This window comes from Lolium rigidum, chromosome 6 (genome assembly GCF_022539505.1).
Source record: "Lolium rigidum isolate FL_2022 chromosome 6, APGP_CSIRO_Lrig_0.1, whole genome shotgun sequence".
NCBI lineage: Eukaryota > Viridiplantae > Streptophyta > Magnoliopsida > Poales > Poaceae > Lolium > Lolium rigidum.
In genome coordinates, this window is record NC_061513.1 from 91,018,293 (window position 1) to 91,149,898 (window position 131,606).

At 44.3% G+C, this 131,606-nt stretch overlaps 6 protein-coding genes and 1 long non-coding RNA gene across 9 annotated transcripts; 1 reads left to right on the top strand and 6 right to left on the bottom strand.

Annotated features, from left to right (window-relative positions):
* Positions 1-74,682: 74,682 nt before the first annotated feature.
* On the bottom strand, positions 74,683-75,390 carry LOC124660410. Its single transcript, XR_006989874.1, has 2 exons — positions 75,345-75,390; positions 74,683-74,856 (listed from the first exon to the last, which is right to left on the bottom strand). It is a non-coding gene; the product is annotated as an uncharacterized LOC124660410 (long non-coding RNA).
* LOC124662949 lies at positions 75,391-77,567 on the bottom strand. The gene is made up of 4 exons (XM_047200724.1): positions 77,066-77,567; positions 76,681-77,001; positions 76,249-76,584; positions 75,391-75,422 (listed from the first exon to the last, which is right to left on the bottom strand). The coding sequence occupies exons 1-4, from the start codon at positions 77,565-77,567 to the stop codon at positions 75,391-75,393; spliced, it is 1,191 nt and encodes a 396-aa protein (XP_047056680.1).
* A 6,774-nt stretch (positions 77,568-84,341) lies between these two features.
* LOC124660409 lies at positions 84,342-91,410 on the bottom strand. Of its 2 annotated transcripts, none has more exons than XM_047198219.1 (3): positions 90,042-91,410; positions 89,163-89,254; positions 84,342-84,828 (listed from the first exon to the last, which is right to left on the bottom strand). In XM_047198219.1, exons 1-2 carry the CDS (start codon positions 91,309-91,311, stop codon positions 89,211-89,213), a joined length of 1,314 nt encoding a protein of 437 aa, XP_047054175.1. In that variant the 5' UTR covers positions 91,312-91,410; the 3' UTR covers positions 84,342-84,828; positions 89,163-89,210. The 2 variants fall into 2 exon arrangements, with proteins under 2 accessions (XP_047054175.1, XP_047054174.1); XM_047198218.1 differs by having other exon boundaries at positions 84,342-84,833.
* Positions 91,411-92,254: 844 nt separating this feature from the next.
* Positions 92,255-95,711, bottom strand: LOC124660943 (ras-related protein RABG3a-like). Its single transcript, XM_047198793.1, has 7 exons — positions 95,575-95,711; positions 95,380-95,406; positions 94,822-94,921; positions 94,584-94,730; positions 93,456-93,536; positions 93,242-93,387; positions 92,255-92,716 (listed from the first exon to the last, which is right to left on the bottom strand). Exons 1-7 carry the CDS (start codon positions 95,628-95,630, stop codon positions 92,647-92,649), a joined length of 627 nt encoding a protein of 208 aa, XP_047054749.1. The 5' UTR covers positions 95,631-95,711; the 3' UTR covers positions 92,255-92,646.
* Positions 95,712-98,141: 2,430 nt separating this feature from the next.
* On the bottom strand, positions 98,142-101,685 carry LOC124662951 (zinc finger CCHC domain-containing protein 9-like). Its single transcript, XM_047200725.1, has 8 exons — positions 101,533-101,685; positions 101,381-101,439; positions 100,800-100,968; positions 100,620-100,708; positions 100,094-100,226; positions 99,767-99,859; positions 99,559-99,661; positions 98,142-99,262 (listed from the first exon to the last, which is right to left on the bottom strand). Exons 1-8 carry the CDS (start codon positions 101,683-101,685, stop codon positions 98,886-98,888), a joined length of 1,176 nt encoding a protein of 391 aa, XP_047056681.1. The 3' UTR covers positions 98,142-98,885.
* A 3,223-nt stretch (positions 101,686-104,908) lies between these two features.
* Positions 104,909-114,671, top strand: LOC124668580 (alpha-amylase 3, chloroplastic-like). Of its 2 annotated transcripts, none has more exons than XM_047205689.1 (13): positions 104,909-105,202; positions 105,309-105,442; positions 106,142-106,196; positions 106,371-106,490; positions 106,894-106,993; positions 107,957-108,279; positions 109,247-109,878; positions 110,756-110,945; positions 111,605-111,711; positions 112,558-112,807; positions 113,261-113,383; positions 113,840-114,007; positions 114,128-114,671. In XM_047205689.1, exons 1-13 carry the CDS (start codon positions 104,945-104,947, stop codon positions 114,284-114,286), a joined length of 2,619 nt encoding a protein of 872 aa, XP_047061645.1. In that variant the 5' UTR covers positions 104,909-104,944; the 3' UTR covers positions 114,287-114,671. The 2 variants fall into 2 exon arrangements, with proteins under 2 accessions (XP_047061645.1, XP_047061646.1); XM_047205690.1 differs by having other exon boundaries at positions 107,960-108,279.
* Positions 114,672-114,829: 158 nt separating this feature from the next.
* LOC124666541 (mitochondrial outer membrane protein porin 4-like) lies at positions 114,830-118,490 on the bottom strand. The gene is made up of 5 exons (XM_047203884.1): positions 118,428-118,490; positions 116,142-116,252; positions 115,917-116,006; positions 115,627-115,835; positions 114,830-115,515 (listed from the first exon to the last, which is right to left on the bottom strand). Exons 1-5 carry the CDS (start codon positions 118,470-118,472, stop codon positions 115,215-115,217), a joined length of 756 nt encoding a protein of 251 aa, XP_047059840.1. The 5' UTR covers positions 118,473-118,490; the 3' UTR covers positions 114,830-115,214.
* Between the last annotated feature and the right edge of the window lie 13,116 nt (positions 118,491-131,606).

Here is a 131,606-nt window from a genome sequence, read left to right on the forward strand (position 1 = left end):
ATGTTTTCCATATATAGTCATACGTGCTCGCAATGAGAAACTTGTACAACATCTTTTGTCCTACCAGCCGGTGGCGGCCGGGCCTCAAGGGAATCTACGGCTATTAAGGTACTCCTTTTAATAGAGCACCGGAGCAAAGCATTAACACTTGGTGAAAACATGTGATCCTCATACCTACGCCTTCCCCTCCGAGTTATCCCGATTCTTTGTCACTACGGGGCCTTTGGTTCCGGACATAGACATGTGCATACAACTTGTAGATACAATCTAAGCAATACATATAGAGCTTAAATCTAAGATCATGCCACTCGGGCCCTAGTGACAAGCATTAAGCATAACAAGATTGCGAGTAACAATAACTTCACAAACTTTATAGATAGACTAATCATAATGTATCATCCATCGGATCCCAACAAACACAACACCGATTACATCAGATGAATCTCAATCATGTAAGGCAGCTCATGAGATCATTGTATTGAAGTACATGGGATAGAGAGTACCAACTAGCTATCGCTAGAACCCGTAGTCCATGGGGGAACTACTCACGGAGCATGATGGAGGCGGTGGCGTCGATGGAGATGGCTTCGGGGGCACTTCCCCGTCCGGCGAGGTGCCGGAATAGAGACTTCTGTCCCCCAAATTGGAGTTTCGCGATGGCGGCGGCGCCCCTGGAGTATTTCTGGAGTTTCGTCAATTCGTATCGCGTTTTTAGGTCGAAAGGGCTTATATAGGCGAAGTGGCGGCGCAGGAGGGGCACCAGGGCGCCCTCCCCATAGGCCGGCGCGGCCAGGGGCCTGCCCGCGCGGCCCTAAGGTGTGGGGGCCCCAGGCCTCCCCTCTGACTCCCCTTCGGTGTCCTGGTCCGTCTCGGTGAATTATGATGTTTGGTCTTCGTTTCGTCGAATTTCGAGAATATTGCCCGAACAACCTTTCTGGAACAAAAAACAGCAGAAAACAGAAACTGGCACTTCGGCATCTTGTTAATAGGTTAGTTCCGGAAAACACATAAAAACATTATAAAGTGTGAGCAAAACATGTAGGTAATATCATAAAACAAGCATGGAACATCAGAAATTATAGATACGTTGGAGACGTATCAGGTAGCACATGAAAATTTACTTGGAATGGTTTGAAATGCTATGCATAGGTATTTATAATGGACACTTTGGAACAACTTGGTTTATAGGGATTTGGATGCACGAGTAGCATTTCCGCTCAGTACAAGTGAAGGCTAGCAATAGACTGGGAAGGGGCAATCAAGAAAGCAATAACCGTCATAATCATGCTTGCGATAGAATAAAATTAACGGAGGCATAAAAGTGATACAAGAACTCTGAAGCAAAGTAAATCATCGAGGCTTAATTGACTTTTGTCTTTCAGTCATATGCATGCGTGAGCATGTGCCAAGTCAATTTCAAATGAATCATTCAAAGGAGGACACCGCAATACCATACCATCTTATGAACATGACAATGCATGTTAACATCAAAATATCATAATATACACTATTAGCTAGTTGAGAATATCCATAAGAAAACATAACCACTAAACAATATCATTCACACATCTTTTTTAAGTTTCATCAAATATACATTAACCAAGTAAACGTTGAAAACAGAAGATAAGTAATATATGTGACGATCCACTTATTAATGTAACCGGTGTTTGATGCTAAGATAAATAGATAATAAAATACAGCCGCTTCAAGTTTAGTCAAATTCATATATTGCTCAAAAAACAAAGTTTGAAGGTTTGCAAACCGAGGGGTTATTGATGAAGAGGGATGCGGGGACATCCCCAAGCTTATGACTTTGGCCATTCTTCAATATTTCAGAGTTTGGTGTTCCTTCATTCTCTGTGAAAAACTTCAACACAAAAACTTTCCCATTCTTTTCTGCGGTTAGACATTAGTGCAATAGATAATATTACCAAAGTGCTGCTATTAAACCAAATCAAATTTTATTTTTCAGTTACAGAAAGGTTGCTTAAATGGCCAAGTTATAAATGAAAGGTAAGAACCAATAAAAATCAAATGAAAACGAAAAGAGGCCACTCTTGCAACAAAAGTCAGAATCTGTCCAGAAAAACAGGAGCTACAAAACGTAATTATTAGGTGCACTTAAAATGTCCGAAATTTTAGCCAATTTTTGTGCATGCATATAATTAGGTGATACATAATCAGTAAATTTTTCGTGATTTTTAGAACTACCAGTAAAACATGAAAAATCACGCAATGAGCAGTAGATTTTGAAAACGGAAAATCACTTTTTACAAATGTATCAACTAAGCTAAATAGATAAAATTTGATATTTTATTTTTAATAAACTAATAGACCAGAGGCTAAACATGACCTAAACATGCTAGCTACAGCAAGGAAAACTCTAAAAGAAAACCAAAAGTAACAACCAAATAAAGAACCCAACAAAGAAGCAAAATAAAAGAGAATATTTTTGTTGTTTTAAAATTATAAGTGAAAGCAAATAAGCAATAAATACCAAATAAGAAGCCTAAGAAAACTAAAGAAGGTAAAACCAAGATATATAAAAGCAATTATAATACACGTTAAGATGATTCATATCATGTGGACGGGTAATATAGAGTATGAACGAGATAACCTCATGTTTGTTGATGAATAGGGGATGACTCGGGCATCCCCAAGCTTAGTTGATTGTATGTTCTTGAATATGTTCTTGGGATGCACCTACACATCCCCAAGCTTGAGCTCTTGCTTCTTCTTGTTCATCTCATATCGCCATATCGATTGGATTTTATAAGCTACATCCACATAAAACTTCACAAAACTCATTAGTAGGGTTAGTACTCATTAAATAAAATCCACACATGTTCAAGCTTTGACAAGTTTAATTGAAGATTACCTACTGTATACTAACCAATTTATAAAATTTAGTGATCAAATAAAGATTATAAACATTGAGTATAAGTACAAAACTAAATAAGCATGACAATCGGCTAAAACTGAACAGTCTGTAAAGATGACACTTAACGAGATATCTACGTAGCTCAAATGAAGAAACTCAAAACTAATGAAAGACAGGTAATAATATCAGGTTTATGCAAAAAAAAATTCAGGTCAAAATAATAATCTGAGATTTATCACGATTTTATTTACAGAGAAGCACAAAATCTGTATAAACAGAACAGTCAGTAAAGATCGAATTTTTAGACCTATCTACGTACCTCAAATCAGAAAAGTCAAAATTAATGAAAGTTGTGTACACATCTGAGGATCACGCTTGAATTTTTTCAGAATGTTTCAATTTTTCTGGAATCTATACAGCTCAAAACGGTGGACAGCAAAAATCTTTCTATGTGCAGAAATCTAAATCTAGCATCAACTTTCTACTAGAGATTGTTATAACCAATTTTATTTCTATGTACAGAGGCATATACACAATATTTACATGTTTTTGGATGAGAAGCTTCCATGGAAAGATTTGCTTTGATTTCATAGGCATGAACACAAGTGTTCATGGTCGACCCCCACTTAATCATTGCTCATCTTTCCAATCACTCTCTTTTTGAAAATGTTTAGATAACAATTACAACTAATTTTTTTTGTAATTCGCATTCCCTATCCATACTAAGATAGAGAACAACTTAAAACTGAAAATAAAAACTACTTAGAGATAAAGCAAACAAGTGCACACAAGAACATTAATCTACGTTATGGCTCCCCGGCAACTGCGCCAGAAAAGATCTTGATGTCCCACAAGTATAGGGGATTGTGTGTAGCCTTTTCGATAAGTAAGAGTGTCGAAACCAACGAGGAGCTAAAGGTAGGATAAGTATTCTCTCAAGTTCTATCAACCACTGATACAACTCTACGCGCACTAAACGTTTGCATTATCTAGGAAATAAAACTACGGCAGCAATACGGGTATGAGAGATAGCTTTGCAAGATAATAAATACATGAAAGTAAATGTTAGTGCTGCAGCAATAAAGTACACTAAGTAACTATATACTAACAGTACCGTGAGTGTGGAAAAGTGGTGGTAATTGTGGTGGCTTTGTTCAAGATTAATTAGTGAAGACATTTAGTTCATTGTCTTTGATGTAGTTTTCAATGTGGGAGAGGCTAAATATATAAGCGTTCCACTACATGGGATTACAAGTACTATATGATTGGATTGTCAGCAAACATCCGTAAATATATACCCTATATAAAAGTTAGTCAATTTACTGGTCTCTTAGCGACGCTACTACTGTAGATAGGCTATTTATCCTTTCACTAATTCAGTCACAGTACGACGCGTGGATCTTCTTTTTATTACCTCTTCGACTCACTTGATCGGTTCCTTCAGCTTTTTCAAATTTTTTAGATGCAGTGTTACCGGTTACCGGCTCCAAGCCTTTTCTTTGGATCGTTTCCGGTCATTGCGTTGCTGCATTTACAGCGGTGGGTTCAGTTTAATTCGGTGACACGTCTTCCACTCCTTCCATACGTATCCTTTGTCAGGGCTTTTCTGGAAGACTCTCTCCTAATTCCTAATCCCCTCTCACCAAGGGACTGCAGCGGACGAGCACGGCCGACGCTCCTCTTTCTCCGGCCGACTGGCTCCATCCTAGCCCTACCCCCGAACTCCAGCCCTACCCCACCCTAACACATCACGCCGTTCTTTCCTCCAGATGCGGCTGGCTGGGCGGAGGACCTGAGTCCTCCTCCCTCTCATCTCGAGGTGATACGATAATGGGAGAAGCCGACCCGGTCAGTTCTCCCAAAGATGCATCTACCCCTTGATGCACCGTCTTCATGGTCAGCTCTCTGTCGACGCGGCGACGAACAAGACGACAGTTAGTTGGGCCGGTGGATGAGCTCCATGGGACGCCGCAGCGCGGCGCTGCTCTAGATTCGTCCCCATTCCTAGGCCAGTGCTCCGGCAGCCGCACGGCGCCGCTCCAGATTTCTACCCAGTTCCAGGCCGGCGGTTGTTCGACGACAGGTGGGCGGTGCCTCCTCGGTGTGGATTTGTCGTTGTAAAGGTCCGTCCACCGTGACCTGCAAACCATGCCGCCAACACGAGGCGCCGGAGTCGCGCAGACGTGTACAACTTCCCGTTAAGGTCGTCGAGCAACCTGGGCACGTCACATCTCCTTCCTCTCGATCATCGACGCCATGTTCACTGATCGAGTTGCTGTGTTGTGGATCAGGTTCATGAAGAACAGCCTACCGGCCACTTCATCTCCAGTTTGAATCAATCATTGAGGTATCATACATTGTACCCTTTACTGATACTTTCTTCTAAATTGGTGAATGTTGGCTGAAGTTTTTCCACTTCCAGTATATATTTGTTGTACTCATCAACATCACAAAAAGTCCAAACAACTACTAAAATTATTGACAAGGAAAAGTAGTAGATGATCCAATCTGAGGGTTAAATATTCCAGTAGAATCTAGGAGGCTTTACAAATTTATACAACAGAGATGTACAGCAAGGCTCCACAATAAATCACCTGGTAGTGCCAATCAGTCAAAAGTTTTTATCTACAAATTAGGAGGGGTTAATAAGGATGATATTTTCAGTTCTCTTATATTTTGTGTCTGCGCTCGAGAAAAAAAATCCATAGAAGGACGAATGATATGATTTTGCTGTTTCGAGTTGGTAATTATGAAATTAGTGGTTACTTAATTAGGAAACTGGCTCATGCTTGCAATGTTCAGATAAATCACCATTCATAATGCCGCATACCTACCTCAAATGTGCAATCTTCTGGAGCAAGTTCAGCGTGCTGGATGGTTCACCTTTGTCTGGATAGAAATACCCAAAGAATTGGTTTTACTTTTCTGAACTGCAAGTAGATGATAGTAGTACGTATTATTGTGTATTTTTTTTTTGGATAATGTCTTCTCAATTTATACCTATTTAATGTTGAACAAGGGCTAGTTCTTGCCGGTAGATTAGATTAGCTGTGCTTCGAGCAGAAGCCATGTCAGGATACGATCTAAATATTATTTCTAGGGATGGATGCCGGTAATTATTATTTAAACTAATCCTTTTCCTATTAAGCAGTCAAAATTTTCTCTCTTTATTTTGTCAAAGCAAGCTAGATAGGAAGCTACATCCATTATTTACCGTATGACGATTTGTTTTATGTATAATTTAAGCTTATTACATGGTGGGCAGATATTGACTACCCCATTGTTTATTACCATTCATGGTCAGGCTTGATTGATACTATGCATCATCTACCTGTTTCAGGCTATAGGAAACAGATGTTCACTCTTTTGAAAAGGCAGTGATACTATTTGAGAAGTGTTGTTGAATATTCATGTAGGAAAATTCTATTTGTCCTGAAACAGTTTGTGTGAATCTATGGTGGACTAAAGATGATTCGTTCTAAAAGGAAAACAAAACTCAGAGAATCTATTTCTGCTAAACCATAGACAATCTTTTTGTTCAAGACTTCCGTGCGCAGTTATCAGCAGCACACACAACCATGTGCAAGACTTGACTATGTACATGCGGTTGAACCACTCCCCCCAGTTTCACAGGGTACCAACAACCATCCATGTATCTACATAAGAAAACGTTGATCTTTCTTTTCCTCACCATCGAGAGGCATTGCAGGTGGAGAATCTTGGAGTAACAAATGTTTGTATCATGGGGTGTCCCTATGGGGTTTTTTCAGCTGGCGTACCAGTTCATCCAAGGACCGTCGCTATCGACCAACCAACAGGTGATCATTACCCTGAAGAACTTACCTCTACATATGTGAACAGCTACTGTCACTGAGCAAGTGCTATCACCTTACTGTGCATTAGAATATGTTGATCAAGAGACAAGGTTTATGGATGATCCATCTGGATACACATGCATTGCTTATTCTCGGAAACTAATAGAATACTAGATGCTATTGCAATTAAGGATCCTGATACAAAGTGGATGGGGCTTCTGGTTTGTCTGCAGCAACACCATCTCTTTTTGAATTAAATATACTGTCATCATAGAGAATTCACATTATCTTCATGGAATAAGAAAGAGGTATAGGTATGCCAGTGCACCTACCGTGTCGGTATGCCAGTGCATCTACCGTGTCTTCGGCAAGTGTTGTTCACCCAGCTAAGTGCACCAATATTGCTCGACAACGATGATATTCAAAAATATTCCTCGGCAGTAATTCTACATCCTGATCCAGAATCATACATTGCTCAAATGTGCATGTCCGGGTTCGAATTAAACTGCTAAATGACATAGCATTCTTGCTCTATATTGACAAGGACTATCCTTTTATGTCATTGTATAAGATGTTGTCTATTTCAACGGAAGATTGGATCAGTAGGGGGCAGCTGGAGCTTATTCGGACACCTAAATATGGATCAGTGGGGTGTGGGGTTACTCAACTGGTTCTCCTTCAGATAACAGTCTTGCCCTGTAACCTAAGTTCAGTGTCGGTAATTATATGCTTGGTCCTTTTGGATTAGTAGAATCATATGACTCATTGACCAAGGACAGTACAGATGATCACTGCGGATCAATCACTAAATACATTTACACCGTGTGGTGTGCTAACATAGATGTCAGACCAACTACGCTGCAAGTCAAGATGATGTTGTTGTGTCAGACAGATTTGCTGCAAATTTCTTTGGATAACAATTGCAAATGCTGAATCCTTTGTATCAACATGAGCTAATACAGCTCCAGTTGCTGAGCACTTTGTTTAGTTATTGCAAAGTTAGGCTCTAAACAATATGTACCAAGAACCAACTACAAGCTTCCTGATGTATCATGTTTTGTACCTTCCATTCGATGGAACTATGTTTCGTTTCTGTGAGACGTATTATAAATTGCTGGGTATATGTTCAATCAAAATGTGTTGCTTTTTTTTTATTGTTTCTGTACAGTACTGCTCATTCTGATTCCAATCTTACTCTTGAAAAACATTTGTGTGCTCTCTATGTTTTGTTTCTATGCACGCCAAATTTTCTACTCCAGTTGAGCCACTACACAATTTGAAGGGCAACCAGAACTGCATATTTCCCAAAATTACAGCTCTCTAGCTCAGCTATTGGTATCTATACAACGACAAATTATACTGTCGCTATATCAGGTTGGTGCTTCACTTAGAAATTCCTCCATAAATCCATAGTATATACTACTATATGCTTATTTTAGCAGTAAGTCAATAATTGTGCAGAATTAACATAAAAACGACGACCTGAATGTCTACTTGCAAGATACTTTTAGTCTGTTCCAGATCTATGCTATGGCTACGGAGAGCCAGCATTAGAGTTGCCTCACGCTATCAGCATTAGAGTTGTCCTCATGCTATCTTATAAGCCAGTATTCTTACCTTGCATATGTAGGAACGAGTAGCGTTGACCGTGAAGACAACTGCTTCTTCGCAATCAGTGGCAGCTTTCCTTCACTTGCTATGCTGGTCATCAATTTTTCCTCACTGGGTCCGTCCACCGCCACTCCATCTTCCGCATCAGCACTGCTGTGTCGGCAGCCAGGGCGACCGCGCCGTCCAGGCATATTCTCCTCACGCACATCGGAGCCTCTCCTGCACGGCGACACCCACTACTCTCCATATTTTGATGCATCGCCGCTCTCCCCGCTGTGGCATTCTACTTAGAAGATGGAGCACCAAAACTCGATTGACAAGAAAGAGAAGGAGAAAACCATCACATATTCCACGTGTAGCCCAGCGCCAGCAGTCATCTTCACCATCTCCAGTAATGTTTACTACTATATCTCTTTCTCTATAAATAGATATTTGACACTACAGTGTCTAGATACATCTAGATTTAGGTAAATCAAGAACATCTATTTATGAAGAAAGGTAGTACTTAAAAAGGCAAATATTTTATTTCTATTAAACAAGTTTTTCCACAAAAGTGTGCACATAACCGTGCGCTTAGCAAATAACCATGCTGAATGCACTCTGGCGGAAGAAAAGTTTAACCCATTAGCACCTCATGATTGTGCAATCATGGCAGGAAAAAAGTAAAGAAAATCCCAAACAATTGCACGGACCCGCCTAGGTTCCTTCGTGTCACCGCAATGTCCTCTTTGAACGATTTTGGTACCTTCCCCTGTTTCTGGGTGATGGCCACGCCCCATGACCAAACACCGAAATACATCAACGATCTCATGACGGAAAAATCAAAGCTTGTGCTCCTACCGCTCGATCGATGGCTGGGTGGCGGCACAATCAAGCGCCAACAATCGGTCGAATCGACGATCTCCCAACCACCGGGATTTGGTCTCTACCTCTCCAGGATCATGTTGACTGGCCCTCTTCTCTACTCCTCAAACATCTCACATTGGAGAGCGATAAACGCACCTACCAGTTTCTTTTTCCAAATGTACAGGCGCGGCGTGCCGCCGCGCCACTGCTTCCTAGTACTAATAATGCATTAAGGTTTCCCCAACCATAGCCTTAAGTTTATGGTCCTCTTACTCCCATACATGCAACTAACCGGTTTGAGCCCTCAGGTTTCTGTCACTCCGGCAGGACTACCCCCTTCCTTTGCACATACTACTAACCCTATGATGTTGATCCATGCGCGCACAAGTATAATGAACACCAAAGGACAGTACCATATCAACATACAACTCTAATGAACCATAGACATTCAACAAAGTAATCAAAAGACAAATATACTACATAAACATGACATAGATCATAGGATAAATATTATAGCATCAAACACCATGTTTACATAGGACAGTACAGAGGTTTATGAGAGGATGAACCACTAAATACAAGGAGGAGATGGTGATGGAGATGGCGGTGAATACGTCGGAGAGGGGCAGCGCGGCGGCGCAGGGCGGCGGCGCGGGGAACTCCTTTCCCTGCCGCCGGCAAGCTTGGGGAGCGCCGCCCCTTAGCCTCCCTCCTTCATGGCTTCTTGGGAGCCCTCCCCCATGGAGATGGGATCCATGGGGGAGGCAAAAACGTTGCTTTGGTGGCTGGAAATTCGTGGGTGGAGGTGTCCTCCACGAGTTAGGTTTCCTCCCTTTATATAGCTTCTCGGATTTCCATCACCCCCTTTAGGGTTCCACCAAAACGGGCCTACAGGCCGCGTCCGAACTCCGATTGGGCCGAATTTTAACTTCAGAACGTTCAGCAGAAAATTATCTACAACTTCCTCTTTAGTCCCAACTCCGTTGGAGGTAGTCTTTGAGGGTAAAACAGACAATCTCCGAAAACAGTTCTGGGACAGATTTCAGCAAAGTTCCAATTCGACTCCAACAAGGTTTTCTCTTGTATTCTTGATAATTCCTACACATCGAAGTGTAAAACAAGAACATTGTGCACTTTTGCAACTATTAATAGGTTAGTCCAAATAAATCATAAACTTAATACAAAAACAAGTGCCAAAGGCATAATATTAACATGAAACAATCGAAAATTATAGATACGTTTTGGACGTATCAACATCCCCAAGCTTAATTCCTGCTCGTCCTCGAGTAGGTAAATGATAACAAAATAATTTTTGATTGTAAATGCTGTGATCAGGTCTTTAACAATTGCATGATGTATGGATAATAAAACTTAGCAATCATGTTACCTAATGAAAAGTATCAACGAATTCATAATATGAAATTTATAAACATCAATGATGTCTACGGGTGCTTCTATTCTTGTAGACAGTGTTGGCCTCCAAGAGCAGAGGTTTGTAGAACAGAAGCAAGTTTTTCTTAAGTGGATCACCCAAGGTTTATCGAACTCAGGGAGGAAGAGGTCAAAGATATCCCTCTCAAGCAACCCTGCAACCACAAAGCAAGAAGTCTCTTGTGTCCCCAACACACCAAATACACTTGTCAGATGTATAGGTGCACTAGTTCGGCGAAGAGATAGTGAGATGCAAGCAATATGGATGAGTATGAGTGGTAATAGCAATCTGAATAAAATATGGCAGCGAGTAAACGTGCAACAAAACAGTAAACAAACGGAGATTCGATGCTTGGAAGCAAGGCCTAGGGATCCTGCTTTCACTAGTGGACACTCTCAACAATGATCACATAATAGGACTACTCTACACCCTCTTATTGGATGATGAACACCACTAATTGTGTAGGATTACACGAACCCTCAATGCCGGAGTTAACAAGCTCCACAATATTCGATATTCATATTTAAATAACCTTAGAGTGCAAGATAGATCTACACAATTACACCGAGAACTAACATAGCATGCACACTGTCACCATCACACTATGAAGGAGGCATAGATCACATCAATACTATCATAGCAATAGTTAACTTCATAATCTACAAGAGATTACAATCATAACCTACGCCAAGTACTACACGATGCACACACTGTCACCATTACACCGTGCGGGAGGAATAGTGTACTTTAATAACATCACTAGAGTAGCACATAGATGATATTCAACTAGATCACATAAAGAGAGAGATGAACCACATAGCTACAGCGGAGCCCTCAGCGCCCGGGGTGAATTACTCCCTCCTCATCATGGAGACAGCGATGGCGGTGAAGATGGCGGTGGAGACGGCGGTGGAGATGACTCCGGGGGAAATTCCCCGTCCCGGCGGCGTGCCGGAACAGACTTCTGTCCCCCGAATTGGAGTTTCGCGATGGCGGCGGCTCTGGATGGTTTTCTCTGGTTTCGTCGAACGGGGTCGAGGATTTAGGTCAGGGACGACTAAATAGGCGAAGAGGCGGAGTCGGAGGGGCCACGGGGGACCCACACACTAGGGGGGCGCGCCCCCCTTGGCCACGCCGCCCTGTGGGGTGGGGCCCCCCTGGCACCCCTCTGGCCCTTCTTCGGTGCTCTGGAAGCTTCCGGGAATTTTAAGATCTTCGGTGTTGATTTCGTCCGATGCCGAGAATATTTCCTTACTAGGATTTCTGAAACCAAAAACAGCAGAAAACATCAACTGGCCCTTCGACATCTCGTCAATAGGTTATTTCCGGAAAACGCATAAATATGACTTAAAGTATGCATAAAACATGTAGGTATCATCAATAAAGTGGCATGGAACATAAGAAATTATCGATACGTTGGAGACGTATCAGCATCCCCAAGCTTAGTTCCTGCTCGTCCCGAGTAGGTAAACGATAACAAAGATAATTTCTGAAGTGACATGCCATCATAATCTTGATCATACTATTGTAAGCACATGTAATGAATGCAGCGATCAAAGCAATGGTAAATGACATGAGTAAACAAATGAATCATATAGCAAAGACTTTTCATGAATAGTACTTTCAAGACAAGCATCAATAAGTCTTGCATAAGAGTTAACTCATAATGCAATAATTCAAAGTAAAGGTATTGAAACAACACAATGGAAGATTAAGTTCCAGCGGTTACTTTCAACTTGTAACATGTATATCTTATGGATAGTTGTTAATGCAAAGTAATATAACAAGTGCAATATGCAAGTATGTAGGAATCAATGCACAGTTCACTCAAGTGTTTGCTTCTTGAGATGGAGAGAAATAGGTGAACTGACTCAACATAAAAGGTAAAAGAAAGGCCCTTCGCAGAGGGAAGCATTGATTTCTATATTTGTGCTAGAGCTTTGGTTTTGAAAACATATAGAGAGCATAAGAGTAAAATTTTGAGAGGTGTTTGTTGTTGTCAACGAATAGTAGCGGGTACTCTAACCCCCTTGCCAGACAAACCTTCAAAGAGCGGCTCCCATTTTATTTTTATTTTTTGGGTGGCACTCCTTCCAACCTTTCTTTCACAAACCATGGCTAACCGAATCCTTCGGGTGCCTGCCAACAATCTCATACCATGAAGGAGTGCCTTTTTATTTTAGTTTTATTATGATGACACTCCTCCCCACCTTTGCTTTCTCAAGCCATGGCTAACCGAATCCTTCGGGTGCCGTCCAACAATCACATACCATGGAGGAGTGTCTATTTAGGTTAATTAATTTTGGGACTGGGAATCCCATTGCCAGCTCTTTTTGCAAAATTATTGGATAAGCGGATGAAGCCACTAGTCCATTGGTGAAAGTTGCCCAACAAGATTGAAAGATAAACACCACATACTTCCTCATGAGCTATAAAACATTGACACAAATCAGAGGTGATAAATTTTGAATTGTTTAAAGGTAGCACTCAAGCAATTTACTTTGGAATGGCGGAGAAATACCATGTAGTAGGTAGGTATGGTGGACACAAGTGGCATAGTTATTGGCTCAAGGATTTGGATGCATGAGAAGTATTCCCTCTCGATACAAGGCTTAGGCTAGCAAGGTTATTTGAAACAATATGAAGCGGTGCAGCAAAACTCACATAAAAGACATATTGTAAACATTATAAGACTCTACACCGTCTTCCTTGTTGTTCAAACTCTTACTAGAAATTATCTAGACCTTAGAGAGACCAATTATGCAAACCAAATTTTAGCAGGCTCTATGTATTTCTTCATTAATAGGTGCAAAGTATATGATGCAAGAGCTTAAACATGAGCACAACAATTGCCAAGTATCAAGTTATTCAAGACATCATACCAATTACTACATGTAGCATTTCCCGTTTCCAACCATATAACAATTTAACGAAGCAGTTTCAACCTTCGCCATGAACATTAGAAGCTAAGAACACATGTGTTCATATGAACCAGCGGAGTGTGTCTCTCTCCCACACAAGCATGAATTTATTCCAACCAAACAAAAATGAAAACAAAAGCACACAGACGCTCCAAGTAAAGTACATAAGATGTGACCGAATAAAAATATAGTTTCAAGAGAAGGAACTCGATAATTTGTCGATGAAGAAGGGGATGCCTTGGGCATCCCCAAGCTTAGATGCTTGAGTCTTCTTGAAATATGCAGGGATGAACCACCGGGGCATCCCCAAGCTTAGAGCTTTCACTCTTCTTGATCATATTGTATCATCCTCCTCTCTTGACCCTTGAAAACTTTCTCCACACCAAACTCAAAACAACTCATTAGAGGGTTAGTGCACAATTAAAATTTACATGTTTAGAGGTGACATAATCATTATTAACACTTCTGAACATTGCCCAAAACTTCTGAAAGTTAATGGAACAAAGAAATCCATCCAACACAGCAAAAGAGGCAATGCGAAATAAAAGGCAGAATCTGTCAAAACAGAACAGTCCGTAAAGACGAATTTTAAAGAGGCACCAGACTTGCTCAAATGAAAATGCTCAAATTGAATAAAAGTTGCGTACATATCTGAGGATCACTCACGTAAATTGGCATAATTTTCTGAGTTACCTACAGAGAATTAGGCCCAGATTTGTGACAGCAAAGAAATCTGTTTCTGCGCAGTAATCCAAATCTAGTATGAACCTTACTATCAATGACTTTACTTGGCACAACAATGCACAAAACTAAGATAAGAAGAGGTTGCTACAGTAGTAACAACTTCCAAGACTCAAATATAAAATAAAAGTGCTGTAGTAAAATAAACACATGGGTTATCTCCCAAGAAGTGCTTTCTTTATAGCCATTAAGATGGGCTCAGCAGTTTCAATGATGCACTCCCAAGAAATAGTAGTTGAAGCAAAAAGAGAGCATCAAGAGGCAAATTCAAAACACATTTAAGTCTAACCCACTTCCTATGCAAAGGAATCTTGTACACAAATGAATTCATGAAGAACAAAGTGACAAGCATAAGAGGATAAAACACGAGTAACTTCAAGATTCTCAACATAAAGAGGGGAAACTTAATATTATTAAGATGCATATAACCATGTTTCCCTCTCTCATAATAACTTTCAGTAGCATCATTGATGAAATCCACAATATACCCATCACTTAAAACATTCTTATCATGGTTCATATGCATAGAAGTATCATTAATTTTGGCATAAGAAGAGTTCTTCTCATTAATAGTAATTGGAGGAAGATTATTATCAAGAATTTGAACATGGTAAACAAGTTGCACATTAAGGGAATTGGTTTTGGTAATCCAATCATGACTATGACAAGTTTCATAAGGATAGTTATAACCTATATCATAGCATTCTTTATAATAATCATCAAAGGTCGGAGGCACAGTGCCATCATAAGAAATAGAATAGTTATCTTTCACAGTTGGTTTATCTGTGACCATACCATCATTGTTGCAAGAAGAAGATGTATAAAACATGTAATGATCAGTAGCAAAAGGATTTTCAAACACCTCATCCCCAAGCTTAGAGCTTTCTATATCATTATGGGAGGAAGCATGGATAGTACTGATACTATGGCAATTTTTATCATCATCATTTTCAGAATTAGTTTCCCAGAGATTTGCAATATCAAAAGTAGTGTGCTCATTCAAATTATGATCACTAATGTATGTAAAGGGCATATGAAGATCATTGTATTCAGATTCATTATCATGATAATTATTAGGAGCAACATACTTACGGTTACCTAGCGTTATCTCATTCACGCGGGGATATGCCGTTACCTCTTTCTCTTTATTCTCCTTCTTCTTCTCCTTCCTCGTTCCCTTCTTCTTCTTCTCTTCCTTCTCCTCGTTCCCTTCTTTAGGAGGAAGAAGCTTGAAGGGTGGCTTGTCCGCATAACCTGATTTACTTTCAAAAACAATAGAAGAAACTTGGGAGGATTCCTCCTTTTCATTAATTAGTTCAAAACACATAGCGGTCCTATCATATTTTGGCAAGGTGTCATCTTCTAAAAATATTTTGTATGTAAGTACTTGTATGGCTATTATCAATGCAATAAGAAAAACACCCATGCAGGACGTCATCAATATCAAGATCACTCATATGTAACAAAGAGATTTTTCTTGAGAGCTCTTCATACCACAAAAATAAAGTAAGTTCATCATGCTGATTAGGAGTAATTTCATCATCACAATGCCAATTTGTAGCACTCATGGGGTTCAAATTATCATTGGAGGAGCATTGAAAATTAAAATGACCCACTCCATGGCAAAGTTCACAAATAAAAGGATAGAGGGCACACACTTTTTTACCAAGATCATCTAGAGCCCTAAACCACTTTCTAGTTTTTTCATTAATATGATGGATACAATATTCATCTTTGATTTGATTAATTCCACAAGGTCTATGCATTCCACAAAAATTAACATGCTTATAGGAAATAGCATTCTTATGAGTTTGAGCATGCTTATTGCAATCATTAACAACAATTTCATTCTTCATGCAAGCCTCTTTAAAAGGTTCATGATACTTCTCAAAATTCTTCTTAGGCAATTCAAAATGAGAAGCAAAGGCTTTATAAAGATTTGCAGCAACTTGAGAGTCAAGACCATAAGTAGCACTCATATCTCAAAATTTATCAGTATCTATAAAAGCTTCAATGCATTCATAATCATAATTTATACCTGACTCTTCACCTTTGTTGTTCTCCCATCCTTCAGCGTTCTCCTCAATCCGATCAAGAAGATCCCACCTAGCTTCAACCTCCTTGCTTGTGAAAGATCCCTCCGAACAGGCATCCAGATAGTCCTTGTGTTGTCCTGAAAGCCTCGCATAAAAATTGTTAACAATAACATTATGGGGGAGCTCATGAATGGGACATTTGAGCATTAGTGATTTCAATCTCCCCCACGCTTGAGAAATACTCTCTCCATCACGAGGATAAAAGTTATAAATATAATTCCTATCAATATGCACTTCATGAGGAGGATAAAATTTAGAATAAAAGAGTGATACAATTTCCTCCCAACCAAGAGAATGACTATTCTTCAACAATTTATACCAATGCGCCGCTTTACCGTACAAATGAAACAGAGAATAGCTTCTTCCTCACTTCATCCATAGAGATACCTGCACACTTGAATAACCCGCATAATTCATGCAAAAACAGTAGAATGATCTCCAGGATGGACAGTTCCATCCCCTTCATAGCGGTTATCCATAACACGTTCAATAATTTTCATGGGTATCTTGAAAGCAGTACTTGCAGTAGGTGGATTTAAAATATCACAAGCATCATTAGAGTTATCGCATATGGGAGATAAAGCATTATCAGAACAAATTTTCTCCCCTAAAGATGGGAAGCTAAAAAGATCATAAAAACTAGCTTCCCCAAGCTTAGACTTCTCCATAGTATTAGTAACAATAGTGTTCAAAGCATTCATATTAATAACATTCCCATTAGCATGCATATAAAGTTCCATGGGTTTTTTAATTCTCTCTTCAAACACATCATGTCCTAATTCAAGATAAAGTTCATAAAGATCTCTCATATTTTTGTTGTTTTCCATTATGCCTAACTAGTGTAAAACAAGAAACAAAAAGATGCAATTGCAAGATCTAAAGGAAATAGCTTCGAGTACTTACAACGGCGCCGGAAAATAGCTTAGTAGCCGAGATCCGGAGTGTGAGTACCTTTTACCTTTCCTCCCCGACAACGGCGCCATAAAAGTGCTTGATGTCTACGGGTGCTTCTATTCTTGTAGACAGTGTTGGGCCTCCAAGAGCAGAGGTTTGTAGAACAGCAGCAAGTTTCCCTTAAGTGGATCACCCAAGGTTTATCGAACTCAGGGAGGAAGAGGTCAAAGATATCCCTCTCAAGCAACCCTGCAACCACAAAGCAAGAAGTCTCTTGTGTCCCCAACACACCAAATACACTTGTCAGATGTATATGTGCACTAGTTCGGCGAAGAGATAGTGAGACGCAAGTAATATGGATGAGTATGAGTGGTAATAGCAATCTGAATAAAATATGGCAGCGAGTAAACATGCAACAAAACAGTAAACAAACGGAGATTCGATGCTTGGAAGCAAGGCCTAGGGATCCTGCTTTCAGTAGTGGACACTCTCAACAAGGATCACATAATAGGACTACTCTACACCCTCTTGTTGGATGATGAACACCACTAATTGTGTAGGATTACACGAACCCTCAATGCCGGAGTTAACAAGCTCCACAATATTCGATATTCATATTTAAATAACCTTAGAGTGCAAGATAGATCAACACAATTACACCGAGAACTAACATAGCATGCACACTCGTCACCATCACACTATGAAGGAGGCATAGATCACATCAATACTATCATAGCAATAGTTAACTTCATAATCTACAAGAGATTACAATCATAACCTACGCCAAGTACTACACGATGCACACACTCGTCACCATTACACCGTGCAGGAGGAATAGAGTACTTTAATAACATCACTAGAGTAGCACATAGATGATATTCAACTAGATCACATAAAGAGAGAGATGAACCACATAGCTACAACGGAGCCCTCAGCCCCGGGGGTGAATTACTCCCTCCTCATCATGGAGACAGCGATGGCGGTGAAGATGGCGGTGGAGACGGCGGTGGAGATGACTCCGGGGGCAATTCCCCATCCCGGCGGCGTGCCGGAACAGAGACTTCTGTCCCCCGAATTGGAGTTTTGCGATGGCGGCGGCTCTGGATGGTTTTCTCTGGTTTCGTCGAACGGGGTCGAGGATTTAGGTCAGGGACGACTAAATAGGCGAAGAGGCGGAATCGGAGGGGCCACGGGGGACCCACACACTAGGGGGGCGCGCCCCCCCTTGGCCGCGCCGCCCTGTGGGGTGGGGCCCCCCTGGCACCCCTCTGGCCCTTCTTCGGTGCTCTGGAAGATTTCGGGAATTTTAAGATCTTCGGTGTTGATTTCGTCCGATTCCGAGAATATTTCCTTACTAGGATTTCTAAAACCAAAAACAGCAGAAAACAGCAACTGGCCCTTCGGCATCTCGTCAATAGGTTAGTTCCGGAAAACGCATAAATATGACTTAAAGTATGCATAAAACATGTAGGTATCATCAATAAAGTGGCATGGAACATAAAAAATTATCGATACGTTGGAGACGTATCAATCAACAAGATTGTAATGATCATAGTAAAGCATGGTAGAGCGGTATCTCGCTTGCCCTTAATTGTGGAGCAAAACATAAATGCCAAGGCACCTCTGAAGTTCAAGTGAAGACTAGAAGTAAGAATATCAAAGATAAAAGCATCAAAGTTATGCCACAGTTAACTGCGTTCTGGGACAAGCATATTACACTAAGAATGACAGTTATGCTCTCAAAAAGGTGCTCAAAGAAAGGATGGTGACTCAACACAAAAGTAAAAGATAGGCCCTTCGCAGAGGGAAGCAGTGATTAACATGTGCTAGAGCTTTTTATTTTTAAAACAGAAGTAAAATTGTTTTGGGAAGTGTTTGTTGTTGTCAATGAATGGTAGTGGGCACTCTAACCCCCTTGTCAACCAGACTTTCAAGAGCGGCTCCCATGAAGGACGTTATCTCTACCAGCAAGGTAGATCATCTCTCGATCTTCTCTTTTGTTCACACATGTACTTTAGTTTTATTTATAGGTGACACTCCTCCCAACCTTCACTTTCACAAGCCATGGCTAACCGAATCCTCGGGTGCCTTCCAACATTCACATACCATGGAGGAATGTCTATTTGCAAATTAAGTTGCTTACTGATAAATCAGGGCAAAACATGTGAAGAGAATTATTAATGAAAGTTGTAATTAATTGGGGCTGGGCACCCCGTTGCCAGCTCTTTTTGCAAAGTTATTGGATAAGCGGATGTATATGCTACTAGTCCATTGGTGAAAGTCTGTCAGAAGTAAATGATAATGTTGAAAGATAAAACACCACATACTTCCTCTTGAGCTATAAAACATTGACACAAATTGAGAAGTACTTTGATGGTTTTAAAGGTAGCACATGAAAATTTACTTGGAATAGTTTGAAATGCTATGCATAGGTATTTATAATGGACACTTTGGAACAACTTGGTTTATAGGGATTTGGATGCACGAGCAGCATTTCCGCTCAGTACAAGTGAAGGCTAGCAATAGACTGGGAAACGACAATCAAGAAAGCAATAACCATCATAATTATGCTTGCGATAGAATAAAATTAACGGAGGCATAAAAGTGATACAAGAACTCTGAAGCAAAGTAAATCATCGAGGCTTAATTGACTTTTGTCTTTCAGTCATATGCATGCGTGAGCATGTGCCAAGTCAATTTCAAATGAATCATTCAAAGGAGGACACCGCAATACCATACCATCTTATGAACAGGACAATGCATGTTAACATCAAAATATCATAATATACACTATTAGCTAGTTGAGACTATCCATAAGAAAACATAAAAACTAAACAATATCATTCACACATCTTTTTTAAGTTTCATCAAATATACATTAACCAAGTAAACGTTGAAAACAGAAGATAAGTAATATATGTGACGATCCACTTATTAATGTAACCGGTGTTTGATGCTAAGATAAATACATAATAAAATACGGCCGCTTCAAGTTTAGTCAAATTCATATGTTGCTCAAAAAACAAAGTTTGAAGGTTTGCAAACCGAGGGGTTATTGATGAAGAGGGATGCGGGGACATCCCCAAGCTTATGACTTTGGCCATTCTTCAATATTTCAGAGTTTGGTGTTCCTTCATTCTCTGTGAAAAACTTCAACACAAAACCATTCCCATTCTTTTCTGCGGTTAGACATTAGTGCAATATATAATATTTCCAAAGTGCTGCTATTAAACCAAATCAAATTTTGTTTTTCAGTTACATAAAGGTTGCTTAAATGGCCAAGTTATAAATGAAAGGTAAGAACCAATAAAAATCAAATGAAAACGAAAAGAGGCCACTCTTGCAACAAAAGTCAGAATCTGTCCAGAAAAACAGCAACTAGAAAACATAATTATTAGGTGCACTTAAACATGTCCGAAATTTTAGCCAATTTTTGTGCGTGCATATAATTAGGTGATACATAATCAGTAATGTTTTCGTGATTTTTAGAACTACCAGTAAAACATGAAAAATCACGCAATGAGCAGTAGATTCTGAAAACAGAAAATCACTTTTTACAAATGTATCAACTAAGCTAAATAGATAAAATTTGGTATTTTATTTGTAATAAACTAATAGAAAAGAGGCTAAACATGACCTAAACATGCTAGCTACAGCAAGGAAAACTCTAAAAGAAAACCAAAAGTAACAACCAAATAAAGAACCCAACAAAGAAGCAAAACAAAAGAAAATATTTTTGTTGTTTTAAAATTATAAGTGAAAGAAAATAAGCAATAAATACCAAATAAGAAGCCTAAAAAAACTAAAGAAGGTAAAACCAAGATATATAAAAGCAATTATAATACACGTTAAGACGATTCATATCATGTGGACGGGTAATATAGAGTATGAACGAGATAACCTCATGTTTGTTGATGAATATGGGATGACTCGGGCATCCCCAAGGTTAGATGATTGTATGTTCTTGAATATTTTCTTGGGATGCACCTACACATCCCCAAGCTTGAGCTCTTGCTTCTTCTTGTTCATCTCATATCGCCATATCGATTGGATTTTATAAGCTACATCCACATAAAACTTCACAAAACTCATTAGTAGGGTTAGTACTCATTAAATAAAATCCACTCATGTTCAAGCTTTGAAAAGTTTAATTGAAGATTACCTACTATATACTAACCAATTTATAAAATTTAGTGATCAAATAAAGATTATAAACATTGAGTTTAAGTACAAAATTAAATAAGCATGACAATCGGCCAAAACTGAACAGTCTGTAAATATGACACCTAACGAGATATCTACGTAGCTCAAATGAAGAAACTCAAAACTAATGAAATACAGGTAATAATATCAGGTTTATGCACAAAAAGTTTCAGGTCAAAATAATAATCTGAGATTTATCACGATTTTATTTACGGAGAAGCACAAAATCTGTCTAAACAGAACAGTCAGTAAAGATCGAATTTTTCGACCTATCTACGTACCTCAAATCAGAAAAGTCAAAATTAATGAAAGTTGCGTACACATCTGAGGATCACACTTGATTTTTTTCAGAATGTTTCAATTTTTCTGGAATCTATACAGCTCAAAACGGTGGACAGCAAAAATCTGTCTATGTGCAGAAATCCAAATCTAGCATCAACTTTCTACTAGAGATTGTTATAACCAATTTTATTTCTATGTACAGAGGCATATACACAATATTTACATGTTTTTGGATGAGAAGCTTCCATGGAAAGATTTGCTTTGATTTCATAGGCATGAACACAGGTGTTCAAGGTCGACCTCCACTTAATCATTGATCATCTTTCCAATCACTCTCTTTTTGAAAACGTTTAGATAACAATTACAACTAATTTTTTTTTGTAATTCGCATTCCCTATCCATATTAACAACTTAAAACTGAAAATAAAAACTACTTAGAGATAAAGCAAACAAGTGCACACAAGAACATTGACCTACGCTATGGCTCCCCGGTAACGGCGCCAGAAAAGGTCTTGATGTCCCACAAGTATAGGGGATTGTGTGTAGCCTTTTCGATAAGTAAGAGTGTCGAACCCAATGAGGAGCTAAAGGTAGGATAAGTATTCTCTCAAGTTCTATCAACCACTGATACAACTCTACACGCACTATACGTTTGCATTATCTAGGAAATAAAACTACGGTAGCAATACGAGTACGAGAGATAGCTTTGCCAGATAATAAATACATGAAAGTAAATGTTAATGCTGCAGCAATAAAGTACACTAAGTAACTATATACTAACAGTATCGTGAGTGTGGAAAAGTGGTGGTAATTGTGGTGGCTTTGTCCAAGATTAATTAGTGAAGACATTTAGTTCATTGTCTTTGATGTAGTTTTCAATGTGGGAGAGGCTAAATATACAAGCGTTCCACTACTTGGGATTACAAGTACTATATGATTGGATTGTTAGCAAACATCCATAAATACTAATAATGCATTAAGGTTTCCCCAACCATAGCCTTAAGTTTATGGTCCTCTTACTCCCATACATGCAACTAACCGGTTTGAGCCCTCAGGTTTCTGTCACTCCGGCAGGACTACCCCCCTTCCTTTGCACATACTACTAACCCTATGATGTTGATCCATGTGCGCACAAGTATAATGGACACCAAAGGACAGTACCATATCAACATACAACTCTAATGAACCATAGACATTCAACAAAGTAATCAAAAGATAAATATACTACATAAACATGAAGGAGTGTCTATTTATTTTAGTTTTATTTAGATGACACTCCTCCCCACCTTTGCTTTCTCAAGCCATGACTAACCGAATCCTCGGGTGCCTTCCAACATTTCACATACCATGGAGGAGTGTCTATTTGTGATTAATTGGGGCTGGGAACCCCGTTGCCAGCTCTTTTTGCAAAATTATTGGATAAGCGGATGAAGCCACTAGTCCATTGGTGAAAGCTGCCCAACAAGATTGAAAGATAAAACACCACATACTTCCTCATGAGCTATAAAACATTGACACAAATAAGAGATGATAAATTTTGAATTGTTTAAAGGTAGCACATGAAGTATTTACTTGGAATGGCAGGAAATACCACATAGTAGGTAGGTATGGTGGACACAAATGGCATAGTTTTTGGCTCAAGGTTTTGGATGCACGAGAAGCATTCCCTCTCAGTACAAGGCTTAGGCTAGCAAGGTTGTTTGAAACAAACACAAGTATGAACCGGTACAGCAAAACTTACATAAGAACATATTGCAAGCATTATAAGACTCTACACTGTCTTCCTTGTTGCTCAAACACTTTTACCAGAAAATATCTAGACCTTAGAGAGACCAATCATGCAAACCAATTTCAATAGGCTCTACGGTAGTTCTCCACTAATAGGTTCAAACTACATGATGCAAGAACTTAATCATGATCTACTTGAGAGCTCAAAACAATTGCCAAGTATCAAATTATTCAAGACAATATGAGGCATTTTTTGTTTCCAACCAAATAACAATAAATGCAATAGCTTCCAACTTTTATCATTGAACATTAAAAGTAAAAAGAAGAACAAGTGTTCATATGAAAAAGCGGAGCATGTCTCTCTCCCACACAAGGATTGCTAGGATCCGATCTTATTCAAACACAAACAAAAATAAAAGCACACAGACGCTCCAAGCAAAGCACATAAGATGTGACCGAATAAAAATATAGTTTCAATAGAAGTTACCTGATAAGTTGTTGATGAAGAAGGGGATGCCTTGGGCATCCCCAAGCTTAGACGCTTGAGTCTTCTTGAAATATGCAGGGATGAACCACGGGGGCATCCCCAAGCTTAGACTTTTCACTCTTCTTGATCATATATCATCCTCCTCTCTTGACCCTTGAAAACTTCCTTCACACCAAACTTCTCATAAACTTCATTAGAGGGGTTAGTACTCAAAAAAAAATTCACTTTAGTCCTATAGTGACACATTGCAAGAACTCAATAAAACATTAGCTATAGCTCTCCACGTCTAGAAAGCCTTGCTTAAAGTCCACAAGAGACAATGCAAAAAACAGAGATAGAATCTACCAAAACAGAACAGCCAGTAAAGATGAATTTTTAAGAGGTACTTCCGTTGCTCAAATCATAAAACTCAAAACTAATGAAAGTTGCGTACATATCTGAGGAACACGCACGTAAATTGGCAGGTTTTTCTAAGTTACCTACAGAGAACCCTGCCCAAATTCGTGACAGATAGAAATCTGTTTCTGCGCAGAAATCCAAATCTAGTATCAACCTTCTATTAGAGACTTTACTTGGAACAACATTGCAATAAAATAAAGATAAGGAGACGTTGCTACAGTAGTAACAACTTCCAAGACACAACAAAACAGTAGCAAAATAAAGACATGGGTTATCTTCCAAGAAGTGCTTTCTTTATAGCCATTAAGATGGGCTCAGCAATTTTAATGATGCACTCGCAAGAAATAAGATTTGAAGCAAAAGAGAGCATCAAAAAGCAAATTCAAAACACATTTAAGTCTAACCCACTTCCTATGCATAGGAATATTGTACACAAATAAATTCATAAAGAACAAAGTGACAAGCATAAGAAGATAAAACAAGAGTAACTTCAAGAGTTTCAGCATATAGAAAGGTGTTTTAGTACCATGCAAATTTCTACAACCATATTTTCCTCTCTCATAATAATTTTCAGTAGCTTCATGAACAAACTCAACAATATAACTATCACATAAAGCATGTTTTTCATGATCCATAAACACATAATTTTTATCAAACTCAAAAATAGTGGGATTAAAACTTTCAAATCCACTTTTATCAATAATATAACAAGATGATTGATCAATCTCAAGAGATATGGGACTCCTACATAAAGTCAAGAACTCTCCAATCCCATTTTCATTAGTAGTAAAATTAATATTATCAAGTAACATAGGACCATCATCTAGAGCTTTATCATAAACATTTGCTACGCAAAATTCTTTAGTACCATGCATTTCGACATCAGGCACAAACAAAGCATTATCATAAGATTTATCAAAATAGCATGGATTATCATAGATAACAGTAGCATAATTATTCTCACAAGTTTTACTCATAGGAAATATTTCAAGAGAATCCATAGGAACATAACATTCAACCTCTTTTGGTAAGCATGGAGGACAATCAAATAGTGTAAGAGATAAAGAGTTACTCTCATTAGAAGGTTGGCATGGGTAGCTAATCCATTATTCCTCCTTTTGTTCATCACTCTCCTCTTCTTTTTCATCCAATGAGCTTTCAGGTTCATCAATTTCCTCCTCTTTTCCATCCAATGAGCTTTCAGGTTCATCAATTTCTTCTTCCACAGGTTCCTGCAAATTGTGAGTGCATTCTTGTGCATTAATGAGTCTCTCTTTATAATCAATAATATAAGGATTATCACTGTAACTTTCTATGCAAAAATTAAGAATAGAAGAGACATAATCTTTAAGATCCTTACAAACAACACAAGTTTCATAATTTTTAACCATGAAGGATTCGATCTCAGAAGCTCCCATAAATATGACAAATTGTTCTACCTCTTCAAACCCAAGATGAATATAGCTATTCCAATTATAGTTCTTAATTAAAGATTTTTCACTAAAGCAACATTGAATTTAAGATGTCTAGTATTCTGTTCAGAGCAACAGTTTATATCATGGCGTTTAAGCAAGATTTTAGCAATTGTATTCAATTTTTCTATCACAGCACTCACGACTTTACCCGTTCTTGATTCTCTATAATTATTATAATATTCTATAAGCTCCAACATGGTTATGCGTTCTTCCATAACAACAGTTTTTAATTTTTCGATTTTTCAATTTTTTATGGATTTTTGGGTATATGAGAAAAATAAAACAAGACAAAAACAAACTAGACAAAAGTAAACTAAGCAGAAATAAACTAAGCACAAATAAACTAGACAAAAGTAAACTAAGCAAAACAAAATAAAATAAAATAAAAACAGAGAGAGAGGTAGAGTGTACTCCCTGTGTGAACTTATGAGTAGAGCTATGCTTCCCTCGAGCAACGGCGCCGTAAAAATAGTCTTGATAACCCACAAGTATAGGGGATCGCAATGAGCTCTTCGAGGGAAGTAAAACCCAAATTTATTGATTCGACACAAGGGGAGGTAAAGAATACTTATAAGCCTTAACAACCGAGTTGTCAATTCAGCTCGCACTCGGAAAAGCACTAGTAACAGGGGTGATGTGAAAGCAGCAGTAATATGAGAGCAATAGTAACAGTAACACAACAGCAGTAGCAATAACATAGAGACGATGGCACCAGAAAATAGTTGATACTACTTCCAATGACATATAGAACGAGTATATGATGATAAGAGATGGACCGGGGTTCCCAGCGATCTACACTAGTGGTAACTCTCCAATAACAAGTGACAAGTGTCGGGTGAACAAATTACAGTTGGGCAATTGATAGGATTGAAAGCATTAAGACAGAACATCAAGATTATTAATCATGTAGGCATGTTTTCCATATATAGTCATACGTGCTCGCAATGAGAAACTTGTACAACATCTTTTGTCCTACCAACCGGTAGGCAGCCGGGCCTCAAGGAAATCTACTGGCTATTAAGGTACTCCTTTTAATAGAGCACCGGAGCAAAGCATTAACACTTGGTGAAAACATGTGATCCTCATACCTACGCCTTCCCCTCCAGTTATCCCAGTTGCTGTCACTCTGGGGCCTTTGGTTCCGGACATAGACATGTGCATACAACTTGTAGATACAATCTAAGCAATACATATAGAGCTTAAATCTAAGATCATGCCACTCGGGCCCTAGTGACAAGCATTAAGCATAACAAGATTGCAAAGCAACAATAACTTCACAAACTTTATAGATAGACTAATCATAATGTATCATCCATCGGATCCCAACAAACACAACACCGATTACATCAGATGAATCTCAATCATGTAAGGCAGCTCATGAGATCATTGTATTGAAGTACATGGGATAGAGAGTACCAACTAGCTATCTGCTAGAACCCGTAGTCCATGGGGGAAATACTCACGGAGCATGATGGAGGCGGTGGCGTCGATGGAGATGGCTTCCGGGGGCACTTCCCCATCCCGGCAGGGTGCCGGAACAGAGACTTCTCTCCCCCGAATTGGAGTTTCGCGATGGCGGCGGCGCCCCTGGAGTCTTTCTGGAGTTTCGTCAATTCGTATCGTGTTTTTAGGTCGAAAGGGCTTATATAGGTGAAGAGGCGGCGCAGGAGGGGCACCAGGGCGCCCTCCCCATAGGCCGGCGCGGCCAGGGGCCTGCCCGCGCGGCCCTATGGTGTGGGGGCCCCAGGCCTCCCCTCTGACTCCCCTTCGGTGTTCTGGTCCGTCTCGGTGAATTATGATGTTTGGTCTTCGTTTCGTCGAATTCCGAGAATATTGCCCGAACAGCCTTTCTGGAACCAAAAACAGCAGAAAACAGAACTGGCACTTCGGCATCTTGTTAATAGGTTAGTTCCGGAAAACGCATAAAAACATTATAAAGTGTGAGCAAAACATGTAGGGAATGTCATAAAACAAGCATGGAACATCAGAAATTATAGATACGTTGGAGACGTATCAGGTAGCACATAAAAATTTACTTGGAATGGTTTGAAATGCTATGCATAGGTATTTATAATGGACACTTTGGAACAACTTGGTTTATAGGGATTTGGATGCACGAGCAGCATTTCCGCTCAGTACAAGTGAAGGCTAGCAATAGACTGGAAAGCGACAATCAAGAAAGCAATAACCGTCATAATCATGCTTGCGATAGAATAAAATTAACGGAGGCATAAAACTGATACAAGAACTCTGAAGCAAAGTAAATCATCGAGGCTTAATTGACTTTTGTCTTTCAGTCATATGCATGCGTGAGCATGTGCCAAGTCAATTTCAAATGAATCATTCAAAGGAGGACACCGCAATACCATACCATCTTATGAACAGGACAATGCATGTTAACATCAAAATATCATAATATACACTATTAGCTAGTTGAGACTATCCATAAGAAAACATAACCACTAAACAATATCATTCACACCTCTTTTTTAAGTTTCATCAAATATACATTAACCAAGTAAACGTTGAAAACAGAAGATAAGTAATATATGTGACGATCCACTTATTAATGTAACCGATGTTTGATGCTAAGATAAATAGATAATAAAATACAGCTGCTTCAAGTTTAGTCAAATTCATATGTTGCTCAAAAAATAAAGTTTGAAGGTTTGCAAACCGAGGGGTTATTGGTGAAGAGGGATGCGGGGACATCCCCAAGCTTATGACTTTGGCCATTCTTCAATATTTCAGAGTTTGGTGTTCCTTCATTCTCTGTGAAAAACTTCAACACAAAAACTTTCCCATTCTTTTCTGCGGTTAGACATTAGTGCAATAGATAATATTTCCAAAGTGCTGCTATTAAACCAAATCAAATTTTGTTTTTCAGTTACAGAAAGGTTGCTTAAATGGCCAAGTTATAAATGAAAGGTAAGAACCAATAAAAATCAAATGAAAACGAAAAGAGGCCACTCTTGCAACAAAAGTCAGAATCTGTCCAGAAAAACAACAGCTACAAAACGTAATTATTAGGTGCACTTAAGCATGTCCGAAATTTTAGCCAATTTTTGTGCATGCATATAATTAGGTGATACATAATCAGTAATTTTTTCGTGATTTTTAGAACTACCAGTAAAACATGAAAAATCACGCAATGAGCAGTAGATTCTGAAAACGGAAAATCACTTTTTACAAATGTATCAACTAAGCTAAATAGATAAAATTTGGTATTTTATTTTTAATAAACTAATAGACCAGAGGCTAAACATGACCTAAACATTAGCTATAGCAAGGAAAACTCTAAAAGAAAACCAAAAGTAACAACCAAATAAAGAACCCAACAAAGAAGCAAAATAAAAGAAAATATTTTTGTTGTTTTAGCAATAAATCCAAATAAGAAGCCTAAGAAAACTAAAGAAGGTAAAGCCAAGATATATAAAAGCAACTATAATACACGTTAAGATGATTCATATCATGTGGATGGGTAATATAGAGTATAAAGGAGATAACCTCATATTTGTTGATGAATAGGGGATGACTTGGGCATCCCCAAGCTTAGATGATTGTATGTTCTTGAATATGTTCTTGGGATGCACCTACACATCCCCAAGCTTGAGGTCTTGCTTCTTCTTGTTCATCTCATATCGCCATATCGATTGGATTTTATAAGCTACATCCACATAAAACTTCACAAAACTCATTAGTAGGGTTAGTACTCATTAAATAAAATCCACTCATGTTCAAGCTTTGACAAGTTTAATTGAAGATTACCTACTGTATACTAACCAATTTATAAAGTTTAGTGATCAAATAAAGATTATAAACATTGAGTATAAGTACAAAACTAAATAAGCATGACAATCGGCTAAAACTGAACAGTCTGTAAAGATGACACTTAACGAGATATCTACGTAGCTCAAATGAAGAAACTCAAAACTAATGAAAGACATGTAATAATATCAGGTTTATGCACAAAAATTTTCAGGTAAAAATAATAATCTGAGATTTATCACGATTTTATTTACAGAGAAGCACAAAATCTGTCTAAACAGAACAGTTAGTAAAGATCGAATTTTTCGACCTATCTACGTACCTCAAATCAGAAAAGTCAAAATTAATGAAAGTTGCGTACACATCTGAGGATCACGCTTGAATTTGTTCAGAATGTTTCAATTTTTATGGAATCTATACAGCTCAAAACGGTGGACAGGAAAAATCTGTCTATGTGCAGAAATCCAAATCTAGCATCAACTTTCTACTAGAGATTGTTATAACCAATTTTATTTCTATCTACATAGGCATATACACAATATTTACATGTTTTTGGATGAGAAGCTTCCATGGAAAGATTTGCTTTGATTTCATAGGCATGAACACAAGTGTTCAAGGTCGATCCCCACTTAATCATTGCTCATCTTTCCAATCACTCTCTTTTTGAAAACGTTTAGATAACAATTACAACTAATTTTTTTTGTAATTCGCATTCCCTATCCATACTAAGATAGAGAACAACTTAAAACTGAAAATAAAAACTACTTAGAGATAAAGCAAACAAGTGCACACAAGAACATTAATCTACGCTATGGCTCCCCGGCAACTGCACCAGAAAAGGTCTTGATGTCCCACAAGTATAGGGGATTGTGTGTAGCCTTTTCGATAAGTAAGAATGTCGAACCCAACGAGGAGCTAAAGGTAGGATAAGTATTCTCTCAAGTTCTATCAACCACTGATACAACTCTACGCGCACTAAACGTTTGCATTATCTAGGAAATAAAACTACGGTAGCAATACGGGTATAAGAGATAGCTTTGCAAGATAATAAATACATGAAAGTAAATGTTAGTGCTGCAGCAATAAAGTACACTATATAACTATATACTAACAGTACCGTGAGTGTGGAAAAGTGGTGGTAATTGTGGTGGTTTTGTTCAAGATTAATTGGTGAAGACATTTAGTTCATTGTCTTTGATGTAGTTTTCAATGTGGGAGAGGCTAAATATACAAGCGTTCCACTACTTGGGATTACAAGTACTATATGATTGGATTGTTAGCAAACATCCGTAAATACTAATAATGCATTAAGGTTTCCCCAACCATAACCTTAAGTTTATGGTCCTCTTACTCCCATACATGCAACTAACCTGTTTGAGCCCTCAAGTTTCTGTCACTCCGGCAGGACTACCCCCTTCCTTTGCACATACTACTAACCCTAAGATGTTGATCCATGCGCGCACAAGTATAATGAACACCAAAGGACAGTACCATATCAACATACAACTCTAATGAATCATAGACATTCAACTAAGTAATGAAAAGACAAATATACTACATAAACATGACATAGATCATAGGATAAATATTATAGCATCAAACACCATATTTACAAAGGACGGTACAGAGGTTTATGAGAGGATGAACCACTAAATACAAGGAGGAGATGGTGATGGAGATGGCGGTGAAGACGTCGGAGAGGGGCAGCGCGGCGGCGCAGGGCGGCGGCGGCGCCAGCGGCGCGGGGAACTCCTTTCCCTGCCGCCGGCAAGCTTGGGGAGCGCCGCCCCTTAGCCTCCCTCCTTCATGGCTTCTTGGGAGCCCTCCCCCATGGAGATGGGATCCATGGGGGAGGCAAAAACGTTGCTTTGGTGGCTGGAAATTCGTGGGTGGAGGTGTCCTCCACGAGTTAGGTTTCCTCCCTTTATATAGCTTCTCGGATTCCCGTCACCCCCTTTAGGGTTCCACCAAAATGGGCCTACAGGCCGCGTCCGAACTCCAATTGGGCCGAATTTTAACTTCAGAACGTTCAGCGGAAAATTATCTACAACTTCCTCTCTAGGCCCAACTCCGTTGGAGGTCGTCTTCGAGGGTAAAACAGACAATCTCCGAAAACAGTTCTGGGACAGATTTCAGCAAAGTTCAAATTCGACTCCAACAAGGTTTCCTCTTGTATTCTTGATATTTCCTACACATCAAAGTGTAAAACAAGAACATTGTGCACTTTTGCAACTATTAATAGGTTAGTCCAAATAAATCATAAACTTAATACAAAAACAAGTGCCAAAGGCATAATATTAACATGAAACAATCGAAAATTATAGATACGTTTTAGACGTATCAACATCCCCAAGCTTAATTCCTGCTCGTCCTCGAGTAGGTAAATGATAACAAAATAATTTTTGATTGTAAATGATGTGATCAGGTCTTTAACAATTTCATGATGTATGGATAATAAAACTTAGCAATCATGTTACCTAATGAAAAGTATCAACCAACTAAGAGTTCATAATATGAAATTTATAAACATCAACAAGATTGTAATGATCATAGTAAAGCATGGTAGAGCGGTATCTCGCTTGCCCTTAATTGTGGAGCAAAACATAAATGCCAAGGCACCTCTGAAGTTCAAGTGAAGACTAGAAGTAAGAATATCAAAGATAAAAGCATCAAAGTTATGCCACAGTTAACCGCGTTCTGGGACACGCATATTACACTAAGAATGACAGTTATGCTCTCAAAAAGGTGCTCAAAGAAAGGATGGTGACTCAACACAAAAGTAAAAGATAGGCCCTTCGCAGAGGGAAGCAGTGATTAACATGTGCTAGAGCTTTTTATTTTTAAAACAGAAGTAAAATTGTTTGGGAAGTGTTTGTTGTTGTCAACGAATGGTAGTGGGCACTCTAACCCCCTTGTCAACCAGACATTCAAGAGCGGCTCCCATGAAGGACTTTATCTCTACCAGCAAGGTAGATCATCCCTCTTCTCTTTTGTTTACACATGTACTTTAGTTTTATTTATAGGTGACACTCCTCCCAACCTTCACTTTCACAAGCCATGGCTAACCGAATCCTCGGGTGCCTTCCAACATTCACATACCATGGAGGAGTGTCTATTTGCAGATTAAGTTGCTTACTGATAAATCAGGGCAAAACATGTGAAGAGAATTATTAATGAAAGTTGTAATTAATTGGGGCTGGGCACCCCGTTGCCAGCTCTTTTTGCAAAATTATTAGATAAGCGGATGTATATGCTACTAGTCCATTGGTGAAAGTCTGTCAGGAGTAAATAACAAGGTTGAAAGATAAAACACCACATACTTCCTCTTGAGCTATAAAACATTGACACAAATTGAGAAGTACTTTGAAGGTTTTAAAGGTAGCACATGAAAATTTACTTGGAATGGTTTGAAATGCTATGCATAGGTATTTATAATGGACACTTTGGAACAACTTGGTTTATAGGGATTTGGATGCACGAGCAGCATTTCCGCTCAGTACAAGTGAAGGCTAGCAATAGACTGGAAAACGACAATCAAGAAAGCAATAACCGTCATAATCATGCTTGCGATAGAAAAAAATTAATGGAGGCATAAAAGTGATACACGAACTCTGAAGCAAAGTAAATCATCGAGGCTTAATTGACTTTTGTCTTTCAGTCATATGCATGCGTGAGCATGTGCCAAGTCAATTTCAAATGAATCATTCAAAGGAGGACACCGCAATACCATACCATCTTATGAACAGGACAATGCATGTTAACATCAAAATATCATAATATACACTATTAGCTAGTTGAGACTATCCATAAGAAAACATAACCACTAAACAATATCATTCACACATCTTTTTTTAAGTTTCATCAAATATACATTAACCAAGTAAATGTTGAAAACAGAAGATAAGTAATATATGTGACGATCCACTTATTAATGTAACCGGTGTTTGATGCTAAGATAAATAGATAATAAAATACAGCCGCTTCAAGTTTAGTCAAAGTCATATGTTGCTCAAAAAACAAAGTTTGAAGGTTTGCAAACCGAGGGGTTATTGATGAAGAGGGATGCGGGGACATCCTCAAGCTTATGACTTTGGCCATTCTTCATTATTTCAGAGTTTGGTGTTCCTTCATTCTCTGTGAAAAACTTTAACACAAAAATTTTCCCATTCTTTTCTGCGGTTAGACATTAGTGCAATAGATAATATTTCCAAAGTGCTGCTATTAAACCAAATCAAATTTTGTTTTTCAGTTACAGAAAGGTTGCTTAAAATGGCCAAGTTATAAATGAAAGGTAAGAACCAATAAAAATCAAATGAAAACGAAAAGAGGCCACTCTTGCAACAAAAGTCAGAATCTGTCCAGAAAAACAGCAGCTAGAAAACGTAATTATTAGGTGCACTTAAACATGTCCGAAATTTTAGCCAATTTTTTTGCATGCATATAATTAGGTGATACATAATCAGTAATTTTTTCGTGATTTTTAGAACTACCAGTAAAACATGAAAAATCACGCAATGAGCAGTAGATTCTGAAAACGGAAAATCACTTTTTACAAATGTATCAACTAAGCTAAATAGATAAAATTTGGTATTTTATTTTTAATAAAATAATAGACCAGAGGCTAAACATGACCTAAAAATGCTAGCTACAGCAAGGAAAACTCTAAAAGAAAACCAAAAGTAACAACCAAATAAAGAACCCAACAAAAAAGCAAAATAAAAGAAAATATTTTTGTTGTTTTAAAATTATAAGTGAAAGCAAATAAGCAATAAATACCAAATAAGAAGCCTAACAAAACTAAAGAAGGTAAAACCAAGATATATAAACGCAATTATAATACACGTTAAGACGATTCATATCATGTGGACGGGTAATATAGAGTATGAACGAGATAACCTCATGTTTGTTGATGAATAGAGAATGACTCGGGCATCCCCAAGGTTAGATGATTGTATGTTCTTGAATATGTTCTTGGGATGCACCTACACATCTCCAAGCTTGAGCTCTTGCTTCTTCTTGTTCATCTCATATCGCCATATCGATTGGATTTTATAAGCTACATCCACATAAAACTTCACAAAACTCATTAGTAGGGTTAGTACTCATTAAATAGAATCCACTCATGTTCAAGCTTTGACAAGTTTAATTGAAGATTACCTACTATATCCTAACAAATTTATAAAATTTATTGATCAAATAAAGATTATAAACATTGAGTATAAGTACAAAACTAAATAAGCATGACAATCGGTCAAAACTGAACAGTCTGTAAAGATGACACTTAACGAGATATCTATGTAGCTCAAATGAATAAACTCAAAACTAATGAAATACAGGTAATAATATCAGGTTTATGCACAAAAATTTTCAGGTCAAAATAATAATCTGAGATTTATCACGATTTTATTTACAGAGAAGCACAAAATCTGTCTAAACAGAACAGTCAGCAAAGATCGAATTTTTCGACCTATCTACGTACCTCAAATCAGAAAAGTCAAAATTAATGAAAGTTGCGTACACATCTGAGGATCACGCTTGAATTTTTTCAGAATGTTTCAATTTTTCTGCAATCTATACAGCTCAAAACGGTGGACAGCAAAAATCTGTCTATGTGCAGAAATCCAAATCTAGCATCAACTTTCTACTAGAGATTGTTATAACCAATTTTATTTCTATGTACAGAGGCATATACACAATATTTACATGTTTTTGGATGAGAAGCTTCCATGGAAAGATTTGCTTTGATTTCATAGGTATGAACACAAGTGTTTAAGGTCGACCCCCACTTAATCATTGCTCATCTTTCCAATCACTCTCTTTTTGAAAACGTTTAGATAACAATTACAACTAATTTTTTTTGTAATTCGCATTCCCTATCCATACTAACAACTTAAAACTGAAAATAAAAACTACTTAGAGATAAAGCAAACAAGTGCACACAAGAACATTAACCTACGCTATGGCTCCCCGTTAACGGCGCCAGAAAAGGTCTTGATGTCCCACAAGTATAGGGGATTGTGTGTAGCCTTTTCGATAAGTAAGAGTGTCGAACCCAATGAGGAGCTAAAGGTAGGATAAGTATTCTCTCAAGTTCTATCAACCACTGATACAACTCTACACGCACTAAATGTTTGCATTATCTAGGAAATAAAACTACGGTAGCAATACGAGTACGAGAGATAGCTTTGCAAGATAATAAATACATGAAAGTAAATGTTAGTGCTGCAGCAATAAAGTACACTAAGTAACTATATACTAACAGTATCGTGAGTGTGGAAAATTGGTGGTAATTGTGGTGGCTTTGTCCAAGATTAATTAGTGAAGACATTTAGTTCATTGTCTTTGATGTAGTTTTCAATGTGGGAGAGGCTAAATATACAAGCGTTCCACTACTTGGGATTACAAGTACTATATGATTGGATTGTTAGCAAACATCCGTAAATACTAATAATGCATTAAGGTTTCCCCAACCATAGCCTTAAGTTTATGGTCCTCTTACTCCCATACATGCAACTAACCGGTTTGAGCCCTCAGGTTTCTGTCACTCCGGCAGGACCACCCCCGTCCTTTGCACATACTACTAACCCTATGATGTTGATCCATGCGCGCACAAGTATAATGGACACCAAAGGACAGTACCATATCAACATACAACTCTAATGAACCATAGATACTCAACAAAGTAATCAAAAGACAAATATACTACATAAACATGACATAGATCATAGGATAAATATTATAGCATCAAACACCATGTTTACATAGGACGGTACAGAGGTTTATGAGAGGATGAACCACTAAATACAAGGAGGAGATGGTGATGGAGATGGCGGTGAAGACGTTGGAAAGGGGCGTCGTGGTGGTGCAGGGCGGCGGCGGCGCCAGCGGCGCGGGGAACTCCTTTCCCCGCCGCCGGCAAGCTTGGGGAGCACCGCCCCTTAGCCTCCCTCCTTCATGGCTTCTTGGGAGCCCTCCCCCATGGAGATGCGATCCATGGGGGAGGCAAAAACGTTGCTTTGGTGGCTGGAAATTCGTGGATGGAGGTGTCCTCCACGGGTTAGGTTTCCTCCCTTTATATAGCTTCTCGGATTTCCGTCACCAAAACGGGTCTACAGGCCGCGTCCGAACTCCGATTGGGCCGAATTTTAACTTCAGAACGTTCAGAAGAAAATTATCTACAACTTCCTCTTTAGGCCCAACTCCGTTGGTGGTCGTCTTCGAGGGTAAAACAGACAATCTCCGAAAACAGTTCTGGGACAGATTTCAGCAAAGTTTCAATTCGACTCCAACAAGGTTTCCTCTTGTATTCTTGATAATTCCTACATATCAAAGTGTAAAACAAGAACATTGTGCACTTTTGAAACTATTAATAGGTTAGTTCAAATAAATCATAAACTTAATACAAAAACAAGTGCCAAAGGCATAATATTAATATGAAACAATCGAAAATTATAGATACGTTTTGGACGTATCATAGTCTTCATTGACGACATACTTATCTATTCCAAGAGCAATGAAAAGCATGAGAAACATCTTCATCTGATATTGGAGAAACTCCGAGAACAACAGCTATATGCCAAGTTTAGTAAATGTGTGTTCTGGCTCAGTGAAGTAGGATTTCTTGGACACGTTATATCCAAGTAAGGAATTGCTATTGATCCATCCAAGGTAGCTACAGTGATAGAATGGGAACCCCCGAAAAATGTTGGAGAAATTCGCAGTTTCTTAGGATTGGCAGGTTACTACAGAAGGTTCATTGAGAATTTATCCAAGATTGCAAAACCAATGACAGAATTACTGAAGAAAGAGAAGAAGTTTGCTTGGATTCAAGCTTGTGAAGCTAGTTTCCAGGAGTTGAAGAAGAGACTAGTGCCTGCACCATTTCTGTGCTTACCTGATCTGGAGAAAAAATTTCAGGTCTACTGTGACGCTTCTCGTCAAGGACTAGGAAGTGTGTTAATGCAGGAAGGCAAGGTAGTAGCCTATGCTTCCAAGCAACTCAAGAAACATGAAACTAATTACCCCACACATGATATTGAATTGGCTTCAGTGGTTCATGCACTGAAAACCCGGAGACACTATTTGATGGGGAAACGATGTGAAATATTCACCGACCACAAGAGTTTGAAGTACATCTTCACCCAGAAGGAATTGAACATGAGACAAAGGAGATGGTTGGAACTTATCAAGGATTACGATATGAGTTTGCAATACCATCCTGGTAAAGCAAATGTAGTGGCTGATGTTTTAAGCTGTAAGGTTTATGTGAATTGCCTATCGACAGAAGAACTACCGGAAGATCCGGGCAAGGGATTGAAGGATCTTAGTTTGGAAGTAGTATGTCGTCGTGGTGAACGAGCAGATGCCATAGGATGGTTTAGATTGGGGCCGAATGGACGCTAGAGGATTCGGGGGAGGGTTTGTGATCAGATGGGATGAACTTCCGGATGGTTTCCTCAAGAACTTGGCCAGGGCCAGAGGTTGAAGAAGAAAGACACAAGGAAGAACTCGCTCTGGATCACTTTCTTCATTGATTCTCACAGGTTACAGGTTTGTGCCTCGTGCCTTGCTACTTCCGTGCGTGCCCGTAAGGAGGGCTGCCCCCTCTCCTTATATAGGGAAAAGGATGGCTTACAGTGCAAGAAATCCTAATGGTATCTTTGACTAGACAAACTACTTTACAAAGCTACTTTACAAAGCTACTTTAATCATAGATGACACCGGGGTCCTCTTTAATCAAGGAGGCTGACGTCCTCCGGCTTCTTTCTCCGTCATCCTCTTCTTTATCGTCAGTCCTTCGTTTAAAGCTACTTTGCTTAGCTCATCTTTGTCTTCTAGCTCTGGAGAGGATCTTTGACCAGTCTTGCCGACATGCTCTTCTTTCCGGTGGCCCGGTACCTTTTCTATCCGGTTCCGGTATACCTCCCCTGAGCATAACGGCTTAGCCCTGCTCAGCCAAACGCCCATCTTATGCTCCGGTATGAACATTTAACCGGTATCCTGATGGCTCAAACCATCCGGTTTGGCATGCCTTTGGCATACCGGGGGTCATCCCCCCAACATTAGTCCCCGAAGCTGGTATAGTCTAGCGGATCCTATCCAACAGACCATGCCAGGTTCTCACGTCTCTGGATACCGGTTTAATCCATCCGGCGTTGGGCTTAGATCCGGCATCTTTGCCCGGATTTTCACTATCTTTCTTTGCAAGTCATTCTCCGGTATCTTATCCTCCGGCATCTTAGCCATTAAACACCTCCTTGGCGAAGTCGAGAATATCTTGGGCCCCACGCCTGACAGGGACATGCGCACTGTGACTGACGCGCCAGTGTCAGGGGTCACTTCCCTTCGGCTTCTGCGCCAGCATTTATGGCGGCACACCGGATCCTCGTGGCCGTTCCAGATCCGTGTGGCCTTCTTGTGGCAAACTGTTTTCCGCACGCGTGTTTGCGCGCCACGTGGTGGCCCGTGGAGCGAACCATCGCGGCCCACGATCTGAACCACCGAGGCCCAGCGGTTTTCTGGCCCACATCACCCTCTTCCTTTATAAAGCGAAACCGCTCCTTCTCCTTCCTCTCCTCGCATTCTCCACTTCTTCGCGCTTAGTGCCTTTGCCCTCTGCGCCTCCGCCTCTCCGTTCGCCGTTCAAGCTCCGCCGCCCGTCGGACTTCCGCTGCCGTTCCGCCGGACGCCGCTGAACTTCACGGCGTGAGGAGCCTCTGCAGCACACCTGTCGCGGTTGCTGCATTAGCGCTTCCTCGAGCTCTTCCTCACCTCGCCGTCGACGGACCTCTTCGCCGGCCGCAGGCTCACCATCTCTCCGGCAAACCCCTTCTTCTGCAACTTCGCCGCCTCAGGTTAGGCCCGACACGCCTCTACCTCTTTTCTTCTTGCTTTCCAGATCTTGGGGCGGTAGAGTATTTATCCCCTCTTTATTTTGCTTTTTCTCTTACTCGTAGATCTTCGCGCGAGGGTCTTTCTGGGGAAAACTGTTTTTTGGTAGATTCCGGCGTCGCCCAGATCCATATGTCTAGCGAAGGGTCTCTCCCCGCCGCCACCTCTAGTAACCAAGGCAGTAGTACTTCCGACGGGCTAACTGAAGATCTCGCCCGGATGGATTTGGCGTCTAGCCAAGATCAAGAGGCCGGCACATCTAGCCGGGCCTCCGGAAAGGATCTTTCCGGTAAGACACGTGGAGCCTGGAGGGGTTCCGACGTGACTCAATATGAGATCGACTGGCTTTACCGGTCCAGGAGAATTCCGGAAGGAGTCATCTGCCGGCTTCCAGGTGACGAGATCGAACCGGTGCTTGAACCCGGTGAGGCCGTTGTTTTCCTTGCTCATTTTGAGCGTGGCTTCGGCCTTCCTGCCTCCGATTTCTTCCGCCAATTCCTTGATTTCTACCGACTCCAACCTCACCACCTTCCCGGCAATGCCGTTTTTTACCTTTCTTGTTTTGTGGCCTTCATGGAGGGCTACATCGGCATCCGTCCCGCTCGCGAGACGTTTGCCCGCTTCTTCTCTCTCCGGATCAATTCGGTCCAGGGCAAGGACATTCCCAAGCCCAAACCCCCGTACAATGCGGGTCTTGTATCATCGGCTCCCGCCAAGGGAGCCCCTTTTTTAAGTTTAACGGCCTCGAGTCTTGCCGGTTGTGGCAGACAACGTTCTTCTACTTGAAGAACAATAGCGCCACCGACCTCATCAACTTGCCGGCATTCAACCCGGCGCCGCCCGCCAAGATCAACTGGAACTACAACCCTGGTACGGATCACACAGAGACGAACCGGGTGGTACGCTTCATGTTGAAGTTGATGAAGAACACCAATATTTGCTCCGATGATATCATCCGCACCTTCATCTGCCGCCGGGTGCTTCCCCTTAAGCAGCGCGCTCACAAGATTAGTGAGATGTATGGCCCCGGTGATCCCACCAAGATCACCGGCCTGCCCTTGAGCAAGGCGGATGTGGTCCTGAAGGCTAACCAAATATGCCAAACGGACATGCCGGATGACTGGGAGTGGGGCCTTTGCCCTCTCAGCTCCAGAAATCCTCCGTCCCAAGAAGTAAGAAATTATGCGGCTCGGGTCGTTTTACCGGTAACTTTCATACTTGCGACTAATTCCCTTTTTTCCTTTGTTTTCAGGCCAGGGACCGCTTCCCCCGGATTGACTTAGATCAACGAGGCCCTTGCCGGAAGAGGCCTTTGGACAAGTACGATCCGGATCCTTTCATTCACTAGCTGGATCTGAGGATGGGCCGGACTCCAGCCTCACGCCTCGGCAAGTCTCCGCCGGAACCAGCTGGTTCGTCTGATGACCTGACCTTGCTTGAGGTAGCTTTTCTGTTTGATCTCTCATATTCTTTTGTTATTGTTGTTCTGTAGACATTCCCTCAGCCAACATCAACCCACAGGTTCATGAGCACGTGGCTCCCCTGCAGGCCGAGGTTGGGGATGAGTTCCTGGACAAACTTATGGCCGAAGGCCAGAAGAATAATGCTCCAGCTGCTGGCGCCGGCCCTAGCCACGCTCCTCCTGCCAAACGCCCTTGGACAGAAATCCTTGGAGGGAAGCAGGTAAGCACGAAGCGCTACAAGCAAAAGCGGATGCCGGTTTCTTCCGGGTAAGTTCTTCATTTCTTTTTTATGTTCTCTCCGTTTTCATCAAGTTCCTTTCTGGTTGCTTTTTTCCAACTCGCTCTTTTTTCTCTCTTTCAGCCCTGCGCTTGAGCTTGGCTCCAAGCCGGAGGGCTCTGCCGGCTCCGCAAGGATCTCAACTCCTCCTCCTCACTCAAGTCCGGCACCATCTGGTGCCGGCAACACCTCTGCCTCCCCTCCGGGAGGCACTACAAGTTCGGGGTGCGCGGCCCCTACACCTCCTGATCACCGCGCGGAGGAGGATTTCACCTCCCCTCCTGAAGCCCAAGACACCGGCGCCAGCAACATCGGCGCCGACGAGACAGATGCCGGGCAGGCGGAACCTCTGGTTCCTCCTTCCCCGAAGAAGAAAAAGAAGAAGCAGCCAAGCTCTTCCCCCACCGCGCCGGATACTTCCGCGCCGGTATCTTCTGCGCCTCAACCGGAAGCTCTTACCCTCGAGCCTACCGGGACCACGCCGACACCGTCGCCAAGCCAAGGACCTTCCGCGGCCAAGCGAATGCCGCCGCCAGAGACCCCCAAGATCACCAAGTTCCTCAAGCCCGGGGCTTCTCGGGGCAAGGCCGTGGAGGGCGACGCCTCAGGCGGCTCGCGGTCTGTGTCGGCCCTGCTGCTGCTGCTGCTGTCCAAGAAAAACCTTCCGGCCTCCTAGGCCGGATCGTTGAGCTGAATCGCACGGGTAAAGACCTGGGGCACCTTCTCCCCTACGCCCAAAAGTGGAATGATGCGGATATCTCTGCATCTACCCACGGCCTGGGGAAAGACCGCCTTCCAGCGCCAGACCCTGCTGGGCCTCGGTCCACTGAAGAACACTTCACGCGGCTTAAACGCGCCGTGAAGGAGTTTGACAGTGCATGGTACGATGCCACCAGCAACGTGGTGGTAAGTTTTGCCAACCCTCTTGTAATTTTTGTTGATGCCGGTTTCTTTTCTTTCCGGATCTTGTCTATCCTCCCAGTCCCCGAGTTTCGTGTTGAGAGCGTAGCTTTTAGCGCGAAACTTTAACTAGAAACGCGCGAAACCGGCATAGCCAGTCCCCGAGTTTCGGGTTAAGACCTTTGTTTCTTTCTTTCTCATAACCATCTTCCTTTGAACAGAGCACCGCGGATGCCCGGAAGCAACTCTTTGAGGAGCTTCTGTGGGAGCATCGGGACCTTGCCGAGGCCCACAGCCACTGCCAAGGTTTGTTTTCTTTCTTTTCCTCCGGCATCTTTTCACCGGAATGTTTTCTTCTTTGATATTTACGCATCTTTTTGTTTAACAACTGTTCCGGAAGCTACCATCGAGGCCCTTAGGGCCCAGGTTGTCAAGCTTCAAGGTACCACCCTTTCTTTTCCAGTTAACCCGTTCTTTTTTCATTTCATCTATTGCCACTTGCTAACACCTTTCTTTCCGGTATTCAGGCGAGAAAGAGCAGCTCATCAAGGAGCACCACGAGGCACTGGATGCCCAGAAGACCGCCTCGAGGGAGCTGAAGGAACAGGCTATGCAAGCCGCGCTCCAGCATGAGCAAGCTCTGAAGGATGCCCGGGTTGCAGCTGAGGCCAGGCTGGCGGAGGTCGTGGAGGACTCCACGAACTCCAACACAGTAATGACGGCAGAGCTGGAGGAGGAAAGGAAGGCGCGGAAGGCAGCGGAGCGCCTCATTGATGTCATGACCACTGATCACAAGGAATATGACCGGTTGGTTATGCAGATTGATGCGCTAGCTTTCCGTAAGTCCCTGCCTTGTCCCTTCTTTCGCTTATAAGCTTTCTCCTTTTGAAGATGTATCCGTGTTCCTTTTTCTTCCGGCATGCTATTTTCCGGTATCTTGTGTTTATGCTTTTCCCTTCCTCCTGTAGAGCATTTCCCGGACTCCCAGGCCCACGCTGTGAAGAAGGTGATGGAGGATCGGGTAGCGCGGCAATTTCCCAACATGGAGGCGCACTGGGACGGGTACGATTATCTGGTCGCCCTCTCCGCGCGAGTCCAACATATGCGCTCCGTCGACTGGCTCCTTGGCGACCTACCGGACGCCGCCATCCAACTCTTCAGGGTGCTGTGGCCTGAAGAGGAGATGCCGGCAAACATCACGCTTACCGCCCACCGGCTCAAGGATGCCGGGCACCGGATTCGCGAGTGGCAATGCTCTGCGGCTCGTGCCGGAGCTGACACGGCGCTGCGCTCCGCATGCTCCTGGTACCCGGATCTGGATCTGGATGCTCTTCAAGGCGTACGCCAAGATGCTCCCACCGACACGGATCCGGTGCTTACCGCGAAGCGGCAGGACCGGGCCTACCGGCTTGCTGAGTATGCCGAGGTCCGCACCTTCATCCCTCCCCCTCCTGGTGTCAAGGACTACCTCAGCGATGAGGAAGAAGAAGAGGGAGATGAAGATGAGGTCGCCGAGGATGTGCCGCTGGAAGCTCCCGAGGCCAGCACTGCTCCCCCTGAAGACACCGAGACCGGTGCTGCTCCACCTGATGCCCCCGTCGCCTGAACAATTTATCTGCTCCTGCTCGCTTTACAACAGAACTTGTTAAATTCAACCCCGGTATGCCGGGGTGTATGATGTAAAACTTTAAGTTCGCTTTTGGTTGCCACACAACATTTTATGCCGGTAAGTTATACCGGTAGTTAATTATCTTGAGTTTGCCTTAGCATATTTGCTTTTAGTTCTGCTTTTATCCTGCACTGCAAAGATTTCCCAATTGTTTCCGCATCCAATTCGATGCATACTTGGTTCTTTTGCCTTGGCTCTGCCTGCCTTCTCTGGGCGTTCTTTGGCGTATGAGCGCAAGGTTCTTTCACCAAACAAGCATTTTCTTGAACTTAGAAATAACTTTGAAATTTTGCAAAAAACCGGTTTAACCTGGGTTAGTCAAATTTTCCGGATTGTTCTTTCCTGCTCTCCCTCTCCGCAGTTCATGTGCTTATCCCCTACCGGTTTATCTTGCTTGCCATGAAGCCGGGTTGCGGACAGCAGCAGAGTCGAAGACTCCGGTAGGATTTAGCACACTACTAAACCGGAAAGAAAAAACGTTCAATAAGCAACCGGTAAACTGAAAAAAATAAACAAGTTACATGCAACCTTATTGGGGTAGTCCCCGAGATTCATTCAAGGTTCCGGCATCTTTTATTCATAGGAATTAAGGTACAAAAAGGAACTTCTTACACCACAACTTCAAGAGTAGAAAGGACGCAACAGAGCTACGTTCCATGGACGCTTGCTCTCCTCTCCGGACTCTGTCCGCCTTTCCTTTTTCCACTCCGTGCATCGATCAAGTAATATGCATCATTGTGAAGCACCTTGCTTACAATGAAGGGACCTTCCCATGGTGGCAAGAGCTTATGCCGGCCTTCAGTGCGCTGCACTAGGCGTAGCACGAGATCTCCTTCCCGGAAAACTCTCGGGTTAACCTTCCGGCTATGATAGCGTCTGAGGTTTTGCTGGTAAATGGCCGTTCTTGCCAAAGCTAGCTCTCTTGCTTCTTCTAGCAAGTCCACATCATTTTCTCTGGCCTCTTTGACCTCTTGCTCAGTATAAAGCTGTACCCTTGGTGAATCATGAATGATGTCAGTTGGTATGACCGCTTCTGCTCCATAAACCATGAAGAATGGAGTGTATCCGGTAGACCGGTTTGGAGTTGTTCTTATACTCCATAGCACTGATGGTATCTCATCAAGCCAACATCCCGGTGATTTTTCCACTGCATCAATGAGTCTAGGTTTGATACCGGAGAGTACCAAAGCATTCATTCTTTCCACTTGGCCGTTGCCTTGTGGGTGTGCCACTGAGCACAAATCTAACCGGATGTTCTTGTCCTCACAAAACCTTTTGAACTCACCTTGAGCAAAGTTGGTTCCATTGTCAGTGATGATGCTGTGCGGGTATCCATACCGCAAAATGACATCTTTTAAGAACTTCACCGCTGTGTGCCCATCACATTTTGCGATAGGTTTCACTTCTAGCCACTTGGTGAATTTATCCACCATAACCAAGATGTGAGTCATGCTGCTTCTTGCAGTTTTGAATGGGCCAACCATATCGAGGCACCAAACGGCGAACGGCCATGTTAATGGTATTGTCTTTAAACCGGACGCTGGGGTATGATTTTGCTTGGCGTACCTCTGGCACCCGTTGCATTTTCTCACTAAATCCTCGCGCGTTTTCCAAGGCAGTGGGCCAATAAAACCCATGCCGGAATACTTTTGCTACCAGCGCCCTTGATGAAGCATGATGGCCACATTCTCCTTGGTGAATCTCCTCAAGCATTTCTTTCCCCTCTTCCGGTTCCACACATTTTTGAAGGACACCGGTAACACTTCTCTTGTACACCTCACCATTGATGAATGTATACGCTTTAGACCTTCTCTGAATTCTCCTTGATTCATTTTCGTCATCCGGCAAGGTGCCGTTGATCAGGAATTCCTTGATAGGTTTAACCCAAGACGGTGTCTCTCGAACCAACAACACCGGTGCATCTATCTCCATGCTATCTACCAGCATCATTTCTTCCGGTATGGGTACAGCAGTCCCCGAGCTTACCGGAGCAGTCCCCGAGCTAGCCGGAGCAGTCCCCGAGTTTGCCGGAGTAGTCCCCGAGTTTCCTTCATCGATATCCATGGGCACTACGTGTGATTCCGGTACAAAAATTGATTCTGATTCCGGGTTTGGTTTAATCGATGGTGCTCTTAAGTGAGCTAAAGCTATTCCGGGAGGAATTTCTTGCCTAGATGAGCCCAGCTTGGACAAAGCATCCGCGGCTTCATTTTCTGCGCGCGGCACATGGTGAAACTCACACCCTTCGAAGAATCCGGCAATCTTTTGCACGTGAAACCGGTACGAGGCCATGTTGGCATCTTTTGCATCCCAATCCCGGAACACTGCTTGTACCACAAGATCTGAATCCCCATAGCAAACGATCCGGTGCGCACCGATTTCTTTTGCGACCTTTAATCCATGGATCAAGGCCTCATACTCAGCGACGTTATTTGATGCCCCGAAATGCACTTGCAAAACATACCGGAGGTGATCTCCTTTTGGCGAGGTAAGCACCACACCAGCACCTAGACCCTCTTTGAGTTTGGATCCATCAAAGTGCATTTTCCAGTATTCTATCCTCTGATCTGGCGGTTTGTATTGCATTTCCGCCCAATCGACGAGGAAGTCAGCCAAAGCCTGTGATTTTATGGCATCTCTTCTTTCATATACCGACACGTATGGTGATATCTGGATTGCCCACTTTGCAATCCTTCCACTAGCGTCCTTGTTGCACATGATATCGGAGATTGGTGCTTCACTCACCACTTTCATGGGGTGCTCCTCAAAGTAATGCTTGAGTTTTGTGGTGGCCATGTACACGCCATAAGTCATTTTCTGGAAGTGAGGGTAATTTTGTTTTGAGAGGGAGAGCACCTCGCTCAGGTAGTATACCGGCCTCTGGACAGTTTTTCCTTCCTCTTCTCTTTCAACCACAACCACTACGCTCACAACCCGGTTTGTTGCCGCTATGTATAATAGCATAGGCTCTCTTTCTAGAGGTGAAGCCAGTATAGGTGCTGTGGCTAGCATTGTTTTTAGCTCTTTAAACGCTGCGTCTGCCTGAGGGGTCCAGACGAACGTGTCAGATTTTTTCATGAGAGCATAGAGTGGCAGAGCTTTTTCTCCCAACTCGCTTATGAACCGGCTTAGCGATGCCAAGCTACCGGTAAATTTTTGCACATCTTTTAGTTCTCGTGGGATAGTCATTCTTTCTATTGCCCGGATTTTTACCGGATTGACTTCTATGCCCCGGCTTGACACCAGGAAACCGAGCAACTTGCCGGCAGGGACACCGAAGGTGCATTTTGCCGGATTAAGTTTCATCCGGAACCGTCTTAGGTTATCGAATGTTTGCCGGATGTCATCGATTAAGGTGTTCTTTACCTTAGTTTTTTATCACAATGTCGTCTACATAGACTTGCACATTCTTTCCGATTTGATCAAACAAGCATTTACGCATACGGCGAGTACGTTGCACCGGCGTTGCGCAAACCAAAGGGCATAGTAACATAGCAATAAGCCCCATGCGGGGTAATGAACGCAGTTTTTATTTGATCTTCCTTTTTCAAGGGAATTTGATGGAAACCGGAATACGCATCCAGGAAGGACAATAACTCACACCCAGCAGTTGAATCAATCACTTGATCGATTCGTGGCAAAGGGAAAGGATCTCTTGGGCAAGCTTTGTTTAGGTTGGTGTAGTCGATGCACATGCGCCATACCTTGGGAGCTTTTGCCTCCAGGTTCTCATCTTTTTTCTTCTCGACCATTACCGGGTTGGCCAGCCACTCTGTGTGCGTGACCTCCACAATGAATCCGGCAACGAGCAGTTTTGTCACCTCCTCTCCTATGATTTTTCTTCTATCTTCAGCGAACCGGCGCAAGGGTTGTCGCACCGGCTTGGCATCCTTCCGGACGTTTAAAGAGTGCTCAGCCAGCTCCCTCGGAACACCTACCAAGTCATCGGTTGACCGGGCAAAGATATTCCGATTCTCACGGAGGAAGCTGACGAGCGCGTTTTCCTATGCTTGATCAAGTCCGGCACCGATGCGAACGGTGCGCTCTGGGTAAGCCGGATCCAGCACAATGTCCTTTGTTTCATTTGTCGGCTTGAATGCCGGTGAGCCCAAGTTTCCACTCATTGCCGCTAAGCTCAACTGTGAGGACTGAGCCAGCGCAACCGCGGTTTGCATTCTTCTTTTTTCCTCCGCGATCACCAGCGATTCCGCTAGGTTCGATCCGGCGAGATGCAGCTTCCAGAGTGAGACCTTATAGTTCCCCACCACAGTTAAGGGTCCACGAGGTGCCGGCATCTTCATTTTGAGGTAAGCTGTATGAGTTGTAGCCATGAAAGCTGCCAATGCTGGTCTTCCCAACAACGCATGGTAAGGACTGTCTAGGTCCACCACCTCAAACTCAACATTTTCAACCCGGCAATTGTCACGTCCTCCAAACGCTACGTCCACCCGAACTTTTCCTACCAGGGCACAGGATAAGCCCGGAACGATCCCGTGGAACGTTGTACGCGTTGGCTGAAGCATGTTTTCTGTTATGCCCAGGCGTATGCATGGTATGCTTGTACATGATGTTTATGCTCGCTACCATTGTCTATCAGCACCTTGCTGAATTTTACTCGAGTTTGCGGCCCTTTCATGATTGGGTCCACAACAAGAGCATATCCACCCGGATTCGGCATGATTTTGGGGTGATCCTTAAATGACCAGGTAATTTCCTGATCTGACCACAGCATGTATTTGGGAACTGCCGGCATCACGGCGTTTACTTCCATGGAGCGACGATGCACACTTTGCCTATCTGTTGGCTCAGTGACAAAGACAACACAGCACAGATGCGGGCCCTCGTAAACATTCCGGCCTAAAGGTGCCGGTGGAGGTGGTTGATCATCGTTTTGCTCCACCCGGTTAACTTGCTGGTATTGTTGCCTATTTGGCTGATGCTGTACCGGTAAAGCATTTGCTCCGGTGAGTGGTGGCGGTGGTGGTAGCTGTTGCTGACGCAGCATGTCCTGCGATGGTGGCAACACTGTTGAGCACCCTTGTGCTTGCGCGTCTTTTACCGCTCCCTTTTGCATCAGGTATTTGGTCCAAGAGCAATCCTTCGTCAGGTGATTTGACGGGTGATCCGGGTTTGGCGTGTGCCACCGGCAAGGTTGATCCATGGCGGCTTCCATGGTGTATTTTACGGGTTCCTGCCAATTCTTTTTCTGGCCCCAGGGTTTCTTTTCGACCCACTGCTTTTTTGGACCCGCCCATGGCTGCGATCCGGTCTTTTGCCTTTGGCTGCTGCCGGCATCATAATTTTCTTGCACAGCAGCGACGTGCTGCGGAGCGTACCTTCGATCCGGGAAATCTTCCCTTCTCTTGTTGTTCCGGTTGTCCCGGTATTGTTCCTGTCGCTGCTCCGGCTCAGCTTGTACTGCCGGTTGCAATGGGTCTCCCAATGCATAGCTATCCGCCACGCGTATCATCTCTGCCAAGGTCGCTGGCATGCTTCTCTGCAGCTTTTGCCACAGCGGTGATCCTCTCCGGCATCCTTGACTGAACCAAGCAATTGCTTGTGCCTCAATCACTCCTTCACACATGTTTCTTGTTGAGTTCCATCGGGTGAGATAATCTCTGTCTGTCTCTCCGGCACGTTGCTGGCATAAAGCGAGCTGTTGGGGCCGGTTCGGCCTCTTGTAAGTGCTACTGAAGTTGTTCACGAAGGCTTCCTCAAAGTCCAGCCATCCATTGATGCTTCCTGCCGGCAAGTTGTTAAGCCAAATCCGTGCAGGGCCTACCAGGTAGGACGGTATGATTCTCACCGCCCAACGCCGGTTTACTCCACCACCAGCTACATAAACAGCTGTGACATACTCCGCCGACCAATCTTCCGGCTTGGTCGTGCCATCATACGTTTTTGTGTCTCGAGGCAGCTGGAAATTGCGTGCACGGTGGCTCCTCTCCCATGATCCGTGGACCAAAACATTTTGGGCCGGGAGGACCCTCAGATTCGATCATTTCGGAAAGATGTACTCTGTCCAGCCTGTGCCTCGCATCCTGGTCTGGCAAACATCTTTCCCCCAAGCGATCTCCCAAGGGGTTCCGGTAGACTCTTGTTCGCTCTACTTCGGAATCTCCCTCTCCGTATCTTTCCGGTTCCGCGGCTCTTGCCTTCCGGTACCTTGGTGGTGGCATCTCCTCATACGCTGCCCTTGCAGCTCGATAATTTTGCCCGGTCTCATGTCTACCAGCATGATTGTTTCCGGCATAGCCTCCTCTGGCGTAGCCTCGACCTGCCCCTTGGCTTTTCCTACCGGCATCGTGTTGCCCGGCTTGTTGTTTTCCGGCAAGAACCGGATCGTACACAGTCATCTGCTGTGCGTTCATCTCTTTTTCTCTTCTCCTGTCCGGATGGGGGGACGATGCCTGCCCATGGGACTTGCTTCCGGCGTTCTTTGTTGAACGCGCGGATTTTGAGGCCGCAGCCTTGTTCAGCTTAGCTAGTTGCTCAGCATTCTGCTGCTCAATAGTTTCTAGCAACTCTCTAACACGCTCTTGTTGTTTTGCCAAAGCATCTCCGGAAAGCGATTCACATAGCTCTACTGCAGCTTTAGCAGCTTTTATAGTTTTATCCGGGCTCATCGTACTTAGGTTTTTCCACGATGCTAACAGATGCAGAGGTACTTTTGCCGGCAAGAACTTCTTTGCGCAAATCTTGATCTAGGTTGCGAGCTTTTAGCCGGTTTTCCGGCATCCTAGCAGCATGCGCGCTAACTAAAGCAAAACCATGGGCAGCGTTATACTCACGTAGGGTTAGGTTCAGCTCGCGCTGCGCCCAGACGATGTCCTTGCCGCTCTCGAGCACCTTCTGGCGCTGCGCCTCCAGTTCCGCCTGAGCCGCTGCCGGGTCGATGTTCTGCGCGATGGGGGTGGCGAGGACGTTCATCGCCGCTTGAAGCGGTGTTTCCGGTGGCGCGGATGATGCTCCCGCTGCGCCTGCGTCTCGCTCCAGCGGTGGCTTGGCCGCACGGGTCGAAACCGCACGACCAGCACCTTCACCCACAGCTTCTTTTCCTGCACCAACCACGCCGGTCATCATTACCTCGACGCTGCCGGCGGCGCGGCCAGCACAGAGCCATCTTGGCGGGTCCGGTGCCACCAGCACCGGCGAGAGGCGCTGGCGCACAGGGACGGTGCCGAAGTAGACGCGGTGGCTGCCAAACTCGATGATGCGGCCGTTCTTGGGGAAGATGCCGGCGTTGGCGAAGCAGCCCGCGTTGTCGTTGATGAAGTCCATGGCGTAGATGCGCTGCACGAGCGCGGACACCGTACGCTCGCCGGCGACCTCGAGGATGCCCGCCTGAATGTGATCTCCTGCAAGCACCACTTCATGCCCCACAGTGGGCGCCAACTGTCGTCGTGGTGAACGAGCAGATGCCATAGGATGGCTTAGATTGGGGCCGAATGGACGCTAGAGGATTCGGGGGAGGGTTTGTGATCAGATGGGATGAACTTCCAGATGGTTTCCTCAAGAACTTGGCCAGGGCCAGAGGTTGAAGAAGAAAGACACAAGGAAGAACTCGCTCTAGATCACTTTCTTCATTGATTCTCACAGGTTACAGGTTTGTGCCTCGTGCCTTGCTACTTCCGTGCGTGCCCGTAAGGAGGGCTGCCCCCTCTCCTTATATAGGGAAGAGGATGGCTTACAGTGCAAGAAATCCTAATGGTATCTTTGACTAGACAAACTACTTTACAAAGCTACTTTACAAATCTACTTTAATCATAGATGACACCAGGGTCCTCTTTAATCAGGGAGGCTGACGTCCTCCGGCTTCTTTCTCCGTCATCCTCTTCTTTATCGTCAGTCCTTCGTTTAAAGCTACTTTGCTTAGCTCATCTTTGTCTTCTAGCTCTGGAGAGGATCTTTGACCAGTCTTGCCGACATGCTCTTCTTTCCGGTGGCCCGGTACCTTTTCTATCCGGTTCCGGTATACCTCCCCTGAGGATACCGGCTTAGCCCTGCTCAGCCAAACGCCCATCTTATGCTCCGGTATGAACATTTAACCGGTATCCTGATGGCTCAAACCATCCGGTTTGGCATGCCTTTGGCATACCGGGGGTCATCCCCCCAACATAGTACCAGAAGGCCTTGTAGCATCGCTGATAGCACAACCTACACTGATGGATAGAATAAAAGAAACCCAGAAGGGAGATGAAGATATAGAGAAGATAAAGGAAAACCTGAAGCAGGAGAAGGCCAAATGTTGAACAAGGTACTGTTTGGTTTGAGAAACGGATATGCGTAGCCAATGACCCTGAACTTAGGAAGCTTATATTCCAGGAAGCTCATGAGACACCCTATTCCATTCACCCGGCAATACCAAGATGTACATGGATTTGAAGGAGAGATTCGGGTGGAACAACATGAAGCGAGAAACGCAGAATATATAGCCAAGTGTGATGTGTGTAGCAGGGTCAAGGTTGTGCACCAGAAACCAGCAGCTTTATTGCAACCGTTGAAGGTTCTAGACTGGAAATGGGATCAAATTGGTATGGATTTTATTACTGGACTACCCCGAACAAAATCAGGATATGATTCGATTTGGGTTATAGTGGATCGTCTGACAAAGGTAGCTCACTTTGTGCCAGTAAATACAACTTATACCAGTGCTAAGTTAGCAGATATCTACATGAAGAGAAATGTATGCCTACACGGTGTTCCTAAGAGTATTGTGTCTGATAGAGGTACCCAATTTACCTCACATTTCTGGATACAACTACATGAGTCCTTAGGAACCAGACTGGAGTTCACTACAACTTTTCACCCTCAAACATATGGTCAGACTGAGAGAGTGAATCAGATCTTAGAGGACATGTTGAGAGCTTGTGTTATAGACTATGGATCGAGTTGGGATGATAGTTTACTCTATGCAGAATTTTCTTACAACAACAGTTATCAAGCTAGCATTGAAATGTCACCATTTGAAGCTATGTATGGGAGAAATTGTACCACACCACTGTTGTGGAGTGGAGTAGGAGAAAGAAGCTTCTTTGGACCTGATATTATCCAAGAAGCTGAAGAAAAGCTAAGACTGATCAAGGATAGATTGAAGATAGCACAGTCTAGACAGAAGAGCTATGCTGATAATAAGTGAAGGGATGTTTCGTATGAAATATGTGATAGATTTTATCTCAGAGTATCACCCCTTCGAGGTGTGAAGAGATTTGGAATCAAGGGAAAGTTAGCCCCTAGATTTATTGTACCATTCAAAGTCTTATCCTGTAAAGGAGAAGTGGCTTATGAGATTGAATGGCCAGAGATTATTTCAGCAGTGCACAATGTGTTCCATGTCAGCCAACTGAAGAAATGTCATCCGGAGATGTCAGAAACCTCGTTGAAGGATACAATACCCCTTGAGGAAGTTCAATTGGAAAGCGACCTGACTTATGAGGAGAAATCAATCAGGATCTTGGAAATAGCTGAAAGAAATACACGTACCAAGACTATAAGTTCTACAAAGTTCACTGGAGTCACCATACCGAGGAAGAAGCAACTTGGGAACGTGAAGAAAATCTTCCGGAAGACCACCCTCACCTATTTGCTAGCCTTTCCGAAGCCCGAGGACGTGCTTGATCTTAAGGGGGTTAGTCTGTAACATCCCAAGTTTTCAAAATTCAAAAACATCATGCATTCATATCATTCATGCATTAAAAGTCAAATAAAATAAACAAGCCTTAATAAGTCAAAACCCTAATTGTATTATGTTGCTATTTATCCTATCAACAAAATTTATTTTATTATTTCCCAATGAGTTTTAAACTTGTCTCTTTTAGTTCTAAAACCCTATTCTGAATTTTTCAAATTTTTAGAAACAAGTTTGAGGTCTTTTGGAGTTGTGAATCAAAAGTAATGAAAAAACAGAAATGGAAAAGAGAAAAGAAAAGAAAAAAAAAACAGGCCGATGAACTGGGCCAGCCCAACTCGGACCAGCCCACCTCGCCAGCATTTCGGCCCGCGCGCCGCATCCCCTCTCTCTCCTCTCTCACCGCCAGGCGGACCCCACCCGTCAGCACCTTCCCTAAACCCCCGCACACTTCCCCGCACGCAGCACCCCACCACGCCACTTCCCCTACTCGCCACGCTCCTCCCTAACGGCCCCCGAGAACTCCCCCTTAAAGCCCGTGCTCCCCTCTTCCATTTTCCCCGCTCGCCTTCTCGAATAGAGCCGCCAGGTTGCCGCTATTGCTCACCGGAGCCCGCCCTAGCGCCACCACCACCAGGCGCCGTCCACGGCCACCCGGGACTGCAGCGCACTGTGCCACCACCACCATCAGCCTTGACTCGTCACGCCGCTACTCGTCATGGTCTCCACCACCTCTAGAACCCGCCGGAACGTCGTCAACCTCGACGTCTGAGCCGCAACCGTCGTCGCCACCATCACCAGCATCCACCCCGGTGAGCTCCTCTCCCTTTTCGCCTTCGCCCGTTGATGCTGTCCAGGACTGGCGCGTGGTTGACGAGGGAGGAAATGGTGTAGCTTTCCTTCGTTCCCCGGAAACGGCGCCAGAAAATAGCTTGATGTCTACGCACGGCTCTTTTCCTGTAGACAGTGTTGGGCCTCCAAGAGCAGAGGTTTGTAGAACAGCAGCAAGTTTTCCCTTAAGTGGATCACCCAAGGTTTATCGAACTCAGGAAGGAAGAGGTCAAAGATATCCCTCTCATGCAACCACTGCAACCACAAAGCAAGAAGTCTCTTGTGTCCCCAACACACCTAATACACTTGTCAGATGTATAGGTGCACTAGTTCGGCGAAGAGATAGTGAAATACAGGTGGTATGAATGAATATGAGCAGTAGTAACGACACCAGAAAATAGCTTGATGCTACAACTGGCGTGTGGTTGATGGTGGTAATATTGCAGGCAGTACAGATGCATGAAAAAAGTAAACAAGCGATGATTGCAGTATTTGGGAACAAGGCCTAGGGATTATACTTTCACTAGTGGACACTCTCAACATTGATCACATAACAGAATGGATAAATGCTATACTCTACACTCTCTTGTTGGATGATGAACACCACTAATTGCGTAGGGCTACAAGAACCCTCAATGTCGGAGTTAACAAGCTCCACAATATTCGATATTCATATTTAAATAACCTTAGAGTGCATGATAGATCAACACAACTATACCAAGTACTAACATAGCATGCACACTGTCACCTTCATACTATGAAAGGAGGAATAGATCACATCAATACCATCATAGTAATAGTTAACTTCATAATTGTTGGGGGGATGACCCCCGGTATGCCAAAGGCATGCCAAACCGGATGGTTTGAGCTATCAAGATACCGGTTTAATATTCTTACCGGAGCACAAAGGTAAGAATTAGGCTAAGTGAAGCTAAGCCGGTATCCCCAAGAGGGGTATACCGGAACCGGATAACGAAGATACCGGAAAGAAGGGCCTGTCGGCAAGACTGGTCAAAGATTCTCTTCAGAGCTAGAAGACAAGGATGAGCTAAGCAAAGTAGCTTTAATCGAAGCCCTGACGCCAAAGAGAGGGGTGACGCTGAAAGAAGCCGGAGGACGTCAGCGTCCCTGATTAAAGAAGACCCCGGCGTCATCCATGATTAAAGTAGCTTTGTAAAGTAGTTTGTCCAGTCAAAGATGCCATTAGGGTTTCTTGCTCTGTAAGCCACCCTCTCCCCTATATAAGGAGAGGGGGCACAACCTCTTACAGGCGCGTGTTGATAGAGGAGGTTAGACGATAGACCTTGTATCCAAGAACCTGTAACCATGTTGAGATCAATGAAGCTAGCGATCTAGAGCAGAGTTCTTCCTCTTGTCTCTCTTCTTGCATACCGGCCTTTGGTTGTGTTCTTGAGGAAAGCATCCGGAAGTTCGTCCCATCTAGTCGCAAACCCTCCCCCGAATCCTCTAGCGCCCATTCGGCCCCAACTTAAGCCATCCCATGGCATCTGCTCGTTCGCCACGACGATAGTTGGCGCCCACCGTGGGGCATGAAGTGGCGCTTGCTGGAGTTCACATTCGGGCGGGCATCCTCGATGTCGCCGGCCAGCGTACGGTCTCCGTGTTGGTGCAGCGCATCTACGCCATGGACTTAATCAACAACAACGCGGGCTGCTTCGCCAACGGTGGCATCTTCCCCAAGAATGGCCGCATCATCGAGTTCGGCAGCCACCGCATCTACTTCGGCACCGTCCCTGTGCGCCAGTGCCTCTCGCCGGTACTGGTGGCGCCGGATCCGCCAAGGTGGCTACATGCAGGCCGCGCTCCTGGCAGCGTGGAGGTCATGATGGCAGGCGCGGTCGACGCCGGCAAAGAAGCTGCGGAAGAAGGCGCTGGGCGTGCGGTTTCGACCCGTGCGGCCAAGCCACCGCTGGAACGAGGCGCAGGCGCTGCGGGAGCATCATCCGCGCCACCGGAAACACCACTCCAAGCGGCGATGAACGTCCTCGCCACCCCCATCGCGCAGAACATCGACCCGGCAGCGGCTCAGGCGGAGCTGGAGGCGCAGCGCCAGAAGATGCTCGAGAGCGGCAAGGACATCGTCAGGGCGCAGCGCGAGCTGAACCTAACCGTACGTGAGTATAACGCTGCCCATGGCTTTGCTTCTGTTAGCGCTCACGCTGCTAGGCTACCGGAAAACCGGCTTAAGGCTCGCAATCTAGATCAGGATCTGCGCAAAGAAATTGCTGCCGGCAAAAGCACATCTGCATCTGTGAGCATTGTAGAGAAACCTAGGTACAGTAGCCTGGATAAAACAATAAAAGCTGCTAAAGCTGTTGTAGCGCTGTGTGACTCGCTTTCCGGGGACGCTCTGGCAAAACAACAAGAGCGTGTCCGGGAACTTCTTGAAACTATCGAGCAGCAAAATGCTGAACAGCTTGATAAGCTGAACAAGGCTGTGGCTTCAAAATCCGCGCGTTCGACAAGGAATGCCGGTAGCAAGTCCCATGGGCAGGCTTCGTCCCCCCATCCGGACAGAAGAAGAGAAAAAGAGGTGAATGCGCAACAGATGACTGTGTATGATCCGGTTCTTGCCGAAAAACAACAAGCCGGGCAATATGATGCTGGCAGAAAAGGCCAAGGGGCAAACAGAGGCTATGCCGGAGAAGGCTATGCCGGAAACAATCATGCCGGTAGACAAGAAACCGGGCAAAATTATCGAGCTGCAAGGGCGGCATATGATGAGGAGGAAATAGATCCCCAAGGTACCGGCAGGCAAGGGCCGCGGTACCGGAGTGTTATGATGAGGCTGATTCCGCAAGACCGGCAGCATACCGGAACCCGTTGGGAGAACGCTTGGGAGAAAGATACCTACCGGAACGGGATGCGAGGCACCGTCTGGATAGAGTCTACTTGTCAGAAATGATCGAGGAAGAAGGTCCCCCGGGCCCAAAGTGTTTTGGTCCAAGGATCATGAAAGAAAAGCCACCAGTTCGCAACTTTATGTTGCCTCGTGACACGAAAACATACGATGGCACCACGAAGCCGGAAGACTGGCTCGCGGACTATGTGACCGCGGTATACGTCGCAGGCGGCGGAGGAACCGTAGCAGGAGGAGGAAACCGGCGATGGGCCGTGAGAATCATACCATCATTTTTGGTTGGACCGGCAAGAATCTGGCTAAACAACTTGCCGGCAGGAAGCATAAATGGCTGGTTGGATTTTGAGGAAGCTTTCGTGAGCAATTTCAGCAGCACCTATCAGAGGCCAAACAGGCCGCAGCAGCTTGCTCTGTGCATACAACGCTAGAACGAAACAGACCGGGATTATCTGGCCCGGTGGAACACTACAAGGAACTCCTGCGAAGGAGTAATCGAGGCGCAAGCCATTGCTTGGTTTAGCAGTGGATGCAGGAGAGGTTCACCGTTGTGGCAAAAGCTGCAGCGGAACATGCCGACAACGTTGGCAGAGATGATACGTGTGGCGGATAGCTATGCGTTGGGAGACCCAACGCAGCCGGCAGTGCAACCTGAGCCGGAACAGCAGCCGCTAAGAACAACACCGGGATAGCCGGAACAACAAAAGAAGGGAAGATTTCCCGGATCGAAGGTACGGTCCGCAGCAAGTTGCTGCAGTGCAAGAAAACTCTGAGGCCAGCGGCAGTCAGAGGCAGAGAACCGGATCGCAGCCATGGGCGGGTCCTAAAAAACAATGGGTAGAAAAGAAGCCTTGGGTTCAGAAAAAGAACTGGCAAGAACCCGCGAAGTACACCATGGAAGCTGCCATGGACCAACCTTGCCGGTGGCACACACCGAATCCGGCACACCCGTCAAACCATCTGACGAAGGATTGTACCTGGACCAAGTACTTGATGCAAAAGGGAACGGTAAAAGATGCACAACCGCCGCAAGACATGCCGCGGCAACAACAGCTACCACCACCACCACCGCTTACCGGGGCAAACGCCTTACCGGTACAGCCAAACCAGCAACAATACCAGCAAGTTAACCAAGTGGGAGAAGGCAATGGCCAACCGCCTCCACCGGCACATTTGGGCCGGAATATCTACAAAGACCCAGATATGTGCTGCGTTGTGTTCGTAACTGAGCCAACCGACAGACAGAGCCTATATCGCCGTTCTATGGAAGTGAACGCGGTGATGCCGGCAGTACCAAAATATATGCTGTGGTCTGATCAAGAGATCTCGTGGTCATTCAAGGATCACCCTAAGATTATGCCTAACCCGGGTGGCTATGCTCTCGTCTTGGACCCAATCATGCAAGGGCCAAATGCTCGAGTCAAATTCAGCAAGGTGCTGATAGACAATGGGAGCAGCATAAACATCATGTACCGGCACACCATGAACATGCTGGGCATAACAGAAAACATGCTTCAGCCAACGCGCACAACGTTCCATGGAATCGTTCCGGGACTGTCCTGCGCACCGGTTGGAAAAGTCCGGGTGGATGTGTCGTTTGGAGGACGTGACAATTGCCGGGTTGAAAACCTTGAGTTTGAGGTGGTGGATTTAGATAGTCCTTACCATGCTTTGCTGGGGAGATCGGCATTGGCTGCTTTTATGGCCTCGACTCACACGACATATCTCAAGATGAAGATGCCGGCACCTCGTGGACCCTTGACTGTGGTAGGAAACTACAAAGTCTCACTGGAAACAGCTTCAGCCGGATCAAACCTGGCAGAATCGCTGGTGATCGCTGAAGAAAAGAGGAGGATGCAAACTGCGGTTGCGCTGGCTCAGTCCTCACAGCTGAGTTTAGCGGCAATGAGTGCAAACCTGGGCACACCGGCATTTAAGCCGACAAAAGAAACAAAGGACATTGTGCTGGATCCGGCTTACCCTGAGCGCACCGTTCGTATCGGTGCCGGCATGAATGAGGCATAGGAAAGCGCGCTCATCAGCTTCCTCCGTGAGAATCGGAATATCTTTGCCTGGTCTACAGATGACTTGGTAGGTGTTCCAAGGGAGCTGGCTGAGCACTCATTAAATATCCGGAAAGATGCAAAGCCGGTAAGGCAGCCGCTGCGCCGGTTTGCTGAAGACAGGAGAAAAATCATTGGAGAAGAAGTGACAAAGTTGCTGGTTGCCGGTTTCATTGTGGAAGTACTGCACACTGAGTGGCTAGCCAATCCGGTGCTGGTCGAGAAGAAAAAAGAAGAGAACATGGAAGCAAAAGCTCCAAAGGTGTGGCGCATGTGCATCGACTACACCAACTTGAACAAAGCTTGCCCGAAGGACCCTTTCCCTTTACCTCGGATCGATCAGGTGATTGATTCCACTGCAGGATGTGAGCTGTTATCTTTCTTGGATGCTTATTCCGGTTTCCACCAAATCCCCTTGAAAAAGGAAGATCAAATAAAAACTGCGTTCATTACCCCGCACGGGGCTTATTGCTATGTCACTATGCCTTTTGGTTTGCGCAACGCTGCTGCAACGTACCAGCGCTGTATGCAAAAATGCTTGTTTGATCAAATCGGAAAAAATGTGCAAGTCTATGTGGACGATGTTGTGGTAAAAACTAAGGTAAAAGAAACCTTAATCGATGACCTCCGGCAAACATTTGATAACTTGAGAAGATTCCGGATGAAGCTCAATCCGGCAAAATGTACCTTCGGTGTCCCTGCCGGCAAGTTGCTTGGCTTTCTCTTATCAAGCCGAGGCATTGAGGTCAATCCGGTAAAAATCCGGGCAATTGAAAGAATGACTATACCGCGCGATCTCAAAGACGTGCAAAAGTTTACCGGAAGCTTGGCATCGCTAAGCCGGTTCATAAGCAGGTTGGGAGAAAAAGCTCTGCCACTCTATGCTCTCATGAAAAAATCTGACACGTTCGTCTGGATCCCTCAGGCAGACGCAGCGTTCAAAGAGCTAAAAACCATGTTGGCTACAACGCCTATACTGGCTTCACCTCTAGAAAGGGAGCCTATGCTATTATACATAGAAGCAACAAACCGGGTTGTGAGTGTTGTAGTTGTGGTTGAAAGAGAAGAGGAAGGAAAAACCGTCCAGAGGCCGGTATACTACCTGAGCGAGGTGCTCTCCCTCTCAAAACAAAACTACCCTCACTTCCAAAAGATGACTTATGGTGTGTACATGGCCGCCACAAAGCTTAAGCATTATTTTGAAGAGCACCCCATGAAAGTGGTGAGCGAGGCACCCATTTCCGATATCATGTGCAACAAGGATGCAAGCGGGAGGATTGCAAAATGGGCAATTCAGATATCACCATACGTACCGGTGTACGAAAGGAGAGATGCCATAAAATCACAAGCTTTGGCTGATTTCCTCGTTGACTGGCCAGATCAGAGAATAGAGTACTGGAAGATGCACTTCGACGGATCCAAACTAAAAGAAGGTCTAGGTGCTGGTGTGGTGCTTACCTCGCCTAAGGGAGATCATCTCCGGTATGTTCTGCAAGTGCATTTCAGGGCATCAAATACGTCGCTGAGTATGAGGCTCTGATCCATGGGCTCAAGGTAGCAAAATAAATCGGTGTGCACCGGATCATTTGCTATGGAGATTCAGATCTTGTCGTGCAACAATGTTCCGGAGATTGGGACGCAAAGGATGCCAACATGGCTCTGTACCGGTTTCACGTGCAAAAGATTGCCGGCTTCTTTGAGGGCTGTGAGTTTCACCATGTACCGCGAGCGGAAAACAAAGCCGCGGATGCTTTGTCCAAACTAGGCTCATCTAGGCAAGAAATTCCTCCCGGGATAGCCTTGGAACACTTAAGAGTACCATCAATCAAACCAAGCCCGGAATCGGAATCAATTTTCGTACCGGAATCGCACATAGTACCCATGGACATCGATGAAGGGAACCCGGGGATTGCTCCGGTAAACTCAGGGACTGCTCCGGCAAGCTCGGGGACTGTTGCAGTTATACCGGAAGAAACAATGCTGGTGGATAACATGGAGATAGATGCACCGGTGTTTCTGGTTCGAGAGACACCGTCGTGGGTTAAACCTATTAAGGAATTCCTGATCAACGGCACCTTGCCGGATGACGAAAATGAATCAAGAAGAATCCAAAGAAGGTCCAAAGCATACACATTCATCAATGGTAGGTGTACAAAAGAAGCGTCACCGGTGTCCTTCAAAGATGTGTGGAGCCGGAAGAAGGAAAAGAAATGCTTGAGGAGATTCACCAAGGAGAATGTGGGCACCACGCTTCATCAAGGGCGCTGGTAGCAAAAGTATTCCGGCATGGCTTCTACTGGCCTACAGCTTTGGAAAACGCTGAGGATTTGGTAAGAAAATGCAATGGGTGCCAGAGGTACGCCAAGCAAAATCATACCCCAGCGTCCGGTTTAAAAACAATACCACTAACATGGCCATTTGCTGTTTGGTGCCTCGATATGGTTGGCCCATTCAAAACTGCAAGGAGCAGCATGACTCACATCTTGGATATGGTGGATAAATTCACCAAGTGGCTAGAAGTTAAACCTATCGCAAAGTGTGATGGGCACACAGCGGTGAAGTTCTTAAAGGATGTCATTTTGCGGTATGGATACCCGCACAGCATCATCACTGACAATGGAACCAACTTTGCTCAAGGTGAGTTCAAAAGGTTTTGCGAGGACAACAACATCCGGTTGGATTTGTGCTCGGTGGCACACCCGCAAGGCAATGGCCAAGTGGAAAGAATGAATGCTTTGGTACTTTCCGGTATCAAACCAAGGCTCATCGAAGTGGTAGAAAAGTCACCAGGGTGTTGGTTTGATGAGCTACCATCAGTGTTGTGGAGCATAAGAACAACTCCAAACCGGTCCACCCGATACACTCCATTCTTCATGGTATACGGAGCAGAAGCGGTCATACCAACCGACATCATTCATGATTCACCAAGGGTACAGCTCTATACCGAGCAAGAGGTCAAAGAGGCCAGAGAAAATGATGTGGACTTGCTAGAAGAAGCAAGCGAGTTGGCTTTGGCAAGAACAGCCATTTACCAGCAAAACCTCAGACGCTATCATAACCGGAAGGTTAACCCGAGAGTATTCCGGGAAGGAGATCTGGTGCTACGCCTAGTGCAGCGCACTGAAGGCCGGCACAAGCTTTCACCACCATGGGAAGGTCCCTTCATTGTGAGCAAAGCTCTTCACAATGACTCCTATTACTTGATCGATGCACAGGAGTGGAAAAAAGGAAAGGCGGACAAATCCGGAGAGGAGAGCAAGCGTCCATGAAACGTAGCTCTGTTGCGTCCTTTCTACTCTTGAAGTTGTAGAGTAAGAAATTCCTTTTTGTACCTTATATGCTATGAATAAAAAGATGTCGGAACCTCGAATGAATCTCGGGAACTACCCCTAGAGCTGCATGCAATATGTTTATTTTTTCAGTTCACCGGTTGCTTAGTGAACATTTTTTATTTCCGGTTTAGTAGCGTGCTAAACCTACCGGAGTCTTCGACTCGCTCGTTGTCCGCAAACCGGCTTCATGGCAAGCAAGATAAACCGGTAGCAACTAAGCACGCGAACTGCGAAAAGAGAGAGTGGGAACAAGCAAATCCGGAAAAATTTAACTAACCCCGGTTAAACCGGTTTTTTGCAAAATTTCGAAGTTATTTCTAAGTTCAAGGAAATGCTTGTTTGGTGAAAGAACCTTGTGCTCACACGCCAAAGAACGCCCAGAGAAGGCAGGCAGAGCCAAGGCAAAAGAACCAAGTGTGCATCGAATTGGATGCGGAAACAATTTGGAAATCTTTGCGGTGCAGGATAAAATCAAAACCATGAGCAAATATGCTAAGGCAAACATAAGATAATTAACTACCGGTATAACTTACCGGCATAAACTGTTGTGCAGCAACCAAAAGGAAACTTAGAGTTTTACATCATAAACCCCGGCATACCGGGGTAGAATTTAACGGGCATTGTTTTAAGACAAACAGGACCAACAGACATATCACAAGCAAACATTTAGCAGAAGATCATCAGGCAGCAGGGGCTTCCGGAGGAGCATCGCCAGCACCAGCATCGTCCAGAGGCTCCTCATCGGCTTCATCCTCCTCCTCGTCGAGATAGTCCTTGACGTCAGGAGGGGGAGGGATGAAGGTGCGCATGTCGGCGTACTCCGCGATGTGGTACGCGCGATCTTGCCGCTTAGCGGTGAGGATCGGGTCCAAATCGGTTTCCGCGCCTTCGCGCACTCCGGTGAGGGCATCCAGGTTCAGCTCCGGATACCAGGAGCAGCCGACGTGGAGTGCGGAGTCTGCCCCAGCGCGGGCAGCGGAGCACTGCCATTCGCGGATCCTCCTGCCGGCACCCTTGAGGCGGTCGCTGATCAAGGTGAAGGTATCTGGCACCACTTCGCCAGGCCACAAAGTCCTGAAGAGCTGGGTGGCTACGTCAGGAATATCAGAGAGATTCCGATCAATGGCGCGCATGTGAGACACCCGCGCGTTCAGCGCAACCAGATGGTCATAGGGGGTCCATGGCACGCCAAGATTCTCCTGGGCCTGGCCAACGCGATGCTCCTCAACCCTCTTTATGGCAAACGCCTGGGAGTCCGGGAAGAGGCCTGGGCAAAGAAAGAAAGAGGCTAAGAAAAGGCAGCCGGAAGAAAATGCAACCGGAAGGAAAGACAACCGAAAAAAAATGCAACCGGAAGAAAAAAGCTTATAAGCAGAAGTCGAAAAAGCGAAAAGAAAGAAACTTACGAAAGGCATGCGCATCAGTTTGCGTGATTAGCCGGTCATATTCCTTCCGCTCCGCCTCCAGCCGCGCGGCCTTATCCTCGACAGTTTTCAGCACTTTGGCGGCCTCCTCCAGCTCGGCCTGCAACACCATATTGGAGTTGCCGGCATCCTCAAGAGCTTCATGCATCTTGGCCGCTGCGTCGGCTTCAGCAGCCTTTAGCGCCTTGGCATGATCAAGGCCCAGCTGGATGAGCTGAGCCTTGAGCTCCTGATAGCTGGTCTTCTGGGCGCCCAGCTCCTCCTGGTGCTGCCGGATAAGCTGCTCCTTCTCCCCTGAAACCCGGAAAAGAAGATGTTAACAAAGTTGTATTGTTAAGATAAGCAGGCCAACCAGAGAACAGGAAAGTCGTACGTTGGGCGGCGGCGAGCTGCTCCTTGAGGGCCTCAATGGAAGCTTCCGGGATAACTGTTAAACGAAGATCGTAAGTGTTAGGAGAAAGAAAGATTTCCGGTAAAAAGATGCCGGTGGTACAAAAACTTACCTTGGCACTTGTCATGTGCCTCAGCAAGATCCCGGTGCTCCCATAGAAGCTCCTCAAAGAGGACCTTCCGAGCGTCAGCCGTGAGCTGTTCAAGAAAAAGAGATTAGTTCAAGTTTTGCGCTAAGAACAAAGTTCTTAACCCGAAACTCGGGGACTGGCAGTGCTAGTTTCGCGCGTTTTTAGTTAAAGTTTTGCGCTAAGAACAGAGTTCTTAACCCGAAACTCGGGGACTGGCAGTGCTAGTTTCGCGCGTTTTTAGTTAAAGTTTTGCGCTAAGAACAGAGTTCTTAACCCGAAACTCGGGGACTGGCAATGCCGGTTTTGCGCGTTTTTAAGTTAAGTTTCGTGCTAAGAGCTGCGCTCTCACCACAAAACTCGGGGACTGGGAAGATAGACAAGATTCAATAGAAAAAAGAGAAACCGGCATGAAATTAAGGAAAAGATAGAAAAAATCTGAAAGTAAGGAAACCGGCAAAAGTTGAAAAGAGTTGCTGGAAACTTACCCTCAGATTGTTCGTGGAGTCATACCACGCATTGTCGAGCTCCTTCACGGCTCGGCGAAGCCGCATGAAATGCTCCTCGGAAGATCGGTCCCCAGCAGGGTCTGGCGCCGGCTGCCTGTCCTTGCCCACGCCGCGGGTCGCCGGGGTCACATCCGCGGCGTTCCACTTCTGGGCATAGGGCAGCAGATGCCCCAGCTCCCGGCCCCCGCGCTGGAACTCAGTGATACGGCCGAGCAAGCCGGTGGCCTTCTCGCTGGCAGCGCTGGCGGCCTTGGAGACGTGCAGCACCCGCAGGCCGCCGACCGCCGAGGGGGCGTTGGAGGCCGTCGCCTTCCCCTTGATAAGCTTGGAGATCTTGGGCGGCGGCGCAGTTGGAGCAACCCCGGATGGCTTGCTGCGAGGAGCATCCGGTGGTGGCGTTGGAGCAGTTCTTGGAGAAGGGGGAGCGCTAGGCGCGTCACCCAGGTTGGAACTTTCCGGCGCGGAAGTCCTTTTCTTTTCAAGGACGGGAGGAACCAAAGGTTCCGCCCGCCCGGCAGCTTCTTCCTCGGCGCCGATGTTGCTGGCGCCGGTATCTTGGTTTTCTGGAGGCAAGAAAAAATCCTCCTCCGTGCGGTGTTCTGGCGGTGTAGGGGCCGCACGCCCCGAACTTGTAGTGCCCCCCAGAGGGGAGGCAGAGATGTTGCCGGCACCAGATGGTGCCGGGCTTGAGTGAGGAGGAGGAGTTGAGGTCCTCGCGGTACCCTCAGAGCCCGCTGGCCCGGAGCCAAGTTTAAGTGCAGGGCTGAGAAAAAGAAAGAAACAGTTGGAAAAAGAAACCGGAAAAAGAACTTGGCAAAAAGAAAACAAGAAGCTTACCCAGAGGCGGTCGGCAGCTGCTTGCGCTTGTAGAGCCGCATGCCTACTTCCTTCTCCCCCAAAGGCTCCGTCCGGAAGCGCTTAGAGGGAGGGGCCTGGCTGGAACCGGCATCAGATGCCGGCGCCTTGTTCTTCTGGCCCTGAGCCATGAGCTTGTCCACAAACTCACGACCGGCCTCGGCTCGCAAGGGCGGCGCGTGCTCGTGGATCTACGAGTTCAAGATAGTTAAGAAAGGATCCGCGAAAGAGTAATAATGAAAGAAGTAAAAGAAACCGGAAGAGGAAGGTACCTCGAGCAAGGTCAGGTCATCGGAGGAACCGGTTGGTTTCGGCACAGATCTGCCGAGGCGCGAGGCTTGGGTCTTGCCCATCTTCAGATCCTTCCAACGGATGTAAGGATCCGGATCGACAGAATCAAGCGCACGTTTCACGCAGGGGCCGCGTCGCTCTGCGAGGATGGTGGGGAAGCGGTCCTTGGCCTGAAACAAGTAAAAAGAAGGTTAATCACAGTAAAAGTTACCGGTAAACCGACCCGAATTGCGTAATTTCTTACTTCTTGGGTCGGAGGGTTAGTAGTGCTGAGAGGAAGGAGGCCCCATTCCCAGTCAACCGGCATGGCAGTCTGGCAGATCTGCCTAGCCTTGCGGACGACGTCCTTCTTGGAGAGGGGAAGGCCGGTGATCTTGGTGGGATCGCCAGGACCATACATCTCGCTCATCCTATGCCGCCGGCGCTTGAGAGGAAGCACCCGGCGCGAGATAAAAGTGCGGATAATATCATCCGAGCAGATGTTAGTCTCCTTCATGAGGTTCGCCATGAAGCGTACCACCCGATTGGTTTTGACGTGATCCGTCTTCGGGTTGTAGCTCCAGTTGGCTCTGCTGGGTGGCGCCGCGTTGAAGGGCGGCAGATCGATGAGGTTCGCGGGGCCGTTGTTCTTCACGTAGAAGAACGTCCCTTGCCATAAGCGGCAGGACTCGAGGCCGGAGAATTTGAAGAAAGTGCTCCCTTGGCGGAGCCGATGATGCAAGACCCGCACTGCACGGGGGGTTTGGGCTTAGGAATTTCCTTGCCCTGAACGAAATTGATCCGCAGAGCAAAGAAGCGGGCAAACGTCTCGTGAGTGGGACGAATGCCAATGTAAGCCTCCATGAAGGTGGCAAAACAGAAAGATAAAAGATGGCGTTGCCAGGGAGGTGATGAGGTTGAAGTTCGTAGAAATCTAAGAACTTCCGGAAAAACGGCGAAGCCGGAAGGCCGAAGCCGCGCTCAAAGTGAGCGAGGAAAACAACATGTTCACCGGGCTCAAGCACCGGTTCGATCTCGTCGCCATGAAGCCGGCAGGTTACCCCTTCCGGAATCCTTCGCGACCGGTAAAGCCAGTCAATCTCGTACTCAGTGACGTTGGAGCCCATCCAGGCTTCACGAGTAACAGGGGAAGGATTTATACCGGAAGCTTGGCTAGAGCTACCGGATTCTCCGTGGCTACCGGAATCGGTATCCATCGAAGCGGAATCGGCGGATCTATCGGAAGATTGCCTACGACAGCTACCGGAAGAGGAGGCAGAGGAGGAACCAGAGGAAGATTCCTCGCTAGACATTGGCTTAGAGGCAGAAAAACAAAAATCCCACAGTTGGCCCCCGCGCGAAGATCTACGAGTAAGAGGAAAATCAAAGAAAAAGGGGAAATAAAAACACTGTCGACCCAAGATCTAGAAAACGAGCAAAGGGCAAGCAAACTGAGATTGGAACTAACCTGAGGCGGCGCGGTCGCTGGGGAAGAAGTTCACCGGCGAAGCAGCGGGCCTGCGGTCACCGAGGAGCTCCGACGACGGCGGAGCGGAGAAGGGCGCGAAGAAGCGTGAATGTAGCGGTCGCACCGGAGGCGCTGCGAGGGATTTCCGCACGGCGAAGTCCGGCGAAGGAGCGGCGCAAGTTCGCCGGACGGCAGAGCTCGAACGAACGACGGCGAACGGAGAGCGGCGGAGGCGCAGGGAGCGAGGAGCACTGTGCGCGAAGAGTGGGGAATGCGAGAAGAGAAAGAAGAGGCGACGGTTCCACCTTATAAAGAAGAGAGGAGATGGGCCGAAAACCGTCGGGCCGCGGCGGTTCGCTCCGCGGGCCGCGACGGTTCGCACCACGGGCCGCCACGTGGCGAGGAGGTACACGCGAAAAAATGAAAAGACACAGGGGGCGCACACGGATCTGAAGCGGCGAGTGGGATCCGCTGAGGAGCATTTAATACACGCGCGGGAGTCGAAGCGAAGTGACCTCTGACACTGGCGCGCCTGTTAACAATGCGCATGTCACTGACAGGCGCGGGGCCCGAGAAAAATTCTCGACTTCGCCGAGGAAAGAGTAAATGCGGAAGATACCGGAGAAAAAAGATGCCGGGGAATACCTCGCAGAGAGAGAAAGCGTAAGTCCGGGCAAAGATGCCGGATCCAAGCTCAACGCCGGAAAGATTAAACCGGTATCCTAAAAAAGTGAGAACCTGGCATGGTCTGTAGGATAGAATCCGACAGACTATACCAGCTTCGGGGACTAATGTTGGGGGGATGACCCCCGGTATGCCAAAGGCATGCCAAACCGGATGGTTTGAGCCATCAAGATACCGGTTTAATATTCTTACCGGAGCACGAAGATAAGAATTTGGCTAAGTGAAGCTAAGCCGGTATCCCCAAGAGGGGTATACCGGAACCGGATAAAGAAGATACCGGAAAGAAGGGCCTGTCGGCAAGACTGGTCAAAGATTCTCTTCAGAGCTAGAAGACAAGGATGAGCTAAGCAAAGTGACTTTAATCGGAGCCCTGGCGCCAAAGAGAGGGGTGACGCTGAAAGAAGCCGGAGGACGTCAGCGTCCCTGATTAGAGAAGACCCCAGCGTCATCCATGATTAAAGTAGTTTGTCCAGTCAAAGATGCCATTAGGGTTTCTTGCTCTATAAGCCACCCTCTCCCCTATATAAGGAGAGGGGGCACAGCCTCTTACGGGCGCGTGCAGATAGAGGAGATTAGACGATAGACCTTGTATCCAAGAACCTGTAACCATGTTGAGATCAATGAAGCTAGCGATCTAGAGCAGAGTTCTTCCTCTTGTCTCTCTTCTTGCATACCGGCCTTTGGTTGTGTTCTTGAGGAAAGCATCCGGAAGTTCGTCCCATCTAGTCGCAAACCCTCCCCCGAATCCTCTAGCGCCCATTCGGCCCCAACTTAAGCCATCCCATGGCATCTGCTCTCTCTCTCTCTCTCTCTCTCTCTCTCTCTCTCTCTCTCTCTCTCTCTCTCTCTCTCTCTCTCTCTCTCTCTCTCTCTCTCTCTCTCTCTCTCTCTCTCTCTCTCTCTCTCTCTCTCTCTCTCTCTCTCTCTCTCTCTCTCTCTCTCTCTCTCTCTCTCTCTCTCTCTCTCTCTCTCTCTCTCTCTCTCTCTCTCTCTCTCTCTCTCTCTCTCTCTCTCTCTCTCTCTCTCTCTCTCTCTCTCTCTCTCTCTCTCTCTCTCTCTCTCTCTCTCTCTCTCTCTCTCTCTCTCTCTCTCTCTCTCTCTCTCTCTCTCTCTCTCTCTCTCTCTCTCTCTCTCTCTCTCTCTCTCTCTCTCTCTCTCTCTCTCTCTCTCTCTCTCTCTCTCTCTCTCTCTCTCTCTCTCTCTCTCTCTCTCTCTCTCTCTCTCTCTCTCTCTCTCTCTCTCTCTCTCTCTCTCTCTCTCTCTCTCTCTCTCTCTCTCTCTCTCTCTCTCTCTCTCTCTCTCTCTCTCTCTCTCTCTCTCTCTCTCTCTCTCTCTCTCTCTCTCTCTCTCTCTCTCTCTCTCTCTCTCTCTCTCTCTCTCTCTCTCTCTCTCTCTCTCTCTCTCTCTCTCTCCCTCTCTCCCTCTCTCCCTCTCTCCCTCTCTCCCCTCTCTCCCACTCTCCCACTCTCCCACTCTCCCACTCTCCCACTCTCCCCCTCTCCCCTCTCCCCCTCTCCCCCTCTCTCTCCCTCTCTCCCTCTCTCCCTCTCTCTCTCTCTCTCTCTCTCTCTCTCATATGGCTCTTTCACGTGATCACAGGCGAAAACCATTACTCCTCCATTCCCAGCATAAGAAGATGTGAAAACACCCTCTTCTATACAACACATTCCCAGATGTGAAGTGGGAGGGATGGAATACTTAAGTAACCTTCCCAGGCTGCGGTGAGTCGATGGAAGTGATGTCTGGATTAATGCCGCAAAAGCTAGCCATTCTGGCGCATTTGCTATATTTTTATTTCTTAGAAACGCATTTTATTTAAGTTGACTATCCTGTTGCACACTGCACGTATGGGCACACAAGCAAGTATATAAGTTGGCCGGTCTAGTTTGATAGGCTCACGTGACCCAACCCAAGTGATCCAAATGACCATCTACGGGTAGTTTTGATGTCGCAGGTATGGACGTCCTTGTCCGCCTAGTTCGTTATGTTCCAATATATACACTGTTGTGGTAATGGATTAGCAACAACCAAACATAGGCTATCGCTTGGAAAATTCGAGGAACATATAGACCAGACACAAGCAGAATTGTAGCCGGTGACTCTAAATTTGTATTGTCGGCGTGCCTGGAGTGTCGAAGAGTTTAGCTTTGAGCCTTTGACAAACAAGAACCATGGTAAACTCCGTACACAAGAACTGGTCGTTTCATACCATTGAAAAAGGCATACTTGACATCATGATGGCACCCGGGTTGGATAGTTTCAATGACGGTTATACAACGCTTCTCCAACCTCCACACCAAGAATCTACACTGGCTTAATACATCCAATATTGTCCTTATTCCGAAGAAAGAAGGGATGGCACCGATCTTAGACCAATTAGTCTCATCCAAGGTTTTGCAAAGATAGTGGCTAAAATCCTATCCCGCCGCTTGGCCCCTCGCATGAACGATATTGTGTCCCACTCCTAAAGCGCTTTCATCAAGTCATCAAGTCGAGGAGCATACACGACAACTTCATGTTTGTTCGCAACTACGTGAGATGGCTTCACCGAAGAAAGAAGGCGACACTTCTCTTCAAGCTTGACATCAAGAAGGCTTTAAATCATGTTCGTTGGGACTACTTCCTTGATCTTCTTCAACGCCTTAGTTTTCCTCCTCGCTTTCGCGATTGGCTCACGGCCCTTCTTTGCGCCGCTTCGTCGAGAGTTCTCCTCAATGGCATCCCTCGGGATCCTATCAAGAATGGACACGGACTACGACAAGGGGACCTTCTCTCCCCCTTACTTTTTGATATCGTGATTGACCCTCTCCAACGCATCCTTCAAGTGGTCACCGACCACGGCCTTCTTAGCCACTTCCCCGGAAGTGGGGCAAGGTTTCGCACATCTCTATACGCCGACGATGCGGCCATTTTTATGGCCCCAACCATGCCGAGGTGTCCAACCTTGCGCAGATTTTGAACAACTTTGCCAATGTTACCGGCCTCTTCACTAACTTTGAGAAGAGCCTTGTGGCACCTATCCGATGCAATGAGGTAGATCTTGTGCATGTTCTACAAGACCTTCCGGCTACCACCATGACCTTTCTTATGAAATACCTTGATCTCCCTCTTGCGGTGAAGTGCCTCAAAAGATCATATTTCCAATACATCAAAGATAAAGCAGCGGCGCGCATTACTCCTCTTCATGGAAGATATTTCAACATCGCCGGGAGGAAGGCGCTGGTCAAATCGGTTCTTTCCTCGCAAGAAATCTAACCTATCACAGCCCTTGAGTTCCCCATGGAACCCCTACAAGCTATTATAAATCTAATCCGAAGCTTCGTTTGGGTGGGCAATGAAAATGCCACCGGTGAAAAGTGTAAAGTCAATTGGACCGCGGTTTGCCACCCTACCTACCTTGGCGGATTGAGTATCCTTAACATGGATAAATTTGCGATAGCATTACGCCTACGTTGGCCATGGCTTGCTTGGACTTCACCGGATAAGCTTTGGGTTGGAATGGAGAACCCTTGCAACAAGGAGGACTTGGATCTTTTTTGTTTGTTGACCAAAGTCACCATTGGGGATGGAAATAAGGCTAGCTTTTCGGATGATCCTTGGGCCGATGGCCTATGCCCCAAGTGTATTGCGCCTTCCATCTATGCTATCTCAGCTCTAAGAGGAAAACTTGGAACGTCCGGAAGTCAATTAACAACGATGCTTGGATCCTCCATCTTGACGTATCCACAGGCCTTTTGGTCCAAAACCTCCATGAATTTACCTTGCTTTGGCAACATACCTCGCAAATTGCTCTCCAAGATGATGTGCCAGACTCTATTATTTGGAAGCTCACCGCGAACGGGGCATACTCTTGCTCATCGGCCTACAAGGCGCAATTCGTCGGAACTATCCGCTCTTCCATGGAGATGGTTGTTTGAAAGGTTTGGAAGGTTTTGGCTTATCATATAAAACCGGGTTTGGACGGCGGACCGCCTTGAGAGACGCGGGTGGCCTAATGGGAGGATTTGCCCCTTTGTCGTTGCCATGACGAGTCGGTGGCCCATCTTCTATTCAAATGCTGCCTCTACATTTGTATTTGGACTATGATTAGGGATTGGCTTCACTTCCACGACTTTGACCCTGCCTCTTGGAGTGAGCTTGATAGTGTGGAACGTTGGTGGACTTCCAAGGTTCTTGCTCATGGCGGAAGAAGGAAGGCTATGGACTCTCTCCTCATGCTAGTCGCTTGGGAGATTTGGAATGAGAGAAATGCGAGAACTTTCAAAAACGTGAGCACTATGCCAACCATCATATTCGATAAAATCAAGTCTGAAGCTAGAACTTGGGTTATAGCTGGTGCGGAACATTTAGGTCTTTTAACTGCAGAAGAGTAGGCTTTTTCCTCGTTGTGGTTGTAACTCTAAAACTTGATTCTATGACTTCTTCTTATTTAATGAATTAAGGCAAATATTTTTTTATTTCTTTCAAAAGGAAGAGGCATACTTATTCAAAGAGTATCCGCCTGGCTACTAGCTACAATATTTTATTTTCGTTTATTGAGAATCGACTATTAGTCCCTGCAGAATTAACAATAAAAAAACGTCAGTTTGTATGGAACATTCTTTCCGCTTACACGCCCCATGTATACTGAGTAAAACGTCTTCTATAGATACGACTCTACTAGCTGGGTAAAGATGCACGAGGCAAGAATATATCATGCAACAGCAGCATTGTTGGCTCTCTGACAATGGAATGGTTCCGAGAACGAGATGACGAGAGACACAAGATGTTGAATATTGATATATTGTCTAGCCAATTTGATCAGTTTGGACTTTAATAGTACATCAATTGTATGACTAATACTAATTCTCCTACATAAATTGTATATGTTATCAGAATCGAAAGGTCTCAAGTTCTATGCTTCTGGATAGCATTGACACCAGGGACATCACTAGTGGTATTCGTAGGTACCAATGATTTTGACGATGTTAGCAAAAACAGTGACTATTTTGGCAAAATAAATACCAAGTTGGAATTTCGTAGAGCTGCCATTGATTGACACGGGCGACTATGATCAAGGAACGAGAAGATACACTTGCCTAGTAACCATCAAAGTGATCGAGAGATCCACTTCAGTCTGTCTGGAGTGAAATACAAAAAGTGGCTGGGCTGGTCTCCCACGAAGACGAGCACTGAAGCTACCGCAAGTCCGTTAAAAAGAAAGCTACTGCAAGTAGAAACAATCGTCCGAAGAAGCTGGAAAACATTTCTATCTCTATGGCTCGTATCAGTGCTCCGGCGCCTTTTCGCCTGACTGTGACGTGGGTTCCTTTCTGCCGGGCTCCTCCTCGCTCGCGGGTGGCCGGGAATAGTCTTCTCAGGGGTCCGCCCAAGCATGTGCGCACCGATCGATCAGGATGAGGGTCTCAGTCCGCTGCAACCTACCGTTTTAGTACTATACTACTATCTGTAACTTTCGGCCAAGATCTTGTTTCCCAATTCGTAGATTTCGTCTGCTTGCATTTGTAACTGGCTGACTGCCGGTGGTCGCCGTCTCAGTACTATCTGTAACTGCATGGCAGAGAAGCATGCCGGTATACTAATCTAGTGGACCTTAAGAAAGCTGCCTCGAATCGAAAGCCTTCCTCCCACCACCGTTTCCGAACCTTCTAGCCACCGCCTCAGCAAGATCCGGGAAGAAGGGTATGTATAATAAGCCTCGTGCGATTCCGCAATACAGTATCTCTATCTCTAACCACCATCAGCGTCAGCGTATCTTACTAAAGGCTTTCGCTTCGCCATCGAATTCTGAACTAAAGATTACTGGTGTGGTGAAGCTACAGCGAATATGAGGATACGAATATGACACCAAGATTACCACAAGTCAGCTGACAACTTCCGGCTGTGTTGTGTTGTGCTGTGCCAACTTGGTCAGAGCAAGTTGAATATTTCGGGTATCACTTGTCAAACCAAAGCTTAAGTCCAAGACAAGCTTGATCTGCTAGGTGTTAGTTAGTGGTCAGAGCTGAAATCTCAACTAAAGTTAAGCATGATACCTTAGAAGAGAACACACATGACACATATGGTCAGAATGAACAGCTCTACCCCTTGTTCACTAGCCAAATATATCCACACATTTACACTTTGCCAAGACGAGAAACGGACCACAAATGTTCATGAATCATCTTGGACATGGACAACCAATATGCTTTGGACATCAATAAGTTAAGTTGTTACAGCTTAGGCGATTGACTGCTGAGAGGTCATAATCCTAAATCGTATCACTAGGACCACTGCGTACTCTTATTGCCCGACTGAAGAAACAGGGCTCCTCGTCAGAGTATTCATTCAGTGTACCCAAACCACAGTCACCAACTATCTTACATGGGCTACAAAAGCGAATTAACTGGCTGCACAGGTACCCTAGTGTACATCATCAAACCAAAAGGAATGCCCAGCATCACTTGAAAAAATATCACACACAGTAGGCAAAAAACTGGAAGGGACAAATATTCAAGAAAGACATCGTCACGTATTCACATGATAGGCTTAGTCTAGGGTTAAAAAAAAAAGAATGCAGATAACATGTTAACACTGCCGACCGCACTCGTCGAGAACCGCAGCAGCCATCCCTTCACCTGGAGAAACAAACTCATCATCAGCTTAACAACATGGAAAGGAGCTATGTAGCAGCAGGCTGTAGCTCATAGGAACACTATGACAACCGAATAAACCTGTCAGTCATTTCATACAAATTTGCTGTGCAAGTTGAATGATGTGACTGACGTCAGTAGTAACAAACAGGACACTTATATATTGCTTTCAACTTAACAATTATGAAACAGCTAAACCAACACAGAACTCTGGGCATGGCCTAGGCGTGAGGACATTCCAACACCAACACCTGGATAATATGGAATCATTTACAATCCAAAGAGTATCTTCTTAGTTTTTACTTGGTATCACCTTCATTTTAATAGTTTGCATCGGCATTGATATGCGTGAATCCCTATTGCCGAATGGAAGTAGTTTGAGGGTGCAACCCATGTTGGCGGCCAGATATTTTCCAAAAAAAAGAATAATACATCACAAATCTCACAAGCTATATTTAGAAGATGTTCTTTACCTTCAGAACCATTTCAGCACATTAGCACACCAAACCAGACATAGTCCTATGGATCGTGCAACATGTCAGCTTCGTCACCTTCGTGAATCGCTGTGCAAAGAAGCATAACAAGTTAGACAATTCACAGTTTTGAGGAAAAGACAAATGGATACGAGAAGTAACATTCAGTCAGTCACATAGATGAGCTGACAAATAAAACTTGAGCCAAACAACTCACTTTTTAACTCATATAGACAATCTATATTTCGCTTTTGATACTAGCAATAGAAAACAAAACTACATCTATTGTAAAGTGCAAGCCATATTCCTGAAAGTATTATAGTTAGCTACCTCATTATGACGAATTTAGCTAATAAGAATAAAAAAGGACTCTAGTATAAACTATCCCCCTTCATGTCAGGCAGACAAAATTAAAACATGGCGAAGCTAATAAACTCCAGCAATAGAAGACCTTGGACATTCGATTTAAAATACATGGACCTTAATTCAAGAGAATAAAAACCATTAAATTTTCAGGGTCTTCATCAAGCGACAAGGAAAATTTTATTATTTCAGAGGGTATGGATTCAGTGAAAGTAGCAAGACTAGAGCCGATACAAGTAATAGATAAAATAATACAACTAGCAATGAGATTCCAAATATACCAACCAAGTTATTAATTGACATTTGATTTTATATCTTTACTCATTTGGCATTTGATTTAGATCTACCATGAATAATACAACTAATAATAACATATAAGAATACAGTTATAAGTTTGATTGTCTAGCAAATCGATAATTGCTGTTTAAGCTTATGTTGTTAGTGACTTGAGAAGCACAATGAAGATATCCGAGCAATCATGTACAAAACATAACAATACTAGGTTAAGCCTACAATATAAGGACTAAAGATGAGCAATCACCTGGTGTATAGAAACTCTTGAAAGGATAGCGGGGACTGAGACAACTGGATTCATGAAGTTTCCTGGACTGCATCAACTTAAGTTGAACCCCATAGACATTGGTCCCCACATATACAAAAAATTCATCAGTATCCTCATCATACCCCAGCAGCCATCCCGACACTAGAGAAGGGAGTCCTAGAACTGCATGCATGTCAATGGTCTTCGAAGGCAGCCATGTGGCAACACCATGACCATTGACATTCCTCTGCCACATTTGGAAGCTAGGATAAGACAATATGGCAAAGCCAATAGCGCCATCCTCAGCCTGGATGATCCGGCGGTTTCGAAAATCATCTGTAACGGGAGGCACACTAATTGCAGCTAGGATGTGCTCATCCAAATCAAATTTAAGCATGAGATCACTCACGGACAACCAGTAGAGTGCGCTACCGATAAGTGTCGGAGGAACACCGGTATCAATAAACTGACGTGGAGCCTCTGCTGAGATGGCATTGCCCCATATGGCAGTCTCCGAAGAGAAAACACAAGCGAGGGGTTGATTATCACTTCTAGCCGTGGACACCAACACCACCTTGAAGGGGTTCCGGTGGCAGCCGCCGTGGACGTGGCCATGGTCACCCACAGCGCAGAGCACCGCCCCTCCGAGGTGGCCCATCCTTAACTCCGACGGAACAGCCAAGCAGCGCTGGTGGCCCAGCCAAGCAGCGCTGGTGGCCGGTAATGGGGTTGCACACAACAACCTCATCCTGCCTGCAGTTTTTGACAAGGACGAGACCGTGGCGACAATCAAGCAAATTGTAATGCCAGCACTGGCTGTAGCGTCCAAGGTGGAATCGCTGGGAAGGGATGCAGTCAGGAGCGTCCAGGGTGGGTTTGAACACGATCCCCTTGTTGCTCGACTCGAATAGGCCGAGAAGTGGGGGCTTCCCGTGGTGATCGCGGAACTGGCGGTGGAACTTGGGGTCGGTGACGAGTCCCCGCCAACGCTTGCAGACCGCGGAGGCGCGGGGTAGGGAGGACGGCTGCGGGGGAAGACGGCGGAGGATCTCCCGCAGCATATCGTCGTCGTCCGGCAGGGATGCAGACTCCACCGGCGAGGTGCGGGTCGATCGGGCGCCATCCTCGCTCGCGTGGATTTGGGGATGAAGACGCGGGCTGCTGCGGTGGGCTATTCCGCCGCCCTCCTCACTCGCCTGGATTTGAGGATGGAGGCGGGGGTTGCGGCGGCGGTCCACTCCAGCTCCCTCGTCTCTCGCTTGGATCTGGGGATGCAGGGGCGGGCTACGGCGGCGGGGCATTCCGGCGCCCTCCTCCATCGGCTGGATTTGGGGCTGGAGATTTGCGCTTGCTGTCGACAAGGGTTTGGTGGCTTGGGGCTAGACTAGAAGACACAAGGGGTGCATGTGCATTTCGGCGCATTTGGGGCTGTAGCGAATGTGGATTTTCAGTTTCGTCAGGCTATATGGAGTTCAGTAAGTGCCCATCATCTGAAAAACGGAAGTTTAGTCTTTCGAAAATTAATTTTCGAGCGAATTCGAACGTGACGCAGAACAGCACCCGTGTTCGAAAACGAAAAAACGAAAGTTAAAAATGGCGGTATAGTTGATCATCACAAACAAACTGAAATCCAACTGCATAGTTGCATAGTTGCGATCGTAGAATGCATTTACATATAGATTGCCTCCGCGGCACGACCTAATTTTCGGCCCTACCGGGGCCTCTATGCGTGGCGGAGGACGTCGCCGTCGGCGACCTACTCGAGTCGAAGTCGATGACCTCCTGCTTCAAGCGGCGGACGGCGGCCTCCTTCTATGCCTCCTCGCGGCGGAAGCGTGCGCGCCTCGGCCTCCGAAATGACGGCGGCCTGTTGGATCACCGTTGCCTCCTCCTCGTCGTTGAGGATGTAGTCCGCCGAGTTGAAGACGGTGTGCGCCGGCGCCCGCCTCCTCCTCCTCCTCCTCCTCCTCCTCCTCCTCCTCCTCCTCCTCCTCCTCCTCATTGTTGTCATCAACGGGTGACGCAAGGGCATGGCCCGACGCGCCGGAGGAAGAGCCATCGCCGCTATTGGCGTAGCGGGCGAGCTTCCCCGGTGGCGTCAGCCCCCAGTTTGTCCACCGGCGCGCGCTTTGCTTCCGCGCGCCCTCCGAGCGATTCCATTTCTGTTGTTCGGCCTTCGAGCGGAAGACGGGGGCGGGGGTGGGGGCGCCGGCGAGTTGCTGCCGCCAATCCGCTCGTCTCGTCTCCCGCCGCTGCCGATGCCGGCCATACGGTCGTGGTGGAGGTCGCGGAAGAGACGATGCGGCGGCGGCAACGACGGGATTTCTCGCTGGAAGTGGAAGCACGCAGACGGCGGAGGAAGCTAATGCGGCATCGGTGAGTAGGGTTTTCGAGCCCTACTCCACTCCGCAACCGGTATAAATTGGGGCCGTGCGCTCACCTTCTCGGGCCCCGAGAAAGTTTTACGGGCCCGAACTCAGTTACATCGTACGATCCCAGGCTGTGGGCGCTTAATTTCTTGCCTGGACGCAAAACGATACACCGGCCGCTTAGATAGGATTTTGCCTCCCGTATAAAAATCAGGATGGTTCAGTTGGAGAAATAAGCACCTCAAACTAGTAGGCCTGCGTTGGAGATTTGGACTGTCTTGATGGACGCCAGGATTAATCCCTGTTATTTCCCCACCTAAGCGTCTACTTAGGCGCCTGCCATTGGACATGGCCTTAGCCTGTTCTGATTATTTTCCGGTGTCAGCCCTGGTGGGAAGGTAGAGAAACAAAAAAGAAAAGTCTTTATCTGGAAGTTCTACCGCTCCAAGAGTTCATGGGGGAGATCGTTGGACTGGTGGTAGCTGCTCCTGCATGTGCATAACACCGTGTCCTTCATGTTCGAGTTGGCGCTGCACTTTTGCCAGCTGGATCTCTTCCCCTACCAAACAGTGGCCAGATCCAATGCATACGCCGCTCTTTCCATCGATCGTTTGTCCTTCTACTCATGGAAGCAATTCCAACAAATTTGACGATGTGGAGAGAAGACACAAGAGCAGGCTTAGAGTCCGACTCCCAGGTTGTGAAAGAGAGGATTAAAAAGAGTGTGGGGCGTCCGATAAAAGAGAAATAATTGCCAAAGAGTTGGATCCATTACAGGAAATAGAAGGCCGGAGTAATATGAGATGGGCAGCGCTAGGCATCGGAACCCGATGGATCGCTTCCCATCGGACCAGGCTGTGGCCACACGATCAAATAGATGACGGCCATACGATGTTGAAGCTGTCCAGATTATGAACCAGTGCCGCGCGTGATTGCCTCCGTTAATCGAGTGCCAGATTGCATGCTTCCACAGAACGTGGGCCAGATTGCATGTTCTATGGAACAGATCACGGGATATCAGCTAATTGTGAATTAAAATTTGTTTCCTACTAAATACTTCCAAAAATATTTCCAGATTTTTAGGCGACTAATTCTGATTAACTGTGTTTCCAACCAGCTCAATCTGTTTCCTTATTTGGTTTCTTACAGAACAATTTTTGTTTCAATTATTATTTGATATTTCACAGTAAAAATATTTTTTCTTAAACAGCAATGGGAGCGTGCTTCTAGTAATTCGTTTTGAACAAAAGGAATTTGGATGCATTTTTCTTGATGATAGAAGCTTTCACCTTGATAGATGGAAGCATCATTTTTTTTTATTCTCCATTCGTGTGCAATGGCGTCATGGCGACATGTTTTTGGACCAAGAAAGCACACATCTAGACAAATGGAAGCATCTTTTTTGTGGCGCTAGAGACATATTGTTCGCATCATGGGACATTCTTTCTGTGACAAATACAAATATTTATTTATACATGGTAATATTTTGATCTACCAATACGACTTTTGATGCCACCAAGCAAATTTTAGTCTCATGAAAATATTTGCTTCACAAGAGAAATCTGTGGAAGCACACCATGAAGCACGAAGCAATGAACAAATTAGTTTGATTTAAACAAAAAATTACAACTCTTGTGTTGACAAAATGAAACACTATTACAACAAGTTTTTCACTTCTCCTTAACCAGCATTATTGACCGTTGTATGGGTTAATCATGGACGATCTCCCATGCGCTCCAAGCTCCTCAATAAGTCATTTGTGTCCCAGCAGCGGCGTGTCGGCAGTATAGCAACATCACTAACTATACAATTAGAATCAGGTTAGGCAAAATTATGTGTATATAATAGAAGCATCAGTTAATAACACGAAGCACACGTAAGGAATGTTGAAGCGCCAGTAAAAAACTGTGAGTCAAGCCAACACACATGGTGGAAGCACATACTCGTAGCCGTTGAAGCAAAATTATTGTACTATAAGAGCATCACACAATGGCACTAGTTGAAGAAAATATCAAGTAGGAAAACTTGGCTGGAGTAAAGCAAAGATTTGATGCCATCAGAGCATATATAACTTGCACTAGCACTAGAGAAAATTTAGTTTTTCCAAATTGGCATGCTTCCGGTCAAATTTTGGGTACTGAATCTGTGATTTGAGTATATTGGAAGCATAAGCTAAAAATCAAGAAAGCTTACTCGACAAGAAGTGAAAGCATACTTATTTGAATTGGCAAATTCATTTCCTTGTGACGGAACATGTGTACATTAGAAGCACATGAATACATTGGAGTGGAAAACGTAGAATTGCTCATTGGAAAGGACTAAACAGGGTTATCTCATGTGCTCTCTGTAGAAGCATACATCTTTGAAAAAAATAATATAGAATGGTTGCCACCAAATTATCTGTATATTTTCCCAACTCGAAGCATGAATATAAATCTCACACAGCGAAACAAGCAACACATGGAAGCAGAAAAATTATAAGCGAATCTGCTAGTAAAATTGATTTCACATGGAAGCCTAATCTATCATTTAAGCAGCAAAACCAGAATCACATAAGCCCCACCATGAACATTAGTAGTCACTATAGAAAATACTAAAATCTAGCACATGCAAGATATGACCACATAGGTTATATGAATCAATTGGTGAAATTGATTTCAGAAATGCATGTATAAAGGAAAACATGGATTTTGTTTCCAAAAATGGAATCGTTTTAGCGCTATCACAACATAACAATTCTTTAGTGGATATAACAAGGAAGCATGAAATGAGGGCTATCTCGACAGAACAATTCTTTAGTGGAAGCATAGAAAACTTGAAATCGGAAATTAAGCAGTTCTTTACTATCAGAAAATGGGCACATCATGTGTGATGTACAAACCACTCAACAAATTAAAGGGGGGTTTTGTGAGCTTACACACACTAAAACGAGGTAGAAAAATATATGATATTAGAATAAATGGTAATCTAATGGTCGCAAAAACGTGCTTCAAGTATCAATGGTTTGGAATTTACAAATCTAAACTATAAAAGTGACAAGAAATTAGATGGATAAAAGCTATGCCAATGGAGGAATAGAGGCGCTACCACACATGTTGCCATTACTGCATAGAATGGTCCGTGCAAGCTGGGACTTAGGCTGCAGCAACCTGCCTGGAGTGCCCAGCCCTCGCTGGTGAACGGCGCCGTCTACACCTGCGTCATCAAAGAACGGCGGGGAAGCACGTTTACCGTGGAAGCAGCCTCCGGCCTCGATGCTTCAGCCAGACTGTGGCCTGGTCAACCCGGCTAAGCCTTCGCTGCCGACCTAGGGCGCCGGACGGCGGCGTCCATGGATACCCGAGATGGGGAGCAGCGGGATGGGGAGCAGGGCGAGGACGACGAGGAACAGGGCGAGGACGACGGGATGGGGAGCAGCGGGATGGGGGCCTGGGCGAGGACGACGGCCGACTGGGCGGAGTTAGCGCTGAACTGGGCCTGGGCGTGGTAAGGGAAGCAATAACTGCCGCTAATTTACTCTCCAAAAACGTCATTATTTTTCGGAAGGTTAGGAGTAAAAAAAGAAGGGGAGCCGCACGATCGGGAGCTAAATCGACGTCTCCGGAGAGGTCCGACGAAAGAGCTGCCATCGGACTCCGTTATATAGTATTTACCATATGTAGCCGCACGATCGTGGGATACATGAAGGAAGTAGAATGCTCTTCCAATTCATGGGGAAGGAGAAGAAACGTCTATGCCTCTATGGTTGGTTGGCCGGCCCTGTGCATGTTTGGTTCCTAGCTAGTAGTATAAGAATCGATGGCTGGTGGGTGCCCAAGACTCAATCTAATGGTTAAGGCTAATTAGCTGGCGTGGATACTTTGCATGTGTAGCTTGCAAACATTAAATAAATATAGTGAGGATCACTTTTATAGATATTATAGATAAGACTGGAGATGCTCTTACTGTCACCTGTGTTTTATTTAATACGCGTGGATTAGCCTTTGTAACCCAAGTCAGCTCATGACTTTCGATTTATGTTTGTAGTGCCAACTTGGAGAGCAAGTTGAATGTTTTGACTTTTAAGATATCATTTGTCAAAACAAACTAAAGCCATAAAGACACGCTTGATCTCCTATAGGTTAGAGTATCTCCAGTGGCATCCACCAAATTGTTCCCCAAAACGATTTGAGCCATGCTGAATATTTGACTGACGTTAGCCGCGCTCTTCAAAAACTGAAACGGTGCGGCTGAATAAAATGTCCGGCGCCCCGAGCCTGACTCCACTACATATGGGTCATTGGGGGGCGCCGGACGCAACATTGTGTCATCGGTACAGAACCGAAGCGCAACCCGCATGTTCCCGCCCTTTTCCCTACTGTTTTCCGCCCTTTTCCCGGCTCTTGCTGTGCCGCCTCCGCCTATAAAAACTCAATGTTCCTCTCTAGCGGCATCACAACCTGCCGTAGTTCTTCCGCGCCAGCCTCCACAAAATGTCGCGCCTCCATGCCAGAACCTATGCTATGCTCGGCATCAACGGTCGCGGCAGACCGCCATCTCCACCTCCACCGTCACCTCCCCTAGCCGAAGAACTTATGCCGCCCCTCGAGCTCGAGTTCGACGAGCCTGGGTTCGAAGAGTATGAAGCTGATGATGGAAATGACACGTAAGAGTACGGGCAGATGGACGCGCAATTCTTGATTGACACGGAGGGAGGGGCGCCCACCGAGGGAACGATGAAAGCGACGGTAGACGCGAAAGTGGCGGCGGCAACGGAGGAGGCAAAGGCGGACGACAACGGCCTGGAGAGATGGAGCGACGCACTAGACCCGGAGGAGAAGGCGGCGAAGCAGAGGGTCATTCTTGAGTCTTACGAGACTCTGAAGAAGGGGCAGGACGACACCCACGCCTGCAACAAGGCCTTCGAGGAGCAGTGGCATCACATCGTTGGCATCTCCATCGAACAGGCACCCATTGAGGGGGCGTGCTGCCTCATGGAAGATAAGCGGCGACGACTCCATGAGGAGGAGCGTGAACACCGGTCTCTTGCGTCGGCAATGCGGAAAGAGCGTCGGGCGCAAGAGAACCGAAGGAGGGAACCAGAGCGGGACCATCGAGCACACCGAAGGATAGTGAGTAGGATACAGGCTACTCCTAGTTTTCATTCAACTTGTAATATATAACCACAATTTAATTGAAAACTTTAATTCCATCATATTTTAGTGTTTTGGGGCTGCATTTAGGGGACGCGCCGGAAACAAACGTCCCCCCAAGACAGCACCACCAAGCGGCATCTCCCATCCAGTCTTTTGACGGGCGTTGTTTGGAGACCCAACTGTGTTCTTAGCTAGTAGTCAGAGCTGAAATCGAACAAAATTTGCATTTATATTACCTTGAAAGAGAACACAGAAACAGTCAAAATAAACAGTGCTGCCCCTGTTCTAAAGAGGCTAACATTTCTATATGTTACTCTAAAAGAGAGCACAGAAATAGTCAGAATAACAATGTTGCCTCTTGTTCTAAAAAGGCTAATATTTTATTGTTGGCAGCATTAACTTTACCTTCTTTAACATCCTTCTATACGGTTGATACAGGTTTCCAAGCTGTATTCTGGAAGAACATTTCGGATCAGAGGTAATCTTTGAGGTGTTCAATCAACGGTGCAACCTAGCCGCCCTGTGTATGTGAAAGAGAAAGTGACTGAACTTACTGGATTTTCGGTCTGCGGTTGGTTGGTCCAAAAAATATGCTGACCCACTAGCCAAATACACCCGCACATTACATTTCACGTAGATTAGAAACGGATTAACAATGTTCATGAATCATTTAGGACATGGAGGACCAATATGCTTGTCACAACAACAAAATTAACACAGGACATCAATAAGTCAAGTTACAGCTGCCCGAATATGCCGAGACTTAGGCGATTGAGGTCATAATCCCAGATTGTATCACTAGTACCACTGCGTACTCTTATTGCCCGACTGAAGAAACAAGGCTCATCATCAGAATTCATTCAGTGTACCAAACAATAGTCACTATCTATCTTACTGGGGCTACTAAAGCGAATTGATTGGCAGCACGGGCACACTAGTGTACATCATCAAATCAAAAGGAATGCCCAGCATCACTTGAAGAGAATATCACATACAGTAGGCGAAAACTGGAGGGGACAAAGATAGCTAACTAGTAGACGCACATCCACGTCTCTGTTCAGTCTCAGCAACATGATCTGTTCTGGAAGGGAAAAAAGGTTGTTAACAAATAAAAATATAACATTAATTGCTGCAATGTAGTATCTGTTCTATCTATGTTGTACCAAGGTAATGGTACAAATAAATAAAAGCTAGTGATAAAATCTTCAAAGAAGTGCAGATCTACATTGAACCAAGGTAATGGTACAAAATAAACAAAAGATAATGGTAAAATATTCAAAGATGTGAAAACTTGTAGTCCAGATGTGTCATCATAGGAGAATTGTTCCGTACGAAAATTCAAGCAACATCAATAACATAAAAGATATCACAAAAATAAGATTTCATCTAAGTACTACCATTCAGAGAGTCTTAAGGTTAAGAAAACAGCTAGACGCAATGTGCAGCTACAAACGGAAGCTTATAAAATCATACTACAAAGTCTACCGTTTCAAAAAAATCCTATATAACTAAGTAATCCATCCCCACTAACCTATTTCTTTGAGCATGCAGCTATGCCACGTCACCCCAATTCTTCCTATTGGTTACAATTAATCTGTCCCAACTTGAGCATCCATGCGTGCATGCTTTTTTTTCCTCTACAATTCCATGGAAACGAAACGATCGGGATTACAATTTCTTTGAGCATGCAGCTATGCCACGTCACCCCAATTCTTCCTATTGGTTACAATTAATCTGTCCCCACTTGAGCATCCATGCGTGCATGCTTTTTTTTCCTCTACAATTCCATGGAAACGAAACGATCGGGATTAGCGGGCCAGAGAGCTTCCTTTCCTCGATAGAGTTCCACAGAAACGAAACGGTAGAGCACCATTAGGGCAGCCGAGTGGCCGTCGCCTCTTAATTATTTTCCAATATATGCCCACCAGAGCACCACGCATCCACAGCCCCGTCATTCTCTCAGGCCTCCACCATCCACGGATCTACCTCTCTTCGGTTCTCTGATCTGCTTGCTATCCACCGTGGCGTCATGGCGAAGATCACCCAGTAGCCGCATGCAGTATTCCAGGTAATTGTTTAGGCTTCGAGGAGTCAAGGTATGATCGACTAACGAATCCAATACCAACGCCGGAGTCGATGAGCTCTCTACTTTACGTATTGAGGTTTGGAGGAGTCCACAACTACAATCGACATACTTTCTGATCTTGATTACTACCACATGGTTTACGTTTTGGCCCGTTCTAGGGACTGTCGTCAGACTTGCTTCTTCGGTGGTTACATGCTCTGCAGTGCGTTTGACTTATTTGGGTTTCGTTTTCTGGTTCGATAGCATAAGAACTCAGTAACCAGAAAGTTTCGCTTTCTATACGAGGGCCTTTCAGCTGAAGTTTCTGTCTACTAATGTGAAGTTATTTAACGATCCAGTGTAAGGCAGGAATGTTTTTTTCTTCAGCAAAAAACCACCTTCTGTCTACTAACATTTTCTGAAGTTGGCTTTCATTTTCTTCCCTTTTTTAGCTTTCCATATTAAGATTCCTGTGAAGAAAGTTCACAATCTTCCTATGAAGAAAGTTCATATTCTGTAGTTAAGTGTGGCATTTTTCTCTTCCAGTATCTCATAGATACTTCGTTGTGCTAAGAAAGAAAGGGCACAATGCTGCATGGGTAGGAAAGTTAGAGGGTGAATGTCAGACAAACCAATGCAACAAACATGGGGAGTATTCTCCGTTTAAGAGAATGGTTGTGAATGAATCGTTGTGTAAATATTGGTAGCGCGATATGTCTGTTCCTTTTGATGCTACTAAAATTATTTCTAACACAAACATGTATCGAGGTGCAACTTAGTTTTTTCCTGGTATGTCACACCCACTCCTATTCAAATTAATGTTTTTATTTATTTTACCAACCTAATTATTGTATCTGTCAAGACTAAAATAATTGTACACTACTATTACAGTAGAGTTTCAAACAATAAAAGATCCTGATCTTTTCAGGAGCATGCTTTTGAAATTTCCTTCTGAAGATCCACCAAATCTTACGGAGCTCAAATGTACCTTCTGGACATGTGAAGATGATCATATGCTGGCTCTAAACCTGGCTCTAAGTGCCTGTTTGTTTGGGCTGCAGCTGAATGAGAAGCAGCTGGAGCTGGTAGAGTCTGAGAAGCAGCTGGAGCTGGACAGCTGGTGAAATGTAAAAATGTTGTTTGGCAACCAGCTTTTAGGATGGCTGGTGGATATATCTAGCTGGTTGTGATTGTCTGAAATACCCTGCATACCGAAGATGATATTTAACTATTGATTTGGTATATTATGTCTAATTTACCATATATCTGCTAAAGAGGTTTGACACGACAAAACATTTTTGTTTATTATCTACTGCTGTATTATTAACTATTAAATAGTATCTCAAAAATATTAATTATGAAATCTGATTCTGGACAACTGAAAATAAAAATCATACAAATATCACAGATCTGAAAATACATGCATAACTGAAAATAAAAATCACACATATATCACAGATCTGATTTCATACACCGATTATTTAATGTTCCAGTTGGCCGGAGCAAGTACAGAGGAGATGGTTGTGGCCGGCCGTCGGGGAGGTGGTTGTGGCCGGGGGAGATGGGGTGGCGATGGACAGGGAGGAGGTCGTGGTGAACGGCGTTCGCCACCAGCAGCAAGGTCGACGGGGAGGAGTTTCGGGAGGGCCGGCGGCGGGGAGGAGCCCAGGGAGGGCCGGCGGCGGGACGAGCTCCGAGAGGGCCGGCGACGGGACGAGCTCCGAGAGGGCCGGCGGCGGGAGGAGCTCCGGGAGGGCCGGCGGAAGGGTCGGCCGGCGGCGGGAGGGTTGGCGGGAGGAGCTCTGGGAGGTTCATCCAGCGGCGGGGCTGGGAGGGCCGGACAGCGGCAGGATTGGGATTTGGGGTTGATTCATTTTCTCTATGCGGTGGCATTTGGCCGTAGATAACTCCCAACTTCAGGGGCAAATATGGTATAACGATTCGGATTTAAGGGACAAGCTGCGGGAAGCTGCAGGAAGTAACCCGGGACGTGCTTCACAGCTTGTAGTGCAAATACGTTAAGCGCTTATAAAAGCCCATCTCCAAAAGTTAGGTGTTTGTTTGGGCTTGTGCTTTTAAAGACCCAAATGCAGTAGAAGCTGAAGCTCCAGCCCAAACAGGGCCCTAAAGCTGGTACATGAACATTGGTTATTTCTTGGCAGAATTCAGGCTGTTGTTTCACTCTTCTGCCATGTATCAGAAAAGGAACATATTGGTCTCATTATTAGTATTACTTTATTAAGTTTTTGTAATCTTTGTCTCATTTGTATATTTTCTGCTAAATATGGAAAATTCTTTCTTATTTCTTTTTGGCTAATTTCTAATTAAGATTATTTTAGATTATTGTTGTTCACTAGATGCTCCGCTTATTATAGCATATTGTGCATGCAGTAAATTAACTTTGAACTTGGAATGGACATTGCACTTGGCGGCCAAGTTGGAATTACACTTTTTTCTGTCATGGTAAGAAGATTTTGAGAGTTGTGTTAGGCTCACCTCATGAACAACTTTTGTACACCCAACTACGATACATATTGTACCCTGAGGTGAATTTCAACATGTTATAATTGTATTATCGACAAAATTATTTCTATAATTTCCGCAGCAATGCGCGGGGTATCATCTAGTATACTACAAAGTCTAAGACCATCAGAAGCCTTACACGTGGCATGTCATCTATACAATTTTCCAAATAAAAGCTGCCCACAACAAATAGATGAAGAATGCAGATACCAAAAGCATGAAAAATTATTCAAGAAAGAGACATCATCACGTATTCACAGGATAGGCTTAGTCCAGGGTAAAAAAAAAAGAATGCAGATAACATGTTAACACTGCCTACCACACATCATCAGCTCAGCAACATGAAAAGGAGCTCTGTAGCAGATATCATATGACTAGCTGTAGCTCATAGGAACACGATGACAACAGAATAAACTTGCAAGTCATTTCACACAAATTTGTTGTGCAAGTTGAATGATGTGACTGATTTCTGTAGTAACAAATATGGCACTGATATATTGGTTTCAACTTAACGATTATGAAACAGCTAAACTAACAGAGAACTCTGGGCATGGCCTAGGCTTGAGGACATTCCAACACAAATTGTTGCAACACTTGGATAATATGAAATCATTTACAATCTAAAGGGTATCTTCTTAGTTTTTACTTTTTACTTGATATCACCTTCATTTTAATTGTTTGCCTCGGTCATTCATATACATGAATCCCTATTGCCAAATGAAAGTAGTTTGAGGGTGCATGCTACCCATATTGTCGGCCAGATATTTTTTTTAAAAAAAACGTGACAAATCTCACAAGCTATATTTAGAAGATCTTCTTTACCTCAGAACCATTTCAGCACATTAGCACATCAAACCAGAGATAGTCATCCTATGGATGGTGCAACATGTCAGCTTCATCACCTTCATAAATCGCTGTGCCAAGAAGCATAACAAGTCAGACAATTCACAGTTTTGAGGAAAAGACAAATGGATACAAGAAGAAGCATTTAGTCAGTTACATAGATGCGCCGCCAAATAAAACTTGAGCCAAACAACTCACTTTTTAAATCATACTTTATAGATGATTTATATTTCACTTTTGAAAATAGCAATTGAAAACAAAACTACATCTGTTATAAAATGCAAGTCATATTGCTGAAAGTATTATAGTTAGCTACCTCATAATGACGAATTTAGCTGATAAGAAAAAAAACAAGACTCTGAAAGAATTACAACATGGCGAAGCTAATAAACTCCAGCAATAAAAGACCTTGGGAATTCGATTTAAAATACACGGAGCTTAATTTAAGAGAAGAAAAACCATTAATTTTTCAGGTTCTTCATCAAGTGACAGGGAAAACAATTATTTCAGAGGGTATGGATTCAGTGAAAGTAGAAAGCTAGAGCCGATACAAGTAATGGATAAAATAATACAACTAGCAATGAGATTCCAAACATACCAACCAAGTTATTAATTGACATTTGATTTTATATCTTTACTCATTTGGCATTTGACTTAGATCTACCATGAATAATACAGCTAATAATAACATATAAGAGTACAGTTATACGTTTGATTGTCTAGCAAATCGACAATTGTTGATTAAGCTTAAGTTGTTAGTGACTTGAGAAGCACAATGAAGGTATCCGAGCAATCATGTACAAAACATAACCACACTAGGTTAAGCCTACAATATAAGGGCTAAAGATGAGCAATCACCTGGTGTATAGAAACTCTTGAAAAGATAGTAGGGACTGACAGTAGTGGTTTCATTAAGTTTCCTGGACTGCATCAACTTAAGTTGAACCCCATAGACATTGGGCCTCACATATACAAATATTTCATCAGTATCCTCATCATAACCCAGCAGCCGCGCTGACACTAGCCCAATCTGAGAAGGGAGTCCTAGAAATGTATGTATGTCAATGGTCTTCGAAGGCAGCCATGTGACAACACCATGACCATTGACGTTCCTCTGCCACATTTGGAAGCTAGGATAAGACAATATGGCGAAGCCAATAGCGCCATCCTCAGCCTGGATGATCCGACGGTTTCGATAGTAGGTACCATCTGTAACGGGAGGCACACTAATCGCAGCTAGGATGTGCTCATCCAAATCAAATTTAAGCATGAGATCACTCACGGACAACCAGTAGAGTGCGCTACCGATAAGTGTCGGAGGAACACCGGCATTAAAAAACTGACGTGGAGCCTCTGCTGAGATGAGATTGCTCCATATGAGAGTCTCCGAAGAGTAAACACAGGCGAGGGGTTGATTAGCACTTGTAGCCGTGGACACCAAGACAACCTTAAAGGGGTTTGGGTGGCAGTCGACGTGGACGTGGCCATGGTCACCAGCAGCACAGAGCACCGCCCCTCCGAGCTTGCCCATCCTTAACTCGGACGGAACAGCCAAGCAGCGGTGGTGGCCGGTGATGGGGTCGCACACAACAACCTGATTCTGGTTCGAGTTTTTGACGAGGACGAGACCGTGGCGGGAATCGAGCAAAATGTAATGGCAGCGCTGGCTGTAGCGTCCAAGGTGGAATCGCTGGGAAGGGATGCAGTCAGGAGGGTCCAGTATGGGTTTGAACACGATCCCCTCGTTGCTCAACTCGAATAGGCCGAGAAGTGGGGGCTTCCCGTGGTGAGCGCGGAACTGGCGGTGGAACTTGGGGTCGGTGACGAGTCCCCGCCAACGCTTGCAGACCGCGGAGGCGCGGGGTAGGGAGGACGGCTGCGGGGGAAGACGGCGGAGGATCTCCCGCAGCATATCGTCGTCGTCCGGCAGGGATGCAGACTCCACCGGCGAGGTGCGGGTCAATCCGGCGCCATCCTCGCTCGCGTGGATTTGGGGATGAAGACGCGGGCTGCTGCGGCGGGCCATTCGGCCGCCGTCCTCTATCGCCTGGATCTGGGGATACAGGGGCGGGCTACGGCGACGGCGGCGGCGGCGTGGATTTGGGGCCATTCGGGCGCCCTCCTCCATCGGCTGGATTTGGGGCTGGAGACGGCTTGAGGGCACAGGGGGAGTGGAGTGGGATTTGCGCTTGCTGTCGACGAGGGTTTCGTGGCTTGGAGCTATCGAGTTCAGTTTGTTCAGACTACCACTCTACCAGAGCGTATACGCGCGATGGGTTGGTTACTTCTAGCTGTCACCTCTGTGTATGATTTAATACGTTGATTAGCCTTTGTAAACCAAGTCAGCTCATGACTTCCGATTTGTGTTTTGCAGTGCCAACTTGGTGAGAACAAGTTGAGGCTCAGTTTGGCATTTAAGTTTTTTTTTTACCAAAATATTGTAAAATTATAATACGTATTTTCTATCTAAGCAACAAATACTTTAGTTTTGTAAAAGAGGTCAAGATCTCTTTTTTCGACACTTCAAAATTAGTGCAATTTTGGGCAGTTTTCCGAAAAACGAAGTATAGAAAACTGTTGTTTTTCTAAAACCAAACACCTCAAAGTATTCAATACCATGGTATTTTCAGAAACCTAGAATACTTTGAAAAGAAATTGTTGCCAAACGCAGTCTGAATGTTTTGACTTTTGAGTGATCACTTGTCAAAACAAGCCATTAAAGACACGCTTGATCTGCTTTTTTTCGAAAAATCGCTTAAGTTGCTAGTAGTAGTTAGTAGTGGAAGATGAAATTGAACAAAATTTGCATATATATTTCCTTAAAAGAGAACACAGAAAAATAGTCTGTTGCCCCTTGTTCTAAAGAGCCTAACATTTCGGATCACAGCTACCACCCTTTGTTGGCAGCACCAACTCTTCTTTGCCACCCTTCTATATGATTAATACACGTTTCCGAGGTGTACTCTCAAAAAACATTTCATATAGGAAGTTCAATCAACGGTGCAACCTAGTCGCCCTGGAATATGCTGACCACTAGCAAAATGCACCCGCACATTTACATTTCACGTAGAATTAGAAATATTCTTCAATCATTTAGGACATGGGAGGACCAATATGCTTGTCACAACAACAAAAAATTAACACAGGACATCAAGAAGTTAAGTTACAGCAGCCCGAATGTGGCGAGGCTTAGGAGATTGACCGCTGAGAGGTCATAATCCCAAATTGTATCAGTAGTACCAGTGCGTACTCTTATTGCCCGACTGAAGAAACAGGGCTCCTCATCAGTATTCATTCAGTGTACGAAAACCATAGTCACTAACTATCTTACAGGGGCTACAAAAGCGAATTGAGCGGCTGCACAGGCACCCTAGTGTACATCATCAAATCAAAAGGAATGCCCAGCATCACTTGAAAAGAATATCACATACAGTACGCAAAAAACTGGAAGGGACAAAGATGACTAACTACTAGCACGCACATCCCCTCTCTGTTCAGTCTCAGCGACAGGATCTGCAACTGTTTGGAAGTAGCTGAATGGCAGAAAAAGAGGTTGTTAACAAACAAAAGTATACAGTAAACAGAAGTTAATCATAAAATCTTCAAAGAGGCGTGTTCTTTAGTCCACAAGTTTCATCATAAGAGCATAGTTCTGTACGAAAATTCAATTAGCAACAATGCCATGGAAAATATCACCAAAACACTTTCATTTAATTGCTACCATGCAAAAAGAGTCTTAACATTTTTTTTAAGGCTAGAAGCAATGGGGAACTTCAAACAGGCGCTTATACGATCATGCTAAAATGTTTAAGACCATACGAAAACCATAGTCACTAACTATCTTACATATGACATCTACATGATTCTCCAAATAAATGTTGCTGTAGACAATAGATGAAGAATGCAGCTAGTGCATAAAACATGTTTGGGTATTAAATTCCAGTTCAACATGGCAAGATATTCAAGAAAGAGACGGCATCATGTATGCACAGGATAGGCTTAATCCAGGGCAAACAAAAGCATACTAACAAAGAATGATCTAATGGAAGTTAACTTACATGTCCTGATCACGCTCATGCTCTAGAGCAAGCTTTGCAACAGACAAAAATGCTTCATCGACATTGAAGTCTTCTTTTGCAGAAGTCTCAAAATAAGGAATATTGCCTTTTGAAGAACACCACTCCCTTGCTTTCTTCTCAGAAACCTGTGTGAAATGTAGTCAGTGGCATATCTATATACCAGAGCTGTAAGTCATATATGTGACAAACTGACCACTCTGCTTTTGCCACCATCGACGTCAATCTTGTTCCCAAGTAGGATGAATGGGAAAGTTTTGGGATCCGATGGGCTAGCCTAAAAGTGGAATGGAAAATACTCAGGTCAATCAAATTTGTCAAGATGCTACAAGCTAGTACAAGAGAGAGAAATGAAACTACTATGAAGTTACAATTTTAAATTAACCATATGCCCAGACAGAAATATTGAAAAGCACAAAGCCGTTTTACCTGATAGTCCACCAAATAAAATACCGAATTCGGTTAAAGGGCTTCACATAAAAGAAAAATATTTGGAAGAGAACTCGTAACAACCAACATCATAGCTAACAATTGAAAATAGAATATTTCTGTACCAACATTATACACACACACATATATACATGTGCTTGGAGAAGTAACATAAGACCTTAACAATCTGAATGAGCTGGCTACATATGCAGAACTATCAGCAGTCCCGGGCACTAAGCAAACTAAATGAGTTTATATGGTGTATCAAGCATTAATCAACTTGACGTGACCGCTCCTCACATATCGCCAGAATTTATATCAATGCCATAAAATTTGCATCTTCAGGGCAAAAAGGTTACACATCGATATACTATAATTTGCTGCCTTGCAAAGGGTAACCGCTCAGATCTGGTGTCTATAGACGTAGATAGTCTATGTGCCGCCTTCATAACACGAGTATGCATAGTGTTTGTTTTGCTAATATTCTGATGACCGGGGCACACAGCATATGCATCCATCTTTCGGCTCGATAATTTCACGGGATAGAGATATGGTATAAGAAATAGGCTATTAAGTCCTATTAAGTAACTCTAAATGAATTGCGGTTACTGCTGAAGCATGCAAGTTACAAGGTATACCTTAATATATCATTATTGAAAAACAGAATTGCCCTAATATGAATTGTTATTGACTTTTAGGTCTTTACTGCGCTTCAATAACACAAAGAAAAAAACAGATATGTAGACATGCTCAAACTCCCTACAACTATAATGGCACTATCAGATCAAGCTGTAACAAGAACAATGTAGGAACAATAAATGCTGAACTGCTCAACACTGAAATATGTACATCCATGATCAGGCGTCAAATGACACACAAGATAAAACAGTCTTACTTGGTTGAGGAACTCATCATGCCATGTGTTGAGCGTATCAAATGACTTGTTAACATTGACATCATAGACGAGCACGCAGCAATCTGCCCCTCGGTAGAACGCGACACCGAGACTCTGGAACCTCTCCTGCCCCGCGGTGTCCCAGATCTAGAAACAAAGGGAGCACAGAACAGATGATTACAACACTAGTCTATGTTGTCTTGGCCATAAATGAGCTGCAACCAAGCGTTCCACTCGCCTGCAACGTGACGAGCCTGTCCTCGATCAGGACCTCCTTGGTGACGAAATCCGCCCCGATCGTAGCTTTGTACTGCTGACTGAACTTGTTGTGAACATATCTAGGTAAAGTCAAGGATATCAAAGGGCACAAAGTAGCAACATGGGTCTAAACTGGGGAGCATATACACCTTCTGCCAGCCCCATCTTCTTCAAGTGAACCATTTGCTCGCATACTCGTGTAGCAGAGAATGGTCACCAAAGAAGTCCTGGCTACTGCGCAGCAGACCGAATGAAATGGGCGGGGCCCGCATAAAATAGAGGCCCACAACGAGAAAAGCTTCCCAGAATTTCCTCCTAATCAGAAACTGGGGTTGCTGCCAAATGCGCTCCTGCAGCTAAATGGGTCAAACCCTTACGAATAAAAGGCGCAATGGCCGGCAAATTTGGCACCTATCAAGCATCAGCGGGCCAATCGATTAGAGAGGGGGGCAAAACGAGACAATCCCACCGACCAAGCATAACCCTACATCGGTGTAGCAAGCTAAATGCGGAGCAATCAGGGTGAGGGCTAGGATACTGGTTCATCAGCGACGTCTTCCCGACCCTGCACAGAACCAAATCAGAATCAGACACCGGTGCACGGTTACAGCCACATCCAAATCGAGCCTCCCATCGGACAGAACCCGCAGAAAAAAAATGACTGGAATCCGGCGGCGAGCGGATCCGGCGGGGCAGGGAGAGGGAGAAGGGAATGATGCGCTGACTGACTGACCCGCTGTCGCCGAGGACGATGACCTTGAGGAGGGTCCGCCTGCGCGAGGTCGACATGGATGCGGGACGATCGCGATCGATCTCTTTCTCCGCGGCTTGTCGGCGAGACGCACGAGGGGAGAAAATAAAATTGGAGCAGAGAGGGAGGCGGGCGGTGGTGGCAGAGGCAGAGGCAGAGGCAGAGCGGTGGTGGATTTGATCCGCGGCGTGGTCTAAAAAATTTGGAAGGGAGGTCGTGCGAGGATGTCCGTGGTAGTCTGGCTGGGGAGGAGAGAACGTGCCAGACTGCCACTCTGCCTGCCGAGGCGAGGGAGAAGGCCGGTGTGGTGGGCCGGCTTGGGTACGCGCGAGGCAGGCCCTTTGAAAGAGGCAAAAAAATTCAAACCACATATATAGTGAGAATCAAGGAAATACAATATGTTGAAAAAACATATATCCAAAAGAAAGAGGGAAAAATAGACATTATTCACCTTTTTTTTTTGTTTTCTCTCGATGCAACACTCGATTTTGGTTCAAATTTCTCGGTGTTGTTCATCATATCTTCATGGAGCTACATAACATTATTCTAGAATTTCCATGAATCATTTGTACTGCTTTCATGAGATGGTACCATGGCATCATTATCATTCGAAGGCCGGTATCATTGCATATACTCTTCGTGCCCCAAGTAAACCCTAGCCATCAGTGCCATTGTTCTTACTCTCTGTCTACGCCGGTTCCTCTTATCTTTGCGGCTGCTGGAAGGTGGGGGATCATGACATATAGGTTATGTCTCTTATGTTACTTTTTTTAATCTGTAGCAACGGTGGAATAATGGTCTCGTGGTTTCATTGTCGTCACTGTGCGACCTTCCAAGCCAATGTCAGGGAGCTAGGGATGTTCTCAATTTCTCTCATTTCGTCCTATGGTCATCGTATTCTTCTCTCATTCAATGGTCTGGCAATCAAGGGCCGGTTTAATGTTATTCCTTCTGGCGCTCGGGTCCATGATCAATGTGCGTACAACACTCTTAAGATTATCACCTTTTCTGGTGGAATGTTGGTGGCGCATATTTAAAATCTTTCAAGGTTACCCAAGTATTATTTACTAGTAGAACGGAAGAACTCTAAAATGGGATTTTTTTTGCGAATAAGATTTTAGCATTAAAAGAAACAACGAACAAAACAAAGCACCCCAAGAAAAACAAAAATTACAACGAGATCCTTGAGAAGCCCTTCATATTCAACCTCTAGACCGTGTCGATAGCGCGCCGCCGCTGCCGCTCCTACCTGAGTCGGCCTTGTTGGTTGCGGACAGGACGTCACCGAACGGGTAAAACGAAGAAGAAGGAAGAACTGCCGATGAACCTCCTTGACGATCTGAAGATCCCCAGACGAAATTCTCGACGACCACACCACTCCCACAAGCCTCTCGACGTTGCCGCCCCTACAAATCTTAATCCTAAAAACAAAGAACGAAGTTCTCAAAATAGGGAGCGGAGCCCTCCCACCGACGAGGGCCGAAATCCACCGCGCCTCTATGGCCCAAAGGAAGTGGAGATGAGGCGGTCAGCGGCGGCGCCGGCAGGAGGCACGAGGACGAGATCCAATCAGTTGGGTCTCGTAACTTTAGGGTTTGTTCGTGTTCGTTATTGATCACTTTTTAGTTTGGTTTCTTCAACTTGTTGCAACATTGCAGCTTACTTAATAAAGGTGACACGAGCCACTTAGATCAAAACTAACACGTTTTCTCTACTAATTAAGTTCAAAACTGACATGTGTCACTTGGATGAACATCAAAGCGACTGTTTTGATCAGCTATCCGTATCTAGACTAGCTCGTGTGCTTTATGATTTGGAACATTTCACACATGACGAAGTAGGCCGTTGAGCAGTGAACAACTCACCACGCTGAGTCGCTGTCTCCAGAATCCAGATCCCCAACCAATAATCCAAACAAAAATGCAACACCAAGCACGTTGGATCCGAGATCCAGCCGACAACAACGCTTGCAGATGATACAAATCAACGATGTGCTGAGACGTCAAAGCTCTCAAGAATGAGCCAAAAAAAACGAGCATGTCATTAGGCTTTTGCCTGTGGAGCAAAGGGAGAGGCCAGTCGCACAAGGAATTTCAGCCTCGGTCGTTTTCAGGAGCCAATCTGGTCCGACTCAACTGTCAATCTGATCCCGACTAACTAGACAGGAAAGTGTTCTCGGCTCCAACCTTGCTACCTTCCGCTCTCTCACCAACAACAGGCCATACCTGTTATTGGAGTCACTTCAATCGGGTATATACCTTGGCTTCCGGCCTCCAGCACTACTAGAGTTTGTTTGTTTTGGTCAGGTGTTTGCCTCTGGGTTCAATACAAGGTGAGTTTGCATAACAAATTACATTTTAACTGTGCAGTGTGCCCTGCACCACTCATGTAAACTGTGCTGAAGTAATCAAATCATTCAAAAAGGCTCACAGATCTTGCTATTTTGAGCTAATGCGGCTGTGTTGTAGCCACCAAGTTTTTAAGAAAAGGAAATTAAACACAATGCTCTTCACAGCCAACACCAGACAAAGTCACCTCCAAACAGGACATGCAGGCAAAGATTGTATAGTTGAGACAGATGAACTGCCACCACAAAATCAGTTATATAAGCAAAGAGGAGGGTATTGGCAACTCACACAAAGCTGTACATTTAAATCATACATCTTCTGTAATGAACACAACGTACTCGAGAGGCCACTTTCCCACCCAATTTCCCAAGGAAAAGAGCATCATCAACTGCACCTAGTCTGCTATTCAAGTCATCAATATTTCAGGAAATTAGTTGATGAGAACTCAAATGCTACCAACAAAACAAAAAGGGGTATCAGCCAGTTTACGAGCCACAAACTACTGAATATCAGAGACCTATTCATGGAGGTATTCGAGACATGTTGTGCCTGTTTTCACCTACTGGAGGTTACAGTGATAGCATTGCATTTCAAGACAGCATTCCATATATTGGCAGCAGTGAGGAGATGAGTTGGAGTGGCCTTGCATGTTGCAAGCGTACCAGAATAATGATGGTTCACTGACGCCTCAAGCACAGAATAATACCATATGAAGTCTATTTTCAATATTAAAACCTCCCCTTTCGTTGCTTAACTTTTACTTGGTATATATAGGTAGACCTTGAACACCATGGATGCGACTGATTGCTTACTCTTATCGAGTTGGAAGCACAAAAACCTGGTTTAGGTGACTGCATTCACTGGATGTGTCAGCAGTGATACTCAGTAGATGTTCCATCTGATCGAAATGCAGCTTAACATATATTTTTCAACTGCTCACAGTTTTCATCTTTCTAAGCTAGCATTTCGTTTTGGGCATGTCCGTCTGTTATGCCCTCTTTCTGAGCAGAAACTACATGAATAAATACCTGAATTGGGACGGTTAACTTTCTTAGAAATATGCCCAGAAGTGCCAACCTCCACCCGTGGGGACCCAGGGCAGTTCTGACGGTTGTGACCCTTTTCACCACATAGGCTGCAATGCCGAGGCTGCCGCTGACGTTCATTGTCTGACTTTGGTTTCCCACATGTTCGGCTATTATGTCCCTTTCCCCCACATAACCGGCATCTGAACTGCACTCTGGTCGAATTTTCCCTCACGGTTGGGCAATAGAAGCTTCTATGTCCTTCTTGCCCGCATTTACTGCAGTAAAATTTCACCCCTGTGGAGCATCAGGTACCAAATGTTATTCAAGTAAACTGCAAGTTCCATTTTGGTGGGAAACCAGGCTAAAAAGAAGGCAATGAAGTAAGACAACAATTAATTCTGGTACTCCCTCCGTCCCACGAAGGTTGTACTCAGACAACCTTCGTGGGACGGAGGGAGTACTACCCAATAAACACAAAATGAAGAGGTGAATAAATGTACTAACTAAGAACATATAACTGCGTAAATCGACACAAGCTGAGAAAATTGTCAAACTTTTTGTGTGAGTAAAAGGAAAGGCAGTCCAGTCACCTTTCATGGCAACGCTTCTCTTGAGTCGATTCTCGGGATCCCTGAAGAATGCCTTTTGTTTTTCAGAAGCATCATTTCTTGCTGCAGGAGTACCTTTTGTTCTCTTTTATTAAAGCACGGAGGGGAAAAATAGATATCTGTCAGCGCCAGCTCAATTGCTCGCATTTAACAAGAGCATACAATTGCACCAATTGTCAGGACATCTGACCTTGATTGCAGCAACTCTTTGAGCATGCAATTTGGCATCTTGGTGTATAATCTTCATGTGTTTAGTAAACAATCCTGTTTTAGCATTCAGACTCTGCAATTATTATAAGCTCTTTAAAAGCCAAAAGCAACTATAAATATATAGCAATTAAAAAAAGTTTGGAAAGATGTATATTTCAAAATTGAAGCGGATATACAGTTAACTCTAATCAGGTATGTGGAATCTAATGCTGTATTTCAGCTGACCACTTCATAAAACCATATAAGTGTAATAGACCTAAAACGTATGCTGACAAGTAATTTCAGTGTGCAAGAAAGAACCACTTACTCTTAACGATCGACTAATCTTCATGGCAACTTCCGGAGATGGAGATGGATAAGTACGCTTTGATCTTTTTGAGGTGCTGATCTTTATATCTAGTTTGTCGACTTCATCATCTTCCTTTACTTTCAAGGGAGAACTACACAAGGGAAAGGGCAGCATCCTCACCCACCAATGACCGAAAACACTTTACCACACCTTTTGCAACAACCTAAGTATGTTCATTCAATTTGACATGCATGATCTACAACTGGGAATCGAAAATGATATTTTTTTAATCTATCATTATTACTATGTAAAAAAGGCATATCACTATCATTACTTTCTTTCTCGCAATGGAATTGTGTGTACTAGGTAATGCTGATGGTGATGGACCTTAGATAGTTTTAAGTCGTAATGAACATTTTAGTCAAACCTTTAAAGAGATTTGCCAACGAAAGATCTTTCTAAAGGCAATGTGATATAAAAAGCAACTAGCTGTTGGCTATAATGGACAAGGTGATACATGGAAGAGAGAGAGAGAAGAAAACACCTAGATAGAACTTCCTCCCACGGTTGTTCATCAATAGATTCTTGCCATATCACACATTCTCCATCACATTGCATACACATCCTAATACCCTAGAAATGCATAACAATGAACTGGTAAGTTTCTGAAAAGTGCATATATTAATTTACTTAGGGCGATTTACAAGAGATTGGGAAGGGTCACCTTGCCATTGCACATAGGGCAGTCCAAACTGGATCTATCTATCCCGCACTCTTTGCAAGGAGTGTATCCTCTACTCCTGCAATTAGGGCAAGGCAACTCTCGATAGTACTGCCCATTTGGACCAACCCAGGACCTCAGCTTCCCCTTCTCTGAAACCGGGGCAGTGTTCCTGCAACCAGGAAGTACTATTTTCATCAAGAGGCTACAACATAAAAACGAGATCTCGAATTCTCAATATCAAAGCCATTCATAGTATCCACTAAGAATGCCCAAACATGTTAAGAAGTTACCCATTTTCCATGGACAACCATTTACGTTCAGTACTGTCAGAATGACCTAGCTAATTGGCAGTATCGTTTGATTGGGTACATAATAATTCACATCTGTCGGTTTCAAAACTTGTACCCCGGCAAAGGAATTACTAATTGGGGAGGCCCTGATCATCTTCCTCTGACACCGGACACACCTCTCCCCTCTCATAACCATGTCATCTTTAACATCATCTGAATTCCCTGATCACCACCTAATGCACAAACCATTGTGCAGATGATAAAAATGCGAATGAAAGGGGGAAAGCATACTGCGATGTGCTGGGGTCGAGGTCTGGGCCGAGGAGGTCCGCCAAAGGGTCGTAGTGGAGCTGCAGCAAGGACACGAAAACAAACGGACACGACTGGCAGAGTCAGAACTATGAAGTGCGAATGGGCTTCGAAGCGAACGATGGACTACGTACCGGCGCCCCGCCGCCGTCGGCCGAGGAAGCGGCCGCGTGCCCTCGGCGGAGGTGATGTGCCGGCCGCGGCCTCGCCCGCGCCCGCTCCGGCCCCGGCGGCCTCCATCGAGCTGTGGACGGTGCGGGGCGCGCGTACGGAAGGCGCAGCAGCATTGTGAGGGGAGGTGAGGCGCCTGTCAGGCGTAAATTGAGGGCAGGAAGCGGTGGACTCGGCGTCTGTTGGCGGCACGACGGGAAGGGAGCGGCGGCGTAGCGCACCCGGAGCGCGGTGGCTGGTGGACGCGGTTGTTTGGCCGTCAGTTATGTGGCTGGCATTGCTCATCGATGGTGGGTCGGCTTTGGTCCGTGGCGCACGACGGAGGAGCCAAATCGGCTAGAAGCGCCTATGGGTGTGAGGTAAGGTTAAGGAAATAAGAGGTCACTTCGAATTAACGAAGCTATTAGGGTTTAAGGCAACCGGTTAGAAATTAAACAAGGTCATGCGTACAAACATTTACAAAGAACACAACACAACGGTCCGAATAATACAGGGAAGCCCCCTGAGCATCTTACAATCCAACATTACAATCAAACACCTAAGGAACTTGCAAGAAGACTACAACACTTTGACACCAAGACAATGAGCAGAGAAAGCACAACGAGGTCATTGTGATCGAGGAAGACATCTTGAGCCCTGGGACAACCCCAAAGCATGGCCACCTGAGGGGGGGGGGGCACCACACGACCAAAACCACCACCGCCTTTGGACAACCTAAGAGTAGGCGTGCAGCATGTCGATGCCGCCCAATATGCAGGATTTTGTGCTTCGCCCGGTAGGTGGGTCCGAGTGTAAACCTGGGACTTCAACCGCACCTTTAAGGAGGAAGAATGGCGCCTGAAGGTGTCGTTGCCACTAGGTCGGGCCGACCTAGGGTTTCCCTTGGTCCCGAGCAAACCACCAATACCCACCACGCTCCAGATAACCGCCGCTACCAACCAAAACTGGAGGGGAGAGAGAGAGAGAGGGGGAGAGAGAGAGAGAGAGAGAGAGAGAGAGAGAGAGAGAGAGAGAGGAAGAGGAAGACACGAACCATGGAGAAGAAGACATCCACCACGGTCACACCTCCCGAGAGGCCGAGTCCAACGGCCAGAGTCATCCGCGACCACGCCTGCCGTGAGAATGTCATTGCCTCACCCAGAGGGGCCTCACCTGAAGGTTTGCCACCCAGATACTGAAGTCCTCCACCATGGAGCAGAGCAATGAGATACTCGATGCCACCTTCCTGAATAGCGGTCGCACAGCCCGGCGGCCACCTCAGGCAATGCCCTGGATGGAGGAGGGAGTGGCGGCACTAGAGGGAGTGATGTGGGGGTGGGGGGAGTGACTTGGAAAATTGGTTGTGAGGTTCACCCTTGCATGATCTAAATTGCAATGCTACAAATCCATCAACATATTTTAGTATATGAATATTTAGATCTCTAAGCTTCTATGAAGTTTTGGCTTAAAATATAGTCGGTAGGCCCGGTTAAAAGAATCTATAGATATGAGAGTTAATTAATTCAAAATACTAAACAAATGTGACATCTTCCTTAGTTTTAATTCATATTGAGATGTGAACATTTTTGTATCCCAGATAATATTCTAAACGGGCCAATCCTTTAACTACGCCCCTCTTTATATAATTAATTTGGTTGAATTTGAAAATAGCTCTTTCAAAACTTCAACAAATATCATTAAAATATATATTTTTTAGTGGGACCGAGGTCCCCACTAGGCTGTACTTGGGTCCACCACTACTAATGATTTCTTTCTCTACCTTGGTAGGTACGTCATTCTCCGTCCTTGGTTTTTTGTTTGGCGTGTGTCTTCTCTGTGCTACTCTTCATCAGTTTCTCCTTGTTCTTCATTTTCACAATTATACAAATCTATTTTTTGTGGAGATCCAAATGACAAGTAAATTTATATGCCCTAAATTTTAAATTGGCTTCAACCTGTTCTTCCCGTCATTGACGTTAAATTCTCATCCCGCACGCTTGACGATCCAATCAATGAATACGCAACAACAAAATGGAAACTAATACTTGCACATGTTGTTATTCGTGGCTAGTAGCTAGTAGGGATGCAAAGCATCATCCGACCGCCCAAATCGATGGACAAAATCAGCTAATTTAGTGGTAACTTCTTTACGATTAGTTCAGTTTGTGCCATTCCTACTTTAGTGGGTTGAGTGCATGTATAGTTGTACACCGTCAGCCTGCTGTATGAGGTGTCATGTTAGTTTTTTATGACGTGGATGGGTGAGAACGAGAAGAGAGTGAAGGAGGGTGTCTGCTATTCTCCAAACGGTCGATAGTCATGACAATGGCTAGCTATAGACGGCAGATTGGCCATTGTATGGGAAGATAGCTCCAGAAGATATCTCATTGGCTAGATCCCACGTTAGTAGATGCTAACCGCTTCACGTCTGACATTGGGTCCCTCATTGGAATAAGCATGATTCAGAGTCGGTAGATTGATGAGCCAAGAGCGAGTCGATACATCTAAATTGTCAAAATCTCCTCATTCATGCAGAACAGGCTTATTTAGCGGAGCTTACCAATGTGGTTCTAGGTCGAGTTCCGAGTAGATTGCTTGTTGACCTACGATTAAAATACATAAATTGTTGGAGAAGTTGTCCATACTACCGTCTGTAAATGACGTGGAGACTCGTCGCAGACTGCGCCCAGTCTAAACCAATGGTGATGACTTAGTTTTTTTTTTAGGGAAAGCCAACACGGCATCTTTATTAATTATGAAATACATTTACATCATTTGCCAAGCGGCCAGTAAGAAAAATAGGGGGATCATCATGCCAAACAATTGACTGAGGTCCCTGTGCATTACATGCAAAAAATATGAGCCACTATATTGCTTTTTCTAGGAGAATGAACAGACTTAACACTAGCAAGACCTCTTGCTAAAAAGGATCATGTCCATACACGGGCACCAGACAACTTGGCATGGTTGGCCATGAAACCCAAGCGAAGGGCATGTGGCCCCATGCTCCAAGTCCCACGCTTCCGGGCGGGCTCTCTTTTTGTTAATTAACGGACATGTAATGACTTCCTCCTGCCACCTCACGGTGAGTCACGGCTAATCGGGGAGCCGTCCGCTTCGGGATCCCCAAAATTAGCAAATTGTAATCTTCGGGGAGCGGAGCCACCACTTTTCCCCTTCCCAAATCCACCTCGGCGGGCACCGCAGCGAATATCCACCGGTCGTGGCCCCTCCCCCAATGACGAGCGGGCCCAGGAAACAATCTCCCGACGACGACGGGCCATCCCTTTTTAAGCCGCCTATTTTCTCCTGTTCCACTCCATTTCCCGTTCCCGTCCCGTTCCCGTCCCCCCCCACACACAACAGCGCACACGAGCATAACGTTGGGACTGTGACATGTCGGCGGCTAGCTGGAGCATTCCGGCGATCCCGCGGGCCGTCCCGCCGGCGCGGGGCGGCCCGCACGCGCCCGGGGAGGCCTTCCTCGTGGCCGCACGGCCGCGGTGCCGCGCCGCGCCCAGGAGGCTGAGGCTCGGCCGAGGAGCTGGCGGCGTCGTCGTGGCCCGCGCCGGCGCGGCCGAGGTGCCCGTCGCCGGCTCCGGAGAGGCCGCCGTCGTCTTCTCCGACAAGTTCCCCCTGCGCCGACGCAAAACCGTAACCTCTTCTATGCCCCCCCGTTCTGTGGATTATGGCAAAACAAGGCTACGGCCTCCTCTTATTTTTCTGGCTGGTGGTAAATTTGATCCTGTGGTGTGTCCAGGTGGAAGGGAAGGCGTGGGTCAGGGTGGATGCGGAGCCGGATGGGGACGGCAAGTGCAAGATCGTCGTCGGCTGCGATTTGGAGGGGAAGTGGGTGCTGCACTGGGGCGTCTCCTACGATGGTGAGACTGGCAGGTATGGTATGCACACATTGGCAGTGAGGTTTGTCTTGCGATGCCAATGCACCTTCGGTGGCCCAGCCGTAGGTTGATCCATTAGTGAATGGTAGAGTAGACGATGTTTGATTCGGCTTTGGCTTCATTTAGGGGGGAATTTACGGACATGTTCATTTTCAAATTAAATTAACCTGGTGGGCAATGCAGCTGGACCCTAATCATAGAAAAATTAGCACAATAATTTAAAACATTGTTTCGTCACATAAGGGGCGGCTATTGGATCACATTGGTCGAATTGTAAATACTTCAAAAATACATGTTTCTTTTATTTGGAATATCACTGAAGGGTGAAGCACATTCTAATTAATAACTGCATGTTTGCACAATTGGGAGGAGATGTTTGCAAATTTTTTGTTGGAAGATCATGTTTGTATATTGGTGCGCGGCATGTCCCCTTGGTTCCTTTGGTGTTGTCTTGATATCCCCTTCTATCGTTGCTATTTCTAAATAAAATAATAATTTTTTTGAAGGCATATTTAGTGAAGATGGTGTGCTCCCCAGAATAATTGAAAATTGACAGTCGTAACTTCTTAACCTAATTTTCACCTTCGTTGACCAACTGCTTGGTTAAATCATCGGAAGAAGGGAAAAAAAATCCTTCGGTAAAAGCAATTTAATAACCAATTTCATCTTGCCCTGTTTCTCTTTATGTTTGCAGAGAATGGGACCAACCTCCTGAAGAAATCAGGCCTCCTGGTTCAGTTCCAATCAAGGTTATTCTAATCTTCTGAAAACTGCCCAAGCACTCAAAACAGTTTTCAGCTATTGACACTGCCATATGGTTGTCTGTGTCACACTAACTTGCTAGGAACCTCTTTCTGATTTAACCTTATCTACAATTCTAATATTTAGAATCTCAAACACTGAACAATATTTGGAACTTCCAGGACTCTGCAGTCGAAACACCACTGGAGATTTCACACAGTTCAGAAGGGTGTGTGCTTCATGAAGTGGAAATCAAATTCGATAAGGACACTCCAATTGACGTTATCAATTTTGTTCTAAAGGTTCAAACTTTACACGATTGTATTGCTGTCAATTTATTTCCTAGGCAGCTCGTATATCTTACCTTACTAGATTTTATCACAACTCTTACTATAAATATATGACCCGTCAATTCAATTTAAATTAAAACTATCACTGAAGGGAGGGTGTCTATTGGAAAGTTGTGTATGCATTCTTTAGTTGTATTGTATAAGGAAAGTATATCGTGTACCACAACATGTATATCTCTCTCCATAATGAAGAGAGTACAAAACATATACCTCATCCGGGCTGAATGTTTTGATTGACCAATATGTTAGGTTCATTGCTCTTGGTTTTTGGGGTTTAAGGGTTTATTATTCAGCTTTTCGAAAAAGAAACAGCTTTTCAGTTTTAATGCCTCAGTTGATTGTTGCTTTGTTATAGGAAGAGGGAACAGGTGCATGGTTTCAACATAAGGGAGGAGATTTCAGAATACCATTAAGTGGGTCCCTCAAGGATAAAGATTCATCAGGAGCAAAACAAGGTATTTGTGTCTACCCAGGTTGAGTCTCAGTGACAATTACTTTCTCTTGGATTATCATTATTGTAGGGCCTTAAGTACTCTGTATTTCAGCTGTTTGGTTATTAGGTTGGAGAAATATGTTTTCTTCAGCGGAAGTACTATTATCCCAATGTGCAATACGCACTTATTTTGACATCAGAAACCTGAGCTATGCTTCCCGTAAAAAAAAAACGTGAGCTATGCAACAGGATATTTGAAGTGCAACCGTTGGTTATCCTTGCCCACTATGATGAACCACAGAGGTTTGGGAATGAGTTTGTCAACCCGGGATCAGAGTTTGCTCCTCCTGGAGGGCAGCACAACTGAAGACGACAAACATAAGTGGCCCAGGGAGGAAACGGTGGTGGCGAAGACAAGACCCTCACCCGTACCGTTGGTGTTATGATACCATGTCTTGTGACTAGAACTTACTGTATTGCACATCCCAAAGGAACAAAATATATCACAATGATTCAAGGTCAACACCCAAACTGTAGACCAAGAAAGGCATAACACCGTCAGAAAAATGAATACTGTTGCATTGAAATTTTGCTCCATTTCCCCTTTGTTCATGGCAAAAGTATAGTTCTGGAAGTATGTTTCAGCACACATGGGAAAAATAAACTGTGGGCTTTCACTTAGTTATTCTCTGAAAGTATACCATATAAGCAATGGACTTTCACTTGCATAAACCAAGTAAATCCTTTTTTTAGAAATCGCAGTTGCAAGCAACGACCATAAATCTGCTATTGTTGTCTTTGTGGATGACAACTTGTTTTGTCCTCGGGTAAATTACTGTTTTGCAGTAGTCAGTAGCATTCTCAGAGAACATGGTATTTTTCTGACCGAAAAATTATACAGCATTGGCTTTCAAAAGCTGAAGTATCTGTTTTTTTGGGGCCTCAGTAAAAGCTATCTAACATATTGAATTCTCTTATGTCTTAGGAGATAAACTTGAAGGGTCAAATGCTCAGCCAAAAGAAACTGTACCTGAGGATAAAGGTCCAAACAGAAAGTTTATTTCACAGTTCTATGGTGAATATCCGATATTAAAATCAGAGTATGTTGAGAACTCTGTATCTGTTACTGTGACGGAAAACAGCGAGACAAATAAAAGTCGCGTGGAATTCGATACTGACATTACTGGAGATGTTATCATTCATTGGGGAGTTTGCAAAGGCAATACCATGACTTGGGAGATCCCACCAGAACCACATCCACCAAAAACGAAGATCTTCCGACAGAAAGCTCTGCAGACCTTGCTAGAGGTAAGGAAATAACCTTGAGCCCTTGGTAGACGGAGATATGAAATTGGATTGTGTTAAGTTATAGCATGCAAAGGAGTAAATCATATGATGCCACTTGTATATCTTATTATTTTCTGATTCAACTATACACTAAAACTGGACATTAATCCATTTGCACTTTGGGAATTGTCTAGACTAGAATTATGGCAGGTGTTTACCATGGATTATCCATATGATAAGACTAAGAATGTTTTAAATGCATGATAGTTTGTATGTAGTGCATAAATGCTTTTTGCAAAAATTGAAAAGCAAAGGTGGGCATGGTATTATTCACTTTTCCATAAACTGTGTTTACTCTTCAAAACTTCTCTAATATTTTTGATATCCTTGCAAGATATTGCCCTGTAATATCTATTTGTTTCTAAGAGGGTCACTTTGTTTTATCATGACCCTTTTACTAGGAAAATTGTACAAAGCAAGCTCAGGTCTTTTAGATGTCAATAAATTTTGGAACTGGAATTTACTGAAGTACTCCCTAGTAAAGTTGGCCCTCTCGTGCAATTATTTCTTTAGGGTATAGGGTTTATAATTCCATCATAATGGGTTGCCAATGGTGGTGGTTGGTTCTGCTGCTGTTGTGATCACTGATCGCTTTGGCGGGCCTTTTTCTTTTCTTCTCTTTGGCTGTGTGCATCCTTGATGTCTCGACTAGCTCTTGACATTATGTTGTTGCAGAGGCTGGGTGTAATTGGTGTCAGCTTGATATTAGTATATTCCCTTTATCGAAAGTGAATGGGTTGCATTGGTTTTCGGGTGAGAAATGTTCTGCAGAAGTGCAGAACCATGGAGCTGTGGCTTCACCCTTCTAAGAGTGCTACTTTTTTTTTTTTTTTTTTTTTTGCTTTTTTGTTGCATTCAGATCCAGTAACTTTAGCTTCCAGAAACAGCAGTTAACCATTCCTATTCACACATCTTCCTCATGCTGCAGCAAAAAACTGATGGATCAGGCAACACTATATCATTCTTACTGAATGCTGATTACTCGGGTCTTGTTTTCATTCTCAAACTTAATGAGGATACTTGGTTGAGAAATCTGGAAAGCAACTTTGATTTCTATATTCCTCTTACGAGAGTGGACCAAATTGGAAGCACTCAAGAGCCTCGTAAGGCTGATGAACATAAGCTTGATGATAAGTCTTCGCAAACCGATGGCCTGATCAGTGATATAAGAAATCTGGTAGTTGGCCTATCATCTAGAAGAGGTCAACGAACAAAGAATAAAGTTCTGCAAGAAGATATCCTTCAAGAAATCGAGAGGTTAGCAGCTGAAGCGTATAGCATTTTTAGGAGCCCCACTATTGAGATTGCAGAGGACTCTGTTTACATTGATGACCCAGAAAGCGTGAAACCAGCTTGTTCTGGCACTGGATCTGGATTTGAAATATTATGCCAAGGATTTAACTGGGAGTCACATAAGTCAGGAAAATGGTATGTTGAACTTGGTACGAAAGCCAAGGAGTTGGCATCACTAGGTTTTACAATTGTATGGTCACCACCACCTACTGATTCTGTATCACCTGAAGGATACATGCCAAGGGATTTATACAACCTAAATTGCAGGTATATTTGTTTGTGCAAAATAATTATATTCCTTAGAATAATTTCTATTTTATAATTGCATACATTTAGTAGTACCACCTTATTTTATTCAATCTATTTCTGTTATGTGTCATAGTATCTCCTTTGCTGGTCCCTTATAAATGACGTCAGTCTGTAAATGTTCTAACCAGTACCAGGTTTAACTACTTTGAGCTTCAACAAAATAAGTAACTTGATTAACAAATCTCACATGCCAAATGTCTCGACGCATTTTTTTCAAGATGCAAGAGACTATGCTAGCAGTTAAATGTGAGATATGACTTCTTCAAGTTGTAAATTCTTTATCCTGTAATGCCTTTCAGAACTTTACTGGTAAGTACACCACTCATGGATGTAGATCTTTTATATGTGCACTAAATATTTGAGACCCTATTTCCTTCCAAGGTAAGTGCAAGCACTGCCATGATACTGTTTCCTGCATGATTTGTTCATTCTGTTAGTTGGTCAGAAGAAGAAATTTGGCGAACAAATGTCTTGTCATGTACCCATCCGAGTTATTTGTGTTTCTTCTTGTGTAATTCCTGTTAGTGTAATGGATGCCAATATGCAAAGTACGGAACTGTTTGGTGATTGCTGAGTAACTGATCAGAGGTTTTCCACCTCGGAATGAATGAGCTCAGTTCTGTACCAGATGACTGATGGGGCTATGTAGTAAATGCAGTGACTCTGATGTATATTCATTGTTCTGCATATCTTGCTACTGACTAGCACTTTGGTTAATAAATGAGGGAGACATTACTAATCTTGCTGTAAATTTGTACTGAGTTCTTCTGAATTTATCTCAACCTCATCATGTGAGCTGATGCTAAGCATTACCATGGTACCATCTATGTTTCAGATATGGAACCATGGAAGAGTTGAAGCAGCTTGTGAATATTTTTCATCAAAATGGCATGAAGGTTCTCGGTGATGCTGTCCTAAATCACAGGTGTGCTCAGTTTCAGAATCAAAATGGTGTCTGGAATATTTTTGGTGGGCGTATTAACTGGGATGACCGAGCGGTTGTTGCTGATGATCCACATTTCCAGGTGAGTCTTTTCCTTGCTAGGGAAACTTAATTAGAAGACTTGGAATATATAATTCTTAAGTCCGATCTGATTCTATAACATCATCACCTCGTGGGGTTATTTGGGTCTTCTGTTGCGCCACTATACTTTATAATGAAAACACGTAAAATGGGTTATATCATTGTTTTTTCGAGAAAACGCAAAGGACCTTTGCGCTTCATTTCATTGAAAAGGTAGAATAAGGTTTACAACCTCCTAGGAGGTGGGATACATTGTTTGGTACAAAAAGATCAGTGCACATCCCAGGTGGGATACATGGGTTATATCATTCTTCCTCATGGATAATAATTTATTTCACCAATATTTATCCTTGGTGGGGGGCTTGCTGAAGTTATGCAGACAAAAGCTTAATTCAATCAACAAAATGATGCTTGAAGATAGTCTCACTGAGTGACCTACAAATTCCGATTAACTCTTTGCCTTTTTGACTTGCATTTTCTTACCTTTTCAGTGATGAAAATTAGTGCAAAATTAGCGTTCATGCTTAAGTTGCACAAAGAACTTCATGGAACTTGACCCGTGTTCTAAAAAAAGAACCAGCTTCAGCAGCCAATTGAAAATTACTAGGTTCTACATCTGTTAACGTTATGCCTATTCGTGTTCAAAATCTTGTGTTCTAGGGAAGAGGAAACAAGAGCAGTGGAGATAACTTCCATGCTGCACCAAACATTGATCACTCGCAAGATTTTGTGAGAAATGATCTTAAAGAATGGCTTCGCTGGATGAGGTATGTTATCCTTTCATTTCTTGGCAAAAGCTCCCATTTTCTCATGCTTAACTGTCCGTTAATACATTAGCTGTCCAAAATGTTATTATAGTGCAGCATCCACATGTAACAGATTTATAGATTCGGTACATGCATGTTTTACTTGTCTAATTTGCAGCTGTTAGTTACTGTGACTGCTATCGTCAACTCTGACGATGAAAACGCTAGTTAGTTGGTATGGATACTGTATGAGCACACCAGAGAATGGGGGATGGGGGATATGATCTGAGAAGATAAGAAGCAGATAAATAGATCTGGAATTAAGAGTTCCATCTGTTGCCCGTCCTGTTACACTGTGTCTCTACACCAACAACAAAGCCTTTTGTCCCAAGCAAGTCCGGGTAGGCTAGATATGAAACCCAAGAAACATATGGAAGCCAAAATGCAAAAAAGAGAGAATAGTGAACAAAATACAAGTAAACGACGATTCTGGTACATGGATTGCCGATCTCCACACAGTCCTACCAAGAGCCAAATAACTTAAATCCCTCAAGTCCCTTTTTACCTCCTCCTCCCAGGTCAACTTTGGATCTCCTCTGCCCTTCTAGTATTTTCCCTACCCTTTAGAATCCCACTATTAAATGGTGCTTTTGAAGGCCTCCGCTGGATAGGCCCAAACCACCTTAGTCGGTGTTGGGACTAGCTTGTCTTCAATCGGTGCCACCACTACCCTATCACATATTACTTAGTTCCTTATTCGGTCGTTTCTTCTATGGCCACACATCCACCATAGCATGCACATCTATGTGACACAATCCACATATCCTATCACATGTTTTATTCATAGGTGTTCTGTTTGAATTGCAGAAAGGAAGTTGGATACGATGGATGGAGACTTGACTTTGTTCGTGGCTTTTGGGGTGGATATGTCAAAGACTACATGGAAGCAACTGAACCATACTTTGCAGTAGGAGAGTACTGGGACTCTCTCAGTTATACTTATGGTGAAATGGATTATAATCAAGATGCTCACAGGCAGAGAATTGTTGACTGGATAAATGCTACAAATGGAACTGCTGGTGCATTTGATGTCACCACTAAAGGAATACTTCATATGGTAAGATTTCAAAGAAATTTGTTAAACTTCTACTATATTGCTTATGGATGCTTTTGTTGTCATATGCATCATGAAGCATTGCCTGCCTGCTTGGTTTTATGTATTGTTATTTTATTAATTAATGTTTTTACAGGAGGATCTTGTTATATTATGAATTGACAATTGAGTATTTTCTCTACTATCAGTTATCAACTTCAGTGTGATACGCAGATGCAAGACCATCATGATGTCAATTAATTAAACTTGCATTATGCATGATTTTCCCATTCTATTAAATGTTGATAAATCTGTTGTAAAGTGGTTCCTTGAGGAGATTTGACCCATGAAAGATTTTGATCATCGCCTTGCCCATCATTTGTTTGTTTACTGGATGAAGTTGTGTACTCCTTTCCTAAGTTTTCTTCTTGCTATTGTTTCTGCACCTGTAATATGGAATTTCCTTATGTTGCACAGGCACTGGAAAGATCTGAGTACTGGCGCTTGTCTGATGAAAAAGGAAAACCACCTGGAGTATTGGGTTGGTGGCCTTCACGTGCAGTCACATTTATAGAAAATCATGACACTGGTTCCACTCAGGTACCGCTACTCTCTAGATAGTAGATACATGTCATGGGCATGAACCCAGACCCTAGCAAGCCCCCTAAAACAACTATTGCTCAGAACCCTGGACAAGTAGATATATGCTAGTTTAATTGTATTATTTGCATAGAAATAGTCAATAATTCATCGAGTTACATGCCATGCTATCTGGGTAAGTGGGTATCCTGCCATCTGCATCTAGCCTTTATAATAATGATCAGGGCGTGTCTGCCTTATCCTTGCTTATTTAATGTTGCTCAGTTTCTGTTTTTAAATGTCTTTCTTACTTCATTATGGTTGAAATCTTCTGAATTAGAAGTCCCTAATCTTGAGAATTCGGGTAAAAATGAACTGAGGTCCAGTTACAGTCTAAGCCATCACCCTCCCGAACTGCAATATCCAGAATCTGAAAGTTTTTCTATAGCCCCTAACATTGTTTTTTTATAACTGTAGGGTCATTGGAGATTCCCCTATGGTATGGAGATGCAAGGATATGCGTATATCTTGACGCATCCTGGCACTCCTGCAGTCTTCTATGATCACATCTTCTCACACTTGCAACAAGATATTGCCAGATTAATCTCTGTCAGACGCCGTCTAAAGATTCAGTGCCGCAGCAAGGTATAGAACATATACAAAAAGAAACTGTATAAGTTCCTACATTTTCCCCCTTCTACACCATGTTCATATACGCAATGACAATTTTTTTTAATGTGGTTGTAATATATGCATGATCTACAGATCAAGATACTCAAGGCAGAACAAAATTTATATGCGGCTCAGATTGATGAGACGGTTACAATGAAGATTGGCAGTGGACATTTTGAGCCAAGCGGTCCCATAAACTGGACTGTTGCGGTAGAGGGGCACGATTACAAGATCTGGGAAGCGCCGTCGTAGATGTCATTTCCTGACGACAACTGCTCAGTATATAATCTAATAGTAGCATATAGATTGGAAGAGATGGCATCGGAATGCAGTGGCTGGCAAGCCCTGGTTACGATTGCAATGGCAATGGCAGCATTTTCCCTGCAGCAAAGCTTTCACACAAGTGGAAATATATGTATGAATTTGAGCAGTTTTATATCTATGCAAACCATTCTTCCCCACTGAAGGCAAATTGCCCGCTTATTTGGAGAGGCACCTCCACTTTGTTGGATCTATTGTAAGATCATAGATTAAACATTTACAATAAAGTACATAATATTCGAGTCCACTTTGTTGGATCTATGTAAGTAACATACATTTGCAATAAGGCACATATATTCAAGTAGTATATTAAACTGGGTGTAGTGTATTCATAGAAGTGTAGTTCAGTGTAATGCATGACAGCAGATAGAGGCAGAGTGCAGCTTCGTGGTTGGAGATTACAAGGATCCAATCATTGTGTGAAGTGTATCACAAAGGATAGTGGGTTAAATTATCCCAATAGAGGCATATCAAGATCCAAAAGCAATCACAAGAAAAATGTAAGCTTCATGCATTAGCCAACGCAAACAACAGATAGAAATGGCTAGTGTAAGCCATTTATAAAGATTTGGTTCAAACATAAAGCAAGCTATGGACATTGAGCAGTTCTTACTCAAAATGACACTAACGAAAGGACAAGTTGCAGAATCTACTCCCTCCGGTCTCTTTTAATTGACTCGGATTTAGTACAACTTTGTACTAAATTTGAGTCAATTAAAAAAGAACGAAGGAATAGATACCATGTCGAACTAAAATCGAGCTGAGAGGTTAATTCGACTCATTTCAGAGATCTTAGGTGCTAATATGGAAACTAGTACTACCGCCATACTAGAACTAGAGAAGGGTTCAGCATCAGTCATCAGGGCTTAAGAACCAGCGAGAGCCCAATCTTGGAGCTCTTCTCGATCGCCTTGGCGTCGAACTCGGTGGAGATGGTCAGCAATGACTTGGGCCTCCATTCGTGCTGGATGAGGCCAGTGACCATGCCTTTGTTGTTGTAGCGTGCCTTCACGGTGGTCAGAGGGTCCAAGGAGTGCTGCAATGCAACGGTGGACGTGTTCTCCTTGCTCGAGAAGCTGTGGGTCAGCTCCCCTCCGACAGCGGACTGCTTGTTCACCATGTAGTAGCTGGACGCAGTCAGGCTGTCCCCTTTGTTGTTCCTGAAAAGGGAAACCATTCATCGTTCGTACCCAAAAGGCAATGCAGTTCATCCGTGGATATACCGCAGGGATGGGGAAAGGCTATGGGGTCATTTAGAAGCAAAAACTTACAGCATCACGGATGCAACAAGATCTTCTTTGGTGAGACTCACTCCAGCATTGTACTTGGTCCAATCCCCAATTGCAGTATCATAGGCAACGTCCCCACCAACAGCAACATATTTGTTGCCAACCACACCAGAAAAGTTAATCAGAGGTTTGGAGTTCATGCCAACACCAAGACTGAGACCAGCGTAATCATTCTGGTACTGGAGTTCATTCTGCAAGAACAAGGTACAGATCAGTCTAAAACAACAACTATAAAACACCAAACAAAACCTGGAAAACCACAAGCTGTGTACCTTTCCAGGTGTCTTGAATGGATAAGAAATTGCTGTAATATGCTTCATGCCCGGTACACGAGGATACTCAGTTGTGCCTGTGATTAACACCTGAAGAAAAGAAACATTAAACAGACAGTAGTAGAGAAACAGTAGTTTAAACAATCACATTTGTCGTCATAATGTGGAACACTTCTCTTACAATCACATTCCACAGAGAAAAAAAGGATACATCCAAAAACTTACTTGAGAGTCTGAATTTGCTTTCACATCAAGTTTGACATTGTTGTACTTAAACTGGGTCTGGATCTCGCTAAGGATAGCCTCATCTTTCTTTGTGCTCGTAGCAGTGATTGCCTGTATAGAAAAATGAACAACTTATCATCGGTTTATTATAGTTTCCCGATCCCATCTTGTGTAGAATTAAAAGCTCAATACAAGAGCTAAACTTTACAAAAATATCCAGGGTTAACAAGAGTTCCATTGGTAATCTAGAGAAGATCTGGGATATTTTTTGATTTGCCACACTTTTCTTTGAAGTGTCAAATAAAACAAAATAAACCAGTACTTTTTTGTCGAATCTAGTAATAAGTGGTGTAACATTCTAAGGGTCGGTCTAGCGGGCGGCCGCATGCTCGGTAGTCCATCTGAGCGGTCAACCCAAAAAAGGAATTAGCCTCAAGTTCCCTGCCCAAGCGTTCACCAGTTTAGAAAGTAATTAGCCTGACAGAAAAGGAAAATCAACACCGCTTCAAGCATGCACATTAATTTTCCTTTTCAAATATTTAAAATCATATAACTTTTGCACCAGATATCGAAATTAGGATCCGCTTTCACTTTTGAATTACTTGCGGTGAGCTCTTCAAAACTAGATTTCATTTCTATGTATTTTGATAAAGTTTTTTCTAAAGCAACTTCTACGTGCGACAAAGCAATTATAATGCGAGACGATGCAACTTTAGTGTGGGGCGAAGCAACTTTGCTGCGCAGCGTAAATCTACATTCACAACGAAAGTTGCATCGCTGGACACCAAAGTTGCTCAGCCATCCATCAAAATTTATTCGGTGGGCACCAAAGTTGCTTCGATGGATGCCAAAATTGGGCCGTCACAAACCAAATTTGCTCTGTCGAGTACCAAAGTTGCTCAGGACACTAAAATTGCTCGGTCGGGCGCCAAAGTTGCTCGTTCGCGCATGATAGTTCCTATGTTGGCACCAAAGTTGTGTCCCCGGACACCAAAGTTGCTATGTTGGCACCAAAGTTATGTCGTCGGGCACCACTCGTCCCACATTGAAATTGCTCCAATGGACACCAAAATTGTTGTCGAGCACCAAAGTTGTGCTTTCATGTACCAAAAAATGTACATGTTCGTTGCACACAAAAGTTGCTTTGCGGCACACGAAAGTTGTTTTACTACACAACAAAGTTGCTCGGTCGCACATCAAAGTTGCTGTTTAAAAAAAATCGTCAAAACATATGAAAATGTGGTCTAGTTTCGAAGCTCTCGTCGTGGGGATTCTAGAAGTGAAAACGGATTGTAATTTCGCCGCACGATTTAAAAGTTACAGCTTTTTTAAAAACAACACATAATATCAGCTAGCCTACCATTTATGCGACAGCTGGACGCATGGAGCTGTGGCGTGGTGTTGCGTCCGCCCAGAACATTTATTTGGCACGCGTCCGCCGGAAAGAATTCAGGACATTCTAATTGCTAACTTTCTGACGGTTATCTGTCATCATCTACTTATTCCCTGATGTAATCAGTATCAACAAAAATCAAGTTGCAACAAGCCAGAAATCCTAGATCAAGCAGATCTAGAACAAAATGCTGATGCCCGAATGTTCCAACAACGTAAGACAGTCAGATACTAAACAATAATTCAGGGCAACACATATTTAATATCAGGGCACTGCTTGGGCGAGATGCCCTAATAAAGGCTAGGCTTTGTCTCAAAAAAAATATCAGGGCACTGCTTGTTGCCTCCTACGATCGTGGTCATTACTTCATTCACATGGTGAAAAAGAACCACCGATCCCAAATATGTCTCTGTCGCTAGAATCCACGAAAACAAACAATACATGCACACCTGAAACTCGCACAAATCTTAACCTAAGAATTGAAATCATGCATGAATAACTGCATGTTCTATCCAAGCTGCGTTCAACATTACAGAAGGCATATCCTAAACGCATGTACCGGCTAAGCCGTAAAAACACCACAAGACTAGCACCATTGCACCGACACAATGTTCATGCATAAGAATCATATTATAAACTTAGTATCCGAGACAGGACTGCTAACAACGATTGAACTAAGAAACTCAATATCACGCCCCATTCACCAACTAATCCAAGGCACCGACACAATGTCCACTAACACCATCTAATCTCAAGATTCACCCAGCCATCTAAAATCGAACCCAAACCGTTATAAACTACCATCGGATCACGGCATCGCGCGAGCCAAGCGTTCCACACGGGAAACCACGAAAAACAACTGACAAGCAAGCAGAGAGATCGATAATACTCACGGCTCCGTTTTCGGCGTAAGTGGTGAGGGTGAACTTCGGGTCCATGTTGAAATCCTTGTTCAGAAGATCTGCAAAACCACCGAGAACAGAAGCCGCAACCAGAGATTAGTCACTTTTGTAGTAAGGGGCCGGGAAGCGGTTAGTCCATTAGAAAGCTCGAATCGAGACCATCAGACGCCAAAATCCCACAAAAGTAAACCCAGAAGGGAAGCGTTCGTGCTTACCTCTGGCTTTCTTCCCGATCTCGGAGTACAGGCCAGGACCGGTGGCCGCCCTGGGAGGAGCATCACCGGCCGGGGCCGCCTTGGAAGGAGCATCGATCGGGGCCGGAGCGTCGACCGGGGCCGACATGGCAGGAACGTCACCAGGGGTCGCCATGGAAGGAGAGCGGTTCGGATTGAGGACCAGACTGCGGCGGAGGTTGTAGCGGGCCGGCGGGAAGGTGGTGGTTGTGTGTGGTTTTTGGGGAAGGAGAGGGAAGGGGGACGCCTGCTTATAACGGCGTGGAGGAGGGGAGCGCCGCGTGGCGGCCTGTTGTGAGATGAACGGCGCAGATCCCTTGCCGCGGGGTGTCCGTTATCTTTTTCTTCAAGAGAAAGAAGCTGTGCAGGTTGTGTTTCCTTGGAGAAAGGGTTGATCAGGACGGGTCACCACGGACTCAATTTGAGTTGATCCTATGGCCCGTCATCTTTCTCTCTCTCTTTCTCATAGACTTTGAGTTGATCACTATTGTAATTAACTATGGACACCCCTCTACTGAGAGTACTCGTGACCAGACTTGAATTGCGCATCTAAATAGATCTGCATTTTACCCGTAAAAAGGTAGATCTGCATTTCATACTTACTTTGATTTAAATCAATTTTCTTTTAAAAATAAACTTAGTCAATACTCATGTAACTTCGGGCAAGGCATTTTGACACCCATGAGATATGCTCTTAATTCCTTTACTCAGTTTTAAGGCGGCGTATCTTATGCATCCCAGAGTTTTGTGTATCCGTGCATCCGTCCGACTCTTGGCCCTCAGATTTAGATCGCACACACCGCGTAAAGACGTGGCTAATTTGCACTTAGACGTCCGCTGGAAACAAAATCTTAATATCATTCTAATCGATCTACACCACTGTGGCGATGGCTGATCGATGAACACAACGCGGCCAGCGGCGGCGGCCAGCCACAACACAACACGGGTAAGGTGGCCGTGATCCAGAAGCGGAAGAAGATCTAACAGAGTTCGGTCAGCGACCCATAGAATGTGGCGGCCGACGGCGAGTACGTAACTCGCATCTTGCGTGACGTCCGCCGATTAGCAGAGATCCGGCAACATGCACAAGAACCTGATCTTATACACATGTGTTGCGACTGGGTGTACTAAGCTTTGGCCTAACACACGTGATGTACGTTGACGAGCACCTTATGGTTTCGTTGATGCTCGCTACTGGCCTCATCTACTGTGGTGGTCCGCCGTGTTATGTGATCTCCGCGCTCCGACGCCGCTGCAAGCCACGCTGTGGACGCGCCCGGACGGTCACCATGTTATATGCTCTCCTGCTGTCCGCAGCCTTCGCCACCGCCCGCCGGGTTACGTGGCCTCGGCTCTTTGCCGTGCATTGTCTAGTCGATCTAGGAGAACTCAAGACCAGAAACGCGTCAAAGGGTGTTTCTTGTAAACATAGAGTAACTTAGTGTCAAGGCGGACGTCTTAGTGCAAATTTTCTACGGTTATAATGATGTGCATACGATTTGGATCAGAGGGCAGAGGATTAATGGATGCACGGATACACAAAACGCTGGCCGGGATGCATAAGATACGTCGCCCAGTTTTAAACACATTCTAAAATGTTAAAAAATTCTGATAAAAAATATTGCATGTACATGTTGTCGATCTGCGTGCTCACAAAGTCATTTCACAAAACTAATACCTTTTATGTCGTGCGTAAAAAGACAAAATTTTGGTGCTACAAAAGCTTTTCATGGGGCATTTCTTTATCATTTTAACACGTGACACAAAATATCAGTTTCCGTGGAACTTAGAGTGCACACATAGAATGTCAAAATGTATGCGTGAAATTTTTATTCGGACATTGTTTTTATATTTTAAAATATTTTTTCTGCTAGCACGAAGCATGTGCACTCAAGATCAAACGTAACTTCTTCATTTGGATTAGATTTCATCTAAATTTGTTCATTTTTTTAGATTATTCAACAGCAGAAAAAAGAACCAGCATAACCCTCAAACATGTGTGTTGCGGGTTTTGTTGATCTATCAACAGAACCCGGATGGCGATCCTTGATTAAAGAAAAATAACTGGTGACAATAGGATGTTTCAAAGAAATGCAATTGGCTGGCCTGACTAAAATGGGCCACTTGTTAGGTTTATCTCTTATCGGTCCTATCCCATTCAGCCTGGTACGGTTGCTGGAAAGGCCAGGTTGGCTGGTCCGACATCAACTCATGCTCGGGGATTACAAATTCCTACTTTAGGGGCTAAGAGCATCGCTACCGGCGTCCACGTAAGTGTATCTGTGTATGTGGAAACTGCGCAATCACAGGAGTTTTGTGAGCGCCAGGAGTTGATGTGGGCGTTTTGGGGGCGCCCACCCACACCGGTGCCTCCGGAACCTGGCACCCAATTTCTTAAAAACAAAAAACAAAAGGCAAACAAACCGAGGGAATTCATGTGAAGATTTAGGATTTATTCAAAGTTCGAAAGAAAATTTTAAAAAATAAATCTGAACTAAACTAATAGCCGCAATAGTGGTTGAAGGCGGAGAAGTCCATCGCTGGAGCGTTGCTTTCTCTGTTGCCATCGTCTTCATCTTCATCGTTGTCCTACCAGTAGGACAGGTCACTAGACTCCTCTACGACGGTGCCTTGGCTGCCCTGGGATTCCACCGGTGGAGGGGGTTTATCGTTGTCAAGCTTGACAACATTCTCGGAGTCCAACACGCTCCACCACATCGTGGTCTCGTCATGCATCGCGCAGACGAGATTGGTGGACTCGCGAGCGCCCTTCTAAGCCCATGGAAATCTTCTAGGTCATCATCTAGCAATGCAGGCATCACTTGTTGTCCTCCGCCTCCGGCTCGATCTGCAGGATCTTTGGTGGTGACGACGACTCCTTCTTTGGGCCGCGCTAGAAGCAGAGCCACAATAGTACAAAATCCATTGCCGCTGACGGGTGCTTAATGTTCAAGATATGCCCAAGAGGTAATAATAAAAGTGTTTATTGTTATATCTTAGTGTTCATGATAAATGTTTACATCCCATGCTATAATTATATTAATCGGAAACATTAATACTTGTGTGTTTTGTAAATATAAAAGAGTCCCTAGTAAGGCTCTTGTTAAACTAGCTTGTTGATTAATAGATGATCATGGTTTGCTGATCATGAACATTGGATGTTATTAGTAACAAGATCATATCATTAGGTGAATGATGTGATGGACGTACACCCATAGTAAGCGTAGCATATGATCAAGTCATTAAGTTCGTTGTGCTTCAAGCTTTAAGATACATAGTAAGCTAATCATTCGACCATGAGATCATGTTAATCACCTACACCGAATGGATGCTTTGATGACATCAAACACTACTTCGTAAATGGGTAGTTATAAAGGTGGCATTAAGTGTTCGGAAAGTATAGGTTGAACCACGTGGATCAATAGTGGGATTTGTCCATCCAAATGACGGATAGATATACTATGGGCCCTCTCGGTGGAATGTCATCCAATTAGCTTGCAAGCATGTGATCGACTGGCTCACAAGAGATGTCATATCATGGTACGAGTAAAGAGTACTTATCGATAACGAGGTTGAACTAGGTATACAGATACCAACGATTAAACTTTGGATAAGTAAAATATCGCGAGACAAAGGAAATATGTATCGTATGTTAATGGTTCTTTCGATCACGAAGTCATCGTTGAATGTATCGGAGCCATTATGGATCTCCAGGTCCCGCTATTGGTTATTGATCAGAGAGGTGTCTCCATCATATCTGCATAGTGAAGGAGATATGCCCTAGAGGCAATAATAAAGTAGTTATTATTTATATCTCTATGTTTATGATAAATGTTTATATGTCATGCTATAATTGTATTAACCGAAACATTAGTACATGTGTGATATGTAGACAACAAGAAGTCCCTAGTATGCCTCTTAAACTAGCTTGTTGATTAATGGATGATTAGTTTCATAATCATGAACATTGGATGTTATTAATAACAAGGTTATATCATTATATGAATGATGTAATGGACACACCCAATTAAGCGTAGCATAAGATCTCGTCATTAAGTTATTTGCTATAAGCTTTCAATACATAGTTACCTAGTCCTTATGACCATGAGATCATGTAAATCACTTATACCGGAAAGGTACTTTGATTACACCAAACACCACTTGCGTAAATGGGTGGCTATAAAGGTGGGATTAAGTATCCGGAAAGTATGAGTTGAGGCATATGGATCAACGGTGGGATTTGTCCATCCCGATGACGGATAGATATACTGCGGGCCCTCTCGGTGGAATATCGTCTAATGTCTTGCAAGCATATGAATGAGTTCATAAGAGACCACATACCACGGTACGAGTAAAGAGTACTTGTCAGGAGACGAGGTTGAACAAGGTATGGAGTGATACCGAAGATCAAACCTCGGACAAGTAAAATATCGCGTGACAAAAGGAATTGGTATCGTATGTGAATGGTTCATTCGATCACTAAAGTCATCGTTGAATATGTGGGAGCCATTATGGATCTCCAGATCCCGCTATTGGTTATTAGTCGGAGTGAGTACTCAACCATGTCCGCATAGTTCACGAACCAGTAGGGTGACACACTTAAAGTTGGATGTTGAAATGGTAGTACTTGAATATGGAATAGAGTTGGAATATTTGTTCGGAGTCCCGGATGAGATCCCGGACATCACGAGGAGTTCCGGAATGGTCCGGAGAATAAGATTCATATATAGGATGTCATTTTATGTGAATAAAATGTCGCGGAAGGTTCTATGGAAGGTTCTAGAAGGTTCTAGAAAAGTCCGGAAGAAACCACCAAGGAAGGTGGAGTCCACATGGGACTCCACCTCCATGGCCGGTCAACCCTAGTGGGGGAGGAGTCCCAAGTGGACTCCCCCTTAGGGGGCCGGCCAACCCCCCCATATGGGAGGTGGAACTCCCACCTTGGTGGGAGTCCTAGCTTGGCTAGGTTTCCCCCTCCCTATGGTAGGTTTTTGGTTCGGGTCTTATTCGAAGACTTGGAGACCAACTCTTGGGGATCCACCTATATAATGAGGTGCATAGGGGAGGGGGCCGGCCACACCAAAGCCACAACCTGGCCGCCCCCCTTGAGTGGCCGGCCACCCCCTCCCAAACCCTAGCCGCCCCCTCTCCTCCATAGCTCCCGCGTGCTTTAGCGAAGCTCCGCCGGAGTTCTTCACCGCCACCGACACCACGCCGTCGTGCTGTCGGATTCAAGAGGAGCTACTACTTCTGCTGCCCGCTGGAACGGGAGGTGGACGTCATCTTCATCAACAACCGAACGTGTGACCGAGTACGGAGGTGCTGCCCGTTCGTGGCGCCGGAACCGATCGTGATCAAGATCTTCTACAAGCTTTTGCAAGCGGCAAGTGAACGTCTACCGCAGCAACAAGAGCCTCATCTTGTAGGCTTTGGAATCTCTTCAAGGGTGAGACTCGATAACCCCTCGTTGCTACCGTCTTCTAGATTGCATCTTGGCTTGGATTGCGTGTTCGCGGTAGGAATTTTTTTGTTTTCTATGCAACGTTGTCCTACAGTGGTATCAGAGCCGTGTCTATGCATAGATGGTTGCACGAGTAGAACACAATGGTTTTGTGGGCGTTGATGCTCTTGTTATCTTTAGTTGAGTACTTTGCATCTTTATGGCATAGTGGGATGAAGAGGCTCGGACTAACTTTACATGACCGCGTTCATGAGACTTGTTCCTCGTTCGACATGCAACTTGTATTGCATAAGAGGCTTTGCGGGTGTCTGTCTCTCCTACTATAGTAAAGATTCAATTTACTCTTCTATTGACAACATTAGTATCAATGTTGTGGTTCATGTTCGTAGGTAGATTAGATCTATATCGAAAACCCTAAACCACGTAAAATATGCAAACCAAATTAGAGAGCGTCTAACTTGTTTTTGCGGGGTTTGGTGATGTGATATGGCCATAATGTGATGATGAATATGTATGAGATGATCATTATTGTATTGTGGCAACCGGCAGGAGCCTTATGGTTGTCTTTAAATTTCATGTTGAGTAGTATTTCAAAGTAGTTGTAATAGTTGCTACATGGAGGACAATCATGAAGACGGCACCATTGACCTTGACGCTACGCCGACGATGACGGAGATCATGCCCGAAGATGATGGAGATCATGTCCGTGCTTTGGAGATGAAGATCAAAGGCGCAAGACAAAAGGGCCATATCATATCACATATGAACTGCATGTGATGTTAATCCTTTTATGCATCTTATTTTGCTTAGATCGCGACGGTAGCATTATAAGATGATCCCTTACTAAAATCTCAAGATAATAAAGTGTTCATCCTTAGTAGCACCGTTGCTAAGACTTGTCGTTTCGAAGCATCTCGTGATGATCGGGTGTGATAGAATCAACAAGTGCATACAACGGGTGCAAGACAGTTTTGCACATGCGGATACTAAGGTGGCCTTGACGAGCCTAGCATGTACAGACATGGTCTCGGAACACGTGATACCGAAAGGTAGAGCATGAATCATATGGTTGATATGATGAACACTATGAGTGTTCGCCATTGAAATCACACCTTGTCTCGTGATGATCGGACTATGGTGTGGTGGATTTGGTTCGTGTGATCACTAAGACAATGCGAGGGATATTGTTTTGAGTGGGAGTTCACCTAGATTTTTAATTATGTTGAATTAAAATTTGAACTCAATTTGTCATAAACTTAGTCTAAACTATTGCAAATATATGTTGTAGAGATGGCGTCCCCAATCAATTTTAACCGAGTTCCTAGAGAAAGAAAAGCTTAAGAGCAATGGTAGCAACTTCACCGACTCGGTTCCGTCATGTGAGGATCTTCCTCTCTCGGCGGAAATGCTGCAATATGTGCTTGATGCACCGCTAGGTGACCCTCCTGCAGTAAACTGAAACCGATGAAGTAAAAGCTGTTTACGCGACTCGGAAAACTCGGTACTCTCAAGTTCGGTGTGCCATCTTATGCGATGCTGGAATCCGATCTTCAAAAACGTTTTGAGCACCACGATCCTCATGAGTTGATGAAAGAGTTGAAGACTATTTTTGAGACTCATGCGGCCATGGAATGCTATGAAGCATCGAAACAATTTTTCAGCTGCATGATGGAAGAAGGTAGCTCCGTTAGTGAGCACATGCTCGCCATGACCGGGCATGCGAAGAAACTCGGTGACTTGGGAATAGTGATTCCTAACGGTACGGGGATTAATCGTGTCCTTCAATCACTTGCCACCAAGTTACAAGAACTTTGTGATGAACTACAATATGCGAGAACATGAACAAGGAGTTACACGAACTCTTTGGCATGCTAAAAGCTGCTGAGATTGAGATCAAGAAAGAGCACCAAGTGTTGATGGTCAACAAGACCACCGGTTTCAAGAAACGAGGGCAAGTCTAAGGGAAAATTCAAGAAGGGTGGCAAGAAAGCTGCCACGCCTCCTATGAAACCTAAGAACGGCCCTAAGCCCGATCGTTGAGTGCTATTACTGCAAGGAGAAGGGACATCTGGAAGCGTAATTGCTCCAAGTATCCGGCTGATCCGAAGAGCGGCCTTGTCAAGAAGAAGAAAGAAGGTATATCCGATATACATGTTATAGATGTTTATCTCACTTGGTTCTCGTTCTAGTACACTGGGTATTTGATACTGGTTCGGTTGCTCATATCCGTAACTCGAAACAGGAACTAAAGAATAAACGAAGACTGCCGAAAGATGAAGTGACGATGCGCGTTGGAAATGGATCCAAAGTCGATGTGATCGCTGTCGGCACACTTCCTCTACATCTACCTTCGGGATTAGTTTTAAGCCTAAATAATTGTTATTTTGTACCCGCGTTGAGCATGAACATTATATCTGGATCTTGTTTAATGCAAGACGGTTATTCATTCAAGTCCGAGAATAATGGTTGTTCTATTTTTATGAATAATATCTTTTATGGTCGAGCACCACAAAAGAATGGCTTATTTACGTTAGATCTCGATAGTAGTGATACGCATATACATAACATTGATGCTAAGCGAATTAAATTGAATGATAATTCTACTTATATGTGGCACTTGTCGTCTTGGTCATATTGGAGTGAAACGCATGAAGAAACTCCATATCGATGGATTACTAGAATCACTTGACTTTGAGTCACTTGATAGATGCGAAGCATGTCTGATGGGAAAAATGACTAAGACTCCATTTTTTGGTATGATGGAGCGAGCTACTGACTTATTGGAAATCATACATACCGATGTGTGCGGACCAATGAGCGTAGCATCGCGCGGTGGTTATCGTTATGTTCTAACCTTCACAGATGATACGAGTAGATATGGGTATATCTATTTCATGAAACATAAATCCGAAACTTTCGAGAAGTTTAAGGAATTCCAAAGTGAAGTAGAAAATCAACGTAACAAGAAGATCAAATTTCTACGATCTGATCGTGGAGGTGAATATCTGAGTTATGAGTTTGGCATGCATTTAAAGAAATGCGGAATACTTTCACAATTGACACCGCCGGGAACACCTCAACGTAATGGTGTGTCCGAACGTCGTAATCGAACTCTCTTAGATATGGTTCGTTCTATGATGTCTCTTACTAATTTGCCGTTATCATTTTGGAGTTATGCATTAGAGACAGCCGCATTCACTTTAAATAGAGCACCATCAAAATCCGTAGAAACGACACCGTATGAATTATGGTTTAATAAGAAACCTAAGTCTGTCGTTCTCGAAAGTTTGGGGTTGCGAAGCCTATGTAAAGAAGTTACAACCGGACAAGCTAGAACCCAAAGCGGAGAAATGTGTCTTCATAGGATACCCTAAGGAAACTATAGGGTATACTTTCTATCACAAATCCGAAGGCAAAATATTTGTTGCTAAGAACGGAACCTTTCTTGAGAAAGAATTTCTCACTAAAGAAGTGACTTGGAAAAAAAGTAGAACTCGATGAGATTGATGAATCTATACTCGTTGATCGGAGTAGCGCAGTATGCGGAAGTTGTACCGTACCGCCTACACCGGCAACGAGAGGAAGCTAATGATAATGATCATGAAACTTCGAACGAGGAAACTGCTGAACCTCGCGGATCGACAAGGGAACGTACCACTCCTGATTGGTTTGATCCTTGTCTAAATGTCATGATTGTGGATAACAATGATGAGGACCACTGCGACGTATGAAGAAGCGATGATGAGCCCGGATTCCAACAAATGGCAAGAAGCCATGAAATCCGAAATGGGATCCATGTATGATAACAAAGTATGGACTTTGGTAGACTTACACGATAGCCGAAAGGTCTGTCGAGAATAAATGGATCTTCAAGAGAAAAACGAGATGCTTGATGGTAATATTATCGTCTATAAATCTCAACTTGTCGCAAAGGGTTTCCGACAAATTCAAGGAGTTGACTACGATGAGACTTTCTCACACGTAGCGAAGCTAAAATCGTGAGGATTTTGTTAGCAATAGCTGCATTTTTCGATTATGAGATTTGGCGAGATGGATGTCAAAACGGCGTTCCTTAATGGAGACATTGAGGAAGATTTGTATATGGTACAACCCAAAGGTTTTGTCGATCCTAAAAATGCTGACAAAGTATGCAAACTTCAGCGTTCAATCTATGGACTGAAGCAAGCATCGAGAAGTTGGAATCGACGCTTTGATAAGGTGATCAAAGACTTCGGTTTTATACAGTTTCATGGAGAGGCCTGTATTTACAAGAAAGTGAGTGGGAGCTCTGTAGCATTCCTGATATTATATGTAGATGACATATTATTGAAAACAAAAATTTACTCGAAGTCTTTGATCACCTTATCAAAGCGTCGGTTCCAACTTCTCGATGCTTGCTTCAGTCCATAGATTGAACGCTGAAGTTTGCATACTTTGTCAGCATTTTTAGGATCGACAAAACCTTTGGGTTGTACCATATACAACTCTTCCTCAATATCTCCATTAAGGAACGCCGTTTTGACATCCATCTCGCCAAATCTCATAATCGAAAAATGCAGCTATTGCTAACAAAATCCTCACAGATTTTAGCTTCGCTACGAGTGAGAAAGTCTCATCGTAGTCAACTCCTTGAATTTGTCGGAAACCTTTTGCGACAAGTCGAGCTTTATAGACGAGTAATATTACCATCGGCATCTGTTTTTCTCTTGAAGATCCATTTATTCTCGACAGCCTTTCGGCTATCGGGTAAGTCTACCAAAGTCCATACTTTGTTATCATACATGGATCCCATTTCGAATTTCATGGCTTCTTGCCATTTGTTGGAATCCGGGCTCATCATCGCTTCTTCATACGTCGCAGGGTCCTCATCATTGTTATCCACAATCATGACATTTAGACAAGGATCAAACCAATCGGGAGTGGTACGTTCCCTTGTCGATCTGCGAGGTTCGATGGTTTCCTCGTTCGAAGTTTCATGATCATTATCATTAGCTTCCTCTGTTGCCGGTGTAGGCGGTACGAGTACAACTTCCGGTCTTGCGCTACTACGATCAACGAGTATAGATTCATCAATCTCATCGAGTTCTACTTTTTTTCCGAGTCACTTCTTTAGTGAGAAATTCTTTCTCAAGAAAGGTTCCGTTCTTAGCAACAAATATTTTGCCTTCGGATTTGTGATAGAAAGTATACCCTATAGTTTCCTTAGGGTATCCTATGAAGACACATTTCTCCGCTTTGGGTTCTAGCTTGTCCGGTTGTAACTTCTTTACATAGGCTTCGCAACCCCAAACTTTCGAGAACGACAACTTAGGTTTCTTATTAAACCATAATTCATACGGTGTCGTTTCTACGGATTTTGATGGTGCTCTATTTAAAGTGAATGCGGCTGTCTCTAATGCATAACTCCAAAATGATAACGGCAAATCGGTAAGAGACATCATAGAACGAACCATATCTAAGAGAGTTCGATTACGACGTTCGGACACACCATTACGTTGAGGTGTTCCCGGCGGTGTCAATTGTGAAAGTATTCCGCATTTCTTTAAATGCATGCCAAACTCATAACTCAGATATTCACCTCCACGATCGGATCGTAGAAATTTGATCTTCTTGTTACGTTGATTTTCTACTTCACTTTGGAATTCCTTAAACTTCTCGAAAGTTTCGGATTTATGTTTCATGAAATAGATATACCCATATCTACTCGGATCATCTGTGAAGGTTAGAACATAACGATAACCATCGCGCGATGCTACGCTCATTGGTCCGCACACATCGGTATGTATGATTTCCAATAAGTCAGTAGCTCGCTCCATCATACCAGAAAATGGAGTCTTAGTCATTTTTCCCATCAGACATGCTTCGCATCTATCAAGTGACTCAAAGTCAAGTGATTCAAGTAATCCATCGGTATGGAGTTTCTTCATGCGTTTCACTCCAATATGACCAAGACGACAGTGCCACATATAAGTAGAATTATCATTCAATTTAATTCGCTTAGCATCAATGTTATGTATATGTGATGTCTACGGGAGCTTCTATTCTTGTAGACAGTGTTGGGCCTCCAAGAGCAGAGGTTTGTAGAACAGCAGCAAGTTTCCCTTAAGTGGATACCCAAGGTTTATCGAACTCAGGGAGGAAGAGGTCAAAGATATCCCTCTCATGCAACCCTGCAACCACAAAGCAAGAAGTCTCTTGTGTCCCCAACACACCTAATAGGTGCACTAGTTCGGCGAAGAGATAGTGAAATACGGGTGGTATAAATAAGTATGAGCGGTAGCAACGGTGCCGAGAAAAGTGCTTGGCGTGTAGTTGATGGTGGTGGTATTGCGACGTAGTAACGCTGATAAAACGAGTAAACAAGCGGTAGTAACTCGGCGGTATTTAGGAACAAGGCCTAGGGATTACACTTTCACTAGTGGACACTCTCAACATTGATCACATAACAGAATAGATAAATGCATACTCTACACTTTTGTTGGATGATGAACACATTGCGTAGGATTACACGAACCCTCAATGCCGGAGTTAACAAGCTCCACAATAATGCTCATGTTTAAGTAACCTTTAGTGTAAGATAGATCAACGCTACTAAACCAAGTACTAGCATAGCATGCACCACTGTCACCTTCATGCATATGTAGGAGGAATAGATCACATCAATATTATCATAGCAATAGTTAACTCCATAATCTACAAGAGATCATGATCATAGCATAAACCAAGTACTAACACGGTGCACGTAGCTGTCACCTTTGCACACATGCGGGAGGAATAAACTACTTTAATAACAAATCACTAGAGTAGCACATGGATAAATTGTGATACAACATGCTGCAATCTTAAAGAGATATAAATAAGCACCTCACTATGCCATTCAATGAGTAAGTATTACGTGAAATCTAGCCTAAGAGACCCACACGGTGCACACACTTGTCACCTTTACACACGTGGGACGAGGAGTCTCACGGAGATCACATAAGTAAAACTCACTTGACTAGCATAATGACATCTAGATTACAAGCATCATCATATGAATCTCAATCATGTAAGGCAGCTCATGAGATTATTGTATTGACACACATAGGAGAGAGATGAACCACATAGCTACCGGTACAGCCCCGAGCCTCGATGGAGAACTACTCCCTCCTCATGGGAGCAGCGGCGGTGATGAAGATGGCGGTGGAGATGGCAGCGGTGTCGATGGAGAAGCCTTCGGGGGCACTTCCCCGCTCCGGCGGGTGCCGGAGCGGAGATCCTGTCCCCCGGATCTTGGCTTCGCGATGGTGGCGGCTACGGCAGGTTTACGTGGGTTTCGTCAATTGGTATCGGGTTTTCCGATCCGGGGGCTTTTTATAGGCGGAGAGGCGGCGCGGGGAAGGTCGAAGGGGGCCCACACCCTAGGGGCGCGCCCCCTTGGCCGCGCCGGGTAGGGTTTGGTGGCCCTGCCTCCCTTCTCGGCGGTTCTCGTGTGTT

Bases quoted from the DNA above. Each gene is read 5' to 3' on its own strand.
- LOC124662951 (XM_047200725.1), bottom strand. From the start codon at position 101,685: ATGCTGCTGCGCCTTCCGTACGCGCGCCCCGCACCGTCCACAGCTCGA. The intron at 99,662-99,766 runs GTCAGATGTCCT...CTTTAATAAAAG, and splicing joins AAAGAGTTGCTGCAATCAAG to AGAACAAAAGGTACTCCTGC. The intron at 99,263-99,558 runs GTGACTGGACTG...GATGCTCCACAG, and splicing joins GAGAAGCGTTGCCATGAAAG to GGGTGAAATTTTACTGCAGT.
- LOC124666541 (XM_047203884.1), bottom strand. From the start codon at position 118,472: ATGGACCCGAAGTTCACCCTCACCACTTACGCCGAAAACGGAGCC. The intron at 116,253-118,427 runs GTGAGTATTATC...TTTTCTATACAG, and splicing joins CTTACGCCGAAAACGGAGCC to GCAATCACTGCTACGAGCAC. The intron at 115,836-115,916 runs GTACACAGCTTG...TTGTTCTTGCAG, and splicing joins CATTCAAGACACCTGGAAAG to AATGAACTCCAGTACCAGAA.
- LOC124668580 (XM_047205689.1), top strand. From the start codon at position 104,945: ATGTCGGCGGCTAGCTGGAGCATTCCGGCGATCCCGCGGGCCGTCCCG. The intron at 105,443-106,141 runs GTATGGTATGCA...TTATGTTTGCAG, and splicing joins TACGATGGTGAGACTGGCAG to AGAATGGGACCAACCTCCTG. The intron at 109,879-110,755 runs GTATATTTGTTT...TCTATGTTTCAG, and splicing joins TTATACAACCTAAATTGCAG to ATATGGAACCATGGAAGAGT.
- LOC124660409 (XM_047198219.1), bottom strand. From the start codon at position 91,311: ATGGAGGAGGGCGCCCGAATGGCCCCAAATCCACGCCGCCGCCGCCGT. The intron at 89,255-90,041 runs GTGATTGCTCAT...TTCTTGGCACAG, and splicing joins CAAGAGTTTCTATACACCAG to CGATTTATGAAGGTGATGAA.
- LOC124660943 (XM_047198793.1), bottom strand. From the start codon at position 95,630: ATGTCGACCTCGCGCAGGCGGACCCTCCTCAAGGTCATCGTCCTCGGC. The intron at 94,922-95,379 runs GTATCCTAGCCC...GACTTTACCTAG, and splicing joins AAGACGTCGCTGATGAACCA to ATATGTTCACAACAAGTTCA. The intron at 93,388-93,455 runs GTCAGTTTGTCA...CATTTCACACAG, and splicing joins ATGGTGGCAAAAGCAGAGTG to GTTTCTGAGAAGAAAGCAAG.
- LOC124662949 (XM_047200724.1), bottom strand. From the start codon at position 77,567: ATGGAGGAGGGCGCCGGAATGCCCCGCCGCCGTAGCCCGCCCCTGCAT. The intron at 76,585-76,680 runs GTAGCGCACTCT...CTCCCGTTACAG, and splicing joins TGTTCCTCCGACACTTATCG to ATGATTTTCGAAACCGCCGG. The intron at 75,423-76,248 runs GTGATTGCTCAT...CGATTCACGAAG, and splicing joins CAAGAGTTTCTATACACCAG to GTGACGAAGCTGACATGTTG.